The sequence below is a fragment of the Mytilus trossulus genome, chromosome 13 (assembly GCF_036588685.1).
Source record: "Mytilus trossulus isolate FHL-02 chromosome 13, PNRI_Mtr1.1.1.hap1, whole genome shotgun sequence".
Lineage (NCBI taxonomy): Eukaryota > Metazoa > Mollusca > Bivalvia > Mytilida > Mytilidae > Mytilus > Mytilus trossulus.
Genome location: NC_086385.1, coordinates 48,766,733 through 48,910,911, shown reverse-complemented (window position 1 = coordinate 48,910,911; position 144,179 = coordinate 48,766,733).

Here is a 144,179-nt window from a genome sequence, read left to right as displayed (position 1 = left end):
ACCAGTTTTTATTCACCATTTTCTTCATAAGAAAATGTATGTAACGAGGAAGGACAGTCTGAGCCTTTAATTTTGACATTTGATTAGAGACTTTCCATCATGAATTTTTTATCTGATATTTTCCTTTATCCATATTTGACTTCTGAGCTTTTTAAGTATTATTTTTTTCAGATCCCTTTTGGTGATATGGATCTTCAAGTATTGATTCACCCTTCACTTTTACGTTTTGGATTTGAGTGTTCCTTGTTGAGGTTCTGGTATTTCATTTATGTTCTTGTGTACCAATTTTTGTGGATTGATGATCACTTTTTTTTTTTTTTTTTGTTCTTTCGATAGAAATAAGAAATATACAAAACTGATGGATGATTTATCGTGCTTACAGTATTAATTTTGATGACATACATTTCGAATGTTATTCTAAATTCAGGACACACGTTCATCCGAAAGAATTTCGCGCGGAATTTTCAATTATGGAAAATTAGAATTTAAATAATGCAATAAACATTTGTACTTGTATCAATATATTTATAGACTAGTGTTCGTTATCTTTATGAGATTGATTTTTATCGCTTAAGCCGATACGGTGAAAGTTAGAAAAGTTTTCGAGTTGTGATGACCAATGCTAATCTGTTTATTGCTATATTACCTATGGCAACTTTTTTTTATACAACTGTCTGCATGAAAAAACAGACATTTGCATTAGAACAGTCTATTTGAAGATGTGTGTGATAAAGCTGATGGTCGTTATAATATAATTGATTTCTAATCACCTGGAAGGGTCATCAAACGCTTATACAATAGAACTGAGGGTATTATATGGGACGAATAAATGAACAATGCATTGATGAAAATATCCCGACACACCTGTCTTTGAAGGGACTATTCTGAGATAAGACAACCTGTTAACCCCCCCCCCCCCCCCCCCCCCCTGTTAAGTGCAATAATTCAAGTTACTCCAGTGAGAGTATTTTTAATCAGGAGTAAATGTCGGTTACTAACTATAAAGTAAACAAATCAGACAGGTGTACTTGGTTGATCTTTGGGTGAATAGTCTTGAAACTTCTTGGCAGCTATAAGATGTTTATTCACGTAACTTGCAGCCAACATCACTTTCACGTTCGGAGTTTGACGTCTGAAAATCATGGACCAATGTTTGATAATGACAATGACAGTAATTCCAATGTACTGTTGACAAGAAATCAAGACGAATAACAAATAATATGATTACTGTTTACATTTTTTTTCATACCAACTAACACCAAGGCAATCACAGTGATTGCTTTTTTAGAAAAACTTTCGGTATATGTTGCAAATCTGTAATTGTCTTATAACTTTGTAAAATAGATTCATACGATGACACCATATTTAACTAATACATATTGTTTAGTTGTTTATCAGTGGCATCTCCTTCTTGTTGTTAAAAGGGTCCTACTACCAAGACTATATAAAATGCAACCAGTGTCTGGACAGTTAGTTGATGAACAAGAGTTATGTCAAGGATAACTCGTCCTTTTTTCTAAAATAGGCCATCTGAATATGCCATATCCTTATTGATAATTATTGATTATTGATAAAATAGTCCTGATCAATTTTAGAAATATTGCACGATTGTCTTCAGATATATTATATACATGACATTCCTACAGATGTGACACATAACTTAAACTGATAAAACTGCATAGTTATATGATAACAAAAGCCTCACATGTAAATACCGTCTTTTTAATTTAAGCATATAAGTTAAAAAAAAAAAAAAAAGATGTTGATACACTTTAGCCAACAAGAGCTAAAGGTAAGCAAAATCACCTACACATGTTCAGGGTATCAACTCACAACCTTATTTTTGTTAGACATGTGTTACTCCTTAAATTCGACGAACGTCACTAAGAAGTCTTTTGTAGAGAAAACGGGCATCTTGCGCAAAGAAAAACTTATATCCTGGTATCTATAATGTGTTTATTGACAATAGCTGAGCAACTTAATTAACTCATAAATCAAATAAGACAAAACAAGACCAAGTGACAACGACCACAAATGACTTCAATTTCCATTGTTTAGAATGTGTCAAATCAATCACAACGTGTTGGTGTACGCTTTGGAAATATTACCAAGAATGCATTTTATTCTGAAACGGCGAATTGTTTTTATAGGTTAAGTTCGTTTCTACTTTTCTATGTTGAAATTTGTGTACTATTATTTCCCCCTTCTCAACTATTCATTGTTTGCTGTTAACCGATTGTAATCGACGCTCATGCGTTTGAATAACTCTCTGGTATTTCTAGCCTCTCTTTTGGGATCTCGTTGATTTCGTTGGCTCCGAAAACGAAACTCTATATTAATATTCATTTACAATAATATTGCAAAAGCTAGCAAAAAAGCATCATTATCAGATTGCGTAATAAAATATTATGCCTAAAAGTTGTCGGGATCATAACTTGGTACGATGGATACACATTTCCCCACAAACAAATATCAATACGCTCAACTCAATAAGGTAGGTTACAAAATAGGTCGAAGGGCATGCAGGGAGTATAACAAACTAAATTTCCGAAAGATGTTGCGAAAAAATGTTCCAGAGGTTATCAAATTATTCTGGTAAACTCAGAATTTCTCACAAATTAAAAAAATGTACACACTACATATAATGCGGAGAAATGCATATAGCCATCAAAACAATAGCATTCGATACTTAAATATTTCGTGGTACATGTATATACTTGCATCAATTTGCCACATGCTATGTTCTTTGTCATTTAGTTGTCTTCTCTATTGATAATCAAAAATACATTGATGTTTTCGAGAAATATTGTTGCAAAGTTCACTCATGAGACTTAATGAGAAAGGGATTTTCAGATTTGACTACTGTAAAATCAGAATTTATTGCGTGCATTTATGATTGCGATTTTGGTATTTGAGACTGAAATACGATTCAATTTTTGTGATATTGAGTGTTTACTTCATATAAATATTTCAAAATGAGTGTTTAACTTATTGCGATTATAACCATATCCAATTTTTCGCAATAAGAATAACTTTGTAAATAAATCGTAATAATTTCTGCATAATTTACAGTATATGCTGAACATCATCGTAGATGTCACTCTAATACATGCATCGAAATGTTCAATTTGTAACTTTTATCAAACAGTACTAAACAGTTAAATCACAAAAATACTGAACTTAGAGGTAGATCTAATCGGAAAGTCAAAAATCACACGGCAAAATCAAATAACAAAACACATCAAAAAAGAATGGACAAGAACTGTCATATAAATGACTTGGTAGTAATTTTCAAATGTAGAAAATGGTGGATTAATACTGGTTTTATAGCGCCAACCCTCTTACTTTGATGACAGTCTCATCAAATTCCGTTATATTTACAATAATGCGTGAACTAAACAGACATAATGAATAAAAAAAATTATGGGGACAACAGGCATTACCGTGTAACAATACAACTGTAATCTAATTTGTTTTGTTACCTATTCGAAAAACCTTATAATAAATACACACAACAACATAGTCTATTTCAAACGCGTGTTTCGATTCATCAGGGAAGCTTGACTTAAATCTCTACATATATCAATATTTGATACACGATGCACTATTTCATATTCACGAATTATTAGATGTAAGTACCCGATATTATGTTATATACGTCAATAAAACAATAAAACTACGACACAAACTTAGAAGACATTAATCATTATGTTTCAGCAAACAATTTGTTTATGTCTACGGAATGCTCTTTAATTACTTTAAGATGGCATTTGTCTTTGGGAAGTGACATTTTATCAAATTGTATCGAAAAAGAGTTATACTGGTGTGATCAAACCGCTGTTACCATTGGCTAAACCTATAAAAATATATCTTTCATCATATCAGTAATAACAGACAATAAATGTCAATGAAAGTCACCGTAACATGTAATTGATTCATAGATTGATGATTGCTGTACAATATATAAGTGCAAAAAGGTTATATCACAGTGTACTCAATACCATTATACAGTCTAGTCTATGTGGGTTTTTTTTACAAGAGAGATTCACATCGACAAAAGGTTTATATCTTCTTCCAGTCTCTCCCCAAACTTTACAAAAATTAAACAAAAATGTGGTACTTGAAAATCCGATCAGTTTAATATTTATAAGTAAAAAAAAGAAAAAGAAACAAAACAATTAGCATTACAGGTTCATATCCTGATTTATAACAAGTACACACATTGATGAGATTAAACCAGTATAAAACTCAACAACTCATATCGAGTGGTAAAAAGTAAAATAAACAAAAATCCAAGGAAACAGAAAGTGAATTTAAAAGAAAATAATAATGTGTTCATCAAGATATTACGGCAATAAAGAGATGGAAGTTCGAAAAAGGGCATTGTTTATCCTGATCTAGTCACAGATTATAATACCAATTAGTATAAATATTCAATATATTGTATAATACACAACTTTTCGTGAATACTTTTTAAAATATTAATAGTGCAATATTCTTCGCGTACAATTTCTATTCCGTAGAGGATATATAACATTTAATGGATAGCATTTTGCGTCTCCATACTTTTACATTGACAAGATTATAAATATTGACATAATAATCCGGTCAAGCAGCACATGTTTGAATGCAGTGTTAGAGTATTATTTTCTGTAATTCAAAAAATTCGGTACTTCAGGTCATTCAAAATTAAATATAACGAACGATCGCGCGAGTCACGTCGCTTCTAATTAGTGGCTTTGTTATTTCAAAACAACACCTACTACAGTTTTCAGCACTTGTGAGGAATGAATTTTGACGCTTGTGAACTGTTATAACACCAGAAAAAATCTTATTCTAATTAGGTTTGACAGTAATAGTATTTAACACTGTTAGAAGCATCAGAGAAACGAATAGATGGTATCTCAAATATAAATTTGTTTAAATATAATGAAATTTCTACTTTCCATTTTCAATGGTTTTTTTGGATATTGTAAAAGATTTATTCTTAACGTTATCTTATAATGCTGTTTATCTAGACGTGTATTCGGCAACTTAGATAATTTTGATGAAAATAGTCAAATGATCATTTACCGATAATAATATTTTCACAATAACAACTCTGCGGTGATATGAAATTTTTAAAGGCTGTAATAAATTACCATTGATACAGTCATGATTATTCATTTACTGTTTTTTAACATTTTCGAAGAAATAGATTACCTGATCTGTTATTGGAATAACGTCTCTGGAATATAGGTCCTCAATGCTCTTCAACTCTGTACTAAAATTTAATCTAATCTTATGTAATTCGAACATCAGTGATCAGTCTTTTCAGACGAAACGCGCGCACACAATTTCAATCTATTTTGAGTTTATTAGTATACTTTTTCAATTCAAATTTATCTGTGTCTGTCTTCTTTTTTTACATTTTCAGAAAGCAAATTGATTATTCTGATTCTGCAATAAACACTGGCAATAAACAGTTGTATGTTTAAGTATCAATACTATAATGATATAAGTTATATAATGACAAGACTCATGTGCATTTACAAATCTTGTAACGTGGTCACACTCTTTCAAATAAAATGTTTTAACGACAATTATACACGCTAACGTCTGTTTATGTCCTACATGAACTATCATGTTTTATATAATTATAATTGTGAACCAGAAAACAGACATGCGTACTTCCAATCGCATTCTATCTTGAACCACAATTATGCCTTAAATTTAGTTATGCCGCTTCGAAGAAGTATATATACTTTTATAATTATTTATAAGAATGCCATATTATAGTGTTGAAAAATTAATGAGACTTGAATCGCGACGCTTTCGTACTGTGAACCTTATCAGTGAAAAATACTTTTAATAATGTATCATTGAAATTGAATATTGCCATTATCTATAGTCATTAGATTCAGCTGAGCAACATACATTTTTTAATCATTTGTCTAAACGAATGTTTTAGAATTTTGTATACGTTATTATATGTTATAGATTTCCTTTTTTTGTGTACATCCACATTTATATTGAGCAATTATTTTGTTTTTCAAGGGAATTATTCTGACTTTTATTGTTTAGTGTACATTCACATTTATTCCTTTTCTTTAAATGAAAATGAAAATTATAAATGTAAATTGAACTGGTTTTTTACACTTTATAATAGACCACTTTCGAGTTCAACCGTCACCGGAAAAAACTCATCAATTATACGCCCTTTTATCACCGTCATTTGTGCGTTTAGGGGCGTCGTCACTTCCCTTCCAATGTTGAGCGAGTGGTTGGAAAACTATAATTCTATATTGTACGAATTATTCGGCAAATTGATTTCTCAAAATTGACAATCAACACTGCTGTCATTCGGGAATTGTCAGTAATTACCTATAGAGCAACCATTATTTCTAGTTTATCCTGTACAAAGACGATCACTAAGACGCTTGATGAACGTAAATAGTGCAGGGATACAGGCGACCCCCTCTATCTGGTAAATGACGTCATAAAGGCGTGCATAATTGACGAGTTTTTGCCGGTGACGGATGTACTCGAAAGTGGTCTATTGACACCTCAGATTTTATCAAATATTTCTACATAAATCACAATGATCATTATACACTTCATACTTCGTCACAATCATATGAAATATTCAAATGCCTTTAATGGTATACTCGCTTTAATTGTAACTTAAAAGTTATATTATCGCTTATGACTTCTAATAACATTTTTAAAACTTCGATGACAAGTACGAGTAAAATTCATTTGTATATTAGTTTTACCATGATAACAATAAAAATGGACAACCAGATCATCTCTTATCTTGTCAAAATACTTAATTGCTTTATACGTTTATGTGTCATTTTTAAGAAAATCAACTCAAAGATATTCATGCGTTTAAGTATGCTTGATATCGTTTATGGCAATGTAAACTTTCAGTGAACTTTGTGTTACAAAAATGATATCAAATAAATCATCCTTGGTTAAACTATTGAATTTATATCAGTCATGGAGTACATTATATCTTATTAAGATTTTTCCATGTGATTTTAAGGGATAAAATGATAATAAGTCATCAATTAATCTAATAGGTTTAGGAGTACGACGCTGATGAACGCCTTTGAAAAATCACACTGATTAATCTTTCTTTGACTTAATACATTGTTTCAGTAGCTGACGACGAAGACGTGTGGTTTTTTTAAAAAGTTTTTATGTCATTTGGAATAGAGACAACAGTAGAACACTGCTGTTCAAAAGTCGTAAAGTGATTGAATGAAAACAAAATCCTCAACAAAAACTCAAACCGAAGACACACATCAATTATAATTGGAAAACAACGGAACATGAGAAACACTGAAGTGTGACAAAACCAAACGTTAACATACATAGACACGGGATATTTGTTAACAACTGCCAGAATTCTGACTTGGTACAGAACATTTTAAGGGAAATATGGTGGTTTGAATTTTTTCTATGGATAGCCAAACATCCCATGTGTATGACAATGTTAAAACATAAGTCGGATTTACAATTCAGTCATAATCTTTATCAATTTCACAAAAATAAATTGAAATCGATTTCCATTGCAGATAAAGAAATACAATGACAACTATGCTGCTCTTTAGTCGGTTTTTTGTCTCTTTTACATATTCGCGTTTCCATTCTAATTGTCATGTTATTTGGACTATGTTTTAGACATTACGTTGATATAGGTCATTATAACATTACTCATGATACACCCTCTGTGTGCGGGCACCTTTAATACTAGGTATAATTTCTATGATGTTTTATGGCATTGGTAAAGTTGTGACTCGGACTCGCATATATAAGCTTAAATGCAAACAGATGCATTATAGACGGTATTTATTCACACATATTGATATCAATTTAAAAAAAAAGTACAAGTCAGCAAAACTTTATTATGGCTGATATCATAACTCTCATCAGCGACAGATACATACAGACAGTTGATGTATTACCAAGTATAAAAGTATTTTAAAGTATTGAAGCTTTGCAGAAGTACTTAGCAATATATTCTACTTTATATAACACTTATTCCCTGGATTTAAAAAACAAAGGTCTAAAACCAATACCTTTTTTTAACATTAATTCTTGTACATAATATGTCCTTAAAACGCATTTTCCGTATTTAACCATGGTATTGTTAGTTTGTGTTCGATTGATGAGTTTGAATATCTGTTTCGTATCTTTTACCTCTCTTTCATATTATTTATCATGCTGTTATACCTCATAAGACCTTTCGCACCAGAAGCAAAAACACTTAAACAAAAACAAAATATTATTGAGTTGACGAAGAAAATGAAAGGAAATCTAGGGAATCTATTGATTTTTGTTACTTAATGCATTTTTATCCAACTATATATATTCATTTACGGATAAATCATAAAGCAATTTGAATTCAGGGTCATTCTATTCAGCTGTTGAGAGAAAACAGACGTCCAATCTAAATTCATTTCATTCTAAAAGTCCAATTACCATCAAGTTTAAAAATCGCTATTCTTACAACAGTTTGAAGGAAGGAGGCAATCTTTCTACTCAATAAACAATTAGTTAAAACGTAGTCATCCTTTATATTTGATCATGTAAAAAGTTGATATACTCTTAAATTAATTTAATCTGTCTGATTTGAAATGTCAAGTATATTATCTGTACTTTGAAAATTTAGTTCATGTGTTGCAATATGCAATATAATTTAGTTTTTTTTTAATTAGATTTCAGAGTTTATAATGGCGTCCATCAATGAACTAGTACATATTTTTGTTGAAGGTCCAGCTAAAGCACGGCTCCTGTTGCGAATTTTTCTCTCTGTATTGAAGACCCATTGGTGGCTTTCAGTTGTTTTCTGCTCATTGGTAGGGTTATTGTATCTTTGACACATTCCATATTTGCATTCTCTCTTTTATACAGGTCAATTTACATGTACTATTTTTGATTGGATTCCGAAGCTTGTAAAAAATACTAGCATGTAAACATGCCAAATTTAATATAAACACAGACAGTTTTTGTACTTAGGTGAGGGGTGTAGGGTTTAATCCTACAGCCCACTTGCACCTTATACAGTTTCATTTATCTCTGTTTTGTAGAAACTGAGTACTGCATTTAGATATTGCATGAATACTTTTTTGCATGCATTACTCTTGTTCTCCTTTACTTTTTTTGATTGTTTTCGTAAGGTTCTTCGTCTTATGTTGTGTTTGGTTTTTGATTGCCAAATATATCGGTCACTGGGAACAAAATGTATAAAAACAAAAATTTAAATACTAAATTAAAATCCGAAGTCTGTTTTATGAAGCAGAAAATAAGAGATAACGTTTTATTGCTTAATTGATTAGTGCTTGTTTAACGTCTAGAAGCAAATAATTCATCTATTTTCAAGACGCTAGCTGATAATGATACTGTTGACAACCAGAATCAAACCGCCATGAAAACTTAAGAATATATTCCATTTATAATACACCAGCTTTATAAAATCTTAAATGTAATATAATTTCCGTTATTGGTGTTGAAATTACTGATGAGGGTTTTAAACTGATTTTTCTCAAAATATGATAGTTTCAAAAAACAAGTGTAAAATTAAAACCATAATGATGTTAATGCTTGCTAGATAACACTGGTATACAAGACTGACAGTAAAATGAAGGTTTACTGCTGGTTTGATTTTCCTATCTAAATTGTTTTTAAATTACTGGTTGTGAATTTTAGATCTTGGTCGATATTTATAGAGAGTTAAACACCGAACGTACCTTATTGTCCTTTGCAATACTTCATTCAAATATAAGTATAAGGTCTTGTTTTAATGCACTATACATCTATAACAGTCAACATATCTCCTACAGTGAACCATACGTTAACTTAATAATGATCAGTTCAATTGTCAAATTACCAACACTTATGTCAACATATATCATAGTACATTTTAGTCTGAAAGGAATGACCATGACCACGCCATTGTTGGTCTGATGGTCCTTCTTTCAGCCATTGTGTTGTCAGTTTATTATATATTTGAGATTGAATATTCGTTTGGTATCTTCGCCTCTCTTTGAACTTTTTTTCTTGACAAAAATATTGTTTTCCGAAACTGAGCTTGCGATTATGTAATATAGTTTTTGAATATAAAAGAAACCTGAATCAGTTGTACACGTCATAAACGTTTTTACGAACAAAACAGGTGGACAGCACCAAAAGGAAGCAATGTTTTGAGAGTCAGCCGAACGTGCTTTATCTAAGACATTCAACCATATAAAAATGTGGTTTTGTTTTGAATATTTGTTATAGCCTTTAGTGACATATTGCTATTTATATTTTGTGTCATTTTGGGGTCTTGTATAGAGTTGTCTAATTAGCAATCATACCACATATTCTTCTTATATTTACACGGTTTAATCATTGTTCTAATTTGACGACCTATTATTGTCAACTAGTATCATTGCAGTATATTTACTTTTAGCGCAAGCGCATAAATACACAAATTGGCTGTTCTACGTTACGCCCTACTTAATAATACCAGGTAATCTCAATTTATGACATCAAGACAAACAGTTTAAGTAGGACAAGAATCAGATGTAATTTAGTTATCTCTATTCTAAAACAAAATGAACAAATCAGCAGATTTCAATTTATTTTTCGTGGTAAATTTCTTAATAGAAAATTCGTCTTTCCAGGGCAACGAAACAATGTGACGTCATATGTATATGTCCGTAAACAAAAAATCAAAAAGTTTACAAGGGTATGTCATATTTCGATACAAAAACAGAAAATAATACAATAACAGAAAATAATACAATAACAGTGCCAAAAAAATCCTCTCAAACCTGAAAATTTGAAAGCTTAGAGATGTGTGAGAACCAAAACAGTTGAAAAGCTATATAACCAAAAAGAACCTACAACATAGCAGGTCAAATCTTATAACTAGTAGCCAGCGAAGAAGCTTTAAACAAAAATTGTAAATAAAGCAAATAATGATTATTTTCAATTTGAATATAAAGGCTGATATACACTATGTGCTCACAATTCAAACAAGTATCGTCAGTGCGTAAATTTTTTTCTTTTTCAAATAGTCAGTTTCATTGGTAAACTAGGTTGTGAAATCCTTTGTCATTGGTCTCTTGTGAAGAGTTGTCATATAAGCAATCATACCAAATCTTCTCTTTTCTTTTTTTTTATAGATAAAGGATACAACACGTTAGGGTTAAAAGAAGCAATAACATTTAAAACCTTACTGTGTATGATAATGTGTTAGTTTTTCTACATTGGCCAGAGGTATAGAGGGAGGGTTTAGATCTCCCCCCAAAAAAACCTGCTGCTTTTGTGCGCCCGTCAAACGTTAGCTGCCTTTGGCCTTTACTTGTCTGTATTTTATTTTTATTTTAGTTCATTATATATTTCGAAGTTTAGTAGGACGTCCAATATCATTTAACTTGTAAACATTTTTGTTTATGGGCCAGCTGAAGCACGACTCTGGGTGTTGGATTTTTTCGCTGTGTTGAAGACCCATTTTTGCCTTCATCTGTTTTCTGCTCTTTGGTCGGGTTGTTGTCTCTTCGGCACATTCCCCATTTTTATTCTCAATTTAAATGATGTAGAAAACACCCGGAAATTGATTGTGCTTTCCATATTAATCCCATATTACACCAACTAGGAGGAAAACAACCTATATAGTTTGTACACTACATTACGGTAATGAGCGATGCTGTTTAATATCATCTTTAAGACAGAGACCTGAAAAAGCCAACATGTCTCCTCATATACATGTAGATATAGTATTGAAGGAAATATTGGCAACGATCAGAAAGTTTTTGAACATACAATATTGTAATGTTACCTATTTGATCTTTTTAAAAGAGGTAGATCTTTAATGAAATATTTATAGCGTCTGTGAAAAGAATTTATGAAATATTTTTTCGGGACAAAAAGGAATTTCTTGCAAATATAATGCCGAACAGCTAGAATAAAGATAATACACAGACATACATGGTTAAACGTGTTTGATACTGTAATATGTTATGTCACTTAAATACAGAAATCTTTCAATCTTAGGGAAATCAAATTTAACAGTATATGCATATTATAAATGTCTTTCTGGAAAAAACTGTATTTGATTGATGTCGACTAATAGTTGCCAGTTGCAGATATATATATGAATAATAATTATTCGACGTTCGATATTGTTATATTATATCTGAATGAAAAATAATGAAATTGAAGAGATAGTGATGGGAATAGGCAAACACTATAAGACAATGTATGACCTATTTCAAGAGTGAATGTATTCAGACAATGTATTACCAATAGCGGAATAGTCTAGATTGTTATATTCCAAACAAATGTTTTCAATATAATTTGTCTATGTAAAATGTCATGTTTACAATAAAGGTCACAAATGTTATTCCATGGTAAGAATTGGTAAGTGCTATTGCAATTAAATATCACCAATATTGACATTCCCCATGTTTCTGCTGTCAGATTAGTTTATATAAAGCAATTGTTTTTTTAAACAAATAGTATACAATATTCTGTATATGAGAAATGGATTAATTCTATTTATATTCAAATGTCAGATATTTCTAATATATTATTAGTTTCATTCGCATTTGGACATCCATGTACACATTGTATCTCTTCAATGGAAGAATCCGGATATCCAGATGAGATTCAGTGCTCTTCGCCAGGAAAAAAACCTGACTATCCTTCATGTCAATTCAGAATGGACTTAAACGGACTTCCAACGTGCTAGGTTCGCAAGCGAAACGTCATCGAGAACTCTACACATAAATTTAACTAGTTTTTAATGAGTCATAGGAAAAGGACTAACATGTGTCTTGAATAGTATATTTAATTTAATGACCATGAGAGCATTCCGGTGTAATGTTGCCACGGAATTTATAACCACGTGACTTGTGTTTTTGACTGATAACAGAGCGTTTTTCGTATAATTATGCGTTTAATATCGAGTGCAAAATAACATTCTCTTTTTATATATTAATTTCATCAATAAATATTCATGAACATAATTTTGAAGAACATAGATAACTGAATGAAAATGATTTGTTGTTAGAAATATGAATATATATATATATATATATATATCAATAACAAAGTAAAAAATGTGTGTGTACGCATGCAGAAGAATATCTAAAGAAGGTTTGGCAACAAGCGCGGGAAAATATGAATGCCTACTCATATCAAATCTATTACGATTGGCCTCCACGCACTTGTACTGCATTAGCATTGCAGTAGGATAGAATGATATACAAATTATGCATATTACTGTTATACAAGTTTGAATTTATTGAATATCAATAAACCAGAGTATACTGATAACAAATGTTTATATCACTACTATATAATGGTAATTACGGTGAGATTGAATTCCTTATCATATATTGATCATAAAAGCAGGAACATGTCTCAGATGAAAATAAATATATGTACCTTTATCTCACTTTCAGGTATAGAGATGTAATTTTTTTCTGAGACAAGTGCATTTTTTTCGTTTTTATTACCTCATTTATGCTGACATAAGACATTCAAACACATCCATGTGCTATGAAAATATAGGCGGACAATCAATTACTTCACAAAAATCTAATGGTGTTAAACAGTAAGAGTTATATGTGTGCCTCGATTTGAATAGTTTCATGGGTGAAATCCTCTTGTAATGCAGATAAATAAATCTCGCATGCATAATATAAAAAAAACATTTGTCTTTAGCAGAAACAGGCTTGAAATCAATTTTCGATGCAAATTAAAATAATGGAATTAACAGATGCGAATGATGTGTTTGACATAAACAATTAAAGTAAAATGAAAATGGGTTTGATAGCAACAAAGAAAGCTAATTTGCATTTGACTATTCAAATTTCTCAAACAAATTAAGCTATTTACTCACATACATGAAACTAGATGAGAAAAGCTGCTCATTACAATTATCATCAATCACTTCATTCTGTTGACCTAGATTTGGGTTTCATTGCTTGAACTAGCTGCGGAACTGTAGCTCCTACATGTGGGTCCATATGACATTTGCGGACCATAGATCTCAGCTCTTAAAAGGTCCGTAATATATTTTTTGACTATTAACGGACCATACATCTATGAGCTACAGTTCCGTGGCTAACAGAGAACAACAAATGTTTACCATTTCCAAAAGAAAAAGAACACAAATAGCAGGTCTCACAACTGTCACAGAGCACAAAGATTAAAAAACAATACATAGAACAAAAAGAACCATTTATCATCAAATACAAACACAATACAAGGAATATATACTATATTTATACAAGCCTAATTTATTGATAACTCGTTATTTTGTCTTGAATTCAGAATACACCATGCCTAAAAATAGCTCATTACAAGTCTGAGCGTGACTGTAACCCCCCCCCCCCCCCCCCAAAAAAAAAAAAAGAAAAACAAATACAAAAACAAAAACAAAACAAAAACAAAACAAAACAAAACCAGAACTACTAACAGTAAAGCAATTGTTCCCAAAATATCGATCGAGCTTACATGTACTTTAAGATATTCAGAATGACATCCTGTTTACCAATAATAGTGCAGATTAAGTCAAACTGGTCCATGTTAACTACCAAATGATAAATATCTTTATACATAACTGAAATGTTATTGTAATTTGGTTGTAAATTGGTTTGTTCCTCCTCAAATATCTTTAAATAATCTTATTTAAAGCAGAAGGATGCACTTTATCTCGAAATTTAAAATAAATCAAATGTAAAGACATCTGTCGACTCGATAAAATGAATAATATCCTTAATTTATCAAATTAATCTTGTTGATATGATCTCAGTTTTATTATCACTTTTCAACATTAAACTTTTGTCATGACATTTATTGTAATCAAACTTCAATCGGGTTCCATTGTAATATGCTCCGCACGTGGTAAGTGCGTTCTCAGAGTGCGTTCGACTCCAATCTTAATTAATTAGGACTACCAGTAGTCCTTCCGAAGGTCAGTGGTTCTCTCTGCCTCTCTACCAATAAAAAATGGCCACCACGAAAAAGTCAATAGGCGAAAACTGGCGTTTAACACACAATGAGCAATCAATAAATGTAATATAGAGCATAAATTATATAGAGAGGTGTCAGAGGGTAAATGAAATATCGATTAAATTTTTCAGGTCGTTTAATGTTTGTTCCCAAATGGTCCAGACACAAATATTCCATATAAGAGAACACATCAACAAAGAAATCATAACGATAGGCCTTGACTGAAATGAATGGCAGGACTTGTAGACCGACACTGGAAAAGAAGTGTTTCAAGATAGAACAGAAAGTGGTTGTTACTTTTACATAACTTCACATGTGTTTTTTTTATTTTAGAGTACAGTCTTTTGTATGTTTCAAACTTAAGTCTTCTCACCACTGTTCATGTTTTGGTGACTATTATATTATCGTATTTTTTATTTTAGATAAATATAAGTTCTTTCACAAACAGAGAACCTTTATACATTGTATCATTAAACAAATCTAAACAAACATCAGTACGGGCGTTTTTCCATAAAACAAATTGTATACCGCAGAACGAGTCGAAACATTTTTGACCGCTTTTTTGCTAAACAAAATATATACGAATCGTGAAAAATATGATATAATTCATTGTTTCGGTGATTAAGCAGGGAAGGCGTAAACTCAGAAATTATTGCGTGCATTAAGTATTGTCAATTGGCCAAGATAGACCAAATGTCAAGAACAATTATTTCGATTTCAGAAAAAAGCTGCATATAAATGTTAAGGAAGTTCGCAACTTAGTTTCAAAATAATAAACTGTTCATAACACTAGTATATATTGATAGGGGATTATTAAAGTAACCAAAAGAGGAAACAAAATATGTAGGTCAATGTGCCTGTTTTTGAGATTTTAGCCATTGAAATGTTGGCGGGAAAATGTTCTGTCTTGATTTTTCCTAGCTTTATCATTGACAAGTTTAAGTTCTCAAAAACTATTAAAAAATAACAAAGATTTGTTAAGGCTTTTTACAGATGGCTTATTATAATCAATTTTAAAGATTTAAAAAAAGAAAACGGGGGGGAGTTGGCAAATATTTTAAAGGTATGCAAATGGATAAAACCAGAGGTTCCGGAAATCTGACAGAATCCACAACATGACAAACAAACATCCTTAAAACAGATTACAGATTGTCAGTTCTAATCTTAGCGATATTCACCAAGTTGCATCATACGCAATTATAAAAACCTGTTTTTTTTTTGTTTAACTAAGTTAAACTTAATTTAATGAAGTACATGTGACAGACAAACAATCTGTCATTTACACAACAACATAATTACACCGAAAATGTCAGTTAATGTAGAAATTAAGTACGTGACTCAAACAGACAAATAAAAGTTCATTTTAATGGTTAATAGAATAATACGATAACCCTATATGAACCATTTTAATGCGAAAACAACAATGTCTGGAGTAACTAAGTAAAGAATGATTGAACCAAAACGTCTGTGAAGGCATAAAACGTTTATTAGAACCACAAAAAAATGTAAACAATATATTTGTATTGTGAATTGGCTGATGCAGGAGAAATTTGAACAATATAAAATTAAACGTACCGCTGTCTGTCGGCAATAACATTTTACAGCGAACACAGTCAATGGTAAAATTACAGTTAATTAAAAACAATTCAATGTCAGGAAATAAAACCCGAAGTGAGTCAAGATAGTTTTGTACATGTAGACAGACTTCCAATTGACCCCCCGCCCCCCATTTTGGAGGAATAAGCATCAAGTTCTTTGGTGTATGCATTTTGATTATTCGTTTTTTGTGAATCGTTTGTTATTATTCAGGTTTAGGAGATAACTATATTGTATTTTAAGCTTGGCCTTCGTAAAACGTAGATTTTACTGTCGCAAATTGAGTTTACCTAGCGACGCGGATTGCGACAGCAAAATCAAGTTGTACTCTGGATGTCAAACATGAATACTAAGCGTATTTTTACTTTTCGTACGCCTCAGAATGGTTTCAATATAGACAAAAAGAAGATTTTAAGGCTCAAAATGTGACTTTCTTGTTTATATTTTGAGAAGTTACATATCCCAAAAAAGATCGGAATTAAAATGGTGACTTTCTTAGTTACGGACTGGTAGGACTTGAAATCTAGCCTAACAAAATACTTATCAATGTCCAATGATCGTTACAAACTAATTCTTTAGAATGTTTTTTTTTCTTTTTCTTTTAAAGTTGTTTTACATTTGTTTATGTCGGCGCCTTTTTTAGTTGACAATACGTTATATGGTACGCCATACATTATAGTTGTCAATTTGGCAATCAAGCAATGGCTAAACATTTCGAATTACGAATATGGTATTTAGGTTTTCAAAACAGCAATCTTAATACTGAATTTGGCGTTTTTACCACTCTTAGAACTGAGAAAAGTTTGATAACTTTAAAGACAGCTCTTCTTATTTCATGTAAACCCATTTGAATATAATTGGAATTCGTTTTCTACAGATGCCGAGAATAATTCAAATCAGAAACTGCAATTAATTTGAAGTACTCCGATGTGTCAACGTTACGAGTGACTATCCTTGAAGGCATGAACTTTGCCAATACCACGTACAATGAGAGAATCTAAATTAAAATCAGTTGATAAAATTAATAGGCACGCACTTGAAATGCTAGTAATATCACTCCATTTAATTCATATGCAGATAAAACACTCATCAATCATAAAGCTGTTATAGAACGAATAACAATTACTATGGTTCGAAACATGGTGAATTCTAGTGATCAAAAGATATAAAAATGAGGATTCATATTTCAAAATTGTAGAACAAGCTAAAGATATATATAAAGTATTTAAGTACAACCCATTTCCGCTTGAGATAAAAAAAAATAAAAAAAAATGAAAAATAGCTAAAATTCGCCTTGATAAAGTATAGGGCCCGTATGCATAAAACTACTTCAGTTAAGAGTTGTTCCAAAAAGAGGGATTTTTCTACATGTCTTACAATAGATGTATATAACGATTGGATATTATCTTAACCCAAGTGGTTTCATGTATACGGGCCCAGTTTTATAATTTAAATCGTATAATGAATTGGGACTTGATAACAAATTGTCTTCAAGCACTGCTCATGACTGCTGTCTTGACAACAATAAGAGCAAAGTATTTTAGAGATTTCATTACTATCATTTGATACCATTCTGTTTGTTTTCGAGAATTTTAGATACGGTATCTGTAATATTATAAAATGTGAATATGTTGTATGATTGCGAATGAGATAACAAGCCGCCAGACATCAAATGACGCGTATATAAGCAATACATCATAGGTCACCGTACAGTCGTCTCCAACAAAAAATCCTTGACTGTATAGAAAATTAAAAAAGGCCTAAGCATGACAAAATATGAAATTATTCAAACAAGATTACTTATGCATATAGGGTTCCAGGTACCGAAGGTTTTTGTTGTTGTTGTTGTGTCTCTTTCGTACCAATACGCTTAACAGTTCTAAATGCGTTTCTCCTTACCGATTGTATTCTAAAATGTTTTATTCCAATAAAAGAAAAAAAGAGAATCGTTGAGTCCTATAAGACTCATTTATTCATTTCCACCATTTGACTATATGCTAATCCGTTTATATGACGTCCGTTTTCTATAATGTTTATAATTCATAAAAGTAATCTTGCAGATCTCCAAAAACCGCTGCTTGATTTATTTTCACAGATGTTGTAGATACTTGTCTACAGTTGAACACGCTGTGCGATATTTAGATTCTAAATGTACTTTTACATCGCTAGATCATTGGTTTTCCCGTTTGAATGGTTTGACACTGGTCATGTTTAGGGCCCTTTACAGCCTGTTGTTCGGTTTGAGCCAACCTGAAGGTTCCATGTTTGAATACCAAACTTTGACCTGCATTATGACTTGGATAGAGAGTTATCATTGTCACTTATATCTATTTTAGATGTTTGTGATGTTATAAATGAATGTTGATATCGCATTTTATTTTTTTTAATTTTATAATTGTTCAAATGATCCTGACAGAAATTTATAAATTCTCATTATCTTTATAGTAAGCATAAACAACTATTTCCTTTGCAAATTAATCAATTTATAACAAAAGGCAATTTATCAAATGAATCTAACGTTGCAACTAGGTTTCATGCCTACTTAATATACCCTTTCCATAATTTACAATTAATTATAATGAGACTTGATGTTGATGGAAAAAATGATGGAAAGTTTAATGAGTAAAGGTATCGAAGTTGTATAATTCAAATCAAGAAAACGCACACACATCAAATTTTCAATCCCACAAAAACTAGTAACCAAAACATGTCATAGAATAATACTTTTTAAATACATACGGGATCTTAATGGTAGTTTCAGTATAAGGAAATTATTTTAAGAAATGTATCTGTATGGTCTATCGCAATTGAATTTAATCAGATAAAAGTGCTAGCCTGAATCAGTGTACACGCTGAACGATGCTAGGCCGCCAAAGCATTCGTAAACAGTTGAACAACATCCCCCTTTTCCCAATAAAAAAAACAATGATAAAAAACCCACTACAAACTTAAATCAATATGAATAACACGACTAACCCGTAGAAGAAAATGTTAAAGTAGTTCGGATCATGCATATATGAAAAGCACACTCATTTATTAACTGTTGTTATTTTTTTTGAAACATGAAAGTATGCCTATTTATTCGCAATCATTTGCCACTGCGCAAGTGCATCGAAACATATTTGAAATAACAACAGCTGAAAGTGTTAGAGACATTGGTACTTCCGTGTACAACAATACTAAATAATAACAACAAGATCAAGAACAAATGAATTATAGAAATTCGTATATTTCAACTGCACTTTAAAACGTCTGCAAATATGACAAAATAATTACATTGATTTACTAAAAGCATTTTGCTAATAAGTTAAATTTATGAGGAAGGTGAATTAGTTATTTTTCTTTGAACGATTTATTCGACGAAGAAAGCTCTTTAATTTATAGCTTTATCACTTTTAAATACGTCGTATCTTTAAAGTTCTTCTATATACAAAATAAATCGGAAAGGAGGAGGGGGGAATTAAATATTAGGAATAATTTATGATACAAGTAGATATGGAAGCAATCAAAATTATCTTGTGACTTAATGACAGTTCTTGTCCATTCGTTGTTGATGTGTTTTGTCATTTGAATTTGCCATGTGATTAGGGACTTTCCGGTTTGATTTTCCTCTGAGTTCAGTATTTTGGGGATTTACTTTTTATCCATTCGTTTATCGTTGATCATTTAATATGAAAAGGTTGCGAAATGTACAATTTTCCACCACATCCCAATCTGACCACATCCATTGAAATAATCAAAAGTCACCATTCTTCTGAAGTGGCATAGTATGTAAGTTTCGTACCGGTGTACAGTTAAAAACAAACTTTCGGTCGTCACAACTTGTTAAAGAATTATTGATAATTCGTTTTACAAACATTTTTTTCTGTTATTTTTGACATAAAAAACGACCAAAGAGCAAAAAAGAGCCATAGGCCACCAATGGGTCTTCAACACAGCGCTCACTTTGCTTTTAAATTGATAAACTTTCAATTGTTTCTAATTGTGATAATACCAAAATAAGACTTATCGCCGGATACTGTATCTATTTGCATTAACATCACAACGGATACCACCCATGGAGCTGAAACCTTTTTGAAGTACCCGAGTTCACTTTGACTTTTTTGTGGGGTTCCTGTTGCAGAATCATTAGTTTTCTGTGTAATGTTTTTGCGAATTAACATTTCCATTTAAGGACTCATAACGAAAATATATTTATCCGTTATATTTATTCAATATTTCACACTAACAATTTATTATGTCTGTTTCCTGGAAAATAGATATGGTTATATTGCCCATGTAACGGTAATATAAGAATTTCAGCAATTTCATATCTCAGGCGAGACGTCTAGACATGTTTTAAAATCAAGTGTCAGATATAAAGTGTTAGCAATTTACGTTTCGTCACATATACTGTTTCAAATGATAGAATTGAAAATTTACCTAGAGACACAAAAGCTTTTAGCCATATAGTGGACTATATAAACTTTATAAGTATGCCGAAAGCAAAAAACAAAAAGGATTAATTGTAAATAAATAAGAAAATAATGGTATCATGCTAGTCATTGTCAACATTGCGAATGTTCAGATGAAAAGCAATTTTAATTCGTAATTACGTAAGGTCACTGATACATTTTTGTATATGTATAAATATTTCTAGAACAGTGGCTTAAGATGGCTTTTGATCTTATATTAGGGACATTTTTATACTATGTAGTTGGTCTAAAATGTTTGCTTTAGTGTAAAATTGAAGCACACCGTTGCGGTCGAAAATTGCATGCTATTACATTCATCCAAAATGTTACAAAGACGATTAAAAGTCAAAATTTGGGAGCTACCATTTGATTTTTATGGAGGGGTGTGGCAATGTTGACGAGATTTAACGTAACCAACTTTTGTACACGTACCTCGTCAAAGGGCTGAGACAATAAATAGCATGATACGAAGGGGAGGGGGATGTGTGGCAAGGATTTAAAATTTTGTACTTCCTATTTATTTTTTAACCTAATCGATCTTGCTTTTTTTTATTGTTTATCTTGATTTTTTTTTACAGAAACTGTCATCCTGCCTTTTTTTTTTTAAATGTTTCAACCTGCCTTTTGTTTTACTCAAAACTTCTGTCCTGTCTTTTATTTTCAAATTTCATCCGAGAATCCTTCCCACTAAAAATCAAAAGTGGTAGCTCACTTACACATAACAGTATTCTATTTCGAAAAAAAACCCAACATTTTAGACTAAAATCTTGAAATTTTGGTGATAATGATAATGTTGTATTTGCACAGATAATATCTTTAATACTTTACTTTATGCACAACTGCTGCAATCTATCGGTATGCATCTTTCGATATTGTATATAAATGCATGTGTCGACATTGAAAGCCATCATCCGATCAAGCTTCCATTCGTATTTTGTCATTCAGCATATTTAGGTACTTGATAAATATAAGATTTAGTTTTGGTATATAATCGTTGAATACAATTTTGATTTATAATAAAACTAAGTTTGAAATCTATGCATCAGTTGAAGACACACGACTATGTTAGCGGAACAAAATAAGTGCCGTCGGGTAAGAATATCTCTTATTTTGATTCTGTATCAGATATTATTGGTATTAAATGGTATATTCTCTAGAGTACGTAAAGACCTTTTAAACTTAAGTATATCTTTTAAAAAATATGTTGTTCTGTTAATTGGTTTTCCTAAGTTTTACTAGATGTATAGACCACCTAAGGGGTAATGCATTTATTTTGTTTTATTTTCTTCTTTTGATATGCTAGCCTGACTTGCACGATGACGAAGTTCCTGGACCAAGCTTATCATACAACGTCGTAGAATATTCAACTGTTACTGATTTTACTCGTCTCTGCTATTCGGTTAGAGCTATTTTGAGATATAACCCCCTTTTAATTTCCAGTATGTAATTGAGGGTCTGTTTGAAGAATACAAAAAAACTTATCGTGAAATTAATGTATGTATTTTTTTCCATCGAGTGTAGAATTGAAAATGGAATTGAGGAATTTATCCAAGAAACAACAATCTGACCAAAGAGCTGACAACAGACCAAGGCTACCAATGGGTCTTCATCACAGTAAGAAAATCCCGTACGGGAGGTTGCATTTAGTTGGCCGCCTAATAGAATATATGCACTTGTTCAGTAAAAATAGACGTGACACTAAACTCCAATGCATTTATCCAGTAAAAATAGACGTGACACTTAACTCCAATGCATTTATCGAAACTAATTTGACAGTATTTTGTACTTTGTTTTTTCTTATTTACGTTCTTCAATGAAATTAATCAAATATTGTATACTGGACAATTATAATGATAATACTGACATTGTTAACAAGTACAATATCACAACTACACGATCTTTGTACATTTTTAGTACTTTGAAGTTATAGCACTTCAAAAGTACACTTGCAAACATAGCTGTGCATCTATTTTCTAACGTGGAATTTAACTATACTTTCAGTAGCCTAATCATTATGATAAAGTCAATATTAAATGTTATATTAGATGCGTTTGCTATTTATGTAGTTTGAATTCACTACATCAAGTATCAGTGACATTTATAAATTTTTACTCCTACACCCGCTTATAAAATATATAGGTTTATTACGGACAATCTTTCTAAAACAGAATAATAGGTCCCTCATTTATTTGTAATCATTTGGCGTTTTTGTAAAAAAAAATCTGGAAAAAAACGACTATAGATGATTAATATAACTATGCGTCTGATTTTAAGATTCAGATATAATTTTCCGTTTACAAATGTTTGTTTTAGCATCTTCAGTGAAGTTAAAAACAAAACAAAAACCAAAACAGCAATAAAAGGCGTCACTTCGTACAATATGTTGATGCATAAAGTTAATCCATGTTGTACGCAATGACCAATATATAAACGTAAATAATTCGACAGGAAACTTAGTAACTAAGAATAAGTTACAGCATAAATCTCCAGGGGAGAGAATACTATCTTTAGGGGAGATAATATTATTTAGGATAGGTGTCTCAAAGGGATTTAGATTTACTTTAATTGATTATCAGATAAAAAAACAATACTATGCTAAATCATACTAAAATTATATTCAAGTCACGTTTATAATGTTTTGATGATAAAACCTACAAGTCTTCTGCATCAAAATAAGTATCTATAATGTGTATGATGTCCATGTAATCATGTTCATTATCGTGACTATCCATTAATGATGGCGGTTATGATACTAATCACATTAAACGGTACCAGATTTATAGCATCATATGGGCTTTTCCGACAATTAATGTCTCTTCAGTGAAGCTCGAGGCAAACTATTGAGAGTCAAGCAACGTTTAAGAGCTGGTATGATCGGAAAGAACTTGAGGAATTATCTAACCAGGACATATAATTAGAGCTATGCATGGGATAGATATATTCCTTGACTTTAAATTATCTCAAATATTTATTTCAGCAATAAAACAATATCAGTATTCTAATGCCAGTACCGAATTACAACCTACCCAAGAATGATAAGAAAATCATCAAATTGCACACTGACCTCACTTCTAATGAAAAAATTGATACAAACATACCTGGAAAAATTAACTTTATCAGTTCATTGATTAAAGATGTAAAAATAACATTATTATTTTCATATAAAGAATTGTTTTACTTTTGTCATTTCATGATATTTTAGCTTACGATACGGTTTTTCCTCACCGTTGAAGACTGTAAGATGATCTATAGTTGCTATTTTCTACACCATTTTGGATTTTGGCAGATATTTGTCTCACAAGACAACAAGAGATAAAATACTCAATAATTAAACAGTGTCTCTTCCATGTGTCAAAATCTTTATCGCTAATTGTAAAGAGGATCGAGGTCAAAGGCTCAGTAATAAACACGTGTCTAAACCAGATGTCAAAATATATTGTTAATTGTTATGAAGGTCGAGGTCAAAATACCCAGTAGGAAATAAGTGTATAACCAAGTGTCAAATTCTTTATCCCCGTTGTCAAAGTTAAACATTGGATAACAGAGTGTAGGTTGCACTTTTTAAATACAGCTATTTCACACGCCACGCCTCTTTTGGGGGAGATGTATGATATTCAAAGATATATTAATTTGTTAACGTACTGGTTCCCAGATATGATCTCTGTGTTTCATTTCATACTATAACTAGGGAATGGTACCAGTATAGAAAAACATGGTAGCGCCGATATTTTATTTCTTATGATGTCCAAAAGTCGAAAGGAAATTTACAATGAAAAGGCCCAAAACGTTGTTTCTGTTGTTCTGAGTATCATATTCCCATCTAAAATGTCGGGACCAAATCGTACGACATTACGCGCGGTTTATGTACTTAACGTACTGAACTTCTTATTTTCTAAATAGCTTTAGCAATATTTCGAGTTCAAATTAATTTCAGATGTTAAAACAAAAAGACTAATTGAATAATAAATGTTTACCCGTACTGTTTATTAATATGTATGTCGAGTTTAGTAATGAAGCAAGCGGATAAGAAAAAAATCATGTCGGTATGCAAACTAATATTTGAAGTTTAGATAGTATACAAAGCTTAGGCAGTGGAATAAAACATTCATTTGATCACCCTCGAAAAATCATATTTCGCTCGGTCAGAGCCCTCGTGAAATATAGATATTCTTGGGTGAACAAATCTTCATATCTCCCTCAGGCACGGGAAATAAATGTATAATGTTATATGACAGTTGTTGTGTTTACATTTGTCTTTTTCCGCTCGACATTATCATTTATCATGTTCACCCGTGTACCATGTTATTTGTTTGCCGATTTGACCTTTATACTGACTTGGCGTTAACCATTCTGATACCTTTATTTAATGTGCCCTGCATTGATTTCCTTTTACACTATACTAACAACACAACAAAGTCAGACATATGTTTTCGAGTAGTTTTTGTTGGTTTCAGTCTCACATATTTGTTTATTAATTATTGTTTTATTCATCAGGAGTCCAGTTTTCTCTTTCGAATAATTTCATAATTTCGCATCACGAATTTTATAGATTACTACACGTAATCGTTTAACGAATTGTTGAAAACAGAAAGCCTTAACGTGACCACTATTTTTTCAAATGCCTGACATTTCTATGTTTGTCATTATTGATAGTTGCCTTAATGTCAATCATACCACCTTCTTATTATTTGTTTTGTTCTAAACATGCAAGTATTCAATTAATCTGTTAGCTGGTTAATTATTAATACTATACAAACGCAAATAGATAGTTAATCATCTAAATATAGCAGCGTAAAGACGATAACAATCTTAATCATTTAAGTTATTGTGTCATTGAATAAAAAGGAAAACAATAATGTTTAGCAACATTAGACTTATTACCATCAAGTAAACAATCTTCAGAAACACGTAATTTACTATCATGAAAAAGTAAGATGGTTCTTTCATAATATTCAAAATCAAAGGCTGAGGAATAATACAAGACAATAAAAAGGTAGTGAAGTTAAAAAGCGAAAAGTGTAGAAAAAAGAGAAGCCAACCCTTCCATAGCTTAAACATAAGACAAATGATCAGAACCAGGAACCAAATTACAAATTCTTAGCAAAACACAGATAGTTTAAAGTAATATCATGCTTTTATATTTAACAGAGAAAAGGCAATGTTATTAGGAGGAGGGAGGGGACATATAATTTGTTATCGTCACGAACAACATGACGGGTTACACTGGCGAATCAGTACTTGATTAACCTCCTGATGTACAATGGTTCACTACCACGTTTACGTTTGTATGCGTATCTTAAAGAACAATTTAGTTTGAAATAACACGCGGGTCGGGATGGGAGTTAAAAAATAGAGAATAAGTGGCAAAGTGAGCACAAAATAATGACTAACAATATAAAGAATAGAGAAACACAATATAACAAAATAAATAATACAGTATAACTATGGGGAGTAGAAATATAGAGAATAGAGAAACACAATACAACAAAATAAATAATACAGTATAACTATGGGGAGTAGAAATATAAAGAATAGAGAAACACAATACAACAAAATAAATAATACAGTATAACTATGGGGAGTAGAAATATAGAGAATAGAGAAACACAATACAACAAAATAAATAATACAGTATAACTATGGGGAGTAGATATATAGAGAATAGAGAAACACAATACAACAAAATAAATAATACAGTATAACTATGGGGAGTAGATATATAGAGAATAGAGAAACACAATACAACAAAATAAATAATACAGTATAACTATGGGGAGTAGAAATATAGAGAATAGAGAAACACAATACAACAAAATAAATAATACAGTATAACTATGGGGAGTAGATATATAGAGAATAGAGAAACACAATACAACAAAATAAATAATACAGTATAACTATGGGGAGTAGAAATATAGAGAATAGAGAAACACAATACAACAAAATAAATAATACAGTATAACTATGGGGAGTAGATATATAGAGAATAGAGAAACACAATACAACAAAATAAATAATACAGTATAACTATGGGGAGTAGAAATATAGAGAATAGAGAAACACAATACAACAAAATAAAGAATACAGTATAACTATGGGGAGTAGAAATATAGAGAATAGAGAAACACAATATAACAAAATAAATAATACAGTATAACTATGGGGAGTAGAAATATAAAGAATAGAGAAACACAATACAACAAAATAAATAATACAGTATAACTATGGGGAGTAGAAATATAGCGAATAGAGAAACACAATATAACAAAATAAATAATACAGTATAACTATGGGGAGTAGAAATATAAAGAATAGAGAAACACAATACAACAAAATAAATAATACAGTATAACTATGGGGAGTAGAAATATAGAGAATAGAGAAACACAATACAACAAAATAAATAATACAGTATAACTATGGGGAGTAGATATATAGAGAATAGAGAAACACAATACAACAAAATAAATAATACAGTATAACTATGGGGAGTAGATATATAGAGAATAGAGAAACACAATACAACAAAATAAATAATACAGTATAACTATGGGGAGTAGAAATATAGAGAATAGAGAAACACAATACAACAAAATAAATAATACAGTATAACTATGGGGAGTAGATATATAGAGAATAGAGAAACACAATACAACAAAATAAATAATACAGTATAACTATGGGGAGTAGAAATATAGAGAATAGAGAAACACAATACAACAAAATAAATAATACAGTATAACTATGGGGAGTAGATATATAGAGAATAGAGAAACACAATACAACAAAATAAATAATACAGTATAACTATGGGGAGTAGAAATATAGAGAATAGAGAAACACAATACAACAAAATAAAGAATACAGTATAACTATGGGGAGTAGAAATATAGAGAATAGAGAAACACAATATAACAAAATAAATAATACAGTATAACTATGGGGAGTAGAAATATAAAGAATAGAGAAACACAATACAACAAAATAAATAATACAGTATAACTATGGGGAGTAGAAATATAGAGAATAGAGAAACACAATATAACAAAATAAATAATACAGTATAACTATGGGGAGTAGAAATATAAAGAATAGAGAAACACAATACAACAAAATAAATAATACAGTATAACTATGGGGAGTAGAAATATAGAGAATAGAGAAACACAATACAACAAAATAAATAATACAGTATAACTATGGGGAGTAGAAATATAGAGAATAGAGAAACACAATACAACAAAATAAAGAATACAGTATAACTATGGGGAGTAGAAATATAGAGAATAGAGAAACACAATACAACAAAATAAATAATACAGTATAACTATGGGGAGTAGATATATAGAGAATAGAGAAACACAATACAACAAAATAAATAATACAGTATAACTATGGGGAGTAGAAATATAAAGAATAGAGAAACACAATACAACAAAATAAATAATACAGTATAACTATGGGGAGTAGAAATATAAAGAATATAGAAAAAGGCTTAAAAAATAATTAAAAAAATATGAAGAATTAAAGGACTTCCATTCAGACCATCACATATAACGGCACCATCCATATTAGTATCTAAAGTAGTGATCAACCGTCTTGTCTAAGTGCCATATCAAACTGTAACAAACAGGCGGTAGAATTATGATCAATCTTGATAAACAATACCATATTTCTGACCACGATCACGACATTCTCGATATAAAGGATGTGGTATTTTATAGATTGGGATAATTATCTTTAATTTGTAAGATATCTCTATGGTAGTTGTATTAAATGGCGTGGCATCAATTACGTGGTTTCCTTCAGGCGGAATATGACAGTCATTAATGATAGAGTTATCAAAAAGCTATAAAGAATAAAATATTACAAAATGAAACGCCAACACACAGATAAAGCTATCATTTTGGAAGCCGTTGTCGGTCTATCTAGATGAATAAGACTTTAGTATTTAATATTGTCATGAATTGTCTACTTGCTGTTTTCCGTGGTTGCCCGGATTTCTCTTTTTAAGAGACCCCTCAAACCAATATGATATATACTGTGTATTCATTTATTTTCGCGGATTGAGGCAAACTTATGTTTTTGAAAATATTTGATTTCGTGGTTTTGCCAAAGTCTAAAAAAACTCATAAAAAAATCGAAATAAATTGAGCATTGAATTTTATGGGTCACCTGTACACACGAAATCAACGAAAATTGGTATCAAAAGAATAATGATGAATCTTTAATAAATGAATAATATTTAACATGTTTAATGATGACATTATACTTAAAAAGTAACGGGAGGGATTGTGTTTGATTTAATTTGATGACGATGTAATCTCTCGATAAGTTAAATTGTTTTTGAGCTGGTATGTTACTAACCGCTAATAGTCCTTTGTTAATTTGTGTTGACCCTTGTTATTATGCTTAGTTTCATTTGTTACCTATCCTTAGATGGGAATCAGACTTCTTTTGATTGAATTATATGGTGCATATTGGTGTGTATTTGTTTGTTACAAATAAGCTAGGTGTTTTGGGAAGGGTTGAAATCTCGTAAATCATGTTTAACCCCGACTAATGTTTGAGCTTGTACCATACCAGGATCATCTAGCCTTTGTTATTCTTGTGGGTTTTAAAACAATTTATTTTTTTATATATGTTTCGAAATTATTATGGCGCGCATTTCTGAAGTAATATACATTAATATTTTTGTGACATCTGAAGTTTGTTTCCGGCTGTGAGATTAGGTCGGGTTGTTGTCTCATTGACACATTCCCCATTTTAATTCTCTTTTCTAGTAATTCATTCACATTTCAAACAAGTATGTATTCTCGTGCACAGACACATTACATGTAGTTCACGTTCAGAAGAATACAAATTAATTCGAAACTGACCGAATAAGAAAGATATTTAAAAAAACGTAAATGTAAACATTGCTTAAAGTCTTAACATATTTTTATATCTTCACTGTTATAATGATTTAAGTGGACATTTTTATCTGGATGAGGAAATTCCGTGTGTCTAATTGGTATAAGCTAAGAAATGTCATAGTTTATATGCCGCAATAATAAAATCTTCGTTTTCCGTTCAATTTCCTTTCCAGGAAACACACCGATGCTTTCATCAATAATCAATTCCCGTGTATGGTCTACGTTCTTTATACATGATGGATAAGTTTGTAGGAAAGATATTAGAAAGAAAAAAATTGCATCAAGATACCTCAGAACCGTCCAAATAAATTTTTATAGAACTTTAGAAAACCTTTAAGTGATAGATTTTTTTTGAATCTGTTCTATGTTAGAACTGTTAGAATAAGATACTGGTTTAAACTGCCAGAATCAGTCCAAAGATTAAACTGTCTAAAACATTGTTAGGCTAAATCTGTCCAAAACCGTTCTATCGCAGATAAACTGACCACTCTAATATTGAAAAAAAAAATGAACATTTTGTTTAAAGTGCTTTTCCAGATATCGAAAATTATTTAAACAAAATTTTCAATATTTTGGGGAAAATAGCACACGTTCCCAAATGCCACCACATTAAATGATAGCCCCATCGTATTTGTTTTAACAAATATCTTTTAAATTGAAGGACTGCTATTGTATCCAAAATGATCGGAAATTGACAATTAGCTCTAATGATAATACACAGAGATACTTAGAAGTTGTTTACAGACATATGCGTTTGTCTTCTTCTGTGAGGTATTCGAACCAACAGCATGTGATTCAGTAAGAACTCATCGACTATACCATAACACGATTGTGCAAATGCTCATCAAATATACCAAGCTTACAATTAGTAACAGTAGAATGGCCGAAAAAGGAGCATTGAAACCCAAATATTCCATTACATGTCTGTCAAATCAGCCTAAGCAATCCATATGGTTAGTTGTAAAATGAAGGCAATATCAGTATACCGCTGTTCAATAGTCATAAATCGATTTAACTGAAACAAATCCGGGTCACACAAAAAAAAGAAGAGACAACCATATCAATAATAAGAGGAAAACAACGGAACAACAGAAACACCGAACTGCTATAAAAACAAACGCCTACATTTTTGTTTATAATTTTCAGCATAAAAAGACCTTTTGATTACTCTGCTGAATTAGTTTCCTAACTTATCATGCTAAGCCCTTTCGTAGCATACTACACTACATGAGTTTTGCTCATTGTTTAAGGCTGTGTGAAGCCATATACTTGTTCACATTATGTACCGAAGTTTTCTGATGAATAATGTCGCACTTACAATTATTTAACATCTCCTTTTTACTTTTACTTATATTTCTAGCGATGTTAACGTTTTATGAACGGCAATTTTCCAATCAAAAACCATATCAATGATACAAACAATAATTACTTGTGCACTTATAATCAAGTATTCTCCTTTATTTGAGGAGTATTTGAATGGATTTGGGTCAATGCCAATTGTACGAAGTTAATGAATAACGATAAAGTAACAAGCTTATTTGTTCGTTATAGGTGACAATTCCAGAAGTTTATTGGCTTAAATTCATAGTGACATTTGAAATGCTTTCCTTAATCGTTTCTCCGGACAGAATGACATTAAGAAGAGATATTAAGCCCTTTGTTATAGCTTTAGCGGTGACAGAACCAATTTATATGTTAAGGCATAACATATAATAGAGCTTTATCAATCTGGTATGCAAAAGCCTCCATCAGTGACTTTCCAATATTAGGGTTTGATTCAATTTGATTGCTTATACTGAGTTTTTGCTTTTTTTTTTAAAGTGATATTAAAGGTTTTTCCCATTCAAAATTTCTTATAATTATGCATGTGCTTTATTTTGCAAAACAAATTAAAATATCTTTCTAGACTTTACGTATAAAAGATAAAACGGGATTTAGCTACCATCAGTGATTTTCTAATATAAGGATTGGGTTCAATTTGCTTATACCGAGTTTTTGCCTAGGGTTTTACAGTGATATTAAAGGTTTTTTTTCCCATTCATTTCTTATTTGCATTTGATTTATTATGCAAAATAAAATCAAAAGTATGACAGATTATAATGTCTGTGTAGATTTTTCGTATATTCAAGTTAAAACGTGATTCAAGATGAAAATTAAACTAATTGTAGCGCATTTTTTTTTAACATACTATGATATCGAATGCGACGGCCTTTACTGTCCATCTTTTTGGCATCAAAGATTATTCTTTGTTTTTGTGAAGTTTTATATTATCGGTACCACATTTGAAAACCCACCCATCCTATTATCGGCAAATAATATTAATAGCAACAAGTAGTATTGTTGGCATTCCATGCACAGCTCTATATTTGACTGAATGACTGGTTATCAAGTTAACTTGCTGTACAGGTTAGGAGTGCACCCATCTGTATGCACAGCTCTACATTTGACTAAATGTTCTTGTCTCTTTAGTACTGAATTTTAAGTCAACATCTATATACAAGATATACATACTCACAGAAAAAAAACCAAGAACCAGTTTCCAAGAATTTGTTATTGGATTCGTATTTGAAATAAACAAATCATGATCTTCTATGCGTTTTGATTAAGAAAGGGTAAAAATGCAGATTTGAAGTTGTTTTGAGTGATAATCAAGTTTTTTAAGTACTGGTATTAGTTTTTGCATCACAGCTTTAAGTTTCGAAAATAGGAATAGAAAATATATTTATGAATATTTCACAGCTGCATATATGAAATTCGATTGACAAACTCGGACAGGATTTGTTTGTATAAATTATTATTCAATATCACCATTGACTACATGTGAAGTGTATTAACAAGTCTGTATGTACTAAAGTTGCATATTTCAAAAACTGAACAGCTGACAGTTTATTCCTTTTAGATTTGTCAGATTGATTCATTTTAAATCTCTTTCTCAAATGTATCACTCTGAATAAGCCGCTATAGTTCCATTTTATATTTTTGGTCGTCTTTATTAATCATATCTGTATGAGTATGTTAAGCATGACTGGTTTACGTATATGATAATTCAAAATTCTAAAAACACATATCAAAATACCTTGCTTGAAATAACTCAAATATTAGTAGAAATGAAATTCATCTTAAAATAATGATTACCGGTATTCATGCATCAATGCATTTGCATTATAAATAGAACAGCCATTGCCTAAACAAGTATAAATATCTACATACTGCTTTGACAGCTTCTCTATTATTTAAGTTAATGTCTTAAAAAACTTTTAGAGTATTTTTCCTTGGCATGTTTGACATATCAATCGTTAAATTTATATAATGTAGTTTTTGAATGAAAAAATACAGCTTTCAATATTAGACCGTCCATTTTTTTTACATTAAAAGAAAACACAGAGAAATAAAACGTTTAGGTAAATAAATATCTAGCATCAAATACTGTCATACCAAATGATATGAAATGTCATGAGTTGAGGTGATAATATAAAGTTTATCGGAGAAAAAGGAAAATAATATCAGTCTACCTGGGAGGTATTTAGATTATCCGATATGTTTTATACGACTTATCACCTTATTCTGAGATAAGATTTTCTTTTATTTATTTCCCAACAATTTGTTTTATCATGCTTTAAAAGTCATTGATGGAATATCTTAAAAAATGAAATGTCAGTCTGACTTCCTTTTTGAGGAACATGAAACTCCTAGTTGTCATCCTTGACCTTTATCTGTAACGATCAATTGAATGTCACAAACCTGAACGATTAGTTGTCATCCTAGACCTTTATCTGTAACGATCAATTGAATGTCACAAACCTGAACGATTAGTTGTCATCCTAGACCTTTATCTGTAACGATCAATTGACTGTCACAAACCTGAACGATTAGTTGTCATCCTTGACCTTTATCTGTAACGATCAATTGACTGTCACAAACCTAAACGATTAGTTGTCATCCTTGACCTTTATCTGTAACGATCAATTGACAGTCACAAACCTGAACGATTAGTTGTCATCCTTGACCTTTATCTGTAACGATCAATTGACTGTCACAAACCTAAACGATTAGTTATCATCCTTGACCTTTATCTGTAACGATCAATTGACTGTCACAAACCTAAACGATTAGTTGTCATCCTTGACCTTTATCTGTAACGATCAATTGAATGTCACAAACCTGAACGATTAGTTGTCATCCTTGACCTTTATCTGTAACGATCAATTGACTGTCACAAACCTAAACGATTAGTTGTCATCCTTGACCTTTATCTGTAACGATCAATTGACTGTCACAAACCTGAACGATTAGTTGTCATCCTAGACCTTTATCTGTAACGATCAATTGACTGTCACAAACCTGAACGATTAGTTGTCATCCTTGACCTTTATCTGTAACGATCAATTGACTGTCACAAACCTGAACGATTAAACACACAATACAAGCAAGTGTTTTATGATTGCCAATCAAACAACAATCCATTAAAATCACAGGATACGAATATTAACCACCACGGGTTAACGGGTTACTGTGCAGCCCTGAACAATAAACACAAACACATCAATACATGTACAATAACTAAAGGTAGGTCGGACGTTTTCCACCATCATGGACTGAAAAATGGCAGAAAACAATTGATATGAATTCCCTGTAGGGCTAGTTCTGTTTGCATATCATCTCAGGAATAACAACTATAACCATTGCACTATGAAAGTAAACGATTATTAAAATAAACTCAACATAGCAGTAACTAATCCGATTGTTATCTATACGTCTCTAATATTTCAACAATGATTTTGACATGAAGTAATTTGCTGCGAACAAAGATGCCAAAATCACGAGGTTTTTGACGGACATGTAATGATATATTGGTATTCCACGGCAGCATTTAGGTTAATGTACAAGAACCCGGTAAAGCGATTGCTATTATTCAAACTCTACGAAAATAAGAAAACCAATTAAAGAAACCATTTTCTCATTTGAAAGTGTTTTAACGGATTATAAGAAACAAAAGAATACGTATTAACGTCTAATCAAAAAATTATATTTTCAGTATACAAAATAAACAAAATGTAAATTTTAATTGTAAGAACTAAGACTAAAAAAGATATCCAAAGAAACTTCCAATCAAAAATGGATGAGACTAAACCTCCAGGTTTTAAGGGTTTGTCATCATCATCTAAATGATATTGCAATTCTCCACAAGAGACTAAAATTACACAGAATTTGACAACTATAGGTCACCGTTCGGGTTCAAAACTGAGCAAAGACCATACCACACAGTCAGCTATAAAAGGTAACGAAATCCCAATGTAAAATAATTCAAGCGAGAAAACTAACGGCCTAATTTAAGTACAAACAATGAACGAAAAACAAATATGTAACACGTAAAAAAAAACCGACAACCACTGAATTACAGGCTCCTGCGTGTTTATTAAACAGATACCAAGTAAACACAATCAACGAACCTCATTCAACATGTTCAATAGCTAATTAATTTATTACATATTAAACATCAATAAAGTTCTATTCTTTGGGGAGAAATCAACATACAATATACAATCATTAAGGAAGTTCATTAATGGCTGGTTTTTTTCTTATTCAGTTATGTCATTGCATGACCTTTAAATTGATGCCATTGCCCTCTAAATTGCTGTCCAGCTTTTGATAGTATAGATAATTTGATACAACGCAGATCAACCTCGATTCGAAATAAAGAAGGAACTATAAGCTCAGTTTATTATTTTATTAAACATGACAATTAAGGTGGTACCAAACACCTTCACCTAAATTAATTTGACTCGTTTATTTTTTTTATACAATTTTGACAACTTGTTTACTTTGACAATATGACAAATATATATAAAAAAAATTTAAAAAAAAAATTAAAAAAAATATAACCAAACTTTATCGGAAAATATTCGTTGGACAAATAGCAGTCTGACTAACGCTAATGTTGATCATTGAGAAGCTTTATCGTTGATGAAAAATAGAACGTAATTAAGACGTTCAGCTGATTTTTACAGAGTTATCTCCCTGTAGTGTTATATACCACATAAATAGAAGAATAACGTTTATTGCTTCCTGTGCCGGAATAATAGCAACCACGAATTGTTATCTTCAACACAAATATGTTTTATTATCTTGCTAATTATCGTACCATCGTACTAATGATGTATCGTTATCAAAAATAAGGTCCTACATTGAAGTCTTCATTAACGAATCATGGTGGCACTGTTTTTGTTATAGCATTACTGTGGATTATTTTATTTTCGTGGGTAATAACTTTTGTGGATTGACGAAAAATTGCATTACCGTGGATATTTGATTTTGTGCTTTGCAAATCTCTGCTTACAAGGGAAATAGAAAAATTACAATTTGTTTAACGAATACATTCGTGGTTAACCATTACCCAAGAAATCTTCAAAAATTGGTTTTCAACAAATATTAATGAATCCACAGTATATGCAATATTTGTTTCCGAAAATTACAGAACTGACCTTGATGTTGCTTTACTAATGTCACTTATGATTATGGAATGAGGAATTATGACAATCAAACTGCTTGTGACCTCCTATATATCAATCGTTTAAGCTAACTTCAACAATAATATGTTGACTGCTAGTTTGCTTATCTTCTTATCATTATCAAAGATACGTTCATATACGGAAGTCTTCATTAACGTAGCATGATGACAACATTTTTGTAAGGAAAATATATGGGATACTTATTATGCAAAAATACAGTGCTAACCTTGATATTGTGTTACTTATGTCACTCACAAAGATAGAATGAAGACATTAAATACACGAAATAAAGTGTTTGACCCTCTTTATCAATACAGACCCAGCTAACTTTATCAAAGACCGGTTTCACTATAAGCTTGCTGATCATTGTACCATAATATTCTGTATCAATATAACAAACAAGGTGGTCCGAGGCCACAGTTTTCATCCTTTGATTTTTATTGTTCACCAATATCATCCCTCGTGTGGTCAGTGTAATACTTGCCATTTTTTATACCCATTCCAAATTTATTTCTCCATGTTTTATGCCTAAAATAACAATTAGGGGGATGGGGACGGGGTGTTGAAATTATATTGTAATACAAAATTTGGGTCATAAATTTTAAAGTAAAGTAGTGATTTGGTCATGCTGAATAAGGTTAAAAATAAGTGCTTCAGAAGCTTTCAAAAGATTTCAAAATCCCCTTAACATGAAATCGTCCATATTTTATTTAGAGCCGATGACGTTTTCCATAATTTTGATACAGTTTGTCCCAGAAGAAGTTCAAAACACACTGTAACTGTAACAATATTATTGAGAAAGCGCAGGTTGGATTTTAAAAGTTTCATATATTGTCTAAAAAAAATGCACTACGAAATAACTGACAGTGTGTACTCGTACCAAATCATACAGTGAAGTCGTCAATAACAAAGTATGATGACACTGTTTTCAGTTTATCTATATATGGGATGAATTCTCTATTAACCAGAGATGGAATTGATAGTTGGTTATAAATGTAGACATTGATTTTATACATGGATCTCTGGTGTCTTCACATTGATGGCACTTAATTTATTGGACATGTGTCAATTACGAAAACAAATGTATAGCTTAACCTTAAAACTGTGTTTTTTCCCCACCATTTTCTTTGGAAAATGTCTTTACCAAATCGGGAATATGACAGTTGATTTTTATTTGTTTTTTATTGATAGTGTTTAATTTCGGCCGTGTTATGGACTTCCCCTTTTTGAATTTGCCTTCAAATTCGGTAATTTGTTATACATCTGTACTTAACTTGGTCTTGTCGTTCTGAATTACATTTCAGTACTAGGTGAATACCTTTTTAAAGCTCCTGTCTGGTAACGAAGTAAACATTATAATTGTAAACTACTGAATAAGACGTAATTGTTTTATCACATTCTATATCAGTCATTAGAAATAGGTTGTTATTCCAATATGTACAAAGTTAAATACAAGGGTGACATGTAAGGTTTTGATTTATCAAAATTAAAGGTAATGTGCCAAAGAGACAACAACCCGACCAAAGAGCAGATAACAGCCGAAAGCCATACATGGGTATTCAATGCAGCGAGAAAATACCCAACCCGGAGGCGTGCTTCAGCTGGTTCCTAAACAAAAAATGTAACTGGTTTTAATTAGTGATAATGGACCTCATACCAAACTCCGAAATATATAAAAGAAACTAGAATAAAAAATACATTTTGAACATATATCTGCTTAAATATGCACAAGTACTGAAATACAAATGAATCAAACTTATAAAGTCGTCTCCAAATTTTGCACACCTCAATTCTAGTAGAATTTGCATTAAGGGTCCTTGTCCTTGTACCCAAAAGAGAAAAACGCTTCCTAGTGTCTTTACAAACAACGAAAACTGAACATAACTAAAGAAATAGAGGAACTCACTAAACAGAAGAAACAACATAACAGAAGAGAAAAAAACTGACATAATTGAAATCATTAAAACACAACTCATATGTTTCGTAAACATTTAGTCATTTCACACACTCATAATTAATTATTTATCACAGATGAATCAAATCATTGCACATCTAGAAAAAAAGTAGTTTATTATAAAAGTCTATCTTTTGATGAATTATGAAGAACTAGTAAGAGAAAAAAAACCAGAGAATACGGAGTGTCATTGCGCACACTCACTGTAAATTATTTAACACAGATGAATCAAATCATTGTTCATTTGTAGAAACCAATTTTCTTGTAAAAGTCGAATGAATTATTAAAGATAAGTAAGAGAATAACAAAATATTATACGGGGTGTTATTTTGTTTGCACTGACTAAAGCCATTGTCATAATGATTCAAGCATAATAAAAGTACATTTAAGATTGTCATCAATACTATGACCATCATGATGACGTTGCCCTTAAATCATTACCAAATCGGAAGTTCAAAAATAGTTATAAAAACCTGAGCCAATCTGTTGATCTCGTTTTTTTATGTTTGATATAATCGGTTTGCGGAAGTACTTAAGTAATAATGCTATAATCTTGAAATAAATCAACAACAAAATTGATTAAAAACTTTAACTTGTCAATATAAAAAACCCTTCAAATGCTCGAATGTCCGATACAGTGATATGTTTATACAATTATTAGAAAACTATAATGGAGAAAAGAAGATATTTCAAACCGATTTCAAAATAAAAGAGAAAAGAGAAAACATATAAGTTTATAACCTACTTATACGCCAATCGCAGATGTAGAAATTGACAAAGTGTGTTAATAACCTGTCTATTGGTGGTGATTTCAAACCAACCTGTGGTTGCCATTTGTTTTTATTTTTGTCGTTCGACTGATTTCTCCTTGACATATACTACACGTCTAATACTTTTATCTATAACAATAAATATTTTATATGCGCATTATTTAGATAGTGGAATGATAAAATTGTGATTTTACTAATTGACTTTCTAAAACGCAAGTTGACCGTTCAAAACATCCTGCTTGGAGCATAAATCAATAGAGTTTTTTTCATTTAATGAATACCAGACTACAATAACCGGCATAATGATTCAAGGATGACTCATCAAATAAAACTGTCGTTAAATTGACAATAATACATGATTGTATTAAAATGTAAGTTTTAGTTTTCACTCGTAAATTAACGCTATTGTCGACGCTTTTGTACACTCATAATATATAAGATACAGTAACATTGTAAATTGTCCGCAAACATGAAACAGTGCTTAAACAAAGGTTTGTATTTCCTACGGGAAGGATGACGATTAAACTATTTTGTTTAAACTATTCTAACATTGACTCTATATCTTTTTATTCGATTGGCTCTCTGTCCGTTATAGCAATGTTTTTGTTCATTCTACGAGGAAAATCACAGCAGCGATATGTTAGACCACACAATCAGATGACGTCGTAGGTTGATACTCTAAATAGCTTAAAAATAGAAACGGGTACTGTGTCAAAGGAACGTCCCAACCATAGTTTTTTTGTCTTAAACGCAGGCAAAAAACATTTACAATAAACGTATACCTTCATAGCAGCAATTGCAAACATACACGAGGTTTCATTGAATTCTTAACTTTATTTGTTCTAAAATACTTGTCTTTTGTCCTACATTATACAATGTAAGTTTGTATAATAGTACAAAAGTTACAAAAAGTAGAATAATAAAAATACATAATTCCATAGCAAATTCAAAACAGTAAGCCCTAAAACAAATAACAAAGTCAAAACCTCAATCACATCGAAGGAATTTGAAACAACTGTCATTTTTGTGAAGAAAGTGGTGGTTTTCACCTATTTGTATACATGTAGCTAGATAAACCTCTGACTTGTATTCCGTTATATTGACAACATTGTGTGAGTTATAGATAAAAATGGAAATTATTTATAGGACATACTCCCAACACTTTAAAGAGTGTGAATGCAATTAATATATTCCCCAATATAATACGTAATATGATTAACAGTTTGAATATAATACACGAGTACTACTTAACCCTTAATAGCTTACTTAGATTTAAAAAGGATATTCTCGACAATACAAACAAATACGGTCAAATAAAGCACGTCTGAATTATCATTGTCATATAACTGGGTGACTTAATAACATTCAAGTGGATTACCAATTTTCATTAAATACTTGAATGGTTTCTTGCGAAGGCGTACCAACAATTCAGTAAGGAAAAAGAAAACCAACGGATGTAACATCAGCTGTATAGATAAACCAAATGAATTAATTTGCCTTAACCTCAATTAATTCTTCTGAGAGATGAAGTTAAAACTTGAATAAATCGAAATCCAAAGACAGAACCAAGCTTTCATGTCACGTGTACAGAGCTTTCATGTCACGTGTAACGTCAGATACAAACGAAAATAAACCTGGTTCTGAGGACTATAGATGTTCGAAGCCAAAGAAGGAATTAATAAAGATCAAGAATTTTTAGAAAAAAATCGCAATATTTGTATCTGATCAAAGAATGGGATTTAGCCATTAATTTGATTTATTTTGAAGGCAATGAAATTATTATTCATATTTGCATATTATCAAGTTTTGCAAAGATAAAGACACAATGTAACCACAAAGAACAAGAAACAATAGGTTCTATCGAAAAAAAATTCCGGTTATGTTGTAATAGACTTTCTTATTTTAACCACATGTGAAAATGTTTTGTGTTGCGTGTACTGTTTACTTTTGCGGAGCACTACCAACTCATGACAAACAGTAACATTCGGACCACAAAGGATATATTAAATGTTCGACAAATACAAGTTTTGTTTCATAAGTCATAGTATATTAACCAAATGAGTAGGAGCTACAATGTATTTACTTTTAAATTCTTAATTTTAAGGTACAAAACTATAAAGGGTTTATTCTTTATACTATTACTAGCATTTAACAACTAAGTTAAACATGTACGAACTGCAAGTAGGTAAACTAAAACGTCGATTAACATCACGCAACACATTTACGATGTCATTATTACGCAAGGTCTACTAAGCAATTAGTAAAAGAAATACTCCGTTTTAAAAGAAGATTTGGAAAACAAATGAGATATGAGATTAATTCTACAGAAAACAATGAAACTAAGTGCAGTAGAACATGTATCTTAAAAATGAACTTTGTTATTTCATAATATTATCCATAAAATAAAATTTTGGGTTGTGCTTTTATGAACATGTACAAAAAACATGCCTTTAAGTATGAATCTATTGGTGTATAGTTTTATGTCTTTGTATATCTTTGTTTTACTACATCTGGACATTGTTTTAGAAAGCTTATAACTGATAGTTCTTAATTTACACGTCTTGTATCGAAGAGTTATGAAATATCATGAACAAAACCGTCCTAATTGTTGAACATTGTAAAAAACATTATTCCCTGCATAGCGAACACACTAAATCACAATCTTTTTTTGAATACACAATACTGTATTAATTAAGTATCAACTGAAAATTTGAAAATAAGTTGCTTTCTTTTCTGATCTTCTCACAAGGATAAAACATGTTGGAAAATGACGTTTCACTATTATATGACAATTTACATTTTCCCTTTGATCTTACTGTTTTATATTTTTTAATTATGGACATTACTTGATACTAAAAAATATCAGGCAATGACTTAATGTATCAGGGTAGTATGATTAAGACAAAATGCGTAAATATAATAATGAAATGCTCGTCACCTCTTTCATACAACCAATATCACAACGGGTTGTACAAAAAAAGTACTTTTTTCTAATTTTTTACATTTTACTCCAAATTCACAACCAGAAACAAAACATCCCGTTCAAATACATTGCCGATAAATATATTAATAAAATATTAATTATGATAATATGTCAATCGTCCTGAATTAATAGTTATCAAAGGTACAAAAAAGGCCGTTAGTTTTCTCGTTTGAATTGTTTTATATTGTCATATCGGGGCCTTTTTATAGCTGAACTTTCCTCATTGTTGAAGGCCGTACGGTGACCTATAGTTGTTAATGTATGTGTCATTTTGGTCTCTTGTAGACAGTTGTCTCATTGGCAATCATACCACATCTTCTTTTTTATATTATAATTTGTTAAGCTAGATGCGCGTTGTTTCTACATCAGATTGATCATTGACGTACAGATCAAAACAGTTAGAAGGCCAAACAAAAAGTATTAAGTTGAAAAGTCTTATACGATTTTTAACAGTTCAACAGAAAAGATCTGCCACAAACAAAGTGTTTTTTTTTAACAACAACCATTTTAGCATGTTAAGGGCCATGATTGAAGTCAGACGTTGCTATTTTCATTTTATGATATGAGAAACATTTTTTTGTTATTTAACCGTTTTCCCAGTCTAAACTTAGTAGTCAAAACTTCGGTGCTGACATGATCTTTTTACAATCCTTTAATTCTTAAACTGTCCGTTAATACTTTTTGAAATGATAAAAACACAAGGTTTCAACTCCTTCAGGCAATGTTGGCCTTAGGTGGATTTAGACATTTTATTACATGTAGGTTATGTTAGTCATATAGCTTTTGAATTGTTTAAGTTCTTATAATATTGTTGGCTTTCAAATATTTCGATCTAAGCCTTCCCGATAAAGATAAATTCAGAAAAATCGCTTCGGACGCATGCAATTTGTGTAAAAAGTTAAATCATAAAAATACTGAACTCAGAGGAACATCTAATCAAAAAGTCCATAATCAGATGGCAAAAACAAATGACAAAACACATCAAAAACGAATGGACAAGAACTGTTATATTCCTGACTTGGTACAGGCATTTTCAAATGTAGAAAATGGTGGATTAAACCTGTTTTTTAGCGCTTAATCTCTCACTTTGTTGACAGTCTCATCAAATTCCGATATATTTACAATGATGCGTAAACTAAACAGACATTATAAATAAAATTGTCAAAATATGGATACAGCAGTTATCAACGTCTAACAAATTTAAAAGGAACAATTTAACAGAAGACAAAAATATCTATCTACAATCACATTCATTGATTTGCGTGTCTGAGGTCACAAAATTTTATACGTTACATATTTTTTTCGTTCAATGTTTATACAAACAGTTAAAATTTCACATGGGCAGTGTTAGCATACAGGGTAAAAAATTCAACATGTTGTTTTCATTTTAAAGATTTCTTATAAGATATTTCGCTAGTACGATTCTGATAAAACAAATACACAATTATAGTAAAGTATATTCTTCTATCAGATCATGTTTAACGTTACTTACGCATATTTATACATTTGAAAAACAAAGAAAACATTACTGACAATAGTTCTTAAGAAATTCTATTCTTGTAATACGGATATATGTATTCGAATTAAAGACAAGTGTCTTCATTGAAATTTATTAGGTTTCCAGTTCAAAGGGATTATCTAAAAAATCACATTTTCATCCATTAAATTAATGGTTGAAACAAGAAAGATAAAAGATTCTAGTTAAATAGATTGATATCAAGACACCATTTTGATGAAAGACTTACTGAATCATTTAACCATGAGCTTTCACACGATTTATTTTTATAAGATTTATTAAACATTTTTTTTCTAAAGATCACAAAACACCTTGATTATAAAAACAAAACATTGTTCAACGAATTTTTAATCTAATTTAATCCTACTTATTTGTAGTTATCCATGTTTCCCAAAACGCAACATTTTCATTGTTCTTACAATATATTTCTTTTGTATGATAATGTAATCAGTGATATTGTGTTTTGAAGTCCAAAAACATCTACAAACATTGCATTTCTTGTTTTATGTGCATCCAATTTACGTGACCTCCAATTTATGTAGATCTTGTTAAGTAGCAAATCGTGTCTTTGGAGAAAATAGTCTCATTGATTTATACAAAAGTTATCAAAGGTACCAGGATTATAATTTAGTACGCCAGACGCGCGTCTCTTCTACATAAGACTCATCAGTGACGCTCGGGGAAAAGATTCATTCACTTATATAAACATCTCCCTTTATTTATATTTACTACCTTTTGGAGCCTTTCTTGTTGTTTGAAAGAAATCCCAAAATGTAAACACCGCTCTCTTTTCTATTAATAACCCGGATCTGTTTAACTTGAATAGTATTTGTATGGTGTTGGATGTTATGAATGTCATTAAATTTATTTGCTCAGCAATCAATAACACGATTTTCCAATAACTGCAGGTCTGAATATACAATAGACTTTTTTCCAATTATTGACTTAGATAATTGTGTTGTTGTCGATTTTTGTCTTGTAAACGTTTTGCACGTAATTAAACAACCAGTTTAGTTAAGCACTTAGAGAAAACAGATTGCATCAAAATCAATGATCAAATGCAGTTAATTTTAAGGAAGAATATGTCATCGTTCTGCTTTATTAATGAAAAAAATGTATGATTTGCTGTAAAAGGCGCTGATATATAAACGAATATGGTTTAAATAATTCGAACGAGAAAAACAAATATGATAGACGGCAACCAATAACAAGCACCTATTTTTAGGGTCTAGACTATTACCGTTTTCGTTTCCTTAATCGTAATGACCAGAATTAATAGTTTTATATATATAAAAGAAGATGTGCCATTAGTTGCAATGAGACAATTCTTTATCCGAGTCATTATTTGTACAAGTAAACCAGTATAGGTTAACCTGTTGGAGACATGTATCCTAAAAGCCATTTTAATCGATTTAGTTTTGATACAATCACAATGCTTGTTACTGAAATTGTTAAGTGAACAAGTTCGTGAAAATATCGATTTATTTTATAAGTTACTGGTTCCACGAACGTGACCTACATGAACCCCTTTAGACTTATCTACGGGTTCGTCCTTGGATGCGACTGGTGTCACATGTGAGGTAGGCTGCTTGTCATTTTTTTAGCATGGAGATGACAGTTGTGTTTTAACTTATAGGTTTGAATGTCCCCCTGTTTTTTTGGGGCATTTTTTTAAAAGAATATATATGATAGCATGAACAAATCTGAATATTTTTTTGATTTTGCATAATGAAAAGAAGACTTTATCATTGTATTTAAATTTCTTTATAATCATATACAAAAACTGTAAGAAATAATAGATAGATAACGTACGTGTAGTATTGTTTCAGCTACTGTCGATTCATTTATTTTCGTTGGTACAAATTGAAGTGAAATGAGGTAAACTTGCATTTTATTTGATATTTGATTTCGTGGTTGACACAAAGTCTGAATTTTATTATTCATTACACATTCAAAGTCGTGGTTTCCCTGTACCCACGAAATCAACGAAAATTTGTATCAAACGAGTCCATAGTATTACGTCAATGTCATAAAATAGTTATCATTAAATAGTTTCAACATATAAAATTGTGAAACGAAAGCAAAATATGCACTTATTTAGTCGAACAACACAACGTAACTAACAAAGGATAAGTTTTGAATTAATAATTTATTTGAATCTTAATTAACACACGGAAGCAATGCAAAAGTCCATTTCTAACGATATAGCATATCACTATGGATTTAATTTGATTGTGTTAAATATCGGTTATACAGATATATTATTTGCCTAACAATCGGTAAAAGGGTTTACAATAACTGCATATTAAAGTAGATAATCGTTATTTTACTTGCTCTTGAATCATATAATGAATATTTTAGTGGATATTAACAGATATAAACAGCTACCGTTTAGCATTTGCTATATAACCACAATGAAGATTGTTTTGTAGTTTAATTTAATTTTGATCATATAAAAATAATAAAACTTACATGAGGGTTCTTAATGCTCTTCAACTGTGTACTTGATTTGTACTTTTAACTTTTTTTTATATGAATAGTACTGGTGGGTGGTTTCAGAGACGAAACGCGTATCTGGCGTACGCAAATGCAATCATGAAATATTCAATTAGTTTGATTTTAACATTTGAACCAAAAAATGTCAAAACAATGAAAATAATTATTAACCTAGAAAAAGGTGACTTAATTGATTGTTATAATTTGATTTTTTTTATTTGAAAAAAGTCCTTCAGACTTATACATTTATCAAATTTTATAATAAAATATATAAAAACATAACATATGATACTTGGGTGAACAATTTATATATCTATCAACTTACAGTTTTAAAACTTGTTTATCGTATACAAAGCTTTTAAAAAAAAAAAAATATCTTTTTTTCAAAAATGTATCGGAAGTCTTTGTTTATTACCATGATTACTCATATATATTTTCTCCTTCTATTTTTGCCACATATTTCTGTCAACCGTTGTTTGATATATGTTGGATAAACTTCCGTTTTCAATTCCTCAGTAAATATCAACTAAAACTCAAAGATAAATTAAAGAAAAAAGGGGAGGGTAGTCTTTAAAACCTGTAAAATCCACGAAATGAATGGAAAACAAATAAACTCATCATAGATACCAGGACTAAATCCTTGATCCTATTCCAGACGCGCTCTTTGTCCTAAAAAGACTCATCAGTGACGCACGACAAAATCTAACAAAAAAGCCAAACAAAGTATATCATATTCCTGCCTTGTTAAAGACACTTTCAGAACTCCTAACAAAATATTAAAATGTTTTTATCTGTAGAAATTTGCACTATATATCCTTCACTGAAGTTTGTTTACCTATTTTTCCATTTTCCCCAGTTTTAATTATATTAAACGACAATCACACGCAAAGTGCTAAAATTCCATTGTTTAACTATTGGCAAAGCAATTAGATAATATAATATAAAATTCTAACTCGAACATCAAACATAGTATAACAAAAATACTGAACAAATGGATAACAACTGTCAAATTCCTGAATTGGTACAGGCATTTTCCTAAATAAAAAATGTTGGATTAAACCTGGTTTTATAGCTAGCTTAACCTCTAACTTGTGTGACAAACGCATCAAATTCCATTTTATTGACAACAATTTGTGAACACAACAAACAGACATAACAGAAAAAATGTAAAAAATAGGAGTGTAACAGTCAACATTGTGTTATAATGCGTGTCATTAATTACAGATGACAAAATCTCTTTAATCGATTCACAGGACAAACCAAGGTAACAACTTACATGACTATGTTTGGCAAGTCCCTTCCGAACCTGAGGTCCTCAATGCTCTTAAAATTCAAATTTTGGAAGACGAAATGTGAGCCTGGCGTGCACCATTCTATAAACCAAAGTCAAACTCAAACGGTAACCAAGAGTTGCGTACATACATGCAATATAGACTCTGATGGATTTATGCTGAATTGCAAATTCGGACATTTATGAGTTTGACTGTCCCTATGGTATCTTTCTGAAACCCTCATGTTCACTTTCATTTGAACAAAAAGCGTACCGGATTTATTTCCTGATTACGAATATTGCATTCCTGCAAATTATCTGATTGCACAATATGATACAATATTTCAAGGAGAATTGATGATTGATATACAAATACCCCAAGGCCATCCTAATACAATGACCTATTAAAAAGAATATTGATTTGATTGGTAATTTCATTAAATCAAGTTTTACATCAGGTCAAAAATACTGCAAAAAATAAAAATAATGAGGAAACTCATTGCAGTTTGGTTTGTACGAGGGAGTATTAGCTGTCACAATGAATTCAAAATATCTTTACATATTGTTCATGAAAGGTGATGTTTAAGTCATGTTCGTACACGTGGTGGTTTGAGCTTTATATTATGGTTTTATGTTTCAAAATAATCATACAACATTGTCTATATTGAATTTTTAGTTACCTGTCCGACGAGTATTCAGAAGACAATCAGATGTATACACGAACTTTATCATACACTTGATATTGTGTGATAATAGATAGATTTCTAGAGCTTATCAATTTAAATGCGATTAACAGTTTTCCAATTCATTTTGTACGATTATCACCAAAAAACTATGCCGCACTGCAATTAAAAAAACTAAAAAGTCATCATCTTATTATTTGAGCCGTTTTGAAGGTTTAAATGGTGTAATAACTATTATAACAGTCTTCATTGAATTAAACATTTGTCATATAAGATATAATAGATAAGTTATAAGTAATCGGTTGTTATTTTCGTCGAACTGATATAGAATTAAACGTTTGTCATGTGTTTATGTTTACGTAAAACCCAATAGTGTGTTGATACACGACCTAATTAAATAAATCGTTTACATCGTTAGCGTCTTTTTAAACGATGCACTTTATTAGAATAATAATCATATTAGTTTATTTTTTATCAAAGACAACTTAGTACGACAAACACATGCATTATAACACACACGTGCGTGCGTTTTAGAAGAGATTATTCCCAACGTTAAATCTGAATTAAAAACATAATTTAACATAATAAATACTCATTAGGACATTGACTACTTACTAAGAAGAACGTTTTCTGTGAGATTGTGTATGATATACATACTTCACTTTTACTTGTTAAATTTTATTTTCAATTCACTGAACAATCAAATAACGAAGAAAACACGGATTATAATCGTACCAGTCAAATCTATCGACAAAGATAAACAATAGCTCAAACTTATCAAGTGTACAATCATAGTATACATAATTAAGTTGAATAAAATCTATAAACATCACTGTATTGATTACTGTCAACAAACAGATTTACAATGACCAACTCGAGAAAAAAAATCACAGTAGTGACAAATCAAAAATCTGTTGCACACTTGTGTTAAAAGTGGGATGTTTAGTAAGATAAAAAATCAGACTCAATCTACCATTTCCTTACAAAGCAATGCCTGTTTTAAAGCAGGAATATGATAGTTGTTATCCCTTTGTTTGATGTGTTTGAGCTTTTGATTTTAACAATTGCTAAGGGACTTTCTGTTTAGAATGTTCCTTTGAGTTCAGTATTTTTGTGATTTTAAATTACTGACTTAAAGAGAGCAATAAGAATTCGTACGAGTAGGGGCACTAATGACACAAAAACACAATCAACCTACAGAACGGCTTCCACATAGTTTAGAAAAAAATAAAATCACAAAAAATGAAATGAACTCCGCGGAAAATTCGAAATGGATAGTCCCTAATCAAATGGCAAAACCATATGAAAAATCACATTAAACGAATGGACAACAACTGTCCTATTCCTGATTTTGTACAGGCACTTTCAAATGTAGAAAATGGTTGATTAAACCTTGTTAAAAGTTTCCCTTTTTGCACAATCATTCTCTATTGTTGACTATTTTCTGAGACTAGTACTGTCAATCAGGAATAGAAAAGAATATAGCCTGCAGACCTTGACGTTACTACTGTAATAATAATAATGGCAACAGCGATAATGACTTTTGAAATGTATAGAACGGGAATAATCTTTCTAATCACGTATGAAAGGATAAGACATGATTGAGTGGCGTTATTTTCCCTGTAAGCAAAAGCGTATTAAGCTTGTTAATAATCTCGTTAAATCTCGTTATATCTCATTTCTATAGATAGCTCAGCAAGGAGTAGTGTAAGCGGAGCGATTCGGAAGCTGTATCAAGCATATATAATTATAATAATATTTTAAACAATATAGTCCAATTGAAATGGAACTCCTTATCGGATTATGTTTATTTATCTAAAGAACAACTGAGGTTTCATATGTATTTTATTTTAATCCGTACATGTGGAAAAACAGTTGATGAAAATCTAGTTTTAGTTACCAGGAAAATGGGTCAATTTAGTTATTCCTAATTTAAATTATTCTCAGTGAACCGTTTAAATTTGCTATACAATTGTACGTTGTAGAAATGAAACAATTAAAAAAAATCCTACGTAGAACAATACATTTCCAAGATTTTTTTTTTATTTTGAAAAAAAGTTTTGGCTAAATTGTAACTTTCAATGCGTGATAAATCTTAGTAATGCTAATGATAAAATTCCAAATTTATGCATATCAACTTTTTTTTGAATATTTTTTTTTGGTTTCATGCTCCCTCATAGTTGATACTTTTGTCTAATGAACACACAAGTTCTAAACTTTTATGTTTTTTTCATTGTGAAATACGTATATCAAATATAGAAATTCTATACATTTTCTCATCCGCAAGAATAAAACGCTGGTAAAATAATGTTTTAAAGTTTTAAATCATAAAAAAAAAGATACACACACAAGATATTTTTTTCGTGATGATACTTTCTTGTAGTTTTAGGTACTATACATGTTAAATTAGAAAAATATTTGTTGCAGATTAATAACTCAGTGAATTTGTAAATTCCTTCTTAGGTACTTGTATGTTTTTCGTTTCACAGTTGGTCTTATAAGAAGGTTTCATCTTATTAAAAAATGTCCCGTTCGTTACGTTAATTTAAAAAATTATAAGCCGATTAAACATATAACGGAGAATTAATTTCATAAGGTAAACTCTTTTAACCCATGTAGTAACTAAATTTCCTCGTTCATGAAATAGAAGTAACTCCAGAAAAAAGTTATACAACACCCCAAACATACGCACACTAGCAAAATGATATCACAAGGACTATCTTACAATTTAGATTTATATCCAATACTTTTGTAATACCGTCATTTGTGACAGTTTATATATACATATATATATCTTTCACAAATTGTCCAATCGGATAATCCTGCAAGTCCGGGTTTGTATATATTCTTTTTTTTCTATTGCCATATTGGATAAACTAACGAGTCCGGTTTATATCCAATGCTTTTTTAATATTGTCATATTGTTTGATCTAACAAGTCAGAATTATATCAAACGTTTTTCTTTTACTTCCACAATCAACAATGTAACACGTCATGTTTATAACAACACTTTTCTAATATTGTCATAATTGATAAGTCAACGAGTCTTGTTTCAATCAAATAATTTGTTGCATATTGTCATATCACATAATCTTATTGGTCAGGTTTGTATTGTCCTATTGTATAATCGTACCAGTGGGATGACCTGCCTAAACTGAACCTTTTAAGGACTTTAGATATAGTTCGGTGTGGGCAGATGCTCTTTTTTATCAGAATAACAACGCACACACTTTGATATGCACGGCCTTTAGAACATATTTGCTTTATCCAAGTTTTCGATTAATGCAAGATACGATTTAGCCAGGTGTCTCTGTACAATACCTTTCTTATAAGGGCATGCATGATAATCCTTCTATACAATACCTATTAAAAACGTCCAATTATCTCACGGTTGAGTTTTATTTATTTAACTATGTTCAACTATAATCCGTGTAGTTTGCTATATATATAAGTTACACAAATTATTTAAAGCAGGAGAAACAATTTATATGCATACGTTACACACATGTTTTACCGTCGCTACCAAGTGATCATTGAAAAATATAAAATAAAATGTGGTATGATCCAATATTTCAAATTAACCCTTTTCCGTTAAAAGAGTAAACAACATCAGTTTGAGTTAAATATGTTAAAATTGTACTCACGTGTGCCATCAAACTTGGTTGCTATGGTATCAAGAAATGTATTTTGCTGTTGGGCTAAAAATCCCTTTCTTGTCATCATAATCCCAGTTTAAGTAACTGCTTTAATCCATCATATATTGACACACTTTTATAATTGTCCACAGAGAATTACACTGATATCCAGTTTTATAGTTGTCAATCAAAAACACAGTGTTGATATCGCTTTAACACAACAATATAACTACTTCTGATTTAATAGATTGTTTCAGTTCGCCATCTGAAAAAAATATGGTAGAATAAATAAAAGTCCTTAAAATAAGCTATAAAAGTGGTTAAAATAAAATAACGGTAGTTTTCAAATTCATCAAATACTTAAGTATGACTTCGTTTAGAGTAGGGTTACCTTAAATGGTAGAGGCAATAGTAAACTCTGTTTCATCAGTGGCGTCAATAAGGCATTTCATAACAATTAGCACAACGTAATCAGTAAGAAAGAAATTTTTAACACAAAATATTTAAAACATTTCAAGCACTTTATGAAAATAACTATTAGCCTATTTCTAAACATAAGGTACAGGGAGTTCATTCTGGACAATCATTTTCAACTTTTCATTGTACCAGAGAACCAGAGAACAAATGACGCAGATGTAAGCACTAATTAGTCACTACAAGGCCTTTATTAGTGAGACAATGCTGTAGTAGACTTGAATTAACAATACAGTTTATATTTAATTCAAGACTTCTTATAAATCTACAAAATTCAACTGCATTGTAAATCTTTGTTTGCTTATAAGGTATAGGGCCTGGCATTAATTAATGTGTTATGAAAATATCAAATAATAACAGAGTAAAATAACTAATCATTTAACAAAAACTTAATTAAGTATGAACCGTACTTGTATATGCCAACACATATCAGTTGCTATTCCATTGATGGTTTTATGGACTTTGATGATATATACTTATTATCAATTTTACAGGTGAAATAGTTCTTACGCTAAACTTTGTATGCAATGCACATATTCTGTTATAACGTTTACTTCAAAAGAATCTTGATTTGTTTTTCATGTATGTTTGAAATGTCATACGTTACGGACTCAAATTGTGAGTAAATGTGTTACATAAAATATTGTAATCTGTATAAAGATAACCTTCACTTAATATATCTACGCCTACATCAACAATTTTTATATTTAATTATCTTCAATGTAAAAAAAATATATTTTATTCGTATTATCGGCTATACATTAATCTATTCCCTGTGTTATCAATCCAGAACTTTAAAAACTACTTTTTTTTAGATTTCAAAAATAATTAGTTTTCTCGTTTAAATTGTTTTACATGGTCATATCGGGACCTTTTTATAGCTGACTATGCGGTAGTGAGTTTGCGCAATGTTGAAGGCCGTACGATGACCTAAAGTTATTAATGTCTGTGTCATTTTGGTCTCTTTTGGACAGTTGTCTCATTGGCAATCATACCACATCTTCTTTTTTATATAGAGAATTGTTCAAACTTTTGCCGCGGTTACATACTAATTCTATTCTAAAACAGTAACCTTTTCAGAAAAGTAAAAACAAATTTCATGTTCATTTTGTCAGTGAATTTTTAGACCTATCGACTACAGTAAAGTCAATAATGTACAGGTCAAAAACCAATATTTCAGATCAACTGGTCTAGAGCTGATAGTTTATAGTGTAATCAGTTTTAAAATTTGTCCATCCCTTTGTACTTAAAATTTAACAACTTCAAAATATATTTAATCTTATACATAAACAGGCATTATGACTTTATGGGGCACATAAAAGGATCTCTTATCCAGCGATCTTTTGGTGACTTTGCTGAAAATTGGGTGGACAAAATCAGTGACCGTATACCAAATTAATATATTGTGGTTCATTGATTCGTTGGATACCAATTTTCGTAGATTTCGTTTGCACAGAAGACCAACGAATGTAAATTTAAACGTTCAACGAATTACAAATTCTCCAAAGGAATGTTAGCAAAAACACAAAATAAAATATCTACGAAAATGTAAGTTTATCTCAATCAACACATCCAGACTCGTGCTTTCCCTGGCGCGTCTGGCGTATAAAATTATAACCCTGGTACTTTTGATAACTATCCCTACCAACACACCAAGTCTCGTGATTTCCATACCAACACGTCAAGTCTCGTGTTTTCCCTACTAAAACGCCAAGGTTCGTGCTTTCCCTACCAACACGTCCAGTTTCGTGCTTTCCCTACAATCATCCCCAGTTTAGTGTTTCCCCTTCCAACACGCCAATTATCATGCTTTCTGTACCAACACCTCTAGTCTCGTTCTTTTCCTAACAACACGCACAGTCTCGTGATTTTTCTACCAACACGCCCAGTCTCGTGCTTTCTCTACCAACACGCAGTCTCGTGCTCTTCCTACCCACACACAGTATTGTTTCTGTTGATTTTCATGTCATTTACTTGGGGTTTTGTTTGTTATTACATTATATTTTGTTGAATATAGTTATCAATATGCCAGGAATATAACTTAATATGCAAGGCGCGCGTTTCGTCTTCATAACACTAATCAGCTCAGATCAACATAGTTATAAATTCAAACAAGTACAAAGTTTTTATAGTCTTTGTATTTGATTTAAGAAATTCAGTGGTTTAAACATTGATAAACTTATGTAACCTCTCACAAAAAACGTGTATCAGTAATGCTGTAGTGTTGACTTATTATTATTCGCTAGCTAACCATTTTTGAGGATTGCGTGGGTACAGGTAAACCATGAAATTAAATGTTGAACGAATGCCAAATTTCCTACAGGCTTTTATGCAGACCTCGGCAAAACCACAGAATTAAATATCCACGAACATTCTAGTTGTCCTTTACGCATGAAAATAAATGAATCCACTGTATGTGTTATAGCCATACCTTGTAAACATACAGTAAACATGAAGATCAATATAAAGAAAATAACACTTCATTTATCAGAAAAAGCGGTATATTTATCATATTGCACCTACATCATAACGATGTCAGAGTTTTTGTTATAAGCAGGAGAAGCAAAGGGTAAACAACATTAAAATGAAACCTGGTATTTTGAAATTTAAAAAAAAATGTAACTTTATAATTAAGAAACAGGACAGCAAAGCAGTAACAACATTGAGATGAAATCTGGTATTTTGAAATTACAAAAAAAAAGAAACTTTATAAATTTAGAAACAGGAGAGCAAATCATAAGCAACATCAAAATGAAAACTGGTATTTTGAAATTATAAAAAAAACATTTTTTTATAAATTTAGAAAGTGTCTAACCTTTCACTAAAAGGAGTAATTACCTCACATTGTCTGGTTTAGAAACTCCATGCCATGCTGGATTGCATGGAACAATATCCTTGTATCATTACATCTTTATATAATATATACGATTTAAATTCATTCATCAATGCCTATTCAAGCTAGATTTTTTTCTGTATATGATACTTTCGTCTGCTTTTATCTATGTTTTTAAGTATTTTCTAATTAAACAATTTGTTGTCCTATCTACAATATTGTCCTGTAAGCTTCTTTAGGTAAATATGTTCTCAACATGAAACATCGTAAAATTTCCGTAACTTGAATAAAATAGATACACCGCATGAAATCAATAAGTAACACAAATTATTTCCATTTTATGACTTAAACAGCACTTTATTTCACATTAATATAATTTCAAAAACTCTTTATAAAACTTTTTATTACAAAATCATATTGTTCAAAACGAGACAGTCAGTTAATTTGTATTCTTCAAACAACTTGATATAATACGCTGGAAGAGTTCAAAACACTAATACTATATACTATTAGGATAATTTTCCTGAACTCCGTTTATTAAAGAAGCAGAATATTAATTGAATACTATGACAGGTTGTCTCCTTAACGGTCACAAAAAGTAAATGACACCTTGATTTCTTCCTATTATCTACCGATATCACAGTAATCTCTTATATCAGATTCCCTGTCATTTTTTTGTACAATGTCCTATTGATCATTCGAAAATCGACACATAATCGCAAATTATTTTCTTTTATATCGGAGCAACCCGTCTGTCCGATACCCTTTAAAGTAGGAATTTCAAACCAACCTTTTTGACTGTTTTATACCTTGGTATTAAGTCCATTTACATATAACACGTTACGCATAGATTACAAATTATTCCTACTTTATTGTTATATATAATCCAATATGGCATCGTTTTATTCCCTCGGAGAATGTTCACTCTTAAGGAGAGTTTTCCATCTTAACCCGATACGATGTGATCTGTTATTCTCCTGACAGATTGTGACGGCTATCAATTAATGCATCTTCAACATCTATTTCTCTGACAAATCACTGAAAACGACATCACATCATTGTGTTCATTTCAACATTACATGTTGACTCTATCGATTCAGTTTTCAATTATTTGATTTTATCTGTCGCTGTGTCGTTTTGATTCAGTGAATGTAGAAGTGTGGCGGTTGTTGTAAAGCATAAGCCACAATTTTATTGTAATTTAATAGATGTTTTATGGCGTTTCATTTTATATATTTTAATGCATATACAGTGCCTAGATAATTGTATCAATGAGGGAATTGTCTATTGTTTTGGTACATGTAGACTTATCACATTAGTCTGTGATACTGTTTGTTTTTAAATTTGTGTATAAATCGTGGAGTTAACAAATAGAACGTGACAATAATTTACTGATTTTTAAACTCATTATTAAATTCATTTGAAATATAGAAACAACAAAGACACTAGTTGATATAATAACTAATTTATTAGTTTGTCACAGTTGATGTGGAACTATCACTGATGGTTAACAAATTACAGTTTCGAATGCAACATTATGTTGATAATGTTTACCTAACAATTGCAATCTCATATCAAATAAATAATTTACGCCTTAATTGTCAAGTGTAGGAGTGAAATTGTAATTCGTTTTATTTGTTCAATGCATATCAATGTTGTTTAATAATGTCGAATCAGATTAATGAAATTAAAAGGTCAAAGCAAACAAAACACTTTTTCCAATCAAGTAATACTAAAAATAAAATAAAATAGATAGCATTAGACGAATACATAAGCGAGACAGACATTACCAATTAATAACATCGTCGATAGATGTCGCAATAATATTCACTTAGGGGTCAAGGGCAAACTGACAACGCGATGGCAAACAAAAGAATAACGACAAAAACTAAATATTAAGAGGGCCATCATCTTTAGTTTTCCGGGGGACTTTATGTATCGTCTACCAATCTCTGGTTAAAACAAATAAAACACAATTATGAATATATTTAAAGAAAAAAATAAGAAGATTTAAGACGGTCTTGTCACGGTACAAGTTAATAAGAAATAGACAAACAAATTATTGGCAAAATTTCTTGAATATAACAATTTAAATTCCAATTTTAAATTTGTATGCGAATTATTAGTGTATATATGTAATTTGATAAAATAGCAATCTAAACTAAAAATTGAAATTGTTTCCTGCCATTTATAATTTATTCTTATAACAGTGCCATGATTTTATGAATTTCATGGATGAGCTGTATCGAACTTTACCCGATTATATTAATTTAATCTCATTAATATTTTAAATAGAATATAGAAAAATGTTCATCACATTTTAAACAAGATAATTAAGATAATAACTAAATACTGAAATTATCAATAATTAGTCTAATTATGGTAACAGTCAGCGATGTTGACTTTAAAATCAATTATAAAACCACAAATTAGAGACTGCATATACCACATGACGAATTACCACATTGTGCTTTTTGTTTTACATGTATCTGTTTATTATTTAGAATGATCGATTTATGCAATATTGTATAAACGGGGTAATATCATAATATATTTTAGGGAAACAGATGCAATATATCATAGTAATCTCGACAAAATATATAACTGGGATTATTTCAGAAATTATAAAAAAGGAACTGAGCTAATGTCTTTGTTGAGATTATCGCGGGAAAATAACGTTCCAACTATTGTACATGTCTATTGTCGACGTCGTATTGTCAGTGACGTCGCCTTGGGCGAAAATACGGACTTGTATATTAAATGAAATGGCTGAACTTTTGTTGTAATAAGTTGCTTTAACTGTCATCTTTATTTATGGTGCCGTGACCGGGATACTTCTCATGATAAGTGAAATATTTCAGAAAATACTTGAGGGTAGTAATTAAGTTTCACAGTACATAAGTCCATGCGTTTCTATTCTCAATACCATAGCATGTATCAACAACTTTTTTTATCAAATAAAAAGTTCATTGACATCATTATAGGTAGAGTATTGCATACAATACAGCAGTTATTCATTTCCCCAAAATATATTATTCCATGCAGTGTTTAATCACGATTCATTTTGTTATTACCATAACGTGCATTGCATGTTTTTTCTTAAAAGATATATCAATGCTACCAAATATAGATACAATTCTGTAAAGATTGCTTTATGTTCCACGTACATGCACCACCTTGGTCTTAATTTGAAGAAAGTTCAATAAATAATTCAATGCATCGTCTTGTGAATGCATCAATAGTCATTCGTTTTATTTCAATCCAAACGATATATACATACGATGTATTGATATTTTGTAAGTAACTGTATATAAAGTAATTTTCGGAAAATAGGAATCTGCTGTTTGATTGTTGACGAGAGATCAATCATTTAAATACCAAAGGACGAATATTTTAATAATTCCACAGCTGCAGTCATGTCTTTTGATGGAAGTGTTTAACGACCTTGACAGGACTGACATCCCTAGCACGGTCGGTAACTGTGTGTCTGATGATGGAAGTGTTTAACGACCTTGACTGGATTGACATCCCCTGCACGGTCGGTAACTGTGTGTCTGTTGATGGAAGTGTTTAACGACATTGACAGGACTGACATCCCCTGCACGGTCGGTAACTGTGTGTCTGATGATGGAAGTGTTTAACGACATTGACTGGATTGACATCCCCTGCACGGTCGGTAACTGTGTGTCTGTTGATGGAAGTGTTTAACGAGCTTGACAGGACTGACATCCCCTGCACGGTCGGTAACAGTGTGTCTGATGATGGAAGTGTTTAACGACCTTGACTGGACTGACATCCCTCGCACGGTCAGTAACTGTGTGTCTGATGATGGAAGTGTTTAACGACCTTGACTGGATTGACATCCCCTGCACGGTCGGTAACTGTGTGTCTGTTGATGGAAGTGTTTAACGACATTGACAGGACTGACATCCCCTGCACGGTCGGTAACTGTGTGTCTGTTGATGGAAGTGTTTAACGACCATGAGTGGACTGACATCCCCTGCACGGTCGGTAACTGTGTGTCTGTTGATGGAAGTGTTTAACGAGCTTGACTGGACTGACATCCCTCGCACGGTCGGTAACAGTGTGTCTGATGATGGAAGTGTTTAACGACCTTGACTGGACTGACATCCCTCGCACGATCGGTATATGTGTGTCTGATGATGGAAGTGTTTAACGACCTTGACTGGACTGACATCCCTCGCACGGTCGGTATATGTGTGTCTGATGATGGAAGTGTTTAACGACCTTGACTGGACCGACATCCCTCACACGGTCGGGATATGTGTGTCTGATGATGGAAGTGTTTAACGACCATGACTGGACTGACATCCCTCACACGGTCGGTAACAGTGAGTCTGATGATGGAAGTGTTAAACGACCTTGACTGGACTGACATCCCTCGCACGGTCGGTAACTGTGTGTCTGATGATGGAAGTGTTTAACGACCTTGACAGGACTGACATCCCTCGCACGGTCGGTAACTGTGTGTCTGTTGATGGAAGTGTTTAACGACCTTGACTGGACTGACATCCCTTGCACGGTCGGTAACTGTGTGTCTGATGATGGAAGTGTTTAACGACCTTGACAGGACTGACATCCCCCGCACGGTCGGTAACTGTGTGTCTGATGATGGAAGTGTTGAACGACCTTGACTGGACTGACATCCCTCGCACGGTCGGTAACAGTGTGTCTGATGATGGAAGTGTTTAACGACCATGACTGGACTGACATCACTCGCACGGTCGGTAAAAGTCTGATGTAAATGTCTTGATAATTTGTTATTGAACCTTAATGCACTTGTCATTAACCATGTTAACAGCGAATTTTTATGTGTATAAAGCCAATTAACTCTTAGATCAATATTTATACAGAATTGTTGTCAATTTATTACTGACTAGTTCCTTACATTTCATGTGCAATTTATCATTAGTGTTTAATTATAAATATTATCGATCTACAATGATATTTCTTTTGTTGTATTATTGTATTTATAACATCCGAACAAAATGTCCTGGATGGCGATTGTGATATTTCAATGATAATTTAGTTGAACGATGACCGTATATATGTGACTTGTTGTAAGTCCTTTACATATAAATATAAACGATCTACAATGCTATAATTGTGTTGTCTTATTCTATTAATAACATCCGGATTATATGTCCCGGATAATAATTGTTATGATGCAATGAAAAGTAATTGTACGTTGAACGTATATATGTGACATGTATTAAGTCTTCTGAATTATAAGATAAATAAATATGATCAATCTACAATGTTATTACTTTGCTATCTTTTTGTATTATTAACATCCGAATTAGATGGCCCAGATGATAATTGTGAGATTTAAATGATAGTTTAATTAAACGATGAACGTATATAAATTGTATGTGACTTGTGTTAAGTCCTTTAGATTAAAAGGTTAATAAATATTAACGACTACAATGTTATTACTTTGTTGTCTTATTGTATTAATAACATCCGGATTAGATGTTCCGGATGATAATTGTGAGAATTCAATGAAAAGTCTTTTAAATTATTAGATTAATAGATATCAACGATCCCCAGAGTTATAACTTTGTTGTCTTCTTGTTTTGTAACGTCCAGATAAAATGTCCCTGACAATGATTGTTATGATCTAATGACAACTTCATTGAACGATGAATGTCTATTTGTGACTTGAGTTTATTACTTTAACTTATAAGATTAATCTATCACTTGTCATCTTCTAGGATCAGATAAATGGGTTCGACTTAGTTGTTTTGTTTCATAAACATCATTACAATCATTTTGAGTGTAAGTCTGTGTTCGTTTGCTTTATTATTTTCATTGTCTGAAACCTATCTTTTCCTTAAGTATTTCACAATTCTATCATTTTGTTTAGTTTTCTATTCACAAAATGGTGTTTTTTCCTGTATAATCCATACAAAATTTGTCATTTAGTCACGTCCTGTAGTTCGAAAAAATGCACGGTGACCTATCACTTTTATCATATTTTTCAACATATATCAATAGATACTACGTTTTGGCAAAGTATGAACAAATTCTATCATTTTTATTTTAGACTCCCATACCACCTTAAAACATATTAAATGGGGGTATTGTCTGTTTAAAATGAGTTTCAACCTATTTGAGTATTTGCAGAAATCATAAGATTAGAGTAAAAATGTATAACAAATCTTTCCAGCACAATAAGATTAATTGCCAATTGATCTCTTAAAGAAGATTTGTGAACGCTCGTCAGCGTATAAAATTATAATCCTGGTACTCTTGATAACTATTTGTAATGTTTGGCAACAACTTTATTGCAGAGATGAAAACTTAAAAAAAAAAAAAAAAAAAAAAAAAAAAAATGCACAATAAGTTATAAAAATAAGTCATCATGTGCAATCCTCTAGATTCCTTATTGGATAAACTGGCCATAAGTTCCGACATATAACGATACATTTTATTGATTGTTAAAGAGTTATTATAACTTTTTTCTATAATTTTGGTTATTATTTCATATAAAGGTATACACACTAAACTTTAAAACATTTCATCAATACAAGAACTACAAAAAAAAAGCGCTTGAATATGATATACAAAATCCCACATAACAAGATATACAAAAAAAGCCATCAAATAGAGAAAATGTCTAGCCTTTTCTTCCTAATGTGTTTATGTAACATGAAACATGTGGCAGTATCCCCTGTCTACCAAAAACACAACTTTTCAAGTTGACAAAAAGGCCTACAAGTACATCAGATGATGCCGAAACGTCAAGATTTAATCCGTGGACAAATAATGCGACTAATTTAAGTTGCCTAATGGGCTAACTACATGTGATGATGCCTAATATTATTGTTACATCATTTTTGTATTTATGTAAAGATTGTAATTATGTCATTTGTATATAATTATCGCCTTTTACATGCTTAATAATCAGTTCATCATTTAGCTTCTATTTATGCAATTGAAACAAAATAGGTGGTTTAATTGAGCGACTGTGTCGACAAAGTAGACTTCTGACAAATAGTGGCGATATGTTCCTCTAAAATCCTAATAAATGATTAAAGCTCATCTGAATAAGTATCTGTGTTTTACCACTCGAAAAAGTACATACAAACCAGTTCATTGATGTAGTTTAAAGACCTTTAAATCCCTTGTTGCATAATTATTAATTGCACTTTATGTTTCAGACAGGTCAAAAGTTAAATCACAAAAATATTGATCTCATAACGAAATTCAAAACGGTAAGACTTTAATAAAATGGCAAAATCCAACGGCCAAACACATCATACAAATGGATTACAGTTGTCGTATTCTTCACTTGGTACAGGCAATTGCTTATGCAGAAAATGGTGGATTTAAGCTAGATTAACCTCTCACTTGTATGATATTTTTCCTATAAAAAGGGAGAAAATAGGCAAACATCATATGTATACTGTCTACTCATTGCCACTGTTAAGTTCATTTAGGCTGAGAATTTATAAATTTTTCATGTCAATCGAATCAATAAAAAATAAAAACAACAACAATAGAATACAATACACATGATACAGTACAGTACAGTACACTTTAAAAAAATGCATGCATCTACAGCGCTTTATGGGTTCACTTTCACTAGGAACACTAAGAGCCAAACATGAATTTTTCCTTATGAGAGGTGTACAACTAGTTTACCCAAACTAGTTAATAGTAACCCATACATGAACGAAAAATTACTCATAAAATGAAGGAATTTGTTCAAAAAGTAATATCACAAAAATACTGAATTTCGAAGATGTTCATTACTTAATTGCTAAATTGCTTAAGTAAAAGTTCAAACACATAAAAAAAACTGCCATAAACCTTACTTGGTACAGGCTGTTTCTTATGGGGTTCATCAGTCAATATTGTTTTATAATCTTAATCACTATCTGGACAGCTCTTATAATACCGATCAATTGACTAATAAGTCATTTTTCATGTTTCAGTCAATTTTACACGTATCCTCTGCGGTAAATTTATAACTGATGGACAGTTCGCCTGCGTATGTATAGTCAGTTATGCTTTTTAGGTATAGTCAGTCATACATGATACTGTTGAGGTATAGTCAGTCATACTGTTTAGGCGTTATGATTTAAGAGAAAAGTTAGCCCGTTTGAGAATTTGTATTTAAAATTATGAATTTTGCGTTTAATAGATAAATATAAGTATATGTGGTATGAATGCCAATGATGCGACAATCTTCCTTTCAAGTCACAATTTGTTACAAAAATCATTATAGGTCAAAGTACGGCCTCAACACAGAGCCTTGGTTCACATCGAACAGGTAGATGTAAAGATCCCCAAACATGATAAACTACAAAATGTACATTTTGCTAAATTTATCAAAAATGTTTACAATTTTTATATCGTGTTCGTTTTCAGCAAATATATTGTGTCTGTTTTTCTCATTGTTGAAGCCATACATGTACATTACAAATTCATAGCTTAAACCATCCATTTAATCTGGTGAATACTGTCCTCATTACAGTGTTACCACATTTTTGGGATTTTTTTAATTAAAACATAAATCTTTTGTTTCTGTTCTGTTGTAAAACAACGATGTGAATGCAATGCCGATGGATCTGTATGAACCTCTTACATATGATATACATAAAGATACAATGGTTAATTAACATGATGTAAAACGATAGATGTGTTTATAATTCATGCTTTGTTTCAGAAATTTTTGCTCGTTTAACAGTAAAGAATGACATACGCAGGATATATCATTTCATTTAATAATGTATTGGTCTATATACATTACATATAATGATACCTTTGTTATGTATAGAACTGGTTTAAATATCGAATAATAAAGGATTTGTATCATTATAATAATGAATTAAATGATAAATTAACGTCCTTAATTTGATTTTGCGTCCGTATTTTTTCTATGTTCAATAAATGACGAATAGTCTAGACTAATATGCAGACACAAATTTTTTAAATGGAATATTTTAAGAGACAAAAATAAGATATTATAGTACATGGCAATGTAATTTCAACGTCACTGAATCAACAGAAAATCAAGTAACATAGACAAATAAAAACAAGTTTAAACATTATCAGAAATATTATATTTTTTTAGATGAAAATTCAAATGATATGTTGGTTTGGATTGCAACTAGAAATAATGAATTGGTCAGTTTTGCAACATGTTTATGCACTCCAATACCTTCAAATTGTCTTTGAAAATAGAGAAACACGTTAAATCAAATTGAGAATGGAAATGAGGAAAATGTACAAAAACACAATGGAATACAAGATATCCAATTTATAGAGACAAACAATGTGTAATATGCTGGTAATATACAATTATAGACTTTGTAGGAGTTCTATACGATGATTTGTCGACCCGAAAAAAAGTATAGTGAGTACGACGTCTTATATCGGTATATTTTTGTAGGTCACTACTTTTCCAAATCACCTCATCCAAGACTGTTCTTGTTAGATTACTATTATCAATACGTCAGAGGAAAATTGTTTTTTTACACTTGTGTCAGGAATTCAAAAAAGTAAACTTGCAATATCACGATTGGTGCCACTTGTGGCGCAGGATTTGCTTACCCTTCTTGAGCACATGAGATCACCCCCAGTTTTTAGTGTGGTTAGTTTTGCTAATTAATTAGTTTTCTATGTTGTGTCATGCGTTTTATCATTTGTCTATTTGTCTTTTTTAATTTTAACTATGGTGTTGTCAGTTTTTATCCGATCTATGAGCTTGAATGTCCCGGTTTTAGAATATACAAAAAATATTGGGCAATACTTTGGTGTTGAGCATTGCATGTATAGATTCCAAGTCGGAAACCTAATAAACCACATTTCAATTGATTTGTGTTATCTATCTTGATATATATATTAGGTCACGTTCGATGTAATTGCTCTTATTATATAAATCTGTATTACATTGCATGAAAAAAAAATATAGACTTGACATTATTGATTCACACTCAACCAACTTACAAGAAAAGAAAGATATCAATTAAGATTTGTCTCGAAACCCTAATAAGTCTGTGTTAAACTAACAAAATGGACATCAATATAGTAATACACACGCAACTGAGCTGCAATACCATTGATCAGGTTGTGTTGCTTTGACACAGGGTAACAAACGTATAAAAAGAAAGTTAACATAGTATGCAATTTATCGTTACTGAGCTTTCAACTTCCTGTATTGCAAGTTTACTTGGTGCTAACATTCATTTAAATGTTGTGCATATTTTTCAATTCTATACATGTTATAGCATGTTGTTCTTCATTTTTTGGTTCTTTATTTGCTATTTTTTTCTAATATTTGTTGAACCTATTATTAATATAGTCCAAGCACACCACAAAACTCTTTTCATGTTACTCAAACACCATTTATAATGGTCTAAGTAGAAAGACACTCAACCTAGTACGCCTTTGGTTGGAATATCCCAATTATAAATGCTCAAGCACAACAATATTGTTATGAAACTAAATACCTGAATGGTCCTGTTTTAAATTTCTAAATGTAATACATCAAGATTTATTCAAACTGAATTTATATATTTTGTATGTCGTCTGCAGGCTTATTATATTAGCATATTCATAAAGTACTAATACTTAATCGTCCGAATCGATATAAGACACATGAATTGATCTATTATATTTTAGGGAAAAAATGCATCTGTTGAATTTTAAATACACATAAAATATGAAAAAACTGGGTTACTACGTTCAATTTAATAAGCCACATTAGAGATTTCTAATAAAATGACATACGTACCTAACTCGACATACGCACGTAACGGGACCGGTTGTTGCTAACCAATTAATTTTGTTAAATGCGTTACTCAAGTTTTAACTAAGTATTCCTTAACTATGACACCCATTCATAATAAATTTTATCAATATAAAATTTTTCTAAGATGATGAAAAACGAAAGAAATCATGATTTGTATATATCACGTGATTATTGAGATTCCCGCCTAAACTTCACTGTCATAAGACCACGTATATATACGTGTTTGTACCTATCATACGATTCATAGGAGTTGTCTTTCATGGTTTTGACAATGACAATGAGTTTAGGTATACTTAAACAAAAACCTCGCCTCATAATTTGGTAAAGGTAAAGACGAAAATGTACCTTTGAAAAATAGATTATTGATATGAATTTCTGCCCACATCGAATTATCTTCAATTAAATTATAGAAAAATATTATTTTGTTTTAAAAGTCGTGTACACCTTTTACATTCGGGTGTGCTAAACGTTAAATATTTAAAAACAATAAAAATGCAACCTTCTCGCTTCGGAATTTGTTATTTTAATATTTGTATGCTAAATGTCGTCTCCGTAGTTTTTAAAATTCATAATGTCAGAAGAACTAAAATATGGGTCAAATGAAATGACAAAAAATGGTGGGTGTGTTTGATTACAAGTTGCTAATTTACTTTTTCTATTATAGTATTTTTGTCAATAAACATGATAAAGTCATTCAAAGTTAACATGGTTAAATGACAAAATATTTAGAGTAAAAAAAAAACAGTTGTGGTTGAATTTTACTGAAGGCATATTCCAGCAACAATGCGTGTTCAAATAGCAAAACATGCATGCAGTGTATGCTCCCCTCCGTCACGCTTCAATGCAGTAGGACGAAATACGGTTAGGTCGGTTATGTCGAGTAAAGTAATTTTATTGGAAATCTCTATTACACAACAATCAGCATACTTGCAATATTTCACTCAAGTAAAAGAAGGGAGAACAATTTGATGAGGGACTTTCCGATTTCAAATTACTTAGTCGTTCAGCATTTTAATTTTTTACCATGGGATCAATGGTTAAACTAACTTGATGAAATTGGTTTCAATTAGAAAAGCAAAGGGACACCACCTACTGATGCATCTGATGTAAACTATAGAGTAATGTCCAACTCACCTGATGTATCTTACTTGTTGATTGTGGTCAGCTTTAACACAGGTTTCCATCAAAGATCAAACAATATTGATGACATTCAGAACTATTTAGAACAATACCTTCTACTACAACGTACTTTTGTCGGGCTGGGATGGTATCTAATGTGTGAACTGAAAAAAGATTACGACTCCTGTTGCGAAATAGATGTAGTTCTGGTCACTTTTGTCGGTTTCCATGAAAAAATAAATTAAATTAATGAACAACCATGCTGCTACAATTATCAAACCTGTTCAACTGATCACCGTGCTAATTAGTTTGGTGCCATACTTAATTGAAAATCAAGTTTTGTCTGTGTTTGTGAATAGATAATTATGGTGATTATTATTTGTCAAAATGTGTAAGTTAATACACTAATCATTTCTCACTTATCTATTTTTTTATTATAAATTGTTAATATATCCATTATCCATTTTCAGCCTTCGTGATGTTTTCACAAAGACTTGATCATAAATTATTAAGTATTATATAACTGACTACATTGTATAGATGAAATACTTATTTAATAGGTTAGTCATATACAGTTTTATTCACGAAGGAACATTTCTACTTCCAATATTCAATGACTTACTACTCATCAAAACCATATATGTTGGAAGATAATTTTTGTAACTTCCGTCGACGCTTAATTTCAAAATAGTCCAATCGATAAATGTGTAATAACATAAACGATACCAATTTTCTGCACCTGATGGGCTTTCAACAAACAATGACTCTTTAGTGACGCTCTAGGCCTAAATGTATTTAAATCTACAGCTGATTAAAAATATAAAGAGATATTAATAAAGGACCAAAGGTAAAGCCTAAGCCGGGCAGGAAATCAAGGAAGCCACATTCCTGAATTCTTAAACAATTTTTTCAAATTTTGCATTAGACAATTTTAATAACATAACATCCGTATTTTCATGACAGTACCAAAGAACTGGCTACTGGACTAGTGATACCATCGGGGACTCTCAGTCCGTTAGTAAAGGTATCGACCAAGTGGTAACAAAAACGGTACCATTTTCTTCACGAGTTGCGCTGTGAATAGGACATGTATGAAAATATTGGAAACCAAGATCATACCGATCAGGAAAAGTAAAAATAGCACAAAAGATAGAGAATGGAAATCTTTTGTCAGTAAGATCAATGGATTTTTTTTTTAAATAACGATAAGTATAAATACGCGGGAAAATTTATCACATCAGTAAATAAGATTAACTACATTCGGGACAGTATTACTAAATCATCACATAACGTAATGTGTAAACCAAAAATGGTTTACCACATTGTAATCATTATGCCCAAATGTTAATGTGAAAATTAAATAAATATACAAGTAACGCATTGTTTGCTTATTCTCTAAATATTCACTAGAATAAGTGTGTACACTACATTATGTATGTCTTTATTGTGAACGTTATCACTAAATGCTTACCTTCATTATGAAGAAATATTATTGGTTACATAGTGTTCTTATACAGTTAATACCGCTTGGGTGAGAGCAAAGCAAACTGTGTTCAGAAGGTCTTTTTTTAACAATCTATAAATGTATAACCATATATTGACTTTTATCACTAAATATTTTCACTACATATGTATAATATTATTAAATGTAACAACTTTACATATTCTCACATTTGGAGTGAATGTTCACATCAGTTCATGGGAAAAAAATATGCATTACTTCGTAGAGAACTTTATCATGTTTATAGCCAAATGCTCTTATACATAAATGGGTACGCAATATATGCGTTACTACTTTCGGAGCTTTATCGCCGAATAATCACACCAGTTTATGTGTTAAATATATGTATAACTACATCTTTGAAAATTAATCACAAAATGTTCACATAAGCGAATGTGCAAACGGTTTGTCCATATTGAAAAACATAGGACCAAAATTATCAGTCTTAGTGTTTACATTTTTGAATCAAGCACCTTCTTGTGGCTCCTTTAAGTTATGTACCTCATGACTTTTGTATTAAAGCGTCTTTGAAATCTTTTCTTTTTTTTATTGGGCGATCTGTATGGAGATTTAACTAGAAAAAAATGATTTGACGTATTTAATTTATCAAGTATTATTTGTATTCCCAATATACCTATATAGTTTATATAGCTTTGTTGTTACAAGACACTGACCCAAAAAACAATCATCTTACAAATTGGACCATCATAGAAGCTTCATTAAAGGATCAAACCAATTAAGGATATAACTCTAGCAAGCCTAGTTTAGCTTTTCACGTTAACAAGAAGTCATGGTGTGTCACTCGTTATAAATTCGATGCAATTATTTTACAAGAAGAAGTTCGTGCGTTCTTTGAATATTAACGACCTAGGAGGTTTCAATTGTGGCACCAAGTGTTCATTCCATCATCAACAGGCCGCGAAATTTGAATGATGATAATTGTGTTGGTTATTTCTGAATATATAATGGTAATTGAATTGGACTATGTGACATCATATTTCCGACTGATGTTATTCACTTAATGAAGTAAATACATTGTGTTTGTGTCATTGTCATCATTAGGTGAATTGTTTGTCATGATTCATTATATCAATACACTCCTAAGCATAGGTGCACCGCTTCTTACACTAACATGATACAACAGGCAGTATCAAGCCTAAAACTTACATGATCTTGAAGACAACGAAAGCATTATTTAGTGTGCATTTACTCATTTTTGGAAAAGTCTTGGATATATAAATGAATTTGTAAATGTATTGCAAATGAAACAAACACAATCATAATCAAACATGTTTCGTAGCAGATATTGTCTTGTTTTTAGAACCTCAGAGATTTTGAAGTGGGTTAACCAGACAGTTTCACCGATTTATATTGAAAATGGCTGCACTATTCCTGACTTTAATTTAGTATAAAGCTATTACAAAACAAATTTACACAAACATAAAACATCAGACAACATTAATGTTCCTAAAGATAAACACAGAAAAAGGCCAAATACTGAAAAAGAGACAATGGGGAAAATAACCAAAATTAAAAGCAAGAAACAAGACAAGAATACAAACAAATTAATACCATGATACTACGCAAAAGCGAGATCTAAAACACAAATTCTTAAAATTAAAATGAAACAAATAAAACCTAATCAGACAAAACCGTTGGTTGACAATAAACAAAAAAGAGAAATAAATACAGGTGAAACAAAATAATTAACCATAAGACAGGAAAATACAGAAACAATAGAAACAATAAATAATAAACGAAATCAATTTTAAATATTTAGAACACCAGAGCCTTCAACAGACAACACAAATAGCTGTAGGATCAATCAAAATTGAGATAGAACTATCAACAAAACAGTAGATGAGCTAAGAAATAAATAAACCAAACTAAAAAGATATTATAACAATAGACCTGAAATTAGATAGTCACAGATAACAGAACTACTAGTACTAAACAATTAACACATTAGACGAAAAAGAAAAAAATGCAAACAACAAAACAGTCTTTTAGGAAACAAAAAAGAAACACATGCAGACAGCACAATTGCCAAACAATAGACGAGCACAGATACATACGCAATAACAATAAAATGAAAAACAAAACAGATATTCAAGTGGATTTACAATATACAGGCACATATATAGACAACACAATAGCCTGGCAATAAATTTAAAAAAAAGCCTTCAAACAAAAATGATACAAATGACGACACTATAATGCATCAACAAACGACCTTAAACACAAATACATATCTCAACATGTCTTCTAATAAGATGAAAAAGGCACAGGCAAAAATCATGATGTCCTAACAACGGCAGTAAGGAGAAACAGTGCAGACAAAATAGCAATAAAACACCGAACGTACCTTACAATGTTGTATTTTATGTCTATGTTACATCTCACTCGGAGTTGTTAGTGATTCTATATCTAGTTTAACCCTCTCATTTTTAACATGTTGGTAGCTGTATTATGTTATAATTCATATCAAATCATATTATGTTCGTGTTATATTTCATGTAAGCTCATTTCAATATCAATTATATTATGCAATAAAGGTGCAATAATCATATTTAATCTCTATAAAACATACGATGATAGGGTATTAAAATATAAGCGGATGACACAGTCAAGCCACATTAGTTTGATAAATAACTATCTGTCAAGATAGATCAAACATTTTTAATATTTTGTTTTATATAATCAAAGTGAGCTCATCAATTGTACAACATTTCATTGATTAAAACATGTTCCAGTAATCGTATATATATTTTAAGACGAAATATTTGATTAAAGCAAAAACTCAACATTTGTGTAGCCCATAGAGATTTACCTGACCATTCGCAGTTTCAGATCATGATCAGGTTATCATACGTTACGCCCCCTAGGGACATACTATGTCATACTCAGTCCAACGATGTACTACTGCTTGTTTTATATTATGATATTTCATATCACCTTATTATTTAATATCAATGATATCATTACATAAGGTGCTATAATATTATGAAATCTCTTTTTAAAATTAGATAATATGGTATTGTAATTTGGGCGGATGACACGATCTTGTTAAATTCATTTGAATTAAGTAGTTGTCAGTTTATATCATAAAAATTAAATATGTAATTCTGCTCAATCCAACATTTATCACATAAAAACGCCTGAACCAACTCAGAAAAAATGTCAGATGTTACCAAATCGTTTTATGTGTTTCAGCTCTTGATTTTTTTCTAATTTTCATTTTTGCACGGTGATGTTATACTTTGGTATAGTTTAAAGATACTTATATATGCCAACTGATTCGATATGTTCGTGTCTAAAGTGACGTTTTTGATCGTAAACTATGAATAACTGGTAAATCATTAAGTCATATATTTTGTTACCTTAATTTCTAAAATAAACTTTCTTAAATTATTTCATAGATACAAAGATTTGGTCTTCATATGTTCATAAGTTGCTGTACCTGAAGAAAATTTATTTCAAACTTACTTCACATGATTTCTACTGAGATGTTGTACACCGATACCGGAAATTTAGGTTATATCTGGATAAGCTTATTCATTCTTTAAAAAAAATTATTCTGAAATGTTACATATTTAACACTAATGTTATTAAATTTTTGAGTTTTGTTTAATTGCTGTATATATTGCTGTTTTTATCAATATCTTAAAACCATATAGTCTGATATACATGATTTTTTTCATTAGTAATTATTGGCTTTGAACTAGTTGTCAGTAGTTATGTGTACTCTAAGATCTGTACTTCATGGCTTTTGTGTTTGTTTTAAGTATGTATATGTACCCTGTCACGTCTACCTATTGTTTTTGAATGATGTATTTCCATTTGTATCTATCTAATGAGTTATGCCTTTCCAACTGAATTTTATAGTTTGTTCTAATGTTGCCTTTTAACACCAATGTGCCAGGTTATGTTGATAATTGGGCGCTCAACAAAAAAAAAAGGTAAAAAAAATAAAAAGGATAGACGAATTGATCTCTTAAAAACTTTGATAGATTTATTATGTATTGACGTTAATAATTGCTATTTTTCATCCTCATTTTAGTTTATTGAAATGAGGTTAATTTTATTTCAAAAAGTATAAATTATATGTTATTTTTATGAATCATTCAATAAGATGGCATTATGGCTAAATCTGATTATACTGACAACCTTATTACTTTTAAGTAATAACTATCTTTTGAAATAAATCACGAAAATATAACTCTTTTAATTCATCTCTGAATATTTAACTTTGTTAATTAATATTTTTTTTAATTTTTAAAAATAATTGTCACTATGATATTTTTCACAATTGTTTTTTTGGCTATAAATGAAAAATTAAAAAGCAAAAAACCCATTATAAGCAATAATTGCCAAATCTTTCAGTAACACAAATTTCAAAATCTTTGTTCTTACATGATGATCAACGAACACACGGGAATGGAGAATAAGATACATACACATGTCGATTCAAAAATGTCTTACATGTCTTTCGACACAAGACTTACACAACATTTTGATGTTAAGATATTAAACTATATAGTAAAATAATATATTGTACATAAACGAATGCCGCTAGTTTGGCAGTAGCCGAATGTTTTTTGGAGGAAACTAGTCTCGAATCAATTTTGTTTCATTGTTGCTTTTGATATAGCTTACATGGTTATATCATCTTAGTTTTTCTTTGGACTTTTATAATTGTAATGTTTTTTATCATTTGTTTACCTTTAAACTGATTTCATTTCGAACTTTCACATTTAGCTATGGCAAATAGTTCTACATTTTAAATGTTTTATATTGTTGCATATTGATTGATTAAGTAATATACTGATAGGACAAGTAAAATTTCCAGACCGTTGTGTGATGAATTTTTATTAAATGTTGGTCGATCTTAAGATTTATATATATGGTTTTACCATGTTCCACCCAATATGTTTTCTTAAAATGTGCTGTACCAAGTCATGAAATTGCAGTCGTTATCTAATAGCTCTTTTGTGTGCGTGTTGCATTGCTTTCGGTTTTTGTTACACTTCAGAGTTTCTGATCTTTCGTTGTTTTCCTCTTATCATTAATTTTTTTCCATCAGTTTTAGTTTCTAAACCGGCTTTGTATCTCAATCGATCTATGACTGCTAAACAATCTTTTTGAAATTTAAGTTTTAATATATGCATTGTTCCGTCCTGTATTTTCGTCTTCTGATAATAGTTATAATCTAATCTGATAATCTAATACGCCAGACACCCGTTTCGTTTACATAAGACTTATCATATCAATTTTGGAATATCTGTATACTCTGTGATTGTTCGTTTGTTTACGACTATTCATCGCAGCTTTACAGGAAAACTGTGACGGGTCACCTTTGTTTCTAGGATTGTTAATTAATGTCGTTTTCTGTATAATGTTTTTATAAGGTAGTTGTTTGTCTGATTTGTCTGATCGAGGTGTCGAATGTCGTCAAATTATGTTATATAAGCTTTGTCTTGTTTATCAAAGAGAAGACATTTGCTATCCAAATGTAGATACTCACTAGCCCATTAAATTTTCTCCAGTAGTATTACCTTTTTTTTGTCTTTTTGTCCGATATGCATAGAAAAATAATCAAAATAACATTTATCAAGTTTCATATTGAACATAGTATCCTTGATTTCATAATGTGTTTAGTATATTGTATTTAATAAAGAGACCATCGAATATGTTATTTCAGCTTTCCAATTGTGAACTTTTCATTTCTAAGTAGCAACATTCCAGCAGCACCTGCATAAGTGCTATATATCTCCCAATTGATACGATATTCCCGTTCTAGCATTTCCTATCATGATTTTCTTGATGAAGGGTTGTTGCTCACAAGGAAGCTAGTAAACTAAGAGTTCCAAATAGTGAAGTTAAAATCATCCTTTCGTTGATTTACCGTTATGGAATAACCGTTTCACAAATGATATCGGATATGTTCCCTTTGTCGTGACTTCAATCCCCTTTCCTTTCATAAACGTGACCTACCGAATTAGACTATTTACCGGATTTGTTTTCACATAAGCAACACGACGGGTGCCACATGTGGAGCAGGATCTGCTTACCCTTCCGGAGCATCTGAGGTTACCCCTTGTTTGTTGTTGGGTTCGTGATGTTTATTCTTTAGTTTTCTATGTTGTTGTCAGTTTATTTTCGATTAATGAGTTTGACTGTCCCTCTGGTATCTTTCGTCCCTCTTTTATACAATGTGAGACGACATTTTTTACTTTGAAAAACAAACGAAGATAGGCAGTAGTTTGATATTATTTTAACTGATACCATTCCAATGCTAGACATGTCACATTGCTTGAAAAATTGCATAAAACAGTAATATATTTTATCTCAGAGAGTTATTGATTCTCACCATGCAACTTCTGCAATGCGTTCATACGAGTAACATGCCTTAAATAATAGATTACACTCAATGACATGTTGACATGCTGCCTCTGCTTTGTATAAAAAAATACTGAACTCCGATTAAATTCAAAATGGAGAATCCCTAATCAAAAGGCAAAATCAAAAACTCGAACACATCAAATAAATGTATAACAAATGTTATATTTCTGACTAGGCATATGAGTTTTGTTATGGTGAAAATGGTACTTTAATCTCGTTTTATAGCTATCTAAACCTCAAACGTGTATGACAGTCACATACAATTCCATCATATTGATAACGAAGTATTAACAACATAAACTGACATAATACATACAAATTTAAAAATAAAAAAAGACTTTCATTCTAATGACATCAATACTGATATCGTTAAACTCGTGAACATATTCTATACTGAAATTATTAGTGTGATCTTAACAAATCTTACATTTCTGATCATAAACCGCTTGCACATTTAAATATATTTAATTGACCTTCAATGACATTTAGGTTATTTTTCCTTTACATAATTTATCTCAGCATGATAATCATGGTTAAGGATGTCATTTGTTAAAAATTATCTCCTGAATTGTAGCTGACTAGCGTCTTTTTATTCCGCTCTTACTTAAAAAAAAAGTAATCAAAGTAAAAGATATTATATTACCCATTGATCATAGCATCCTTGATTTCATAATGTGTGGGTTATATAATGTAACATGACCTCCTTTCCATTTGAAAACCAAACGAAGACAGGAAACAGTCTGACAGTATTTTAACTGATTCCATGCCAATGCTAGACATGTCACATTGTTCGAAAAATTGAATAAAACAGCGATATATTTGATCTCAGAGATTTATTGATTCTCATCATGCTAATTCTGTTTTAGTTTTCTATGTTGTGTGTTTAGTGTACTATTATTTGTCTGTTTGTCTTTTTATATTTTTTAGCATGGAGTTGTCAGTTTTTTTTCGATCTATGAGTCTAGATATTCCTCTGGTATTTATTTCCTCTCTTTTTTTCTGCATTACGTGAATACGATATAAAAATGAAGATGTGGTAAGATTGCCAATGAGACAGCTATACCGCATAGTCAGCTATAAAAGGCCCCGATAAGACAATGTAAAACAATTCAAACGAGAAAACTAACGGCCTTATTTATGTAAAAAAATGAACAAAAAACAAATATGTAACACATAAACAAACGACAACCACTGAATTACCGGCTCCTGACTTGTAAACTTGACGAGTAAATTGTCCTAAATAATCGGTCAATTCTGACAATCTTACATATTTTGTCAGCTTCTTGTCTCGCACATCGTTGACAATATTTATAGAATGTTATGCGACTATCATGAAGGTGAAAGCTTGGGCTAGTTATAAACAGGTAAAATCCACCATTTTCTACATAAAAATATGCCTTTACCAAGTCAGAAATATAGCAGTTGTTATAAATTCGTTTAGTGTGTTTGAGCTTTTGATTTTGCCATTTGATTACAGAATTTCTGTTTTGAATTTTCCTCGGAGTTCGTTTTTTTTTTGTTATTTTTCTATTCACTTATAACAATCATTATCCATTGATACCATGAAGAGATAGACTTCTATGGATAATATAATATATTTTACCTTGATATTTTCTAAAGTTATATTTGAATGAAAAACGTTAGAATTTACAAGAAGGTATGAAAGGCCTAAGCGAACAGTTGCAAAACACCAAAAACATCAAACTTAGGTAAACTGTTTGAAAGCCACAATTACGAGAAAACTTCCAAACAATGATAAAGTAAGGCATAAATGTGAATAGAAACTGAAACTTGATTTGCAGTAGTGGTCCTTTGTTGGTGTTGTGCATAAGTGTTTTACGTTTTTCTTTTATACATGTATGGATAAAACCTTTGGTTTCCTTCTTTGAATGATTTTACACTAGTAATGTTTTGGACATTTATAGCTTGCTGTTCAGCAATGTTCAGTGTGACCTAAGGGTCTTATGATTAGATTATAAGTATGCTTCCGGTGACAAACGCAAAGACCGGGCGTTTTCTGGCGTCTTAGCCGCTTCAGAATGTTACAAAAAGACACAAAGAAGACATTTACAATGTAGGTACAAAATGTGAGTTTTTTGTTAGCTTATCATTCTAGACGTTACATAGCAATGCATTCCGAAATTCCACATGTCGGCTTCCTTAGTTACAGAAAAGGGGAAAGCGAGTTTTGTGCTTACTGTCAACCAACCTAAACAATTGATTCACATAATTGCATTAGAGATTGATTCATGCAATGTATATTGTTGTAGACCACTTTATATATGCAAGATGATGTGGTATGAGTGCCAATGAGACAACGCTCCATCCATTTCACAATTTGTAAAAGTATACCATTATAAGTAAAGTACGGTCATCAACACGGAGGTCACACTAAGCAGCAAGGGGTCCCAAAATTACTAGTGTAAACCATTCAAACGGGAAAACCAAATGACAAAAACACTTATGAACCACCTGTACCATTAATGTATCAAACATATGTCAGCCTTTTTCAATTCTTATAGCATAACACTGCAACTTCAATTTATAACTACGTTTTTTTTTTATGAAAACAGCCATTAAAGATTTGTTTAAACATAGAACATTACTTCAGGAGGATTTTGTCTGAGGATATACCAAAAAGGGGTTTTGTCCTGCTTCTTTGTTCAACGGTCGCCATCTAAATTATTCAATAGAAGAAAAGTAAAGAATGTAATTTAAAACATTTTCTTTATGACTGTATAAACTCTCAGTGAACCTAACACAAACAAATAGATCTAACTTTATTGCTGTTTGTTTACTGTTGTCTGTTATTATATGGCTCAACTTGTAAATTACGTCTGATGATCATGTTTTCTTTTAATTCTATTATTTCAAATGAAGAAGCCTAATCAATTTTTAATAATCCCAGTGGAAAAACGTTGACCTTTCAATTTTCTAATGAAAAACCCCGAAAGACGCCGAAAACCTAGGAAAACATGACTGATGTCTTTTCTATTTGATTGCTTTACTCTGATGTCTTTCATTCTTGTATATTTATCTTTTATATAAATCATTAACCAAAACACTTGATTTCTTCATTACCTAAACATTAGACAGTTACTACAGGGCACTCAAATATCGTAAGATGAACTATATAGTTCAAATAATTTTTATTTTGTTTTTATGTTGTGCTTTTGCATCACCGTCACAGGTTACATGGGTAGGTACGGGATGGAGTGAGCGCTCCACAACATGCTACATGTAAGCCCAAATACATTCCTAATGTGCCTGTCCCAAGTCAGGAATCTGAAGTGATCTGTGGTTGTTATGTGTTTCCATCTGTCATATAAGTTTTTTGTCAATTGTTTTGTTACAAATTATGCCGAATGTTTTCTTTATTGAATTGGTTCACATTTTTGTGTGTCAGCACCTTTTATGATCGACTCTACGTTATAGGGTTTTCTCATTGTTAATGGCCAAACGGTTGATTTTGGTTGCTTATATCCACAACGCGGTTTATTCAGTGTGCACCAAATTCTTTATGTTATTTTTTTATAGACAGAAAAAAATATTACAGTCATTCCTTAATTAAAACATAAAGATTGCATGTAAACATATTAGAATGATCTCACATATATTGGATAAAATTATTAGAAGTTTATAAGTAGTTTATTGTAATGGTAACTATTGATTAATACTAAAGGGAAACACAAAAAGCAATAGCTGTCAGTGTTCTCGCAATAAATGACGAAATGTTATTATAAAATGTGTCCATTGTTAAAAGTATGATATATTGGGAAATACTGATACGATGTAAAATGATTAAATAATTTTCGACTACTGACAACTCTATCAAAATGAAATGCTCTATTAAAATTGAATTCATTCTTTTATATATCTGTGGAATTCAAAATTTCCTAAGGGTCTTCCAATATGAGCGTCAAAGAGATTTTTTGATTTATTTAATTGTTCATCGCAATTTCTATGGATGTATTACAAATTCCCATACGACAACGAAATGATGGACTATCCTTCAAATTTAACGAATCAATATTTTATAGTCTTTGTTTGTTACGTATTGTTATGCGTTTACTTTTCTACATTGGTTAGAGGTATAAAGAGAGGGTTGAGATCTCATTCACATGTTTAACGCTGCCGCATTGTTGTGTCTGTCCCAAGTCAGGAGCCTCTGGTCTTTGTTAGTCTGGTATTATTTTAATTTTAGTTTCTTGTATACAATTTGGAAATAAGTATGGTGTTCATTATTACTGAACTAGTATATATTTGTTTAGGGGCCAGCTGACGGATATTTTCGGGTGCTAGAATTTCTCGTTACATTGAAGACCTGTTGGTGACCTTCTGCTGTTATTTTTTCTATGATCGGGTTGTTGTCTCTTTTATACATTCCCCATTTCCATTCTCAATTTTATTTTGTATTTTGAAAAGAGTTTTCATCTGAATCATATGAATACTCTCGTTTGACTATGAGTAATAACAGTTATCATTTTGACACAATGGGTTTTACATATTGTATACATTAAGCTATAAAAACTTATTGCTCTGCTTTTAAAAAATAAAAATCTATTAAAACATTCCATATCAACTTCACAATTATTACACGATGGTGGCCAAGTGTAGATTCTGGGTAATGATGTTGGTTGAATTATTCTTTTATATGTCTTTATCATGTTTATGAGATATAGATACAATGGACAAGCGTTGATTCTTGAAAAAAAATATGAGCCCGTAGGGCAAATAGTTTGTTTGTCATGAATCATCGCTTATCCAGTGTATCTACATCTGAAATTATTGTATTAATGACTTTTAAAAATAAACGCCTATTCTTAATTAGAAGGTATTGTAAGGGAGTTTAAATAACCATGTAATCATGTCAAACGATCAATTACAAAAGGATTCTACCACTGTATCGAGTGCAATACGATATTCATCCACTCGAGACAGTTAAATATTTAAAATTTACATGTAGCTGTCGAGAGTGAATAAATATCGTATTGCACGAGATTTGGTGGGGTAATCTGTTTCTCTAAAGATTTTTAGACGGTATGCAGACAATCTAAATGCTACTTTTCGAACAGTCCGCAAAAGATGTGTTCTTTCAATGCGACGTCATCAGGCATGGTCGCCTTTTTTTATGACGTCACAATAGGAATTTAAGAGAAAAGCAAGCAAGTTTGACGTCATATTCGAGTTTTGACCAATGAACAACTGAGAACAAACGAACCACACGTTGATTAAATAAAAATAATCAACAGGTCAGGAAATGTATAAATCGAGTGAGAATTAGCGAAAATAAATTGAATACTAGTATCACAATAAAATGGTTAAAAATTCAAATATATTATAAAACATAACGTCTACCCTTAACGATCTGTTTAAACTATAAGGCATCTGAATGTTATATGTTATTATAAAATAAGATATATTAGAAATTATGTAAAGGAAATGGAGAATATGTCAAAGGAAAAACAACTGGACAAAGAACATAATATATAGCGCACAAGATAAGTATGTTTCCGAAATTTCTAACAAAAAGTCTGATTCTAGGAACATCACGATTGTCTAGGATGGTAAATTGCGAATTAACAGTCGTAACATTATGCAGTAAAACAAATGAAATCATATAATATTAATTCATAAAACAAAAATAGACATATAGAATGTAGTCATTTTTGTTTTAAACAAGTGGAATAGCCAACAAAAATTCGACAAAAAACGACCAAACTCTCTTTCATTGCTCAAAATATCCACATAACATACAAAACAAGAACAAAAACTGGATAACTAGAGAAAAGGGACAGCAAAGAGAATTCAGGTATTCAAACCTAAACAGATAAGTCCGTACATTAAAAATCATTTATCTAGATCTTAACCACGTAACCAAGTGGCTACCAATTCATACTATATGTTTGCCTATTATGAATATATAAAGGTTCAATCTCTAGATGTCTGTTGTACCGATGTGTATATTCATTTACATGTATACATTAGACATTTAAATAGTAACTGATTTGTAGCCCAGAGGTTTTGTCGATATGTTGATGTCGGTAACACGTTACATAATTCATTGACGGGTTCCATTCTCAATGAAGGCAATTAGAAATTACTAAAATTAATGGTAAGTTTTTTAAATAATTCCATAAGTGAACAGAAATCAGTAAATAAGTCAACTCAAACTTAATGTAATTAGACACACAAAGAAAACAAAAAAATATAAAATGGTGAGTCCATTTCAGCGACAGATGTAGGAAGCGTTGATTCTAGAAAAAGAATCCAGCGGTAAATGAATAGGCCGACGTCACCACAATGGTTTAAGAATATTACTTTAATTTTTTAGTCTGTTTTTGGTGATATCCATTGACATGACTATGTACCTATACATCCCGTTATTGTGTTAGTTCTATAATATTTTTGTGTATCCTTGTCTTTCATTGTGTTATTGTGCTATGGTTACTATTTGTTCGCCTGTCTTTCATGTTTTCTAATGTGCTTTGTATGTCTGTCTTTTTTTGTGGGTCTTTATTACATATCTTTTTTTGTTCCATAGTAATTAAGATTATAACACAATGTTGACTTCAATAATCCTATTTCTGATTTCTATGTTTACCAATTGGGTCTGTTATTTTTGTTCACACATCGTTTTAATTATTATCGAATTTGGTACTATTGACTTACAAGTGCGAGGTTTTGCTAGCTATAAAACAGGTCCAATCCTCCATTTTCTCCATGAGAAAATGTCAGTAGCGAGGTATAAATTTTACCTCGGAGTTCAGCATTTTTGTGATTTCACTCTTACGTTTTTGACTTCTGAGGTTTTTGATTATTATTTTTCATATCTCTTTTGCTGATATTATTCTCTTCAAGTAATGACACACCTTTCACTTTTGAATTTTGGATTTTGGGGTTCCTTGTTCAGGTTCTGTAGATTTATTTATTTTCTTGTGTTCCAATTTTCGTGGATTGATTAAGACATGTTCGTTGATATTTAATTTTCTGGTTTTGCCTAAGTCTATTTATAACCTCATAGAAAATTTGCAAATCGTTAAATCTTTAATTTTGCGTTAAAACTTTACCCTCGAAAGCCAAATACACCTGGAATCCAAAGAATAATAATGAATCCATTGTAGTTTACAATAAGCCTAGTGTGATGCATCAAATAATGTATCATTTGCATTTTGTACCAACGTCAAATGAAACAACTAAAAAGTATGTTATAAATATTTTACATCAACCAAATCACGCGTTTTGAGTTTCGAGGACTACATGCTGGAACTGCAGGATGTAGCTTCATGTATAGTGAAAAGTCAATTCTTTTGTGGAAAATAGACTTTTCTGTTTGACGTTAAAATAAGTTTTCTCTACATGTTAGTTTGTAATGCCTGTACAAAACCCTAAATAGCATAGTATTCTTACATTGTTGATTACAATCATATGGTAAAATCATTTGTTCGACCATTTCAGTTTTTATGGACCAACCATTTTTTTTAAATTTTTGTCACTTTGGCCAAGTTCATTTGAAACGCTCGAGTTAACTTTATTAACTCGGGTTTCTACACAACGATTCTACTTGAATCACTCGAGTTAACTCCTTGTACTCTGTTTCCAACCACCACCGAGCCAGGGTTAAACTCGAGAAACTCTTGGTTGACGTCAAACCAATGAGAATATTTTATTTTTCATGCTTGGTCAGGGCCTTACCCTAGAGTTGCTTATAGTTGTCCCGAATATCAACTCGAGTGCGTTCACATGATAATCTATTAACCCTGAAGTCGATTGTAGATTTTTAAGTGATCTAGGCCTATACATTTTGCCAATCAATTAGATCCGATTTCCAAAGAAGGTCTACTCATATCTATATATGCTTTTGTACGACAGGTGAATGAAACGTGGAAAATTAGAATGTAAATATTACATTATACTAATACCTATATATAGTTTATCATTGAACATCTCAACGAGATTGATTTTATCGAGTGAGCCGGTACGGTGGGTTTGAGAAAAGCAATCGAATTGTTATGACAAATACTAATCTGTTAATTGGAATTTTACTTATGGCGACTTAATTTCGTTCAATCTTAACGGAAATCCTGAATAGGAATTAAAAAAATTAAGAAATCATCATTAAACTTAGTGTATATCAATTTATGATAAAAGAAAACAAACACAGGTCATATTTTTGTCATTGATTACAAGGCAAAGAATTTTATAATCAGAAGTAAATGTCGGTTTATAATAATAAAGTAAAAAAGATCAGAAAGGTGTACTTAGTTGATCGTAGGGTCAATAGTCTTGTTTTATATTGCAAGTAATTGAAGGTTTAAGGTTATTTGTTATATTACTTGCAGACACTAAAACTGTCACGTTTGAAGTTTAACGTCTGAAAATCATAGACAAATGTTTTATACTGACAGTTACAGTAATTCAGATGTACTGTTGACAAGAAATCAAGACGAATAACAAATAATATGATTACTGTTAACATTTCATTTGATACATCAAGGCTAAAACAGTGATGGAATTTTTCAGCCATCATGTCGTTATTTTTGTCTTGTAATGTTATCAAATAAATTCTTACGATAATGCACCGTCTTTATTAAGTGTTAAATTATTGTTCAATCCACCATTTTCTACATTTGAAAATGACTGTACCAAGTCAGGAATATGACAGTTGCTGTCCATTCGTTTGTTTCATAATTTGAATTTGCCATTTGATTAGGGATTGGCCGTTTTGAATTTCCCTCGGATTTCAGTATTTTTATGATTTTAATTTTTACACTATTCAATAAACACATATTGTTTAGTTGTATATTAGTGATATCTTCTTCTTGTTGTTAAACGGATCCTACTACACAGACTATAGAAAACGCAACCAGCGTCTAGACAATTATTTGAAGAAATAGAGTTATTTCCAGGAAAACTTGTCCTTTTTCTAAAATATTTGGAATATACCAAATCCCTATTGATAAATTATCCGTATCATATTCAGAAATATTGCGTGATGGTCTTTATATCATTTATATAAATGTGACACCTTACTTAAACTAAATATAATAAAACTGCATAGTTATATGATTAAAAAAAAGCTTCACATGTTCATAATACCGTCTTTTATATTTTAGTATACTAGTAAGTGTTATCATTCAAAAGAAATGTTGATACACTTTAGCCAAAAAGAAACTTTTAGATTCAAAAAGCACCTGCCATGATCCGGATATCAACCCACAACCTAATTTTTGTTAGACAAGTGTTAGTTGTTTTATTAGACCGTAACTGACAGGTCTTTTATAGAGAAAACGGGCGTCTGGCGCAACGGAAAAAATATATTATATCCTGGTATCTATAATACGTTTATTTACGACAGCTGAGCGACTAATTCTCTCATCCTTCAAGGCCAAAACCGGACCAAGATAAAACATGGCAATATTTTAAATTTCTTCAATTTCAGTTCGTTTTAATATTGGTTTTGTTAAAATCGTTAAAAGTATCTTATAAGCGCTGGGTTGACAGCTCCTGGTCTTTGATATCTACACATTATTAGTTTTACAAATTTTTGTCAAATTATTTATTGAATCTATATTCAGACATAAACGTCAAAAATAATTTTGGGATGTTTTAACTTTTTATATCTTAACCTTTTCGAAATCTAAAGACCTCTGGGTAATCTCATTGTTCGTATGCCAAAATGTAAATAACGGTTGAATGTCGATTGTTTAGAATGCTTCAAATCAATCAAAACGTTTTGGTGTACGCATTTGAAAATATCATCAGGAATAATTTATATTCTGAACCGGCGAATTATTTTGTAAAGTTTAAGTTTGTGTCTAGTTTTCTATGTTTAGTTTTGTGTACTGTTATTTCCCCTTCTTAGCTATTCATTGATTGCGGTTGTCAGATTGTTATCAACGATCATGCGTTTAAATAACCCCCTGGTATCTTTAGATAGAGGGTTACTGCTCACAAGAAAGCTATTAAACCAAGAGTTCGAAATGGTGAAGTTGAAATCATCCCTTCGTAAATTTTACGGACGCCATCACGAGTTGGTTGACCGTTATGGAATGACCGTTTCACAAATGATATCGGATATGTTCCTTACGTCGTAACTACAATCCCCTTCCCTTTCATGAATTTGACCTACCGAATTAGACTATTTACCGGATTTGTAATCACATAAGCAACACGACGGGTGCCGCATGTGGAGCAGGATCTGCTTACCCTTCCGGAGCACCTGAGATCACCCCTAGTTTTTGGTGGGGTTCGTGTTGTTTATTCTTTGATTTTCTATGTTGTGTCATGTGTACTATTGTTTTTCTGTTTGTCTTTTTCATTTTTAGCCATGGCGTTGTCAGTTTGTTTTAGATTTAGGAGTTTGACTGTCCCTTTGGTATCTTTTGTCCCTCTTTTAGTCTCTCTTTTGAGATCATGGTTATTTTCGTATGCTTTCAAAAATAAATAAAAAGAATTCTACATCTATGATAACGCACCTTAACCCTTTTCACGTTCATAATGCATATTTATATTAACACTTCTCGCTCTCATTGCAAAAGCTGACAAAACAATTATCATGGACTCAGATTATGTTATTAAGAATTATACATCAAAGTAGTCGAAATCATAACTTTGTACGACGGGTACACGTTTCGTCACAAATGATTTTTCAATTAGCTCTAATAAATGAAGTGAATGACAAAAAAGATCGATTTTAGGGAGCATAAAAATCCCAAAAGTTCTGAATGATTTTGTCGAAAAACAGCTTCGGATATTCAAAAAGTTAACAATTGTTGTAAACGCAGAAGTTTTCACAAATTGAAAATATATACACAACATAGAATACGGATAGATGAATAAAGCAATCAAAACGAAAGCTTAAGGTATATGAATATTGAGATGATTTCTTTATACATGTACATGTTTGCCTCAATTTGCCACATATGCATTAAGCTGTCGTCACTATTGATAATTAAAAAGACTTTAAACGTTTTCGAGAGATGTTGTTGCCAAGTGAATACATGAGGCTAACTGATTTTGTTTAGTTTTCAATATTTCCTTAACATTATAGTAGATACCAGTCTAATAAATGAGTCGAAACATTCATTTTTGTACATTTTACTAAACAATACAAACATACTACTATAATTGAATTCCTTTTGTTTTCTATTTAGAAAAAAACATAGATACAAGAAAACACATAACGTATTCCAAACGCGCATTTCAGGGAGGGTCGACTTTAATCTATATGTTTGATACACGATGCAATATTTCTTAATCGCGAATAATCACGTGTAAGTACACGATCTTATGTAATATATATCAACAAATCAATGAAACTACAAATTTAGGACACAAACACAGAAGACATTAATCCTCATGTTTCATTAAACAATTTGTTCAGGTCTGCAGAATGCTCATTTAATTACTTTAAGATGGCATTTGTCTTTGGGAAGTGACATTTTATCAAATTGTATCGAGAAAGTGTTATAATACTGGTGTGATCGAACCGCTGTTGCCATTTACTTAATCTATAAAAAAAAAATGCTTTCATCATATCAGTTTTAACAGGCACTAAAATTGTCATATAGATCATATATCAAAACTGCTCGTTAATTGATTGATTGATTGACTGATTGATTCATTGATTGATTGATGATTGCTTTACAAGACATCAGTGCAAAACGTGTATATCACAGTATACTCTTTATCTTTAATATACTCTGGAGTTTCTTCAGAAGTCCATTGTCCCTTACCTAGTATACATTTTTTAGCGACCATTTGAAGCACGCTTCCTGGTGCGAGATTTTCCCGCTGTGTTGAAGACCCATTGGTGACCTTCGGCTGTTGTGTGCTAGTTGGTCGGGTTCTTGTCTCTTTGACACATTCTTCATTTCATTCACAATTTGATCTTTAACAAAATCTAGTCTATGTGTTTTATAACAAAGGAGATTGAAATGGACAACAACATAAAATTTTCCTCCTGTTGCTCTCCCAAATTTATTAAAATTCAGCATAAAGTGGTAAAAAGGAAAATTATAATAATACTTAACTCCGATGAAATTTCAAAACGGAAATATGAAGACAAGTATAATAATAATAAGTTCATCAAAAGTTTAACGACAACAAAAGAATGAACTTTCAAACAAGGGCATGGAGTCCCGAAAAACGCACCGGACGTCAGAAATAGGACAAAGTGAATATTGTTCAAAAATTATTAATAGTGCAATATTATTTGCGTAAATTTTCTATAGGTAGAGGATATATAACATTAAATGACTCGCCTCATGCGTCTGTATACTTTTAGATTGACAAGATTATCAATGGTCAAGCGCTGTGTACAAAAGCAGCACATGTTGTATAATAAAATGTGTAAAAGTATTTCATTGTGTAATACCAGAACTCCGCAATTCAGCTCATTTAAAATTATATAAACGAACGAGTCACGTCACTTCTAATTAGTTGCTTTATTTTTTTCAAACAACACCTACTGCAGTTTTCGCCATTTATGAGGAATGAGTCTTGACGCTTATGTGCTGTTTTAACACCAGAAAAAGACCTTATGCTATGACTCTAAAAGCATTTTATATACACTGTTACCAGGTAATTAAAAGCAGTAGAAAAACACATACATGTTTTTGTAATATAAATGTTTATCAATCAAATGAAATTTCTACTTTCCATTTTCATCCAAAAAAGGCAAATTGATTGTTCTATGCTTTGCAATAAACACTGACAAACAGACTGTTGTATGTTTGAGCATCAATGTTATCATGAAATAAGTTATAGAATACCCAGACACATGTGCACTTACAAATTCTTTAACGTGGTCAAATTCTTACGAATAAAATGTTTTAATGACAATCATGTTTGCGTCCTACATATAATATAATGCTTAATATAGTTAATTATGGATCAGTTAACATATATGCGTACTTTCAAACACATTATATCTTGAACATTAATTATGTCTTAAATTAAGTCGTGCCGCTTCAAAGAAGTATAAGTAATTTTTCAATTATAAATAAATGAATGCCATATTATCATGATTATAGTCTTTAAAATGTTAATGAGACTGGGATCGTGACGCTTTCGTGCTGTGAATCTCATCAGCGAAATCTATATTTTATGAGGTATGATTGAAATATGATCCTGTCATTATCTATAGTAATTGGATTCAGTTGAGGCAACATATTTACTAATTATTTGTCCAAAAAAATGTTTTAGAATTATATTATTATTTTTGGAATTATTCTGACTTTTTTGTGTACATCCACATCTTCATCCAACAATTTATTTTTCTTTCAAAGGAATTTTCTGACTTCTTTTTTATTGCGTATTTGTATTGAGCTATTTGATTTCATTTAATTCCGATGAAAACGTAAGTTATTAAATTAGATTTAACTTTAATTTTTTACATAAGGTCTACATAATCAAAACCTCAGAATTATGTTCATAAAATGTTTCTTCACCATACACAACAATTATACACTTCATCCTTCGTCATGATCCTGAAATTTTTAAAAATTTTCAGGTTATATTCACTTTAATTGTACCTTAAGGTAGATTCATGTTTTACCGCCATCTTGGATTGTACTATTGCAGTACACAATCAGTCTAGTTATTGGCCTAAATCTGCAAATTTGTACACAGATATGCAATTTATTGGCGAGATTGTTTATTTGTATGAAGAAAACTTGGTGATTTATTGCATTATACAAAATATTTAAACAAATACTAAACAACTGTGTCTGAGATTCAGTTTTTCAACTAACCAATTTAAGGGGAGATAACTCTTTTAGTACATAATTTATACTGGACTGATAGGAAATTATTTTTTTAAATGAAGCAAGAAAACCAGTTCGGAGACACCATTTTTTTTTTTAAAGAAATTTTAAGGATTATCCCGAGCAAATATCTCATAGCTTGAAAAACAGCAAGGTGACAAATCGTTTCTTTAATATATTTTTGAAAAGAGCATATCTTAGTCAGATTTTTAATTTTGCCAAAGTATAAGAAAATTCAATATCGGGGAAACTTATACCTATGATCTACTTTAAAAGTTAAATTATCTCTTACGACTTCTTATAACATTTCCATAACTACGATGCATATGTACGTGTTCAATTCATTTGTGTTTGATAGTTTAACCATAACAATAAATATAACCAACCATATCATCTTATCTTGTCAAAATACTTAATTGCTTTAACGGTATGTGTCATTTTTAAGATAATCTACTCAAAGATAGTCATGCTATTAAGTATGCTTGATATCTCTTATGACAATGTAAACTTTCAGTGAACTATGTGTTACAAAAATAATATCATATAAATCATCCTTGTTTAAATTATTGAATTTATATCAGTCATGGAGTACATAATATCTTATTAAGATTTTTTCCAAGTGATTTTAAGGGAGAACAATGATAAAAAGTCATTAATTTAAATAATTGGTTTAGGAGTACAACGCTGATGAAAGCCTTTGAAAAATTAACACTGATAATGCTTTCGTTCAATTTTGACTTTATATGTTGTTTCAGCAGCTGACGAGGAAGACGTAAGATTTGTTTTTAATTTTTTATTTGATTTAAATGAAGACAACAGTAGTATATAAACTCATCATAGATACTAGGACTAAATTTATTATATACGCCAGACGCGCGTTTTGTCTACAAAAGACTCATCAGTGACGCTCAAATCCAAAAAAGTTAAAAAAAAAAAAAAAAAAAAAAAAAAAAAAAAAAAATAAAGTACGAAGTTGAATAGCATTGAGAACCAAAATTCCTAAAAGTTTTGCTTAAATACAGCTAAGGTAATGTATGCCTGAGGTAAAAAAGCCTTAGTATTTCAAATAATTCAAAAATTTATAAACAGTAAATTTATAAAACGCTACCGCTGTTTAAATGTCATCAATTGATTAAATGAAACCAAAATCCAGGTTCCAAAAAACCGAAAGAAACAAATCAAATATAATTGGATAATAACAGAAACACTGAAGCGTTACAAAAGCACACGGAAGCATACATATAAACGGGTTCTTTGTTAACATGGCAAAAGTCCTTACTTGGTACAAACATTTTGAAGGGATGGAATCTTCTTTGATCGATAGCAAAACATTCCGGGTGTTGGACAATGTTTAAATATAAGTCTTATTCACAATTCAGTCATAATCTTTATCAATTTCACAAATATAACTTGAAATGAATTTTCATTGCAGGTAAAGAAATTGTTATCGACTATGCTGCTCTTTGGTCCGGTGTTTGTCTCTTTCTCATATTTTACGTTTCCATTCTAGTTTTCATGTTATCGTTTGGCTTATGTTTTAGACATAGAATTGACAAAAGTCATTTTATTTTTTTACCACGTTACACCTTCTGTGTGAAGGCATCTTTAGTACTAGTTATAAATATGTTGCTTTCGGTCATTGGAAATTTATGACTTGAACTCGTGCCTTCTTTACATCGTGTTTTTTCTCAATCGATTTATATATAATTCTGTCAAAATAGCAAAGTGAGGTGATAGGATAGTATAAAAAAATGGCTCTATGTTATATGAAGAGTTCTGTTATTTTTTCGGCATGCGATAGTAACAAAAATGAGTAATATGACATATAAGTATTGTAAAATGACACATCAGTACGAAAAGATTGCGTCATGTAGATTATGCTATAATCGAACTTCTACGTAGTTAAAAAATATCTTAACAAGAAAATAGTTTGAAAGTCAATTCCGTCTTATATCAAACGTCTTTGTGATTTATTAATTTTTCTTAATGATAAAGCAAGTTGAAAGAGTAGAAAAAGTTAATTGTTGTAATAGCATAGATCATTTTATTTAGTTTATATCTCACCACTAAATGATTTGCGTATCGTTATTCTATGGCAGCTCTTACATTCCATAAGAGAGCGTTGAGTCAAGAAATCACACTGTCCTTCTAAAACACAAGAACAACCAGTAATGTATGATAGCGTTTTATAGTGAATATATGATTTGTTTGAGTAGATTTCCCTCGTTATGCATTGTACGGTTCAATGATTGTCACAAACTTGTTTTGACATATTCCATTTATTAGCTAATTAAACAAACAGATGCATTATGGACGGTGTAGCAATTTATGCGATTAACTCCTAAAATGCAAGTCACGTTATTTGTTTTTATCATGGTTGATATCATAACCCTCAATGGTGACAAGTCGACAGTTGACGTATCAAAAAGTAAAAAGTAGAAAGTTTCACAAGGCTTCTAGTGTGTTAGATGTATTAGCCGACTTATAATATATATTTGTACAACACTTATTTCCTTAATTAAACAACGTCTTTAACAAATAATAATAAGTATTGTTAATAAAAATAATTAAAGGAGTAGGTCCGGCAAGGACCGATTTTGGCCTCAAATTTCAGGTTCATCTGACGAATGATTTTGACTACTTTTTTTAACACTTAAATGTTCATTAAAATCAATTAGTTTATGTGAAAGATTTTATCTGATTTTATCATAAAAAACGACCCGATTCAAGCTCAAATATGAAAAATCTACCAAATATGACAAAAAATGTCACTTTTCAGACGTTTTTTCGTCAAAAATGAAAGTGGCCGCATCCGTGTCTGTCCTCAATCTTAATATATGTTATGTTTTATCATAAAATACAACTGACATTTTAATATTAAGGATGATCACGAATGGGGCCACTTTCGTTTCACACGAAAACCGTCCAAAATTTCACTAAAATACTAGAATTGTGAAGATTTCAGTTATTTAGCATGACTTAATGGTGCTAGTACCTGATATATGTGCATTGTATTGTCTAAAACGGTCTATATTTATGTAACAGAAGCATTCTACTGTACATAAATAACTAAAAGTTTACATTTTAACAATTTTGTAAAACTGCTATATTTTGGCGCCAAAAAGGGGTCTTACTGGATCTACTCCTTTGGTACAGAATGTGAGCTCTGCAGATAAAAAGATGATTTACTATTAATTAAATTTATCTGTAAAATTTAAAGGTCAAGTATATTATCTCTATTATAAATTTCGGAGTTTAGTATGACATCAATTATCACTGAACGAATACTGATTTTTGTTTACGGCTGGCTAGCGCACGTATCCATGTGCGGGATTTACATACTGTATTGAAGGCCCATTGATGACCTTCTGTTATATTCTGCTCCTCGGTCGGGTTGTTGTATCTCTGACACATTCCCCATTTCCATTCTAAATTTAATGCAGGTTAAACTTACATGGAATATTTTGTATTTGTTTCCGAAGCTTGTCAAATATACTACCATGTAAACATACAAAGATTAACACCGACAGTTTTCTACTAAGGTGAGGGGTTTAGAGGTAAATTCATGGCCCACTTACCTACAATTGAGTTTCATAAATCTCTGTTATTTTCTGAAACTGAGTACTGCTGTTATATACCTCTGAATCATTACTCTTGCACTGCTTTAATTTCTTAAAAAAATGTAAAAATGTATTAAAGCTAAATTGAAATCTGAAGTGTATTTTATGAGGAAGAAAAATATGACATTTCATTGATTGATTGGTGCTTGTTTAACGTCGAGAAGCAAATAATTAATCTTTTTGCAGGACGAGAATTTTTTTAATTAATTTGGCAATCAGACTGGCATGACAACTCTAGAAGATATTTTATTTAAACAACACCAGCTATATAAAATCATAAATGAAATTTAACTACCGTTATTGGTGTTAAAATTAATGATGAGAAATTTTAACTGTTTTCTATATTTTCAACAAGAGTGAAATAAACACCATTATGATGATTTTTTTTGCTAGAGAACACCGACACAAAAGACTGCAATGCTTCTTTCAAATATACGTATTAGGTGCTGTTTTAATGCACTTTACATCAATAACAGTCAAAATATGTCATACAGTGAACCAGACGTTAACTTAATAATGATCAGTTTAAATGTCAAATTACCACCAATTCAATTGAAGTCCATGACAGTTTTACTGTCAACATATATCATAGTTCATTGCAGTCCAAAAGGAATGACCATGATTACTTCATAGCATCAACAAATGCTTGTTAACATTCTCCTTAATCTCTTAATATTTTTTTACACGGCGTGTACAACATGCTTTCCCTCCTGGGAGTTCTGAGATCCTCCCCCTTATTTTGTTGAGGTTCGTGTTGATCAACGTTGTATGTACTTTTGTTAATCTGTTCGTGTTTTTTTCTCTTTAAGCCATAGGGTCTCCGGCTCTACTCTGACATTAAAGACTTGACAAAAACGAATTAAGCTAAATCAAGGATAACGTTAATGTAGTGCGGGAGTGCAGATATTGATCATTATTAGAACTCTGTCTTAATTAAAGATAACAAAACATAATCCAAGTGTATGCCAAAATTCGTTACATAGACAGGATCGAATCTATTAACAGTGCCAAGAAGAGTAAACTCCACAAGGAACGCTCCAATTGAAAATTGTCATAAACAAAGACCTACGAAATAATCAACTCTGTTTAAGGTCAATTGTATGATTGTATGACTAGTAGCCAGCATAGAAGCTTTGAAAAAATAAATTTCTAAACTAAGCAAAGAATGATTATTTTCAGTTTGAATACAAATGCAAATATAAACTAACATGCTCACAATTCAAACAGGTATCGTCAGTTCGTAACAAAACTATTTCTTTTTTCAAATAGTCTGTTTCATTGGTAAACTAGATTGTAAATTTTTGTGTTATGTGGTCTCTGGTGGAGCGTTGTCACATGAGCAATCATACCACATATTCCTTTTCTTTTATATAGATATCTATATAAGATACAAAACTTAAGGGTACAAAGAAAGTTTAACATTAAAAACCTTGCTGTGTGTTATCATGGTTATAATACGTTAGTTTTTCTACATTGGCTAGAAGTGTAGAGGAAGGGTTTAGATCTCACAAAACAGCCCTGCCTCTTTTGTGCGCCTGTGCCACTTATGCTTTCTTTATTTTAGTTAATTATATATTTTGAAGTTTAGTAGGATGTCTAATAGCATTTAACTTGTACACATGTTTAGTGGCCATCTGAAGCACGCCTCCGGTAGTTTGATTTTCTCGCTGTGTTGAGGACCCATTTTTGCCTTCAATTGCTTTCTGCTGTTGGTCGGGTTGTTGTCTCTTCGACACACTCCCCATTTTCATTCTCAATTTAAATGCCGTAGAAAACACCCAGAAATTGATTGTGCTTTTCATATTATTCCCAAATTACCCCAAATATAGTTTGTACACTTAATTAAGGAAATGGGCGATGCTGTTTGATATGATCTTTGAGACAGAGACTTAAAAATTCCAACATGTTTCCTCATATATACATGTAGATATAGTATTGGAGGAAATATTGACAACAATCACAAAGTTATTGAACATACACTATCGTCATGTTACCTATTTAATCTTTTTAAAAGAGGTAGATCTTTAATCAAATATTAACATCGTGTGTGAAAACAATTTATCAAATGTTTTATTGGGAAACAAGGAATTGCTTGCAAATATAATGCCGAACAGCTACAATAAACTTATTACACAGATACATGGTTATACGTGTTTGATGCTGCAATATGCTATAATTAACAAATCTTTTATCCTGAGGGAAATCAAATTTCGCAGTCTGTATGCATATATCAAATGTCTTTTTGGAAAACTATATTTGATTGATGACGACTTTTAATTTATTTGACAGTTGCACATATATATGAACATAAATATTTGATATTTGATGAATAGGCAAACAATATATGACAATGAAGGACAAATTTCAAGAGTGAATGTAGTCAGACAATGTTTTAGAAATAGCGGAATACTCTAGATTGATATCTTTCAAACATTTTTTTCAGTATAATTTGTCTGTGTAAAATGTCATGTTTACCATAAAGGTCACACATCTTGTTCCATGGTAAGTGCTTTTGTAATTTAATATCACCAATTATGACATTTCCCATGTTTCTGCTGTCAGTTCAATTTACATTCAAATGTCAGATATTTCTAAAATATTATTAGTTTCATTCGCATTTAGTCAGACACATTGCATTGCTTCACCGAAAGAACCCGGATAATCCGATGAGATTAAGTGACGGTCGCCGAAAAAAACAGAATGGATTCAACGGGGTTTCCAATGTGTTAGGTTCGAACGTACAACGTCAGTGAGAACCCTACACATAAATTTAACTAGTATAGAGATATTGAGAAAAGGGCTTACAAGAGTCTGCAATAGTCTAGAAATTTATTTTACAGCGGATGACCGCGAGCGCATTCCGGTGCTATGCCGATCGTTTTTCGTATTATTACGCGTTTAATATCCAGTGCAAAAAACATTTGTTATCGCTTGTTATATATCAATTTCATTAATAAATATTCATGAAAATACTTTTGAAGAACATGGATAAATGAATGATAATGTTTTGCCGAGAGGAATATATCTATATTTATCAATAACACATTAAATCAGAAATACTAAAAATCTGTGTTAACACATGCGGACGAATCTTTAAAGAACGTCTTGCATCTGGTATCTATGATGAGTTTATTTGCAACAAACGCGAGCAAATTTAGATGTCTACTAATTTCAAATTTACATGTATCGGAAAACGAGTTATTCCATCGTGAGTGTCCACCATACTCTTGCACTTCCCTATCGTTGTTGTAAGATAGCATGATATACTAATCGATGAAAATTAAATATATAACTGTTATTCAAATATGAATATGTTCAAAAACAACGAACCAGTGAGAGTAAACTGATGACAAATGTTTATATCACTACCATATAATATTTATTACGTTGACATTGAATTCAATGTGTTCATCATCAAAACAGAAACAAATAGATATAAGTACCTTAACCTCACTGAGAGTGTACTAATATGATTTGTTCTGAAACAAATGAGTGTAATTATCCACAAAACTTGCGATCATGCTCAACATTCTTTAAAAAGATACAATTGTTAGCAGCTTTAATTTTATTTTCGTTTTTATTACCTCCGTTATACTGAAAAGACATCCAATCACATTCATGTGCTATTAAAATGTAGGCGGACAATCAATTACTTCACAAAAATCTAAATGTGTTAAATAGTAAGAGTTATATGTATGCATCGATTTGAATTGTTTCTGGGATGAAACCCTCTTGTAATACGAATAAATAAATATCGCATGCATGCTATAAAAAGAAAAACATTTGTCTTTAGCAGAAATAGGTTTGAAATCTTTTATAGATGCAAATTGAAATTAGTGATTTAACAGATGCGAATGATTCACCATTTGTTTGACATAAAACGATTAAAGTAAAGTGATATGGCTTTGATCGCAATACCTAAAGCTAATTTGCATGTGACTATTCACATTTATCAAACGAATTAAACTGTTTGGTCACATAAATGAAACTAGATGTGAGTAGCTGCTCTTTACAATTATCATCACTCACGTCATTCTATTGACCTTGATTGTAGTTGAAAACAGAAATTAACATAACCTTACCACAGACTTGACATTCATTTTTTAAGAGCAACGTTAGGAAAAGATCTTCATATACAGTTTCTTATAAAGTTATTCCATGAACAGAATATACATTTAACCATCTTATTTTTTAACACTACATGATTAAGCCATAAACCATCAATTTGAAAACATCCATTTTCTCGTTACATTGAAAACCTGTTGGTGACCTTCTGCTGTTGTTTTTTTCTATGGTCGGGTTGTTGTCTTTTTGATACATTCCCCATTTCTATTTTAAGTTTATGTTCTTTAGACGGACAAGCAGTTTCTGCTTTACAAGCATCTTACTCTTATTCAAGCAGGACTGCGAATAGACAAGAACAGTACCGAAATAGATAACTTATACATTGAGACAGGATACTTTTCATCAATATCTTATTTTGATCTGAGCGTCACTGATGAGTCTTATGTAGACGAAACGCGCGTCTGGCGTATAAAATTATAATCCTGGTACTTTTGATAACTATTCTTACACCGGAAATGTAAGACTAACCTCTTTACATAAAGACAGCAGTAGTTTACCGCTGGTCGAAACTAATAAATCGATAGAAAAAAACCAAATCCGGGTTACAAACTAAAACTGATGAAACACACATTAAATATAAGAGGAGAACAACGACACAACATTTACATGTAACACAAACAGAAACGATCGTAGCATTAGACAAACTCCGATGAGTATAACGAATATAACATCAAAACTGCATACATGAATTTGGGAGAGAAAAGAGCCGTGACACGTCTTATAGAAATGATATTCACACTCAAATATAAGAGGAAACAAACGAAATAACAGAAACACAACGTTAAAATGTAACATACACAGAAACAAGGTGTAATATAACAATGGTCATATTCTTGACTTGTTACAGGACATTTTTAAAGAAAAAGGTGGTGGGTTGAACCTGCTTTTGTGGCATTACATGTACCTCCAATTAAGCCACAAAATACGTTGAAGTCAATAGTAGTTACAAATTATGTCTAACAAATCTTATGAGATACACTGTTTCATAAATGTAAAAACAATAGATATGAAAGGCTAAGTCTACATAACCCATAACGATATAAGATTACGAAATGTGATATCATTATGTTTTACTATGGACTTATTGGTATGTTTCGTAGAGATAATGTTCGTGTCAACATTAACATCATTGGTTTGTACTCGTTTTGGATATACAGTTTGCCAAGACATGATTGATATATCGAAGATTATAAGATGCAATAAAATGTTTACCAATCCACTTCAAATAGATATGCTTAAATTAAAAACTTCTTCGCGACTCCAGATGTTTCGACAGGAGCTCCTCGCTAGATATCATAAAGATAACAGACAAAACCAGTCTTAATGAAACAACTCTTCATCCAAACAGTCTAACCTATATATAAAAACCGGGAAACAAGACAAACTTATGAACAACGAAAACCTCTGAACCACTGGCTCCTTACTAGGACTTATTGCATACAAATGCACCAGGTTTGCGCGTTCTAACAGGATCCCACTTTCACCCTAACCGATGACAGTAGTAATGCATAACAACATAAAAAGACACACAATAACTTTTCAGTTGCAATGTCCCCAAATTATGTTGCCTATGTCTAAGAGAGTACAAAAGCTTAATCTGATAACAGAGTTGCTGGTAGATTGATTCTGCTTTTTAATATTGTTCCAGAACAAACATATAACAGTTCAATTGATAATTACGCATACTTTGTCATTTAGCATAAACAGACGCGTGTTATAAATTTGCGTATACTTTTTGAGCATTTAGATACTAGTATGTTAAGAACAATTAAATTTGATCATGACATTGGTATATATACAGTCACTCCAATCGACAATCAATTGAAGATGCATAATTGTTTATTTAAATAGAGATGATAATATTTTTTCGGCGTCCAACGTGAAATTCTTTTCCTAGCATATTCCTTTATGAAGAATTTCAATATAAAAAAAAATACATGTCTGTATTTTGCCAACTTGTCTCTTGTTTCTCGCTATTCTATATGTGCTATATATTTATTGTGTTCTTGTTTGTACTTGTATTAAATAAGTACAAAACAATAATTTTCAAAACCAAAAGAAATGCAGATAAAATAAAAAAAAAAAATTTCGGAATACGATCGATCAGAGATGAACTTTAGCAAAATCTGAGTTAGCACTATTGGTGCCAATGTTACATTCTTTCAATTCGAAATATAAACGATCGCTAGACGTTACAATTAATGGGTAGTTACATATTTATTCCACAATTTCTTAAGTACCAGTTGATTTGCAATGTTGATATGTCGTAAAACGAACTTGCATATAAAATAACGAACGCAAAGGAAAGTTCAAAACGGTAAAATCTTCAACAATGGCAAGATCAACAGATAAAAAACTTCAAACGAATAGAAAAAGTAAAATCACAAAAATACGATTGTCATATTATTCACTTGGCACAGGCATGTTATTATGCAGAACATTTTGGACTAAACCGTGTTTTAAATCTAGCTTAACCTTCAACTTTGATGACAGTCGCATAAAATTCTGCTTTTATTAACATGTCGTACATGTTTTTTTGTCAATCTTTTTGGCAAACACTGAATGACAGGGTCATATCATATACTAAAGTGATTTACATGAACAACGATTACCTATTATGCATTAACGAACAACGGAATATTTTTTCTAGTTCTCTGCATTTATCCTACAAGTTAAATGTAGTAAGTATTCGTTTTCAATCAAAGTTATGCTATGTTAAGCTGCTTAAATATTTCTCCCCAAGAAATGAAACACATTGACGCAGTGTTTTGTGATGAATTCACACATTACCTAATAAATTACTTGATGAAAAGTCAAATGACTTTTGTCATACTTTTGCCCATTAGTAAAGTTCTTAAATATATGAAATATAGATCATTAGCACAGAATTAGCTATATAGACTATTTTATTTTGATTCAATTCAAATGTAGAATTGTGTTTACTCATTCTTTTTAAAAAGAATTAAATCAGCTGAATTTTCAAATTGGTACTTTAACTCAAAAATACATTATTAAAGGAACAAAACAAGCTAAACATATTGATAGCTTATGAATCATTCTTTTCGTGTATTCGATTTTTTTAAATGGCAGGAAAAGGCTCACTCGGTCCTTTACCGTATAATGAGCATTGACGATATTTTGATCTCAAATCATTTAAACAAAAATCTAGAATCTGCTTTAAATATGTTGTGAGCCATTTAAGTCTTCGTTTGAAAAGAAAGTGGATTAAATGGGGCAAAATATTTTACCCTGTATTGTAAGAAACAGTTAAAAAAAATGAAAAAATTCTTAAACCACATAAAAATAAATCGATAAAGCATTAGCTCAATTACTGTGGATTCATTTGTTTTCGTCGTGGTTATCAATTTTCTTGATTGAGGGAAAACTTACATTTTTGTGGACATCTAATTTCGTTTGTTTGGTTCCTCTAGGAACTTTGACATTCGTTTAACATATAAATTCGTGGTTTCCCTGCCGCCATGAAATCCACAAAAGTGGGTGTACAACAAATGATAATGAATCCATAGTAAGAACCAAACCAAAATTTTTAAGCCAATGGCTGTTTAATTTATTAGAAAGAAGCACTATGAACACGGTATGCAGTTGATTGCACTGTATGTATAGCTCATGAACGTACTGTAAGAATAAGATGAATGGAAGCTATCTGTGTGTTTTCTAATGTACGACTTTTGTCTTGTTATAACACCTTCAATTCTTTAAATGATACCATCAGGCTGTATATCTTATTTCAATAGTTTGAGCGTTTGGGCTTTAATCCAATAGAACCAGGTATTTTTCTGCAAATTAATAAAGAATGTATTATATTTAACATTAGTTTTCTCAATTGAGTTTCAGATTTTTCATGTCGATGCCTTTATAACCAACTTTACTGGATGAGTTTTTCTCATTGTTGAAAGTTGTATAATTGCTCCCAATTACTTAAATTAACTTTATTTGATTTTTGGTGGATACTGACAGTCATTTTCTTATTTTTGTTTCTGTATACAACATGCATTATTATCCTGAATTTTTTCTATAACGTTCTATTACAATTAATTCGATTCGGTATTTATTCAATGAAATATTAGGTAAAACATATCAAAGATGTACCAAGGTCAGCTTTATGAGATTTTTTTCAAAATTTCGGACTGCTTTTTACCCCTTCAATATAGAGTAAAATGTTTTGCCTATAACACCAATATGCATGTAGATTTTAAATATTTTTTCTGTCGGGTTGAGACCAAAATAACACCAATGCAAAAATAGGTAAATTTTCTAGTCAGTCTTTTGCTACCATTGTTTGAAAATTAAATATCGCGATAAAAAAAAAACATAACCTTGATTTGTGTAGCTTATTTGTTCCTCAACTAATGGTATTCTGGCTTATTGTATGAATTTGAAATTCTAGATTTTTTTAATTTCACTTATTACGTCCTAAAGTGTCTAATATAACAAAAAATCAAATTTACCAATTGATATTACTCTTGACCATTTGTTCAATTTGTTGTGATAAAAGCGTGAGTTACGTTTCCTGTCGATATATGACAAAATTTCTTATCGACGTGTTTCATCACGGATCAAGTTTATATCATGCTAATCATCAAATGGCAATAATTTTACAGCTTTTAATATATTATCATCAATGTTTAAATAACTTATCTTTAATGGACATCACTGTTCATATTCTTTTTTATATACTTGTGAACATGATTATTCTCACCACATATATTGGATTAAACAAATTATGAATACCAGACGTGAAAATAACAGAGCAATGATTGCTTCTACAAAGTATGAAGGGAAACATTAAATGTGGTATTCTTTAAGATGCTTCGATTTTACGGCCTTTTAACCTTTTTTTCAAAATTCACACCTAACTCATTCGGAATGTAGATATTCATTGTTTGTAACATTCAACATCATACCAAAAAACAGTTAAATAGTTATCAAAAGTACCAGGATTATAATTTAGTACGCCAGACGCGCGTTTCGTCTACATAAAACTCATCAGTGACGCTCAAATCGAAATATTTATAAAGCCAAACAAGTATAAAGTTGAAGAGCATTGAGGATCCAAAATTCCAAAAGGTTGTGCCAAATATGGCTTAGGTAATCAAGGTTTTTTGTCTGTTGCTTGGTCCGTTTCTGTGTGTGTTGCGTTTCGGTGTTGTGTCGTTGTTCTCCTCTTATATTTAATGCGTTTTCCTCGGTTTTAGTTTGTTACCCCGATTTTGTTTTTTGTCCATGGATTTATGAGTTTTGAACAGCGGTATACTACTGTTGCCTTTATTTATGCCTGGAATAAGAAAATCCTTAGTTTTTAAAAAAAATCAAAGTTTTGTTAATAGGAAATTTATAAAAAAAAAAAAAATTCCACATGATTGATATGCATGTCAACACTGAAATGTTGACTACTGGGCTGGTGATACCCTTGAGGCACAAACGTACCAAATTGTTGTGTTCTGTTCATATAGTCATAATCAATTGATGAATATTAATCAGCGGTACAAGTTACAAGTGATTACACGTGCAGATGGTTACTATGTTTTTTTTCTGTGGTGTTTACCCTTGTATTTATATTTTACTTGATTTTGCATTTGATCGAGAGTATGTATATTATATATCGTATGTATTATTAACTGCACAATATTTGTGTTGTATGTTTGGGTTGTATGTTTAAAGAGTTTTGGCTGCTACATCCCCATGATCGTCACATTATCTTTTTGTGTCTTTTTATCAATATAAACGACCTATACACATTAGAAAGCTATGCTACTAGGTTTAACCAAATAATGTCTGCTAGACATGCATGTACCATGACAGATATAGACATGTGTCGAACAGCGGTATACTACTGTCGCCTTTATTTGCCACTTGTTCCGTTGCTTGATTATGCTTGATTTTGTTCAGTTTATATAGACTTCTCCTTTCGAAAATCGTATAACGGATTATTTTCAAGGGTGTAAAATTTCGCAATTTTCATTGAAAAAGGTAATACGAAATATTTTTGGCGGTTATGGTTTTGGCGTATTAAACATTTTATCAATACCTTTGCATGTGCATTTTGAGTTCGCGGAATTTATTTTCGCGATTGTGTTCTTTCCGCGAAAAAGAGCGAAAATTTACACCCCGCGAAGATAACCAGTTTTACGGTATGCCTTACATTTTGAGATTTTTAGTAAGTCTTTTTTCATTACCTATAGTTCTTTTGATTCGAGAAAAACACCATTTAAAACTAAGAGGACAATAACAAGTTTGTCGTGAACACACCAGACATAACCTTGGATCAAAAGATTTGATAAACATACAAACATCTGTCTTCGCAATACCATACATAAATCTAAATGTTGAGCACCATTAATCGCAAATAAATAAGATAACATTGAGAATGGAAATAGGTTATGTTTCAAAGACACAACAACCCGATCTGAGGGTAAAAAACATCCGAATGCAAACAATGGGTGATCAAAGCAGCAAAAAAGTCCAGCAACCGGAGGTAAGCTTCAGCTGGGCCTAACAAAACGGGTACTAGTTCAGTGAAAACGGACGTCACACTTAACTCCCAAATAAATAAATGTCACTAAAATTTTAAAAAATCACACACACAAGATTAACAAAGGCCAGAGCAACAAGAATGCGGCGGTGTCAAAAAATGTTTTGTGAGATCTGAACCCTCCTTTATATCCCTAGCCAATGTAGAATAAAAATCCGACATACAGTAATAAGCACAATAAAACTCAGTTCATCATGCCAACAGAGACTATCTCAGGCACCGCTCCAGATAGAAACACAGAGCCGCATGGATTCATTAGTTAATGTATGCAGGTCTTCTATGTTGCAATGACTCTCTGTACATTTTTGTTATAAATTCTATTTTATTAGATCTTTCTCAGTAACAACCGGAAAATACATTTTGGAATTTAAGATGAACAGTCTTTAACATGTTTAAGGACTTCTCTTGAACTGAATATTAATGTGCGTATTGTTATGCGTTTACTTTTCTACATTGGCTAGAGGTATAGGAAGAGGTTTGAGATCTTATAAACATTTTAACCCTGTCCAAAGTCAGAAGCCTCTGGCCTTTGTTAGTCTTGTATTATTTTTAATTTTAGTTTCTTGTGTACACTATGGAGTTTAGTATGGCGTTCATTATCACTGAATTAGTATATATATATATTTGTTAAGGGGCCAGCTGACGGATATTTTCGGGTGCTGGTATTTCTCGCTGCATTGAAGACCTGTTGGTGACCTTCTGCTGTTGTCTGTTCTATGGTCGGGTTGTTGAATCTTTGACACATTCCCCATTTATTTAAAAATATAAAATGTAAATTGTTACCTGCATTTTATGGTTATTTAGATAGCATCTACATCAAACATTGATATAAAAAATGAATTAAAATTTATATAAGATAATAGTGGTCATTGTATAACCGTGGCATTTGTTTTATTATCGCATCGGTATCACGTGATCAATGAATCAGTTATGTTGCTGTTATGTGTAATCATTTTAAATGTAATGTACTATTTTATAGATGTTTCATGATGTTTCAATGTTTCAAGGAACTAAAGATTGAATCAAGTTAAAAGGTGTATAGTTAATGAAATGGATTGTATTGCTTGCCATCCATGTGTTTTGATTTTGCTCTAATCTCAAAACTTGTCATAAGGAAACTGAAAAGCAACAATACTGAACTTATTAAATGTAATCATATTATGGTAAAATGTATAATTTAACACGAATATGTTTTTGATTGTCCGTTGTATTTCAAACATCCATGTATTACAATGATGTGCATTGTTATTAAGAAGTATCCAACAATCTGTTTTATTTGCATCTGATAGCAACAGCAACATTAGTAGAATCCTTGCAAAAGAAGGGCGTACGTATGGTTATTCTGGAAGTTCAAGTTCGCAGCCACGTTTGGTTAGATTGCAGACACGTTATCCGATGCCTCGAAAAGGGAGAGAGAAAATGTTTCACGCTCTTGGCACATTTAAAACCCTTGTAACAACTCTTCCATGGATCGTAAGGGAACTGGTTCAATGCTAGATTTGTCTCCATATCAAATTATTGCACAGTTTCATGTGACAGTCTCAATTTCCAACCAATCATCCCTGTTTACCATTATCACAGTACCTATCTTTTGTACGCATCAGTTATGTGTTTTTCCTTTGACATGCATGAAATGTGTGCAACTGGACGTTACGCAAACATCAATCATTGTGTTAGGATTGATATTAGTTTTAGCATCATTGACTCAGATATTAGCGTTTCATGTTTCTTGATAGTTCTTTACATATACAGAACTTTTGGAAAAAAGAAAAACAAAATAATTATCTGATTGAAGTAATTATCTTAGCATATTCATTTCTCTTCATACAAATTTACTTTGATATAATCTGATGTCATTGTTAAGTTATTGTTAAACTGTCTTTAATGTTTGCGAATCGTTTTGTTTCGAATATCTCTTGAAGATTAGTCTTTTGATAAGACATAGTAGCATCTACAGGAGAAGGATTCGAATTTGTCTTCATTTCAAAAGCAATAAGTTACATTTGTCAAAAGGACCATATATCATGCCGATCAGTAAATGCAAATTTCTTTAATTTTTTTAACGTGTTTCATGATGATCTGTTTCATTTATAAAATGAGAAATAATTTTCCAATACTGCAGCAAAATGGGCTTTTCAAACATACAATAGAGAAACTTGCAAACAAATAAAGAATCACAGAGTAATAAAAGGTAAAGAGGATTTTCTGCAGTGCATTTTGATATTATTGCAATTTACAAAACAAAAAATGTAAATAGTAAACTAATTCCATTGGTCAGAAAAAAATGTTTTATGTGTTATAAGTAATTCTGTGAGTGCTAAAAAAATCCAATAATCTCGAACAATTATCTAGCATTGTCATTTCTCTATTACAAAATGTATAATTTGGATTATCATATATCTTATCTTTATGGAAATATTTCTCAATTGGTCAAAACTATGCTACAGCCACTGTATCTTGAAAATTTTGAACTAACAAATGGCAGCATTTATTTTTTTTTCTTTTTAATAAGTTTTACCAAAATCAAAATAATCACTGCAAATCAAATGACCAGTGGGAATGCATCTTTTCTATATAGTTTAAAAAACAATCTACATATCTTTAGAACATTTAACAAGTGAAATGATAGTGATGCCTGTTTTGCATTATACTATCATACAGTCCTTGGATGTTGTAAACTTTCCACTTACACCATACACCATTACACCATACACCATACACCATTACACCATACACCATACACCATTACACCATACACCTTGTACCATTACACCATACACTTAACACCTTTCCACCATACACCTTATACATTACACCATACACCATTCCCCATTATATCTCCATGAAATGTCGTACACCATCATTCACACCATTCCCAATCACACCATTCCTCAATCACAATAACACCATTACCCTTACACCATACACCCTTACACCATACACCTTGTACCATTACACCATACACTTAACACCTTTCCACCATACACCTTATACATTACACCATACACCATTCCCCATTCTATCTCCATGAAATGTCGTACACCATCATTCACACCATTCCCAATCGCACCATTCCTCAATCACCATAACATCATTCCCCTTACACCATACACCATAGCACAATACACATTACACCATTGTACCATATGCCATACACCATTACACCATACACGTTTTTTTTGGGAAGTTTACACCATTCAAGGGCTGCATATCTATAATATTCAATAAATATTTTCAAGGAAGTCATAACTTAGATTTTTTTCAATTTATATTTCTCAAAATTCATAAGTTTATTTGAAATGTTTTTACTCCAGAGCCAGTTTTTTATACTCTATTTGATAATAAATAGCTGAGGTCTTTTTCCTAATTCATTGTAATTGAAAAGCATGTAATGATTCCTAGATTTTTATAACCAACTAGCCATTAGTACTGTAGTTCAAGGTAAAAAACGTTCAACCTATCCAAACAATAGAATAAGAGTACGACGAAAAAGCTGGAGCATCCTACATGTCCTATTGTTTATTATTTTTCAAATTTCAAATTTTACAATGCAGCATAGATTTCCTTAACAGTATTAAGCACAACTTTTTGACATTTTGGGTTTTCAATACATATGTGTTTTGTAGGTTAACCATAACAATAACAATGACCAACCAGATCATTTCTAACTTGTTAAAATACTTAATAGCTTTATACATTTATGTATCATTTTTTAAGATAATCTACTCAAAGATAGTCAGGCTCTCCAGCATACTTTACATTTTTTATGACACTGTAAAGTTTCGGTGAACTTTGTGTTACAAAAATAATATCATATAATTCATCCTTGGTTATACTATTGAATGTATATCAGTCATGCAGTACATTATATCTTATTAAGTTTTTTCCATATGAAAAATGATAATAAGTCATCAATTAATCCAATTGATGTATGAGGACGACGCTGATGCAAGCCTTTGAAAAAATCACACTAATTATTCTTTCATGTTATCTCTACTTAATACATTTGCATCAGTAGTTGACGACGAAGACGTGTGTTTTTAAAATTTCTATTTAATGTTAAATAAAAGCAACAGTAGTATACCGCTGTTCAAAAGTCATAAAACGATTGAGAGAAAACAAAATCCGGGTTACAAACTAAAACCGATGGAACCATATCAACCATAAGAGGAAAACAACGGAACAACAGAAAAACTGAAGTGAAACAAAAACAAACGTCAAAATACATAAACACGGATTATTTGATAACAACTGCCATATTCTTGACTTGAACAGGACATTTTAAGAAAAAAAATAGTGGATTGAACCTGGTTTTATGGCGAACCATACCTCCTGATTATATGGCAATGTTAAAAATTAAGTCTGATTTACAATTTAGTCACAATCTTTATCAATTTCCCAAACAAAGCTTAAAAACTTTTATTATTGCAGGTAAATACATATAATGAACACCATTCTGCTCCTTGGTCGGGTTGTTGTCTCTTTGACACATTCCCCATTTTCATTTCATTCATGTTTTAGACATGGCATTGACATAGGACATTATAAACGTTAATCATAATGCACTCTCTGTTTGTAAAGTATAAAGATGTGTCATTATTGTATAGAGATCTGTCAGAATAGCAAGGTGAGTTGGTAGTATGAAGAGGTGACTTCATATTATATCAAGATGTCTTTGTAATATACGACATTATCGTCATAAGATAGTAGTATGATAGAATAGTTTAGTAAAGTTACAAATCAGTATGAAAAGGTAGCTCTATGTTAAAACAAGATATCTGCATAGTATAAAAAATATTTGCATGACGTAGTTCAATGACAGAATAGTTTGAAAAGTTAACTCCATGTTATACCAGAACGTCTTGATAGTATATAAACTGATCTTACTGATATTGCAAATTGACAGAGTAGAAAAAGTCAAATGTCGTTATAGTATAGAAAATTTGCCTCATGTTATATCCTCAACCCTTAATCATGTTAATGATACGAGTATCGTTATCATAAGGCAGCTGCGGCGTTCCATTCTAGGCCGTTGAGTTCAGAAATTACACCGATCTTCTATAACACAAGAACAGACAGTAAAGTATGTTGGCGCTTTATGGTGCATCTCCGTTTTGTCTGAGTAGATTTAATTCGTTATACGGTCATGTGCAATAACAGTAACAATATTCTTTTAACAAATTACATCAGACTCGGACTTCTCTTGAACTGAATTTTAATGTGCGTATTGTTATGCGTTTACTTTTCTACATTGGCTAGAGGTATAGGGGAGGGTTGAGATCTCACAAACAGGTTAAACCCCCGCTGCATTTTTGCGCCAGTCCCAAGTCAGGAGCCTCTGGCCTTTGTTAGTCTTGTATTTTTTTAATTCTAGTTTCTTGTGTACAATTTGAAAATTAGTATGGAGTTCATCATCACTGAACTAGTATATATTTGTTTATGGGCCAGCTGAAGGACGCCTCCGGGTGCGGGAATTGCTGGCTACATTGAACACCTGTTGGTGAACTTCTGCTGTTGTTTGTTTCTACGGTCGGGTTGTTGTCTCTTTGACACATTCCCCATTTCCATTCTCAATTTTATTAGCTAAATACATTAGTTAAAAGTATAAAAGTATATAATGTTAAAGCTTTGCAGGAGTAGGATGTTTTAGCTTACTTATAATATGCATTCTGCTTTGTACACCACTTATTTCCTGGATTTAAAATAAAACAGTCTAGAACGAATAAATTGAGTATTGTCACTCCCAATCCAATAAGTTTTTAACATTCTGGTACATATATGCTCGTCGGAGAAACCGTAAATGCACATTTGTTTTGTATTTTGCCATGGCATTGTCAGTTTGTTTTCGATTAATAAATTTAAATATCCATTTGGTTTCTTTTACCTCTCTTTTAAATGATTTATCATGCTTTAATAGAACATATGACCTATCGCACTTGAAACGAGCAAACTTCTACAAAAACAACAAATTATTGAGTTGAGGAAGTAAAATAGAAGGAGATGTAGGGAATCTATTGTTTTTCGGTATTCAATGTATTTTTTTTCAAGTACAGATATTCATTTACGGATAAATCATGAAGCAGTTTCAATTCAGGGTAAATCTATTCAGCTGTCGATTAAGTAAAATGTTCGTTATTGAGAATACAGACGTCTTATCTTAATTCATTACTGTCTAAACGTTTAATTACCATTCAGTTTAAAATCACTATTCTTACAACTGTTTGAAGGAAGGAGGTAATATTTCTACTCAATAAACAATTATTTCAAATGTATTCATCCTTTATTTTTGGTGGTGTTTAAACAGTTGATGTATTCTAAAAAGAATGCATGATTTGAAATGTCAAGTATATAATCTATACTTTGAAAATAAAAAATTTATAAATCAGTTTTTTAGTTCATTAGTTGCAATATGCAATTATTTTTTTTTAATTTTTTTTTATAAGATTTCGGAGTTTTAGTATGGCGTCCATCAATGAACTAGTTCACATTTTTGTTGAGGGTCCAGATAAAGTACGGCTCCGGATGCGAATTTTTCTCTCTGTATTAAAGACCTATTGGTGGCCTTCGGCTGTTTTCTGCTCATTAGACGGGTGATTGTATCTTTGACACATTCCACATTTCCATTTTCTCTTTTATACAGGTCAAATTTACATGAAATATTTTTGATCGGATTCCGAAGCTTGTAAAAAATACTACTATGTACACAGACAGTTTTTGTACTTAGGTGAGGGGTGTAGAGTTTAATCCTACAACCCACTTGCACTTAATGCAGTTTCATTTATCTCTGTTTTTCATGAACTGAGTACTGCATTTCGGTCTTTTATGAATACTTCCTTGCATGCATAGCTTTCAATCATTACTCTTGTTTTCCATTACTTTTCTTAGTCTTTTTCGTAAGTTTCTTTGCCTAATGTTGTGTTCGGTTTTGGATTGCCAAATTTATCGGTCACTGGGGAAAAATGTATAAAACTTTTTTTTTAAATACTGAATTGAAATCTGAAGTGTGTTTTAAATAGCAGAAAGAGATGACTTTTTATAAATTGATTTGTACTTCTTTAACGCGGAGAAGCAAATAATTCATCTATTTTCAAGACGAGATAATAGGATACTTTTGACAATCAGAATCAAACTGGAATAAAAACTTTCGAATATATATCATTTATACTACAGCAGCTTTATAAAATCTTAAATGTAATTTAAATTCCCTTATTGGTATTCAAGTTACTGTTGAGGATTTCTAACTGATTTTTCTCCAAATTTGATATTTTCAAAGAACAAGTGAGAAATTAACACCAAAGTGATGTAAATGCTTGCTAACAAACACTGGTATAACAGGCTGCATTCAGTAAAATGAAGGTTTACTGCAGGTTTAATTTTCCGATCGAAAGAGTTTTACCGGTTGTGGATTTTAGATTTTGGTCGATATTTATAAAGAGTCAAGCACCAAATAAACATAATTGTCCTTTGCCATACTTCACTCAAACATACGTATTAGGTGTTGTTTTGATGCACTATACATCAATAACAGTCAATGTATCCTACAGTGAACCAGACGTTAACTTAATAATGATCAGTTAAAATGTCAAATTACCAACAAATAATTTGAAGTCGATGACATCTTGTTTGTCAACATATAAACATAGTTCATTTCAGTCCAAAGAGAATGACCATGTTTACACCATAGCAGCAGAATATGCGGTGAACAATCTCATTACATTTTGTTATACGACATGTGCCAAATTGAGAGCAGTATCTACTTACCCTTTGGACCACCTGATATCATCCACAGTTTTGTTGGAGATCATGCTGCTTATTCTTGTTTTTTATGTTGTGTTGGTTTCTGTTGTTAGTCGGATGGTCTTTTTGCTCAGCCATTGCGTTGTCAGTTTATTTGACTGTCGCTCTGGTATCTTTCATCCCTCTTTATTTTATATTTGAGATGAAATATCTGTTTAGTATCTTCGCTTCTCTTTGAACTTTTTTTTTTTTTACAAAAATATGTTTTTTTACAAAACTGCGCTTTCGACTATGTAATATAGTTTTTAAATGTAAAGGTATGACATGAAAGAAACTTGAATCAGTTTTACATATCATGAACGTTTATTCGAACAAAACAAGTGGACAGTACCAAAAGGAAGCAATGTTTTGAGAGTCAGTTATCTAAGAAATTTCGCAATATTTAGGTGTGGTTTAATATTGAATATTTGTTACAGCCTTTTAACAATTTATTGTATTTTGTTCTAAACTAACGTGTTAATTTTCCATTCCAAGGCATTTTTATACAAAAGGGGTAAAAGAAAAAATCCAAATTATCAGAGGAAAAGAAACAGAAATAAATAAGGAATGGCCTGATAACAGTCTTCGGCACTGACACTGAATACTTAACAAACACTAATCCCAGCTAAATCGGGGATAACGTATACGTTAATACGGTCCTGGAGTGAATATATTGATCATCGTTTGAACTTTTTAATAATTAGAGATAAAACAAAACATACACGAAGGGTATGTCAATGAATTCTAACATTTAAAGATAAATAAAAAGATCCACCACGAGTATGTCAAATGTCGTTGCATAAACAGAAAGGAGTACAATAACAGTGCCAAAAATAATAACCTCCACAAGGAACGTTCAAAGCTAACAATTTGAAAGTCTAGCGATGTGTGAAAACAGTTGAACAGCTATACATGTATGATAAAAAAAAAGACCTACGACATAGCCGACTCCATTTAAGATCAAATGTTATAGGTTGCACTTTGTAAATACAGCTGTTTCTCAAACCACGCCTCTTTTGGGAAGATTTAGAATATTCATAGAAGATTAATTATGTTTACATACTGGTTCCCAGTTATGCTCTCTGTGTTCCTTCTCATAGAAACATAACTTGGGAATGTTACCAGTAAATATACATGTGCATATTGTTTACATTGAAATCTGTGGTAACCCTTCATTCGAGGTAGGGGTATCTAAGAAAATTAGTGTTAGTTTAAACTCTGAAAAGTTCAGGGCATATAAACGTTGAAAATATGCCGCACAGCCCTATATGTTGACCTTTGAAAAAAATTGAAGTGCAGATGAACTTTCAATTCTAGGATAAGATTTTTTTCAAAACTTCATAGTACAAGTGGTACAGTTAAGCTGTATAAGGAGTTCCTATGGGAAATTGCATTGTCAATATTTACAGAAATACAGCCTATAACTAGAAGCCAGCAAAATAGCTTTGAAAAATATATTTGCAAATCAAGTAGATATTGATTATTTTCAGTTTGAATACAAATTCTTGTATACAAAATATACTCGCGATCAAACAAGTATCGTCAGTGCGTTACAAAACATTTCTGTTTCATTGGTACACTATGTTGTTAATTTCTATGTCATTTGGTCTCTTGTGGAAATTTGTCATATTGGCAATCATACATTGTACCACATCTTCTTTTTTATAGATATTTGCAATAGGAGACAACTCTTTGGGGGTAAAGAGAAGGTATAACTTCTAAAACCTTGCTGTCTGTTACAATGTGTTAGTTTTTCTTCATTTGCCATATATATTTGGTATAGAGGGAGGGTTTAGATCTCACAAAACCCTGCCGCTTTTATGCGTCTGTTCAACGTCATGTGCCTCTGGCCGTCTGTGTGTGTTTTTTTTTAAATTTTAGTTCATTATATATTTCGGAGTTTAATAGGACGCCCATTATCAATGAACTAGTTCACATGTCTGTTTAGGGGCCAGCTTAAGCACGCCTCTGGTCGTGGGATTTTCTCGCTGTGTTAAAGACAAATTGGTGCCTTCAACTGTGTTCTGCTCTTTTGTCGGGTTGTTGTCTATTTGACACATTTCCCATTTTCATTCTTAATTTAAATGACGAAGAATCACCCCGAGATTGATTTTTTCTTCCATATTATTCACATATAATACCCCACTATAAAGACAACAACCTTTATAGTTTGCACACTGCATATAGGTAAGGAGTGATGTTGTTTATAACAAAGAAGATGTGCCGATGAGACAACTATCCACAAAAGACCAGAATGACACAGACATTAACAAATGTAGGTCACCGTACGACCTTTAACAATGAGCAAAGCCTATACCGCATAGTCAGCTATAAAAGGCTCCGATAAGACAATGTAAAACAATTCAAACGAGAAAACGAACGGCCTTATTTATGTAAAAAAAAATGAACGAAAAACAAATATGTAATACATAAACAAACGACAACCACTGAATTACAGGCTCCTGACTTGGGACAGGCACATACATAAATAATGTGGCGGGGTTAAACATGTTTAGTCTGATATTTAAGACAGAGACCTGAAAAGACCATCATGTCTGTTCATATACATGTAGTATTGGAGAAAATATTGACAACGATATCAAAGTTATTGAACAAACACTATTGTGATGTTACCTAGGTGATCTGTTTAAAAGAGGCAGATCTTTAATGAAATTTCTTTCATATATAATGCCGAGCAACTTGAATAAAGGTAGCACACATACATAAATGGTAAAATGTATTTGATATTTTTATATATTATGTCATTTTAATTCAGAAATCTGTTATCCTTAGGGAAATCAAATTTCGCAGTCTGTATGCATATAACAAATGTCTTTTAGGAAAACTATATTTGATTGATGCCGAATTTTATGTGGCAGTTTCACATATATATGAATAATAATTATTGGACTTTCGATATTGTTATATTCCAAAAAAAAATTCAGTATAATTTGTCTGTGTAAAATGTCATTTTTAACATAAAGGTCACAAATGTTATTCCATGGTAAGTGCTTTTGCAATTTGATATCACCAATAATGACATTTCCCATGTTTCTGCTATAATAATAGTTTATATAATGCAATTGTTTTTTAAACAAATTTTATACAATATCCTGTATATGTTATATGATAGATTAATTCAATTTATATTTAAATTTCAGATATTTCTAATATATTATTATTTTCATACGTATTTGCACATACATGTACAAATTGTATTACTTAACTGGAAGAACCCGAATATGCCGATGACATTCAGTGAAAATACTGACTATCCTGCATATCAATTCAGAATGGATTAAAACGGGCTTTAAACGTGCTAGGTTCGAACGTACAACGTCAGTGAGAACCCTATATATTATAGAAAAGGGATAACAGGAGTCTTGCATAGTATAGTAATTTGTTTTACAGCGGATGACCGCGAGGGCATTCCGATGTTATATTGACACAGACATTAATATCCACGTTACCTTTGATAACCGAGAGTGTTAGGGATAATATCGAATGTAACATTACATTCGTTATCGCTTCTTGTATATTAATTTTATCAATCCATGAAAATAATTTTGAATATCATAAATGAATGAATAAAACTGTTTTGTCGTGATAATTATATATATATATATATATTTCTAACTCTATGGAAATTTATCCCTTTCCGAACCCATTGTATAAAAAAATTTAATCAACGTGTGGTTGCTAGTGATCTCAAAAGATCATTGAATGATTTCAAAGGTCATGACCTTTTTAGCTAACTGAATGAATCAAAATATGATAACAGGTGTTAATGAAATTGACAATTTCGTGCAATGTGAAAGGCACTCGAAGGGGATTTTTGGTTAACAAAAAAAGAAAATGTCTTTTTAATCATTAGAGAAACAGATTCTTACATAGTTACTCGTGGATTATCGGATTTATCCAATCTCGATAGTTAAATTATAAATTTTAAAGTCCTCGCCGGGACGGCTCGGACTTTAAAATTGATAATTTAACTATCTCGATTTGATGAATCCGATAATCCACTGGTATCAATGTAAGAATCTATATTTATCAATAACAAATTAAAAAATATGTGTGTACAAACTCTGGAAATATATGAATGCCTACTTATATCAAATGTATTAGAAAAATGCGTTATTCCCGAAGAGTGTCCTCCACGCACTTTCTCTGCACTATCATTGCAGTAGGATAGAATGATAGATGAACATTATACATATAACTGTTATAGATATAAGAAGATGTGGTGTGAGTGCCAACTCTCCATCCAAATAACAATTTATAAAAGTATGAATATATCAAATAACAACAAACCAGAGTATACTGATTACAAATGTGTATATCACTACAATATTATGGTTAATACGGTGAGGTTGGATTCCCGTCATTTATTTATCATCAAATCAGAAATATGTCTCAGACAAAAATAGATATATGTACCTTAACCTAACTTTCAAGTATATATATATGATTGTTTTCTGAGACAAGTTCGTGTGACCATCCGCCAAACAAAACTTTCGGTCATCCAATGTTATGGACTTGAGTACTTTGAATATGTTTGATACCAACATTAAATTTAGTGTGTTCTACTCTTGATTGCAGATCAATAAGTCCATACCTCTTAAAACAGTCTTTAAAAAGATAACATTGTTCAAAGCTTTATTTTAGTTTCGTTTTTATTTCCTCCGTTATGCTGAAAAGACTTTCAAATACACCAATGTGCTGTAAAATGTAGGCGGACAATCAATAACTTCACAAAAGTCTAATTGTGTTAAATAGTAAGAGTTATATGTTTCTCTTGATGAAACCCTCTTGTAATACAAAAAAATAAATATCGCATGCATTATATATAAAAAAAACATTTGTCTTTAGCAGAAACAGGTTTGAAATCAATTTAAGATGCAAATTGAAATTAGGGATTTAACAGATGCGAATGATTCACCATTTGTTTGACATAAAACAATTAAAGTAAAGTGATATGGCTTTGATCGCAACAAATAAAGCTAATTTGCATTTGACTATTCACATTTCTCAAACCAATTAAACTTGTTAGTCACATAAATAAAACTAGTTTAGAGTATCTGCTCATTACATTTATCATCACTCACGTCATTATGTTGACCTAGATCGTAGTTAGCCCCAATATTTAACGTGACCTTACCACAGACTTGACATTCATCTTCAAAAGCAACGTTCGGGAAATCCTTTTTTATAGAATAAATAGTTTATTCTATGAATAGAATATTAATTTATCCATCCTATTTTTTAACACTACATGATTTAGCAATACATCACAATCGAATTTTAAATGTCCATTCGCAACATTCTATACATTGCATTCACCCTAATTCTAAATTTCTTAACCTTTTAAAATATTTAAAATTAGATTTTTTGATAACTATATATATATATACATTAAGCTAGACATTCCTGATTTCTCAAAATGGAGTCAATCATATGAAATATCTCAAATGAATTTCTTTTTGTTATTCGATTAGATATGTTCCGTGGAACTTTAAAATCGTTTATAACTTACTTAAATTTTGCTCAAACCAATTTATATAATATGAGTCATTAAGTGCATATGGACTAAACTTTGTCAGATATGCTCAACAATATAAGCAAATTGTTGTAATACATGCAGCACAGTAAAACAATTGTTTATCATATAACTTTAATAAAAACGTTTGTATGTAATTTACTACGTTCTAAATAAAAAGGTTTGATCTGGGTGTATGATTGTTTCTGTAGACATTTTTTAAACCAGATATTACATCATATTGTTAATGATTATTGTTTATACGTTTAGCTTTTAAAATTTGACAAAATATGTACACTTAATTATCAATTGATTCAACCTATTCTTAACGTTCATCAATTTTACTCTGTAGAAATATTTTTCAATATTATATTCGTTTCTTATATAAAGTGTAGAGGACATAATTAAACACGTTTTACTTAGCATGTGTTAATATGTATGTTCCTAACGCCAGTTGATAATCATATTTTGGCATGCACAATGTCATGCTTTTGTCTGACTGTTCTTGTATATAATTGTATGTATTGACTGTAATACAATACTCTACAAAATATCCAAATAAACTAAGTTAGAATTTCTTGTATAACAAAAGAAAATGGGTTGAGCTGGATCAAAAAAGGAGTTTGTACTACTGGTTCTATACTAGTGTGCCAATGTTGTCGTTACATGCTTTTAAGTCGAAAGATATACGATAGTACAACGTTACAAATAATGAGTGCTTGCATACACATTCCAGTTTACTGAATAAGTACCATAACTAAAAGCTGCACTTGCCACAGGCACGTCTTTATGCAGAAAACTTTGGACTAGACCGGGTTTTATAACAAGCTTAACATCTCGCTTGTATGACAGTCGTATAAAATTCCGCTTTTGTTAGCATGCCATACAAGTTTCGACTATTAAGCTTTAGGGCGAACACGGAATAACATGGTCACCTCATACCAAAATCATTTACAAAATACATGAACAACGTTTAATTATTATGCATCAACGAACTACGAAATATTTTCTAGTTCTCTGTATTTATCCTTCAAGTCATATGAAGCAGGTATTAATTTGCAATCAAAGTCATGCAATGTAAAGCTGCTTAAATTTAATATTTCTCTCCAGGAAATGAAACACATTGATACAGTTTTGTATGATGCATTCACTCCTTAGCTGAGTCTTTTGTAGACCAACGCGCGTCTGGCGTAATAACAAAATGTAATCCTGGTATATATGATGAGTTTATTTCTTTAATAAATCAAATGACTTTTGTCATATTTCTCCGCATTAGTAAAATTCTTAAATATATGAAATATAGATCATTAGCACAAAAGTAGCCTCATTCGTCTTGATTACATTTATAAGTAGAATTGTGTCACTCTTTTTAATTAGGATTAACTCAAGTCAATTGACTCATTGGCAGTTATCTTCTTATTTTTGTATCTGTAAACAACATGCATTATTATCCTGACTTTTTTCATTACCTTATAACACCAATATGTAAATAGATTTTAAATATATTTTCCTTCGGGTTGAGACCAAAATAACACCAATGCAAAAATAAGGTAAAAAATCTAGCCAGTCTTTTGCCACCATTGTTTGAAAATTAGATATCGCGAAAAAGAACCCAATAACGTATTAATATGTGTAGCTTATTTGTTCCTTAACTAATGGTTTTCTGGCTTATAGTATGAATTTAAAAAAAAAAATGTTTTTAATTTCACTTATTACGTCCTTAAGTGTCTTATATAACAAAAAATCAAATTTACCAATAATTGATATTACTCTTGACCATTTGTTGAATTTGTTGTGATAAAAACGTGAGTTACGTTTCCTGTCGATATATGACAAAATTTCGTATCGGCGTGTTTCATCACGGATCAAGTTTATATCATGCTAATCATCAAATGACAATAATTTTACAGCTTTTAATATATTATCATCAATGTTTAAATAACTTATCTTTAATGGACATCACTGTTCATATTCTTTTCTATATCCTTCTGAAAATGATTATTCTCACCACATATATTGGATTAAACAAATTATGAATAACAGACGTGAAAATAACAGAGCAACGATTGCTTCTACCAAGTATGGAGGAAAACATGAAATGTGGTAATTTTTAAGATGCTTCGATTTTACGGCCTTTCAACTATTTTTTCAAAATGCACACCTTACTCATTCGGAATGTAAATATTCATTGTTTGTAACATTCAACATCATACCCAAAACATACCAAAACGTACCAAATTGCTGTGATCTGTTCATATAGTCATAAACAATTGATGCAATATTACAAGTTACAAGTGATTACAAGTGACATATGATCGAACAGCGGTATACTACTGTTGTCTTTATTTGCCACTTGTTCCGTTGCTTGATTATGCTTGATTTTTTCATTTTTGAAAACCGTATAACGGATTATATTCGAGGGTTTAAAATTTTGCAATTTTCATTGAATATGGTAATATTATACGAACTATTTTTGGCGATTGTGGTTTTGGCGTATCAAAAACTTTATCAATACCTTTGCATGTGCATTTTGAGTTCGCGGAATTTATTTGGCGATTTTTATCTATCCTCGAAAAAGAGCGAAAATGTTCACCCCGCGAAGATAACCAGTTATACGGTATGCCTTACAATTTGAGATTTTTAGTAAGTCTTTTTTTCATTACCTATAGTTCTGTTGATTCGGAAAAAAAACATTTGAAACTAAGAGGACAATAACAAGTCAGTCATGAACACACCAGACATCACCTAGGATCAAAAGATTTGACAAACATACACACATATAAATCTAAACGTTGAGCACCATTAATCGCAAATAAATAAGATAAAATTGAGAATTAAAATAGGTAATGTGTCAAAGACACAACAACCCGGACTAAGGGTAAAAAACAGCCGAATGCCACCAATGGGTGTACAACGCAGCAAAAAAGTCCAGCAATCGAGGGTTCGCTTCAACAGGGCCTAACTAAACGGGTACTAATTCAGTGAAAATTGACGTCATACTCAACTCCAAAATAAATAAATGTCACTAAATTTTTTTTTTAAATCACACACACAAGACTAACAAAGGCAAGAGGCACAAGAATGCGACGGTTTGAAACATGATTTGTGAGATCTGAACCCTCCTTTATACCCTTAGTCAATGTAGAATAAAAATCCAACATACAGTAATACGCACAATAAAACTCATGCAGTTTATCAAGCCAACAGAGACTATCTCAGGCACCGCTCCGGATAGAAACACAGAGCCAAATGGATTCATTAGTTAATGTATGCAGGTCTTCTATGTTGCAATGACTTTCTGTACATTTTTGTTACAAATTCTATTTTATTAGATCTTTCTCAGTGACAACCGGAAAATATATTTTGGAATTTAAGATGAACAGTCTTTTACATGTTTAAGGACTTCTCTTGCACTGAATGTTAATGTGCGTATTGTTATGCGGTTACTTTTCTACATTGGCTAGAGGTATAGGGGGAGGGTTGAGATCTCACGAACATTTTAACCCTGTCCAAAGTCAGAGGCCTCTGGCCTTTGTTAGTCTTGTATTATTTTTAATTTTAGTTTCTTGTGTACAATATAGAGTTTAGTATGGCGTTCATTATCACTGAATTAGTATATATATATTTGTTAAGGTGCCAGCTGACGGATATTTTCGAGTGCTGGAATTTCTCGCTGCATTGAAGACCTGTTGGTGACCTTCTGCTGTTGTCTGTTCTATGGTCGGGTTGTTGTCTCTTTGACACATTCCCCATTTCCATTCTCCATTTTATTTAAAAATATAAAATATAAGTTGTTACCTGCATTTTATGGTTATTTAGATAGCATCTACATCAAACATTGATATAAAAAATGAATTACAATTCATATAAGATAATAGTGGTCATTGTATAACCGTGGCATTTGTTTTATTATCGCTTCGGTATCACGTGATCAATGAATCAGTTATGTTGCTGTAATCATTTTAAATGTAATGTACTATTTTATAGATGTTTCATGATGTTTCAATGTTTCAAGGAACTAAAGATTGAATCAAGTTAAAAGGTGTATATTTAATGAAATGGATTTTATTGCTTGCCATCCATGTGTTTGGATTTTGCTCTAAACTCAAAACTTGTCATAAGGAAACTGAAAAGCAACAATACTGAACTTATCAAATGTAATCATATCATGGTAACATGTATAATTTAACACGAATATGTTTTTGATTGTCCGTTGTATTTCAAACATCGATGTATTACAATGATGTGCATTGTTATTAAGAAGGACCCAAACATCCGTTTTATTTGCATCTTTTGGCAACAGCAACATGAATAAAATCCTTGCAAAAGAAGGGCGTACGTATGGTTATGCTGGATGTACAAGTTTGCAGCCGCGTTTGGTTAGATGGCAGACACGTAAGCCGATGCCTTGAAAAGAAAAAGAAAATGTTTCACGCTCTTTGCACATTTAAAACCCTTGTAACAACTCTTCCATGGATCGTAAGGGAACTGGTTCCATGCTAGATTTGTCTCCATATCAAATTATTACACAGTGTCATGTGACAGTCTCAATTTCCAACCCTTCATCCCTGTTTACCATTATCACAGTAACTATCTAGATATTTTGTACGCATTGGTTATGTGTTTTTCCTTTGACATGCATGACATGTTTGCAACTGCACGTTACGCAAACATCAATCATTGTGTTAGGATTGATATTAGTTTTAGCATCATTGACTCAGATTTTAGCGTATGACTCTCTGGACCTTCTTGTCTCTTGATAGTTTTTTTACATATACAGAACTTTTGAAAAAAAGAAAAACAAAAAAAAATCGGATTGAAGTATTTATCTTAACATAATTATTTCTCTTTATTCAATTTTACTTTGATATAATATGCTGTCACTGGTAAGTCATTGTGAAACTTTCTTTAATGTTTGCGCATCTTTTGTTTCGAATATCTCTTGAAGATAAGTCTTTTGATATTTTGATAAGATATAGTAGCATTTGCAAGAGAAGGATTCGAACTTAAAATTGAGAATGGAAATGGGGAATGTGTCAAGGACACAACAACCCGACCAAATAAAAAAACAACAGCAGAAGGTCACCAACAGGTCTTCAATGTAACGAGAAATTCCCGCACCCGGAGGCGTCCTTCAGCTGGCCCCTAAACAAATATTTACTAGTTCAGTGATAATGAACGCCATACTAATTTCCAAATTGTACACAAGAAACTAAAATTTAAATAATACAAGACTAACAAAGGCCAGAGTCTTCATTTTAAAAGCAATGAGTTACATTTGTCAAAAGGACCATATATCATGCCGATCAGTAATGCAAATTTCTTTAATTTTTTTCTCGTGTTTCATGATGATCTGTTTCATTTATAAAATGTGAAATAATTTTCCAATACTGTAGCAAAATTGGCCATCCAAACATACAATAGAGAAACTTGCAAACGAATAAAGAATCGCAGAGTGAAAAAAATGTAAAGAGGATTTTCTGCAGTGCTTTTTGATATTTTTGCAATTTACAAAACAAAAAATGTAAATAGAAAACTAAAACCATTCCATTGGTCAGAAAACAATGTTAAATGTGTTATAATAAAATCTGTGAGTGCTAAAAAAATCCATCAATCTCGAAAAAACTGTCTAGCATTATCATTTCTCTATTACAAAATGTATAATTTGGATTATCATATATCTTATTTTTATGGAAATATGTGTCAATTGGTCAAATCTATGCTACAGCCACTGTATCTTGAAAATTTTGAACTAACAAATGGCAGCTTTTAATTTTTATATTTTTAATAAGTTTTACCAAATCAAAATATTCAGTTCAAATCAAATGACCAGTGGGAATGCATTTATTTTTAGTTAAAACAATCTACATATCTTTAGAACATTTAACAAGTGAAATGATAGTGATGCCTGTTTTGCATTATACTATCATACAGTCCTTGGATGTTGTAAACTTCCCACCTACACCATACACCATTACACCATTCACCTTGTACCATTACACCATACACTTAAAACCTTTCCACCATACACCTTATACATTACACCATACACCATTCCCCATTTTATCTCCATGAAATGTCGTACACCATCATTCACACCATTCCCAATCACACCATTCCTCAATTACCATAACACCATTCCTCTTACACCATACACCATAGCACCATACACCTTACACCATTGCACCATATACCATACACCATTACAACATACACGTTTTTTTGTGGAAGTTTACACCATCCAAGGGCTGTATATCACAAAATTCACATTTTACCTGAATTATTGTGAACTCCATATGAAAATACAAATAACCTCATTAAATTTTCAAGGATGTCATAACTTAGACTTTTTTCAATTTATATTTCTCAAAATTCATAAGTTTATTTGAAAGGTTTTTACTCCAGAGCCAGTTTTTTTATACTCTATTTGATAATAAATAGCTGGGGTCTTTTTCCTAATTGAGAAGCATGTAATGATTCCTAGATTTTTATAACCAATTAGCCATTAGTACTGTAGTTCAAGATCAAAAACGTTCAACCTATCCAAACACTAGAATAAAAGTACGATGAAAAAGCTGGTGCATCCTACATGTCCTAGTGTTTATTATTTTTCAAAATTCAAATTTTACAATGCAACATAGATTTCCTTAACAGTATTTAGCACAATTTTTTGACATTTTTGGTCTTCAATACATATGTGTTTTGTAGGTTAACCATAACAATAACAATGACCAACCAGATCATTTCTTACTTGTTAAAATACTTAATAGCTTAATACATTTATGTATCATTTTTAAGATAATCTACTCAAAGATAGTCAGGCTCTAAAGTATACTTGACATTTGTTATGACACTGTCAACTTTCGGTGTTACAAAAATAATATCATATAATTCATCCTTGGTTATACTATTGAATTTATATCAGTCATGCAGTACATTATATCTTATTGAGTTTTTTCCATATGATTTTAAGAGAAAAATGATAATAAGTCATCAATTAATCCAATTGATGGATAAGGACGACGCTGATGCAAGCCTTTGAAAAAATCACACTGATTCTTTTTTCATTTAATCTCGACTCACTGTATTGCCTCAGTAGTTGACAACATGTGGTTTTTCTTACTGTTTCTATTTCATGTGATTATGTTCAATCATTACTCTTGTTTTCAATTACCTTTCTTAGTCTTTTTCGTAAGTTTCTTCGCCTTACGATGTGTTTGGTTTTGAATTGCCAAATCTATCGGTCACTGGGGGGAAAAATGTATACAACTTTTTTTTTAATTACCGAACTGAAATCTGAAGTGTGTTTTAAATAACAGAAAGAGATGACTTTTTATAAATTGATTGGTACTTCTCTAACGTCGAGAAGCAAATAATTCATCTATTTTCAAGACGAGAAATAATAAGGATACTTCCAACAATCAGAATCAAACTGGAATAAAAACTTTCGAATATATATCATTTATACTACAACAGCTTTACAAACACTTAAATGTAATTTAAATTCCGTTATTGATGTTCAAATTACTGTGAGGAATTTCAGCGGATGTTTCTTCTAATTTGATATTTTCAAAGAACAAATGTGAAATTAACACCTAAATGATGTTAATGCTTGCTAACAAACACTGGTATAAAAGACTGCATTCAGTAAATTGAAGGTTTACTGCAGGTTTAATTTTCCGATCGAAAGAGATTTACCGGTTGTGGATTTTAGATTTTGGTCGATATTTATAAAGAGTCAAGCACCGAATAAACATAATTGTCCTTTGCCATACTTCACTCAAATATACGTATTAGGTGTTGTTTTGATGCACTATACATCAATAACAGTCAACATATATCCTACAGTGAACCAGACGTTAACTTAATAATGATCAGTTAAAATGTCAAATTACCAACAAATAATTTGAAGTCGATGACATCTTGTTTTCTCAACATATAAACATAGTTCATTTCAGTCCAAAGAGAATGACCATGTTTACACCATAGCAGCAGAATATGCGGTAAACCATCTCATTATGTTTTGTTATTATTTACACGACATGTGCCAAATTGAGAGCAGTATCTACTTACCCTTTGGACCACCTGATATCATCTACAGTTTTGTTGGAGATCATGCTGCTTATTCTTGTTTTTTATGTTGTGTTGGTTTCTGTTGTTAGTCGGATGGTCTTTTTGCTAAGCCATTGCGTTGTCAGTTTATTTGACTGTAGCTCTGGTATCTTTCATCCCTCTTTATTTTATATTTGAGATGAAATATCTGTTTAGTATCTTCGCTTCTCTTTGAACTTTTTTTTTTTTACAAAAATATTTTTTTTCCGAAACTGCGCTTTCGACTATGTAATATAGTTTTTAAATGTAAAGGTATGACATGAAAGAAACTTGAATCAGTTTTACATATCATGAACGTTTATTCGAACAAAAAAAGTGGACAGTACCAAAAGGAAGCAATGTTTTGAGAGTCAGTTATCTAAGAAATTTCGCAATATTTAGGTATGGTTTAATATTGAATATTTGTTACAGCCTTTTAACAATTTATTGTATTTTGTTCTGAACTAACGTGTTTATATTCCATTCCAAGGCATTTTTTATAAAAAAAAAAGGGGGTAAAAGAAAAAATCCAAATTATCAGAGGAAAAAAAACCGAAATAAATAAGGAATGGCCTGATAACAGTCTTCGGCACTGACACTGAATACTTAACAAACACTAATCCCAGCTAAATCGGGGATAACGTATACGTTAATGCGGTCCTGGAGTGAATATATTGATCATCGTTTGAACTTTTTAATAATTAGAGATAAAAAAAAAACATACATCAAGGGTATGTCAATGAACTCTTTAACAATTAAAGATAATAAAAAAACATACACCACGAGAATGTCAAATGTCGTTGCAGAAACAGAAAGGAGTACAATAACAGTGCCAAAAATAATAACCTGCACCAGGCACGCTCAAAGCTAACAATTTGAAAGTCTAGCGATGTGTGAAAACAGTTGAACAGCTATATGATAAAAAAAAGACCTACGACATAGCCGACTCCATTTGAGATCAAATGTTATAGGTTGCACTTTGTAAATACAGCTGTTTCTCAAACCACGCCTCTTTTGGGAAGATTTTGAATATTCAAAGAAGATTAATTCTGTTTACATACTGGTTCCCAGTTATGCTCTCTGTGTTCCTTCTCATAGAGACATAACTTGGGAATGTTACCAGTAAATATATATTTGCATATTGTTTACATAGAAATCTGTGGTAACCCTTCATTCGAGGGAGGGGTATCTAAGAAAATTAGTGTTATTTTAAACTCTGAAAAGTTCAGGGCATATAAACGTTGAAAATATGCCGCACAGCCCTATATTTTGACCTTTGAAAAAAATTGAAGTGCAGATGAACTTTCAATTCTAGGATAAGATTTTTTTCAAAACTTCATAGTACAAGTGGTACAGTTTAGCTGTAAAAGGAGTTCCTATGGGAAATTGCATTGTCAATATTTACAGAAATGCAGCCTATAACTAGAAGCCAGCAAAGAAGCTTTGAAAAATATATTTGCAAATCAAGTAGATATTGATTATTTTCAGTTTGAATACAAATGCTTGTATACAAAATATACTCGCGATTCAAACAAGTATCGTCAGTGCGTAACAAAACATTTCTGTTTCATTGGTACACTATGTTGTTAATTTCTGTGTCATTTGGTCTCTTGTGGAGATTTGTCATATTGGCAATCATACATTGTACCACATCTTCTTTTTTTTTATAGATATTTGCAATAGGAGACAACTCTTTGGGGTAAAGAGAAGGTATAACTTCTAAAACCTTGCTGTATGTTACAATGTGTTAGTTTTTCTACATTTGCCATATATGTTTGGTATAGAGGAAGGGTTTAGATCTCACAAAACCCTGCCGCTTTTATGCGCCTGTCCAACGTCCAACTTAATAGCTTAATACATTTATGTATCATTTTTAAGATAATCTACTCAAAGATAGTCAGGCTCTAAAGTATACTTGACATTTGTTATGACACTGTCAACTTTCGGTGTTACAAAAATAATATCATATAATTCATCCTTGGTTATACTATTGAATTTATATCAGTCATGCAGTACATTATATCTTATTGAGTTTTTTCCATATGATTTTAAGAGAAAAATGATAATAAGTCATCAATTAATCCAATTGATGGATAAGGACGACGCTGATGCAAGCCTTTGAAAAAATCACACTGATTCTTTTTTCATTTAATCTCGACTCACTGTATTGCCTCAGTAGTTGACAACATGTGGTTTTTCTTACTGTTTCTATTTCATGTGATTATGTTCAATCATTACTCTTGTTTTCAATTACCTTTCTTAGTCTTTTTCGTAAGTTTCTTCGCCTTACGATGTGTTTGGTTTTGAATTGCCAAATCTATCGGTCACTGGGGGGAAAAATGTATACAACTTTTTTTTTAATTACCGAACTGAAATCTGAAGTGTGTTTTAAATAACAGAAAGAGATGACTTTTTATAAATTGATTGGTACTTCTCTAACGTCGAGAAGCAAATAATTCATCTATTTTCAAGACGAGAAATAATAAGGATACTTCCAACAATCAGAATCAAACTGGAATAAAAACTTTCGAATATATATCATTTATACTACAACAGCTTTACAAACACTTAAATGTAATTTAAATTCCGTTATTGATGTTCAAATTACTGTGAGGAATTTCAGCGGATGTTTCTTCTAATTTGATATTTTCAAAGAACAAATGTGAAATTAACACCTAAATGATGTTAATGCTTGCTAACAAACACTGGTATAAAAGACTGCATTCAGTAAATTGAAGGTTTACTGCAGGTTTAATTTTCCGATCGAAAGAGATTTACCGGTTGTGGATTTTAGATTTTGGTCGATATTTATAAAGAGTCAAGCACCGAATAAACATAATTGTCCTTTGCCATACTTCACTCAAATATACGTATTAGGTGTTGTTTTGATGCACTATACATCAATAACAGTCAACATATATCCTACAGTGAACCAGACGTTAACTTAATAATGATCAGTTAAAATGTCAAATTACCAACAAATAATTTGAAGTCGATGACATCTTGTTTTCTCAACATATAAACATAGTTCATTTCAGTCCAAAGAGAATGACCATGTTTACACCATAGCAGCAGAATATGCGGTAAACCATCTCATTATGTTTTGTTATTATTTACACGACATGTGCCAAATTGAGAGCAGTATCTACTTACCCTTTGGACCACCTGATATCATCTACAGTTTTGTTGGAGATCATGCTGCTTATTCTTGTTTTTTATGTTGTGTTGGTTTCTGTTGTTAGTCGGATGGTCTTTTTGCTAAGCCATTGCGTTGTCAGTTTATTTGACTGTAGCTCTGGTATCTTTCATCCCTCTTTATTTTATATTTGAGATGAAATATCTGTTTAGTATCTTCGCTTCTCTTTGAACTTTTTTTTTTTTACAAAAATATTTTTTTTCCGAAACTGCGCTTTCGACTATGTAATATAGTTTTTAAATGTAAAGGTATGACATGAAAGAAACTTGAATCAGTTTTACATATCATGAACGTTTATTCGAACAAAAAAAGTGGACAGTACCAAAAGGAAGCAATGTTTTGAGAGTCAGTTATCTAAGAAATTTCGCAATATTTAGGTATGGTTTAATATTGAATATTTGTTACAGCCTTTTAACAATTTATTGTATTTTGTTCTGAACTAACGTGTTTATATTCCATTCCAAGGCATTTTTTATAAAAAAAAAAGGGGGTAAAAGAAAAAATCCAAATTATCAGAGGAAAAAAAACCGAAATAAATAAGGAATGGCCTGATAACAGTCTTCGGCACTGACACTGAATACTTAACAAACACTAATCCCAGCTAAATCGGGGATAACGTATACGTTAATGCGGTCCTGGAGTGAATATATTGATCATCGTTTGAACTTTTTAATAATTAGAGATAAAAAAAAAACATACATCAAGGGTATGTCAATGAACTCTTTAACAATTAAAGATAATAAAAAAACATACACCACGAGAATGTCAAATGTCGTTGCAGAAACAGAAAGGAGTACAATAACAGTGCCAAAAATAATAACCTGCACCAGGCACGCTCAAAGCTAACAATTTGAAAGTCTAGCGATGTGTGAAAACAGTTGAACAGCTATATGATAAAAAAAAGACCTACGACATAGCCGACTCCATTTGAGATCAAATGTTATAGGTTGCACTTTGTAAATACAGCTGTTTCTCAAACCACGCCTCTTTTGGGAAGATTTTGAATATTCAAAGAAGATTAATTCTGTTTACATACTGGTTCCCAGTTATGCTCTCTGTGTTCCTTCTCATAGAGACATAACTTGGGAATGTTACCAGTAAATATATATTTGCATATTGTTTACATAGAAATCTGTGGTAACCCTTCATTCGAGGGAGGGGTATCTAAGAAAATTAGTGTTATTTTAAACTCTGAAAAGTTCAGGGCATATAAACGTTGAAAATATGCCGCACAGCCCTATATTTTGACCTTTGAAAAAAATTGAAGTGCAGATGAACTTTCAATTCTAGGATAAGATTTTTTTCAAAACTTCATAGTACAAGTGGTACAGTTTAGCTGTAAAAGGAGTTCCTATGGGAAATTGCATTGTCAATATTTACAGAAATGCAGCCTATAACTAGAAGCCAGCAAAGAAGCTTTGAAAAATATATTTGCAAATCAAGTAGATATTGATTATTTTCAGTTTGAATACAAATGCTTGTATACAAAATATACTCGCGATTCAAACAAGTATCGTCAGTGCGTAACAAAACATTTCTGTTTCATTGGTACACTATGTTGTTAATTTCTGTGTCATTTGGTCTCTTGTGGAGATTTGTCATATTGGCAATCATACATTGTACCACATCTTCTTTTTTTTTATAGATATTTGCAATAGGAGACAACTCTTTGGGGTAAAGAGAAGGTATAACTTCTAAAACCTTGCTGTATGTTACAATGTGTTAGTTTTTCTACATTTGCCATATATGTTTGGTATAGAGGAAGGGTTTAGATCTCACAAAACCCTGCCGCTTTTATGCGCCTGTCCAACGTCCAACTTAATAGCTTAATACATTTATGTATCATTTTTAAGATAATCTACTCAAAGATAGTCAGGCTCTAAAGTATACTTGACATTTGTTATGACACTGTCAACTTTCGGTGTTACAAAAATAATATCATATAATTCATCCTTGGTTATACTATTGAATTTATATCAGTCATGCAGTACATTATATCTTATTGAGTTTTTTCCATATGATTTTAAGAGAAAAATGATAATAAGTCATCAATTAATCCAATTGATGGATAAGGACGACGCTGATGCAAGCCTTTGAAAAAATCACACTGATTCTTTTTTCATTTAATCTCGACTCACTGTATTGCCTCAGTAGTTGACAACATGTGGTTTTTCTTACTGTTTCTATTTCATGTGATTATGTTCAATCATTACTCTTGTTTTCAATTACCTTTCTTAGTCTTTTTCGTAAGTTTCTTCGCCTTACGATGTGTTTGGTTTTGAATTGCCAAATCTATCGGTCACTGGGGGGAAAAATGTATACAACTTTTTTTTTAATTACCGAACTGAAATCTGAAGTGTGTTTTAAATAACAGAAAGAGATGACTTTTTATAAATTGATTGGTACTTCTCTAACGTCGAGAAGCAAATAATTCATCTATTTTCAAGACGAGAAATAATAAGGATACTTCCAACAATCAGAATCAAACTGGAATAAAAACTTTCGAATATATATCATTTATACTACAACAGCTTTACAAACACTTAAATGTAATTTAAATTCCGTTATTGATGTTCAAATTACTGTGAGGAATTTCAGCGGATGTTTCTTCTAATTTGATATTTTCAAAGAACAAATGTGAAATTAACACCTAAATGATGTTAATGCTTGCTAACAAACACTGGTATAAAAGACTGCATTCAGTAAATTGAAGGTTTACTGCAGGTTTAATTTTCCGATCGAAAGAGATTTACCGGTTGTGGATTTTAGATTTTGGTCGATATTTATAAAGAGTCAAGCACCGAATAAACATAATTGTCCTTTGCCATACTTCACTCAAATATACGTATTAGGTGTTGTTTTGATGCACTATACATCAATAACAGTCAACATATATCCTACAGTGAACCAGACGTTAACTTAATAATGATCAGTTAAAATGTCAAATTACCAACAAATAATTTGAAGTCGATGACATCTTGTTTTCTCAACATATAAACATAGTTCATTTCAGTCCAAAGAGAATGACCATGTTTACACCATAGCAGCAGAATATGCGGTAAACCATCTCATTATGTTTTGTTATTATTTACACGACATGTGCCAAATTGAGAGCAGTATCTACTTACCCTTTGGACCACCTGATATCATCTACAGTTTTGTTGGAGATCATGCTGCTTATTCTTGTTTTTTATGTTGTGTTGGTTTCTGTTGTTAGTCGGATGGTCTTTTTGCTAAGCCATTGCGTTGTCAGTTTATTTGACTGTAGCTCTGGTATCTTTCATCCCTCTTTATTTTATATTTGAGATGAAATATTTGTTTAGTATCTTCGCTTCTCTTTGAACTTTTTTTTTTTTACAAAAATATTTTTTTTCCGAAACTGCGCTTTCGACTATGTAATATAGTTTTTAAATGTAAAGGTATGACATGAAAGAAACTTGAATCAGTTTTACATATCATGAACGTTTATTCGAACAAAAAAAGTGGACAGTACCAAAAGGAAGCAATGTTTTGAGAGTCAGTTATCTAAGAAATTTCGCAATATTTAGGTATGGTTTAATATTGAATATTTGTTACAGCCTTTTAACAATTTATTGTATTTTGTTCTGAACTAACGTGTTTATATTCCATTCCAAGGCATTTTTTATAAAAAAAAAAGGGGGTAAAAGAAAAAATCCAAATTATCAGAGGAAAAAAAACCGAAATAAATAAGGAATGGCCTGATAACAGTCTTCGGCACTGACACTGAATACTTAACAAACACTAATCCCAGCTAAATCGGGGATAACGTATACGTTAATGCGGTCCTGGAGTGAATATATTGATCATCGTTTGAACTTTTTAATAATTAGAGATAAAAAAAAAACATACATCAAGGGTATGTCAATGAACTCTTTAACAATTAAAGATAATAAAAAAACATACACCACGAGAATGTCAAATGTCGTTGCAGAAACAGAAAGGAGTACAATAACAGTGCCAAAAATAATAACCTGCACCAGGCACGCTCAAAGCTAACAATTTGAAAGTCTAGCGATGTGTGAAAACAGTTGAACAGCTATATGATAAAAAAAAGACCTACGACATAGCCGACTCCATTTGAGATCAAATGTTATAGGTTGCACTTTGTAAATACAGCTGTTTCTCAAACCACGCCTCTTTTGGGAAGATTTTGAATATTCAAAGAAGATTAATTCTGTTTACATACTGGTTCCCAGTTATGCTCTCTGTGTTCCTTCTCATAGAGACATAACTTGGGAATGTTACCAGTAAATATATATTTGCATATTGTTTACATAGAAATCTGTGGTAACCCTTCATTCGAGGGAGGGGTATCTAAGAAAATTAGTGTTATTTTAAACTCTGAAAAGTTCAGGGCATATAAACGTTGAAAATATGCCGCACAGCCCTATATTTTGACCTTTGAAAAAAATTGAAGTGCAGATGAACTTTCAATTCTAGGATAAGATTTTTTTCAAAACTTCATAGTACAAGTGGTACAGTTTAGCTGTAAAAGGAGTTCCTATGGGAAATTGCATTGTCAATATTTACAGAAATGCAGCCTATAACTAGAAGCCAGCAAAGAAGCTTTGAAAAATATATTTGCAAATCAAGTAGATATTGATTATTTTCAGTTTGAATACAAATGCTTGTATACAAAATATACTCGCGATTCAAACAAGTATCGTCAGTGCGTAACAAAACATTTCTGTTTCATTGGTACACTATGTTGTTAATTTCTGTGTCATTTGGTCTCTTGTGGAGATTTGTCATATTGGCAATCATACATTGTACCACATCTTCTTTTTTTTTATAGATATTTGCAATAGGAGACAACTCTTTGGGGTAAAGAGAAGGTATAACTTCTAAAACCTTGCTGTATGTTACAATGTGTTAGTTTTTCTACATTTGCCATATATGTTTGGTATAGAGGAAGGGTTTAGATCTCACAAAACCCTGCCGCTTTTATGCGCCTGTCCAACGTCCAACTTAATAGCTTAATACATTTATGTATCATTTTTAAGATAATCTACTCAAAGATAGTCAGGCTCTAAAGTATACTTGACATTTGTTATGACACTGTCAACTTTCGGTGTTACAAAAATAATATCATATAATTCATCCTTGGTTATACTATTGAATTTATATCAGTCATGCAGTACATTATATCTTATTGAGTTTTTTCCATATGATTTTAAGAGAAAAATGATAATAAGTCATCAATTAATCCAATTGATGGATAAGGACGACGCTGATGCAAGCCTTTGAAAAAATCACACTGATTCTTTTTTCATTTAATCTCGACTCACTGTATTGCCTCAGTAGTTGACAACATGTGGTTTTTCTTACTGTTTCTATTTCATGTGATTATGTTCAATCATTACTCTTGTTTTCAATTACCTTTCTTAGTCTTTTTCGTAAGTTTCTTCGCCTTACGATGTGTTTGGTTTTGAATTGCCAAATCTATCGGTCACTGGGGGGAAAAATGTATACAACTTTTTTTTTAATTACCGAACTGAAATCTGAAGTGTGTTTTAAATAACAGAAAGAGATGACTTTTTATAAATTGATTGGTACTTCTCTAACGTCGAGAAGCAAATAATTCATCTATTTTCAAGACGAGAAATAATAAGGATACTTCCAACAATCAGAATCAAACTGGAATAAAAACTTTCGAATATATATCATTTATACTACAACAGCTTTACAAACACTTAAATGTAATTTAAATTCCGTTATTGATGTTCAAATTACTGTGAGGAATTTCAGCGGATGTTTCTTCTAATTTGATATTTTCAAAGAACAAATGTGAAATTAACACCTAAATGATGTTAATGCTTGCTAACAAACACTGGTATAAAAGACTGCATTCAGTAAATTGAAGGTTTACTGCAGGTTTAATTTTCCGATCGAAAGAGATTTACCGGTTGTGGATTTTAGATTTTGGTCGATATTTATAAAGAGTCAAGCACCGAATAAACATAATTGTCCTTTGCCATACTTCACTCAAATATACGTATTAGGTGTTGTTTTGATGCACTATACATCAATAACAGTCAACATATATCCTACAGTGAACCAGACGTTAACTTAATAATGATCAGTTAAAATGTCAAATTACCAACAAATAATTTGAAGTCGATGACATCTTGTTTTCTCAACATATAAACATAGTTCATTTCAGTCCAAAGAGAATGACCATGTTTACACCATAGCAGCAGAATATGCGGTAAACCATCTCATTATGTTTTGTTATTATTTACACGACATGTGCCAAATTGAGAGCAGTATCTACTTACCCTTTGGACCACCTGATATCATCTACAGTTTTGTTGGAGATCATGCTGCTTATTCTTGTTTTTTATGTTGTGTTGGTTTCTGTTGTTAGTCGGATGGTCTTTTTGCTAAGCCATTGCGTTGTCAGTTTATTTGACTGTAGCTCTGGTATCTTTCATCCCTCTTTATTTTATATTTGAGATGAAATATCTGTTTAGTATCTTCGCTTCTCTTTGAACTTTTTTTTTTTTACAAAAATATTTTTTTTCCGAAACTGCGCTTTCGACTATGTAATATAGTTTTTAAATGTAAAGGTATGACATGAAAGAAACTTGAATCAGTTTTACATATCATGAACGTTTATTCGAACAAAAAAAGTGGACAGTACCAAAAGGAAGCAATGTTTTGAGAGTCAGTTATCTAAGAAATTTCGCAATATTTAGGTATGGTTTAATATTGAATATTTGTTACAGCCTTTTAACAATTTATTGTATTTTGTTCTGAACTAACGTGTTTATATTCCATTCCAAGGCATTTTTTATAAAAAAAAAAGGGGGTAAAAGAAAAAATCCAAATTATCAGAGGAAAAAAAACCGAAATAAATAAGGAATGGCCTGATAACAGTCTTCGGCACTGACACTGAATACTTAACAAACACTAATCCCAGCTAAATCGGGGATAACGTATACGTTAATGCGGTCCTGGAGTGAATATATTGATCATCGTTTGAACTTTTTAATAATTAGAGATAAAAAAAAAACATACATCAAGGGTATGTCAATGAACTCTTTAACAATTAAAGATAATAAAAAAACATACACCACGAGAATGTCAAATGTCGTTGCAGAAACAGAAAGGAGTACAATAACAGTGCCAAAAATAATAACCTGCACCAGGCACGCTCAAAGCTAACAATTTGAAAGTCTAGCGATGTGTGAAAACAGTTGAACAGCTATATGATAAAAAAAAGACCTACGACATAGCCGACTCCATTTGAGATCAAATGTTATAGGTTGCACTTTGTAAATACAGCTGTTTCTCAAACCACGCCTCTTTTGGGAAGATTTTGAATATTCAAAGAAGATTAATTCTGTTTACATACTGGTTCCCAGTTATGCTCTCTGTGTTCCTTCTCATAGAGACATAACTTGGGAATGTTACCAGTAAATATATATTTGCATATTGTTTACATAGAAATCTGTGGTAACCCTTCATTCGAGGGAGGGGTATCTAAGAAAATTAGTGTTATTTTAAACTCTGAAAAGTTCAGGGCATATAAACGTTGAAAATATGCCGCACAGCCCTATATTTTGACCTTTGAAAAAAATTGAAGTGCAGATGAACTTTCAATTCTAGGATAAGATTTTTTTCAAAACTTCATAGTACAAGTGGTACAGTTTAGCTGTAAAAGGAGTTCCTATGGGAAATTGCATTGTCAATATTTACAGAAATGCAGCCTATAACTAGAAGCCAGCAAAGAAGCTTTGAAAAATATATTTGCAAATCAAGTAGATATTGATTATTTTCAGTTTGAATACAAATGCTTGTATACAAAATATACTCGCGATTCAAACAAGTATCGTCAGTGCGTAACAAAACATTTCTGTTTCATTGGTACACTATGTTGTTAATTTCTGTGTCATTTGGTCTCTTGTGGAGATTTGTCATATTGGCAATCATACATTGTACCACATCTTCTTTTTTTTTATAGATATTTGCAATAGGAGACAACTCTTTGGGGTAAAGAGAAGGTATAACTTCTAAAACCTTGCTGTATGTTACAATGTGTTAGTTTTTCTACATTTGCCATATATGTTTGGTATAGAGGAAGGGTTTAGATCTCACAAAACCCTGCCGCTTTTATGCGCCTGTCCAACGTCCAACTTAATAGCTTAATACATTTATGTATCATTTTTAAGATAATCTACTCAAAGATAGTCAGGCTCTAAAGTATACTTGACATTTGTTATGACACTGTCAACTTTCGGTGTTACAAAAATAATATCATATAATTCATCCTTGGTTATACTATTGAATTTATATCAGTCATGCAGTACATTATATCTTATTGAGTTTTTTCCATATGATTTTAAGAGAAAAATGATAATAAGTCATCAATTAATCCAATTGATGGATAAGGACGACGCTGATGCAAGCCTTTGAAAAAATCACACTGATTCTTTTTTCATTTAATCTCGACTCACTGTATTGCCTCAGTAGTTGACAACATGTGGTTTTTCTTACTGTTTCTATTTCATGTGATTATGTTCAATCATTACTCTTGTTTTCAATTACCTTTCTTAGTCTTTTTCGTAAGTTTCTTCGCCTTACGATGTGTTTGGTTTTGAATTGCCAAATCTATCGGTCACTGGGGGGAAAAATGTATACAACTTTTTTTTTAATTACCGAACTGAAATCTGAAGTGTGTTTTAAATAACAGAAAGAGATGACTTTTTATAAATTGATTGGTACTTCTCTAACGTCGAGAAGCAAATAATTCATCTATTTTCAAGACGAGAAATAATAAGGATACTTCCAACAATCAGAATCAAACTGGAATAAAAACTTTCGAATATATATCATTTATACTACAACAGCTTTACAAACACTTAAATGTAATTTAAATTCCGTTATTGATGTTCAAATTACTGTGAGGAATTTCAGCGGATGTTTCTTCTAATTTGATATTTTCAAAGAACAAATGTGAAATTAACACCTAAATGATGTTAATGCTTGCTAACAAACACTGGTATAAAAGACTGCATTCAGTAAATTGAAGGTTTACTGCAGGTTTAATTTTCCGATCGAAAGAGATTTACCGGTTGTGGATTTTAGATTTTGGTCGATATTTATAAAGAGTCAAGCACCGAATAAACATAATTGTCCTTTGCCATACTTCACTCAAATATACGTATTAGGTGTTGTTTTGATGCACTATACATCAATAACAGTCAACATATATCCTACAGTGAACCAGACGTTAACTTAATAATGATCAGTTAAAATGTCAAATTACCAACAAATAATTTGAAGTCGATGACATCTTGTTTTCTCAACATATAAACATAGTTCATTTCAGTCCAAAGAGAATGACCATGTTTACACCATAGCAGCAGAATATGCGGTAAACCATCTCATTATGTTTTGTTATTATTTACACGACATGTGCCAAATTGAGAGCAGTATCTACTTACCCTTTGGACCACCTGATATCATCTACAGTTTTGTTGGAGATCATGCTGCTTATTCTTGTTTTTTATGTTGTGTTGGTTTCTGTTGTTAGTCGGATGGTCTTTTTGCTAAGCCATTGCGTTGTCAGTTTATTTGACTGTAGCTCTGGTATCTTTCATCCCTCTTTATTTTATATTTGAGATGAAATATTTGTTTAGTATCTTCGCTTCTCTTTGAACTTTTTTTTTTTTACAAAAATATTTTTTTTCCGAAACTGCGCTTTCGACTATGTAATATAGTTTTTAAATGTAAAGGTATGACATGAAAGAAACTTGAATCAGTTTTACATATCATGAACGTTTATTCGAACAAAAAAAGTGGACAGTACCAAAAGGAAGCAATGTTTTGAGAGTCAGTTATCTAAGAAATTTCGCAATATTTAGGTATGGTTTAATATTGAATATTTGTTACAGCCTTTTAACAATTTATTGTATTTTGTTCTGAACTAACGTGTTTATATTCCATTCCAAGGCATTTTTTATAAAAAAAAAAGGGGGTAAAAGAAAAAATCCAAATTATCAGAGGAAAAAAAACCGAAATAAATAAGGAATGGCCTGATAACAGTCTTCGGCACTGACACTGAATACTTAACAAACACTAATCCCAGCTAAATCGGGGATAACGTATACGTTAATGCGGTCCTGGAGTGAATATATTGATCATCGTTTGAACTTTTTAATAATTAGAGATAAAAAAAAAACATACATCAAGGGTATGTCAATGAACTCTTTAACAATTAAAGATAATAAAAAAACATACACCACGAGAATGTCAAATGTCGTTGCAGAAACAGAAAGGAGTACAATAACAGTGCCAAAAATAATAACCTGCACCAGGCACGCTCAAAGCTAACAATTTGAAAGTCTAGCGATGTGTGAAAACAGTTGAACAGCTATATGATAAAAAAAAGACCTACGACATAGCCGACTCCATTTGAGATCAAATGTTATAGGTTGCACTTTGTAAATACAGCTGTTTCTCAAACCACGCCTCTTTTGGGAAGATTTTGAATATTCAAAGAAGATTAATTCTGTTTACATACTGGTTCCCAGTTATGCTCTCTGTGTTCCTTCTCATAGAGACATAACTTGGGAATGTTACCAGTAAATATATATTTGCATATTGTTTACATAGAAATCTGTGGTAACCCTTCATTCGAGGGAGGGGTATCTAAGAAAATTAGTGTTATTTTAAACTCTGAAAAGTTCAGGGCATATAAACGTTGAAAATATGCCGCACAGCCCTATATTTTGACCTTTGAAAAAAATTGAAGTGCAGATGAACTTTCAATTCTAGGATAAGATTTTTTTCAAAACTTCATAGTACAAGTGGTACAGTTTAGCTGTAAAAGGAGTTCCTATGGGAAATTGCATTGTCAATATTTACAGAAATGCAGCCTATAACTAGAAGCCAGCAAAGAAGCTTTGAAAAATATATTTGCAAATCAAGTAGATATTGATTATTTTCAGTTTGAATACAAATGCTTGTATACAAAATATACTCGCGATTCAAACAAGTATCGTCAGTGCGTAACAAAACATTTCTGTTTCATTGGTACACTATGTTGTTAATTTCTGTGTCATTTGGTCTCTTGTGGAGATTTGTCATATTGGCAATCATACATTGTACCACATCTTCTTTTTTTTTATAGATATTTGCAATAGGAGACAACTCTTTGGGGTAAAGAGAAGGTATAACTTCTAAAACCTTGCTGTATGTTACAATGTGTTAGTTTTTCTACATTTGCCATATATGTTTGGTATAGAGGAAGGGTTTAGATCTCACAAAACCCTGCCGCTTTTATGCGCCTGTCCAACGTCCAACTTAATAGCTTAATACATTTATGTATCATTTTTAAGATAATCTACTCAAAGATAGTCAGGCTCTAAAGTATACTTGACATTTGTTATGACACTGTCAACTTTCGGTGTTACAAAAATAATATCATATAATTCATCCTTGGTTATACTATTGAATTTATATCAGTCATGCAGTACATTATATCTTATTGAGTTTTTTCCATATGATTTTAAGAGAAAAATGATAATAAGTCATCAATTAATCCAATTGATGGATAAGGACGACGCTGATGCAAGCCTTTGAAAAAATCACACTGATTCTTTTTTCATTTAATCTCGACTCACTGTATTGCCTCAGTAGTTGACAACATGTGGTTTTTCTTACTGTTTCTATTTCATGTGATTATGTTCAATCATTACTCTTGTTTTCAATTACCTTTCTTAGTCTTTTTCGTAAGTTTCTTCGCCTTACGATGTGTTTGGTTTTGAATTGCCAAATCTATCGGTCACTGGGGGGAAAAATGTATACAACTTTTTTTTTAATTACCGAACTGAAATCTGAAGTGTGTTTTAAATAACAGAAAGAGATGACTTTTTATAAATTGATTGGTACTTCTCTAACGTCGAGAAGCAAATAATTCATCTATTTTCAAGACGAGAAATAATAAGGATACTTCCAACAATCAGAATCAAACTGGAATAAAAACTTTCGAATATATATCATTTATACTACAACAGCTTTACAAACACTTAAATGTAATTTAAATTCCGTTATTGATGTTCAAATTACTGTGAGGAATTTCAGCGGATGTTTCTTCTAATTTGATATTTTCAAAGAACAAATGTGAAATTAACACCTAAATGATGTTAATGCTTGCTAACAAACACTGGTATAAAAGACTGCATTCAGTAAATTGAAGGTTTACTGCAGGTTTAATTTTCCGATCGAAAGAGATTTACCGGTTGTGGATTTTAGATTTTGGTCGATATTTATAAAGAGTCAAGCACCGAATAAACATAATTGTCCTTTGCCATACTTCACTCAAATATACGTATTAGGTGTTGTTTTGATGCACTATACATCAATAACAGTCAACATATATCCTACAGTGAACCAGACGTTAACTTAATAATGATCAGTTAAAATGTCAAATTACCAACAAATAATTTGAAGTCGATGACATCTTGTTTTCTCAACATATAAACATAGTTCATTTCAGTCCAAAGAGAATGACCATGTTTACACCATAGCAGCAGAATATGCGGTAAACCATCTCATTATGTTTTGTTATTATTTACACGACATGTGCCAAATTGAGAGCAGTATCTACTTACCCTTTGGACCACCTGATATCATCTACAGTTTTGTTGGAGATCATGCTGCTTATTCTTGTTTTTTATGTTGTGTTGGTTTCTGTTGTTAGTCGGATGGTCTTTTTGCTAAGCCATTGCGTTGTCAGTTTATTTGACTGTAGCTCTGGTATCTTTCATCCCTCTTTATTTTATATTTGAGATGAAATATTTGTTTAGTATCTTCGCTTCTCTTTGAACTTTTTTTTTTTTACAAAAATATTTTTTTTCCGAAACTGCGCTTTCGACTATGTAATATAGTTTTTAAATGTAAAGGTATGACATGAAAGAAACTTGAATCAGTTTTACATATCATGAACGTTTATTCGAACAAAAAAAGTGGACAGTACCAAAAGGAAGCAATGTTTTGAGAGTCAGTTATCTAAGAAATTTCGCAATATTTAGGTATGGTTTAATATTGAATATTTGTTACAGCCTTTTAACAATTTATTGTATTTTGTTCTGAACTAACGTGTTTATATTCCATTCCAAGGCATTTTTTATAAAAAAAAAAGGGGGTAAAAGAAAAAATCCAAATTATCAGAGGAAACAAAACCGAAATAAATAAGGAATGGCCTGATAACAGTCTTCGGCACTGACACTGAATACTTAACAAACACTAATCCCAGCTAAATCGGGGATAACGTATACGTTAATGCGGTCCTGGAGTGAATATATTGATCATCGTTTGAACTTTTTAATAATTAGAGATAAAAAAAAAACATACATCAAGGGTATGTCAATGAACTCTTTAACAATTAAAGATAATAAAAAAACATACACCACGAGAATGTCAAATGTCGTTGCAGAAACAGAAAGGAGTACAATAACAGTGCCAAAAATAATAACCTGCACCAGGCACGCTCAAAGCTAACAATTTGAAAGTCTAGCGATGTGTGAAAACAGTTGAACAGCTATATGATAAAAAAAAGACCTACGACATAGCCGACTCCATTTGAGATCAAATGTTATAGGTTGCACTTTGTAAATACAGCTGTTTCTCAAACCACGCCTCTTTTGGGAAGATTTTGAATATTCAAAGAAGATTAATTCTGTTTACATACTGGTTCCCAGTTATGCTCTCTGTGTTCCTTCTCATAGAGACATAACTTGGGAATGTTACCAGTAAATATATATTTGCATATTGTTTACATAGAAATCTGTGGTAACCCTTCATTCGAGGGAGGGGTATCTAAGAAAATTAGTGTTATTTTAAACTCTGAAAAGTTCAGGGCATATAAACGTTGAAAATATGCCGCACAGCCCTATATTTTGACCTTTGAAAAAAATTGAAGTGCAGATGAACTTTCAATTCTAGGATAAGATTTTTTTCAAAACTTCATAGTACAAGTGGTACAGTTTAGCTGTAAAAGGAGTTCCTATGGGAAATTGCATTGTCAATATTTACAGAAATGCAGCCTATAACTAGAAGCCAGCAAAGAAGCTTTGAAAAATATATTTGCAAATCAAGTAGATATTGATTATTTTCAGTTTGAATACAAATGCTTGTATACAAAATATACTCGCGATTCAAACAAGTATCGTCAGTGCGTAACAAAACATTTCTGTTTCATTGGTACACTATGTTGTTAATTTCTGTGTCATTTGGTCTCTTGTGGAGATTTGTCATATTGGCAATCATACATTGTACCACATCTTCTTTTTTTTTATAGATATTTGCAATAGGAGACAACTCTTTGGGGTAAAGAGAAGGTATAACTTCTAAAACCTTGCTGTATGTTACAATGTGTTAGTTTTTCTACATTTGCCATATATGTTTGGTATAGAGGGAGGGTTTAGATCTCACAAAACCCTGCCGCTTTTATGCGCCTGTCCAACGTCATGTGCCTCTGGCCGTCTGTATTAGGTTTTTTTTTAATTTTAATTCATTATATATTTCGGAGTTTATTAGGGCGCCCATTATCAATGAACTAGTTCACATGTTTGTTTAGGGACCAGCTTAAGCACGCCTCCGGTCGTGGGATTTTCTCGCTGTGTTAAAGACCAATTGGTGCCTTCAACTGTGTTCTGCTCTTTTGTCGGGTTGTTGTCTATTTGACACATTTCCCATTTTCATTCTTAATTTAAATGACGAAGAGTCACCCCGAGATTGATTTTTTCTTGCATATTATTCACATATAATACCCCCACTATAAAGACAACAACCTATATAGTTTACACACTGCATTTAGGTAAGGAGTGATGTTGTTTATAAAAAAGAAGATGTGCCAATGAGACAACTATCCACAAAAGACCAAAATGACGCAGACATTAACAAATATAGGTCACCGTACGACCTTTAACAATGAGCAAAGCCTATACCATGTATACCGCATAGTCAGCTTTAAAAGGCCCCGATAAGACAATGTAAAACAATTCAAACGAGAAAACCAACGGCCTTATTCATGTAAAAAAAAATGAACGAAAAACATATATGTAACACATAAACAAACGACAACCACTGAATTACAGGCTCCTGACTTGGGACAGGCACATACATAAATAATGTGGCGGGGTTAAACATGTTTAGTCTGATATTTAAGACAGAGACCTGAAAAGACCATCATGTCTGTTCATATACATGTAGTATTGGAGAAAATATTGGCAACGATATCAAAGTTATTGAACAAACACTATTGTAATGTTCCCTAGGTGATCTGTTTAAAAGAGGCAGATCTTTAATGAAATGTCTTGCATATATAATGCCGAACAACTTGAATAAAGGTAGCACACATACATAAATGGTAAAATGTATTTGATATTTTTATATATTATGTCATTTTAATTCAGAAATCTGTTATCCTTAGGGAAATCAAATTTCGCAGTCTGTATGCATATATCAAATGCCTTTTAGGAAAACAATATTTGCTTGATGCCGACTTTTATTTGGCAGTTTCACATATATATGAATAATAATTATTGGACTTTCGATATTGTTATATTCCAAAAAAAAAATCAGTATAATTTGTCTGTGTAAAATGTCATTTTTACCATAAAGGTCACAAATGTTATTCCATGGTAAGTGCTTTTGCAATTTGATATCACCAATAATGACATTTCCCATGTTTCTGCTGTCATAATAGTTTATATAATGCAATTGTTTTTTAAACATATATTATACAATATCCTGTATATGTTATATGATAGATTAATTCAATTTATATTTAAATGTCAGATAGTTTTAATATATTATTATTTTCATACGTATTTGCACATACATGTACAAATTGTATTACTTAACTGGAAGAACCCGGATATGCCGATGACATTCAGTAACCTTCGCCAGAAAATACTGACTATGTATACCGCATAGTCAGCTATAAAAGGCCCCGATAAGACAATGTAAAACAATTCAAACGAGAAAACCAACGGCCTTATTCATGTAAAAAAAAATGAGAATTCAGAATGGATTAAAACGGGCTTTAAACGTGCTAGGTTCGAACGTACAACGTCAGTGAGAACCCTATACATTAGAGAAAAGGGATAACAGGAGTCTTGCATAGTATAGTAATTTGTTTTACAGCGGATGACCGCGAGGGCATTCCGATGTTATATTGACACAGACATTAATATCCACGTTACCTTTGATAACCGAGAGTGTTAGGGATAATATCGAATGTAACATTACATTCGTTATCGCTTCTTGTATATTAATTTTATCAATCCATGAAAATAATTTTGAAGAACATAAATGAATGAATAAAACTGTGTTGTCGTGATAATTATATATATATATATTTATCAATAACAAATTAAAAAATATATGTGTACAAACTCTAGAAATATATGAATGCCTACTTATATCAAATGTATTAGAAAAATGCGTTATTCCCGAAGAGTGTCCTCCACGCACTTTCTCTGCACTATCATTGCATTAGGATAGAATGATAATCAAATTGATGAACATTATACATATAGCTGTTATAGATATAAGAAGATGTGGTGTGAGTGCCAACTCTCCATCCAA